This window comes from Natrix helvetica (genome assembly GCF_964273705.1).
Source record: "Natrix helvetica genome assembly, chromosome: 7".
NCBI classification, from domain to species: domain Eukaryota; kingdom Metazoa; phylum Chordata; class Lepidosauria; order Squamata; family Natricidae; genus Natrix; species Natrix helvetica.
The window spans coordinates 72,569,476-72,690,017 of record NC_138558.1 but is presented as its reverse complement, the minus strand read 5'-3'; the positions used below and the strand labels follow the sequence as shown (position 1 = coordinate 72,690,017).

Below are 120,542 nucleotides of genomic sequence, written 5' to 3'. Positions count from 1 at the left end.
TATCTATCTATCTATCTATCTATCTATCTATCTAGGACATGGTGGCTCAGTGGCTAAGACACTAACCTTGTCAATCAGAAAGTTCGGCAGTTCAGCAGTCCAAAGCCCTAGTGCCGTGTAACGGAGTGAGCTCCCGTTACTTGTCCCAGCTTCTGCCAACCTAGCAGTTGGAAAGCACGTAAAAAATGCAAGGAGAAAAATAGGAACCACCTTTGGTGAGAAGGTAACAGCGTTCCATGGGCCTTCAGCATTTAGTCATGCCGGACACATGACCACAGAGATGTCTTCAGACAGCGCTGGCTCTTTGGCTTTGAAATGGAGATGAGCACCGCCCCCTAGACTCAGGAACTACTAGCACATATGTGTGAGGGGAATCATTACCTTTTTAATCTATCTATCTATCTATCTATCTATCTATCTATCTATCTATCTATCTATCTATCTATCTATCTATCTATCTATCATCTATCTATCTATCTATCATCTATCTATCATCTATCTATCTATCATCTATCTATCTATCTATCTATCTATCTATCTATCTATCTATCTATCTATCATCTATCATCTATCTATCTATCTATCTATCTATCTATCATCTATCTATCTATCTATCTATCATCTATCTCTATCTATCTATCTATCTATCTATCTATCTATCTATCTATCTATCTATCTATCATCTATCTATCTATCTATCATCTATCTCTATCTATCTATCTATCTATCTATCTATCTATCTATCTATCTATCTATCTATCTATCTATCTATCTATCTATCTATCTATCTATCCATCCATCCATCCATCCATCCATCCATCCATCCATCCATCCATCCATCCATCCATCCATCCATCCATCTATCTATCTATCTATCTATCTATCTATCTATCTATCTATCTATCTATCATCTATTTCCTGCAGAGATGTGTCAGAAAGTGAGACACAGCATGTTTATTTATTTATTTTGAGGACCTCAAGTCACTTAATTATATGCAGCTCTTTTAAATTGGTTTTATCAACGTTTTAAAGGTTGGGCTTAATACGGGAGCTTGAACTGCTAAGACTCATCAGGAAACAGCTGGGTTGTGATAAGATAAGTAAACAGTGTACAATTGACAACTGCGGCAAGAAAAGGGGCACAATTGTGGTTGTAAGTCAAGGACTATCTGAACCAAGTTGATGAATGACATTAAAATATTGGATTGAGGGGGGAGAACCTGTAAGAAAATACACTTAACAGCTCAATGAAACTAAAGCACAAATGTATTTGATCCACTGGCACGCCTATTCTAATATCCAATTTCTCCGCTGCAAATTTCAATTTAATTAGGAAGCTGTTTTCATAGTCCAAAAACCCATCTAGAGCAACTTCTTCACCATTGGATGAACTGTACATCATTGGCCTCGTGTCATTTGAGAATTCAAGATTAAATGGCTCCCAGGAGGCTGTAATATCATCTTCTTTTAACCACCCCATAATCCCTTGCGGGGTGGAGTCTGGGCATCTGAATAGCTAGCAGACTGTTTCATGACCAGATGCCCTACCTGTCACCAATGTGGAGTTTTGTTTAGCAGATATATTCTCATTGTGCCCAGAGTGAGAAATATCTGCCTCTACCTAGGATCGAACTCACAGCCTCCTGACTGTGAGTCAAGAGTTCTAACTCTAGGCCACCACACCACTCTCCCAGGAGGCTGTATATGACATGTTGATGTCAAAAAGGAAATTGACCATCTAGCAAGTGATGTGCAAATTCCCTCCGTGATTAAGTGTAAGCTCATCCCCTGTGCCAATTTGCTCTGAGGGCTTCTGCGCCACAGGATTTTACAAGTAGGATACTCGGAGACCTCAAATATTGGCCTGACAAAACCAGAACAAGCACCTGTTTTACCTACTTCTGTCATAAAATGCACACAAGCTGGGATGAGACACCAGTGGCCCTTATTTTAAAATGGAAGACCGGCCTACACACATATGTGGTTCACACTCAGAGACAGTTAGAAATATTTTATACTTTCTGTAATTAATGGGAGGGATCCTCCCGAAGTGAAATGCTCTGAAGTCTGCTACCGGTTCTCTTCACGTGGTTTGCGCACTTCACGCGCATGCACACCCGCAAGTGCTAAGAAGCCTTTTCTGAGTGTGCAAAGGTACGTAGAAAAGCGGGGGGGGGGGGGAAACGCTGTGCCGCGTGATTTAGATTTGCTAAAAAGAAGGATTTCCTGATTTCTAGCTAATATAAATCACGTGGCATAGCTGATTGTCACAGCTGATCATTGGAACTTTTTAAAAAACTTTTTAAAAGCATTTTTTTTACTACCTATTTGCCTGAATCAGTAGTAAAAAAATGCTTTAAAAAGTTTTTAAAAGGTTCCGGTGATATAAATCACGTGGCATAGCTGATTGTCACAGCTGATCGTCAGAATCTTTAAAAAAAATTTTTAAAGCATTTTTTTTTTACTACCGGTTCAAGTGAACAGGTATCATTTTTTATTACCGGTTCGGGTGAATCGGATCGAACCGGTAGCATTTCACCCCTCGGATCCTCCCTCTGAAACTCACATACTTTATATCTTAATTGAGCTCCGCGTATCCAATTCATAGAGAGCTTTCTAGATATCTTTGGACTACAAATCCCATCTCCTCTAGGGACCATCTGGTGAGAGCTCTCGGTTAGAAAAGGCAAGGGTAGGAGAACAGGAGGAGATGAACTTAAAAAAAATAAATATCAGAATTACACCCCTATTTTTCCTAACACTCGCAGGCATCAAAGTCATAAAATCTTATAAAAAGGCCAACCTAAACAGGAAGTGAAGAGTATGATATTGTACAGAGAAGTAAGAAATTTATTACAAAGTGTAACAGTAAAGAACCCTTTAGGCAGCCAGATTTTTGTTGCTGTTGTTGTTTGCTTCTTTTTCAGCGCATAGGCGAGCGTGTCACTGGAGTCCCCGAGTAATTTGGTCATCGCGTCTGTATTTCGCGCAGGAAAGAACAGGAATGACAATATAAGGCAGACACTAAATGCGTCGGGAAGGATGTGTGAATCCTTCCCATTCTGATTCCTGCAAGGAGTAGAATCAGCCAGATTTTCTTACAACACAACGGATCATAAGAATGGTTTTTTGATGTAAAAAGAGAGAATGGAATGGGATGGACGGTTCCTAATGTCCTTTCTGAGGGAAAAATGATATCCCTTAAGCCAGAGGTGTCAAACTCGATTTCACTGAGGGATGCATCAGGGTTGTGTGTGACCTTGGGGAGCCGGGGTGGGCATGACCAGTTCAACATCATTCATATTGGGTGCGCCTGTGCCCACACTCCATTTTCGGCTGCGACAACCTCCTGCAACTCTCTGTCAGCAAAAATAGAGTGTTGCCCACAGCCCTTACAAGCTCAGTTTTCGGCTGCAATGGCCTCCTTCAATGACCCTCTGGAGGGCCGCACGGAGCCTTCCTGTGCTCTGTTTTCGCTGGCAGAGGCACTGTGGGCCGGTCCGCTGTTTCCAGGGCCAGATCTAAGCACCCCGCAGGCCGAATTTGGCCTCTGGGCTTGAGTTTGACACCTCTGCCTTAAGCATTGTACTGAAAAACATTGGGAAGGATATAGAAAACAGCACAAAATCCAGACAAAACTGCTTTCTTTACCATGTGGTCCAACCTTGGCAACTTTAAGGCTTGTGGACTTCAACTCCCAGAATCCCCCAGTCAGCCATGCTAGATCCCGTAAAGCAGGAGTGTGCAAACCTTGGGAACTTTAAGACTTGTGGACTTCAATTCCGAAATCCTCCAGTCAGCCACGTTCTACACCCCTGCTTTACAGGATCTAAATCGGCCATTTTGTCAAAATTGTATTTTTGCAATAGAAAACTTTCGTCGACGTTTGAAGCGCTTGCAATTTGGGGTATTTTGTTTAATTCAAAGACAATGTTTTAGATTACTTCACCTGCTTCTCTACCTGAACCAGGTGAGAGGAAAAACCAAGCAGAATGAATCAGCGCTATAAGAGCACCGAGTTAAGTGACAAAAAATTTATATGAAAGGATGGCCATGACTGAAAAATCTGGGGGAATTCGTGCTATTCACTGGCTGAAAAAATCCCCTTGCTGTTTTCTTTTAATCAATTACCATATTTTTTGGAGTATAAGATGCACCTTTTTCTCTCAAAAGAGGCCAAAAATCTGGGTGTGACATATACACTGAATACAGGATTTTTTTTCCCCCTTCACCAAAATGGCCGTACATAGCTTTTAGGAGGCTTTCAGAGAGCTCCTGGGGGCTGGGGAAGGCAGAAATGAGCAAAAAATGGGCTGTTTTTTGCTTGGTTTTGGCCCTCCCAGCCCCCAGGAGCACTCTATAAGCCTCCTAAAGGCTATTCATGCCCTTTAAAAAAAAACGGGCCCGTTTTTGGGATGTTTGCAGAGTGCAAAAACTTTTTTTTTTCAATTTGCCTCTTCAAAACCTTGGTGCGTCTTGTACTCCAGTGCATCCGAAAAATGCGGTATTTTGTATGTCTTTGTGTGTCTGAGTGGGGGGGGGTTGGGGTTCTAACAGCTGCTATTTCAAATGTTTATGGAATGCATCAAACTTTTTCAAGGTGACATGTAACATCTGGTTGCACCATCAGAAGGAAAAATACTATTTTTTTTTGCAAGTGGTATATCAATTCAAAATTGCTTCTGGTCAGCTGGATTTTTTTGGTGTTATTTTTTTTAGTTTTTAGTTTAAAAAATGCATGATCTGCCCCATTCCAATATGAAATATAGCGTCATTGCTTATTGAAAAGCCTTCTTTCCTACCCCATTTTTTTAGAAAACAGCAGAATACATCGGACGATATTGCTTGAAACACTGTGGATCAAGCTTCGCCTTCAAATATTTTCTCTTTGCCTCGTGAAATTGTATTAGTTTTTAAATTGGCTTCTTTTTTTAAAAAAAAAAAAACAGGCTCGTGCCCCAATAACAAATGCAATATCCGTCGTGCGGAAGGGCGAGCGGACTCCGTGTTCGACGCTTAGTTGCCAGCAGTGAACACTCTGCAGTCTATGGCGGAGCACACTTTGTCGTAGCAATAGTTGTGTTTTTTGGTGGGGGTGGCGTCGCTGGTCTCCACATCCACCACGGTGATGGGACTGTCTCTCGCAAACACCTCCGTTGATTCTCTCCAGATGCAGTCGGCAGTCGCCTTGAAGCTGTAATGGTGACACTTCGGCTTCATCATTTGAGTGGCATTGTTGAAAATCTGCCGGCTGTTTGACGTAGCGATTTTGATTTTCAGGGCGGCATCCACGCGATCCACCACAGTGTACGTGGCGATGCTTCCGTCGTCGAAGCCCACGATGATGTTCAGGTGCCTCTGGGAAAGAGTTAGGGAAGCGGGGGTTTTGTAGAGCGAGCAGGCTCCGATGTTTTTGCCATCCGCCAACCTCATTACAATTAAGATAGAGATGGCGCTGTTATCCTCGTCGTCTTCCCCGCTGCGAAAACAAATGTACACCAGGTAGCGTCCGTCCTGAGACAGCCTCTGCCTCCAGATGATACCTGATGCATGGACCACTCGAAGTTTGCCGCTGTGAAGATCTAGGATGTTGATATTCTCATCCCCACAAGAGAGAATTCCCAGTTTTCCATTGGGAGATATTTCAAAATCCTCTAATGTTTTCAAGAAACTATTAGGCAGCTGTAAACGCCTAGAGATGACTTCCTCAGTAAGACTGTAGATGTTCACGGTTTCAGCAGATGTTATAAAGATTACGATATCCGGGCAATCCGGGATGAGTTTGATATCCACAATGGTGATGCCATCATCGCAAGAAAACTTCTTGGTTATGCTACCACTCCACAGGCTGACTGCTAACACTTTGTTCTTTGTCATCCCAACCACAAAGGTGTTTGCCGTGGTTATAAATGCGTTCTGCAAGGCAACAAGAATGTTGCACACACGGTGTCCTGTAGACAGCCTCCAAACCCTGGATGCGTTTTGCTCACAGAGGGAGACCACAAACTGGTCGTTGTGGGTTATCAACAGTTGGCATATCCTTTGCCCGTTGATGCGGAAGAGATTTTCGCCGGAGCCCGTTTGCCACACGTACTGGCTGCATTTGTCATCAGACGTAATCATCAGTTTCCCATTGGAAGTCAGGACACAGTTTTCAACCAGGCTTTCGTGCTTAAATATTGCTTCAATGAACCCCGTGCTGAAGTTCCATTTATGGATAGCTTCGGATCCATCCAGCGTGTAAATCGCTTCCCCCTTGGCGGGCAAAACCAGTCTTTGGATCGGCTTCCCAGTTTTGTCAATATTGGACATTGCAGCGATAATATCGATGTCCCATACCGAAAGGACCCCGCTGGTGGACAAGGAGAGCAGCATGTTGTGATGGTTTGACTTCATCAACCGGACAATGTTCCCTGAGATTTCTTGTAAGGTCGCCATGCACTGCCCGTTGTCTCTTCTCCAAATGAAAATGGCAGAGGTGTTTTCAATCGATGCAATGATATAATCTCCATTTTTGGATAATGCGGCGGAGACGAAGCGCTCGTTCCTTTTCGCTCTAAACTTTTCTGCGACTTTCCACATGCTGGTGTCCAAGAGGTCAATCCCGAGAGATTTGCAGATTAGAATGGCACTTTGGTCTTCAGCAAGTTCAAGGCTGACAAATTCGCTGTCCCCCCTCCTGCAATCAAAGTCGTCCATTAATTGAGGGTGGGCAATTTCCTCCGTGTTCCAAACAGAGAGGGCCCCTTCACTGTCCACCATGACCATCTCTTGAGCTGCATCTAAGACGAGAAGAAACTTAACAAACCCTCCCGAGAATTCAGAGGTCACCGTGGCCAGCTTGTCGCCGCTGCCCAAATGAAATATTGATGCCGTGTTCAGATGTTGTCCACAGAAAGCGTACATCCCATCTCCTGAACACTGGACGCAAGTGACTTCGTACCAACAGTGGAACTGATGAAGTGGCCATCCATAGAGTAGATCAATCACCGTGATGTCTTTACTAGCTTCCAACCACGACAGCACATGGTTTACAGAGAGGGCAAATCCATTTATAAAACTTGAACTCACTCCAATTCCGCTATGCTTTGAGCCTTTAATTTCCACCTCGGAGAGAAGACAAGAGTTTAGATTGTCGTAAATCAAGAGTGTGTTCTTGGTGGTAGCCACCACAAGGTATTTTTCATCGCTCGTCAGTTTCATGCCCAAAATAACTGACTGAGTGGTTGTAATTTGCCTTAAGAGTTGGCGGGTCTCAATATCCCAGGTACTGATGGACCCATTTTCTAGAGCAACAATAACTATACCTGGATTGAAGGTAGGTAGGATTTCGGTCACTTGAGAGCTGCTGGAGGACAGAGGTAGCCGTTCAGGACTATAAGTGACATCCATAGCAGAATGAAGTGGAACAATAGAACAATACTTAGGGCCATCTTTGTCACACTCTAGAAGAAGCTGTCTCAGTTTGGGCAAGGAGCTGACTACCGGGAGTAGCCTCTGTTGTAATTCAGCTGAGAGGGTCGCTGGATATTTGATCACTTTGTATTTGATGGCCCGCAGGATGGTTGCTAGAAACTTCAGCTCTTTTTCCTGTGAGTAGTTGTAGGCCAGCTCCACATCCGAGAGGGCTTTGTCGAACTGTCCAATTTTGATCATGGTGTAAAGCCAGCTGAAGTTCATGATGACGCCATACAAAATGTCATCAGATTTCCCGGACTTGGTTAGGTGGTGCAAAAGCTCGGTCATTTTCCGGTGGTTAATGAAAAAAATATCAGGCTCCAAAGGGTTGCACTGGAAGACCCAAGGCTGATCGGGAGACTGCCTGTCGAAATTCATGAGGTCCATCATGTGCCTCTCCTCATTGTTCATACTCCTGCTGTCACTGTCCAGGCAGCCATTCAGATATTGATCTTCGCCATAAAGAGATTTCCTCCGGCCTCCGGACCAAACCCCTAGAAAATACTCTGCAATGACAGCGTGCATGTCATGCACATCTTCTTCACTGTGAAGATAAATCTTTTGGGCAATCAGTTGTAGGTGCCGATTCGCCCAAACTAAAAGGGTTACATTTTTGACTTGTCTTTCTACGAGGTATCCCGTTAATCCTTCTTTTAGTTTGGCGATGTAGATGTAAGGTACTCTCAATGGATTGAGGTTCCTGACGCGTTGACTTAGCTCGAGCATGACGGTGTTATCGAGAGCCAAAATGTCTTCCAATTCCATTTCACTCAAGCCAACTTTGGACATTGTGATATAGCCAAGGGCTCGGGACAAAAGTCTCGCTCCACAGATGTTCTGCAGGGACCAGAACATCTGCTCTATGCCGTCGTGAACAGTGACGCAGAGGGAAGACTCATTGACATCCTTGTGAGACCTCCAACGTCGAATTTCTTGGAAGGTTAAGTTCACAAACATCGGCAGAGTGCATTTAGAGAAAGCTTCGTTGACGTAGATCTGTTGGCCCGATGTGATTTTTCTCTTCACTTGGAGCAGCTGTTGCTTGAGGACTTGGCTGCACATCTTCCTGTCCCTTGCTGTCAACTCAACGTAGTTGTCTTCGTCATGGATTAGGCTCTTTAGTTTTTGCAGGATGCCATGTTTGTTCGGCAGAGTAGACAAGATAATGCGCACCGAACGAGGCAGGTGAACAGGGAGCCACCACAATTTCCTAGCGTCCTCGTGATCCGCCAGCTGTTCCAGAGCGTCAAAGATTAAAACCAACGGTCGATGAAAGGAAGACTCGTTCAAAAGGTTAACAAACAAGTCTCGGAGATCGAGGGTCTTTTTTGGGTAGCTTTGCACGAGGCATCGATAGTTGACTGCTAACTGTTCACAAATACTTTGAAGGAGGGTCCTCAGGTTTGTACTCATCTCTGTAGATCCTATAAATCTTATGATCACCACAGGATCTGATTCCGGTCCCATCTCTTCCTTCAGCCAAACATAAGCCTGCAAAGTAGAAGTACAAAGAGGTTAATTGTTCAAGTTAGTAGACTTAATCCAGACACACACGCAAGAAACATGGCATTCTGACCCAACTCTCCAAACACGACAAACCCTCTGTATTTAAATCAACAATTCCTTTATTAGGAGCCCCGGCAGCCCCGGCAAAAAGTTTCTCTCTCACTGCAGGCTAACAAGTCTGTCCAGCAGGGAGATGAATAGTCGTTTGCCACATCTATCCCTCTCCGCCCCCTGCCTTTTATTCCCAGAGGTAGGGTGGGGTTTTGCTAGCAGTGGTGGCTCTTCTGGCCCAAGGACTAGCCCATAGATTTCCACTGCTCTCCTCTCCTCTGCCTTCTGCACATCCGTGCGTCAGGCACTAGACCCAGCTGTTCTTCCTCTTCCTCATCAGCCACCTCCAGACCTGAGGGCTGTTGACTCTCCATCTGAGGGCTGATGGATGCCCCAGGCTCCGCCTTTCTCTCTCTCTCTCTCTCTCTCTCTCTCTCTCTCTCTCTCTCTCTCTCTCTCTCTCTGCCAGCTCCATTCCCTTTTCCCCCTTGAAGCTCTAAGGTTGCCTCGATGCTGACAATGGTACTGAATAAAAGGACTTATGAGCATTTTTCACACTTATGACCATTGAAGCCATGGTCACGTAATTTACATTCAGATGCTTGATGACCGACTCACATTTATGATGGTCGCAGTGTCCCAGGGTCATGTGATCCTTTTTGCAACCTTCTGACAAGCAAAATGTCAGAGTGCACAAAGTGTGATTATGTGAGAGAACCCAGGAGTAAATACAGAATATATACAAAGAATATATACATACACATACTCTAGTCAGACCTCAAACAAACAGCAATTACAGCACGGAAGCACGCACAGAGAGAGAGATATGCCTCTAACAGGGCGTCTTCTTATTACAGGCTCTTAAAGTGATATCAGCCCAAAAACCTTGCTGACTGCGTTACATCATTGTAGCAGCTGGTCTGCTCTTAAATCTTTACCCTGACACAAAGTCAATGGGGAAGCCAGATTCACTTAACAGTGGGGTGACTAACTTAACGATTACAGTAGTTCACTTAACAAATGTGGCAAGAAAAGTCATAAGATGGGGTAAACTTAGTTAATACATTTCTCACTTAACATCAGAAATTTTGAGCTCAATTGTGGCTGCACGTTGAGGACTACTTGTACATCAAAAATGGTTGTGGGAACTGGGTCTGTCTAGTGTAATGAAGAGAAGGACTAGGAGTAATTTGATAGTAGTCTTCCAGTATTTGTCACAGAGAAGAAGGGGTGGACCTATTCTCCAAAATATCTGACAGCAGGACAAGAAGTAATGGTTAGAAGCCTATCAAAGAGAGATCCAACCTGGAACTAGCAATAGCACTTAGACTTATATATCGCTTTAGACCCCTCTCTAAGTGGTTTACAGAGTCAGCCTATTGCCCCTCAACAATTTTGGGTCCTCATTTTACAGACCTCGGAAGGATGGAAGGCTCAGTCAACCTTGACCCTTGAAATAAGCACTTGGCCTTATTTTCGGGGAGGTCTTATTATTTTTGAGGTGCAGGAGGCGGCGAGCGTGGTCACCTCATGGCTGCTGCTGGGTTGCAATATTTTCAGGGAGGGCTTATTTTAAGGGAGAGACTATTTTAGGGCATGCGCTCAAAAGCTCGATTGGGCTTATTATCCGGGGAGGTCTTAATTTCAGGGAAACAAGGTATCATTCGATCTACAGTTATATTCTCTTTCATCTGTTTGCTGGTTGTTTTCACCAGTGGAAAGTCACAGACGGACAATTCTAGATGCTATTAAAAAGGAGTGCATTTCATTAAACTACGCTTGCTTTAAAAAAAATCACGGTTTAAATTCAAGTTTGACCAGTATAAATAATGGTTAGGATTATTCTAAAGGACCTCGGGCAGGAAAATTGGTATGGTATTAAATTATAACACAAGCACGAAGAATATATGACCAAGTGGCCTGGAGGAAGCATTCTCATTTTAAAACTAAAAGTCTGAACATAAAGGAAGTTGTTTTTGATTAGAAGGCTTTAAATCTTGAAAATTCATAAATGTTTATACCAATGGTGAAATTCATTTTTTTTTACTACTGGTTCTGTGGGCGTGGTGTGGCTTGGTGGGCGTGGCTTGGTGGGCGTGGCAGGGGAAGGATACTGCAAAAACTCCATTTCTACCCCATTCTGGGGCCGGCCAGAGGTGGGATTTGCCGGTTCTCCGAACTACTCAAAATTTACACTACCGGTTCTTCAAACTACTCAAAAGTTCTGCTACCAGTTCTCCAGAACCTGCTGGATTTCACCCCTGGTATATACCCACATTTTCTGGAGTATAAGACACTCTGAAGCCATGATGGTGAAACAATGGCACATGTGCCACAGGTGGAATGCAGAGCCCTCACTGCAGGCATGGTAACCATCGTCGAAGCCCAGCTCCACCACGCATGCACGCATGCCTTCTGCCGGCAAGCTGGCCTTTGAGTCTCTGCTGTGCATGTGTGAGGGCGGGGCACATGCGGGGGACACTCACACACAGGGAGGCAGGGCACATGTGTGGGAGGAGCTTGCATTCCATTTGGGGGGTTCCCATGCATGAATGTGTGCCCCCCTGCACCCTGTTTTGGGCCTGGAAAGCTGCCTGCACCAACCTGAAAGCCAAAACGGGGCACGGGGGGGGCACAAGCATGGATGCATGCATGCACGGGAGGGAGGGGTGTATGCAAGGTGGAATGGGGTGCACATGCAGGGGCGCTTGCATTGCATTTTTGGGTTTCACTTTGGCCACTCGACACCAAAAAGGTTAGCTATCACTGCTCTGGAGTATAAGACACACCTAGCTTTTTCGGGGAAGGAAAACAAGAAAAAAAATCTGCCTCTGCCTCCCAGCATCCATCCGGTATTCATCTGTTGCGCCCCATTTGCTACACCCCGTTTTCTGCCCCCATAAGCCACTGCAGCCCATGCAGACAAACAGGCCACGGCCCATTTGCTGACGTGTCCTGTTTGTCAATCTATATTTGCCACCACCCATTCACTGCCACGCTCATTCTAGAACAGCTAATTGGCATTTTACCACCAACTCCCCTCCCCTCCTGCCGCAACATTTGCTGTACAAGGTGCACCAAAATTTTCACCCACTTTTAGGGAGAGGGGGAAGTGTGTCTTATACTCCAAAAACGGTAACATCTATGAATTGTCTTGTAATTTTACATTTGCAGAACCATCTCCTTTAAGGAGCAGAGAACATCACAACAATGTTACTCTCTAAATAGCACGAGTGGTATTTATTTATTATTTAACAAGTTGTGCTAAAACAGAGTTCTTACCCTATAAGAATTGAAATTCATTTCAGTAAAGAGAGAAGTAAAGCAATTCAGTAAAGAGAGAAGTAAAGCAATTGAGCCCGATGTTTATGTTGCTAAGCGAGAAATTTGTTAAGTGAGCTTTGCCCTGTTTTACGACTTTTCTGGCCACATACGTTCAGAGAGTTGCTGTGGTTGTAAAATTAGGAACACGGTTGTTAAGTGAATCTGGCTTCCCCCATTGACTTTGCTTGTCAGACGGTCGCAAAAGGGGATCACATGACCCAGGGACAATGTAACCGTCATAAACGTGAGTCAGTCATCAGGCATCACAATGTAAATCACATGACAAGCATAAGATAGGCAAAAGTGCCTCTTTCAGCCTCTTTGTGTGAGTCTAAAATAAAGTTGAGCCTGCTTTAAGAGACTTGTCAACTTTAATGAGTCAAATGCTTTTTCTTGTCTATCGGCAACTTCAAGAATAAGGCAACCAACAGGTGAAGTGATCTAGAGAAAGCTCCAACTACATCTTAAAATAAAGCAGAGAAGTAATCTTCAATTATCCCAAAGGTGCTTTTTTTTTCAGGAGGCAACTGGACTTCCTTTATTTTTTCTTTGAAGACATTTCGCTTCTCATCCAAGAAGCTTCTTCAACTCTGGACGGTCTTCAAAGAAAATACAAGGAAGTCCAGCTGAAAAAAGCACCTTTGGGACAACCATGATCTGGATGACTGATTATCTCTACAGACTTTTAGTCTTCAGTTTTAGTCTTTAAAAGATTAACTCTTTAAAGACTTTAAGTCTTTAAACTGTTTAGGTTTAAAACAGTAAGGGAGAAAAAAAAATTAACAGGAGGGCTGTGGGCTTTTTACCTTCTTTGCCACCTCCGCTAATAAAAATGTTTTCCCGGTGCAGGGCCCCCCATAGACGATAAGAGGGTTAAGATGGCCCAGTTTCTTCGGCAGGAGGTATTTACGCATGACAGTTCTGGCCTCACATCTATATTCGTAGAAGGAAGAGTAGGTTCTACACAGAGACGAATGTTGCAGGACTTCATCATAAATCCAGTCCGTCTCCATGTCAAAATTCTGTTGGACGGTTGCTTGAATGATATCAATCATGTCTTCATAGAACTGTTTGCCGAGACCTTCAATGTAGTGGCTCTCCACTTCTTGGGTGTAACCGTACTTGATGTCACAATGTGTAACGGAGGTGTAGACTCTCAAGTTGGACGAAGCCACAATGGTAGGTACAAATTCGTCCCTGAGTCGGATGAGTTTTTCAAGCGCCTCAGGATCCCTCAGAAACTTCCCACCGCTGCGAAACACGTCCATATATTTATCCATCTCGGGGATTTTCACGAAACGTTCGATATTGGCAATCTTCCGGATGTAACAAACACACTTCTTCAAAAAAGCCGGGGTTTGTTTTCCTAGGGCGAAATCAAACTCGTCTTCGATAGCTAAGAGAAGAGAAAGGGGGGGAGAGGAGAAATAAGAGAACATCTAAAGATTGTGTAGAATAAAGTCAAATCTGCTGCGCGGAATCCAAATTTACTAGGCTGTATCAAAAGTGATTTTTTTTCAAGAAGCAACAGGACTGTTTTTTCTTTGAAGATGTTTCGCTTCTCATCCAAGAAGCTTCTTCAGCTCTGACCGAATGGTGAGGAAGCTCCTGCGGTTAGCTGGGGGAATTTTTGGGACTTGAAGTCCTAGAATTTAAAATTCCTGAGATTGGTTGGGGAAATTCTAGGAGTTAAAGTCCCAGAACCTAATGTTCCTGAGTATGGCTGGGAAAATTCTGGGAGTTTAAGATCCATCTTAAAGTTCTTGAGATTGATTGGGAAAATTCTGGGAGTTGAAGTCCACCCATCTTAAAAGTTCCTGAGCTTGGCTGCAGGAATTCTGGGAGTTGAAGTCCACCCAACTTAAATGTCTATGGAGCTTCTCAGTCATCCAGGTCATGGTTGTCCCAAAGGTGCTTTTTCAAGAGGCAACTAGACTTTATTGGGGGTTTTTTGAAGACATTTTGCTTCTCATCCAAGAAGCTTCTTCTGCTCTGACTGGATGGTGGGGAAGGGAAGGGTTTATACTCCTTGCAGACAGCTGGTCATTTGCATCCTTTTAGAGAGTCTTTGAGGCCACTTGGAGGTTTATCTGTGTCCTCAGGGTCACCTGAGTAGTACAAATGGGTGTGGAGCCTTCTTGGAACTGTTGAAAGGACTGTGTTGTAGACTGGAGAAAGCTGAAGAAGATTCCTGGATGAGAAGCGAAACGTCTTCAAAAAAATCCCAGAAAGTCCAGTGCAGTGATGTGCGGTGAGGTTTATGGCTGGTGAGGCTGGTGACGTCATCAGGAAGACGGGGAACGGGACCATGTGTGCAGGAGGCTGAGGCAGCCTCAGCCTCCTGCACACGTGGTCCCGTTCCCCGCCTTCCTCAGTCAACATGAAGGGGACCGTGGAGCGTGCTCCGTGGTCCCGCAGCTCACGCTCTACGGTCCCTTCATGTTGACTCAGGAAGGTGGGGAATCGGACCACGTGTGCCTTTTCCCTTTCCCCTTTTTTCCTTTTCATGATGAGAGCGGTGAGGCTCTGCCTCCCCTGCCTCCCCTGCCCGCACGTCCCTGGTCCAGTGGCCTCTTGAAAAAGCACCTTTGGGACAACCATGACTGAGAATCTCCACAGACATTTAGGCTGTATCAAACTCTATCAAGCTTCTCTAATTGTTTCCCCATATTCTATTCTTGGGGCCAGGAAGACAAAGCCAGTTATGCTCTAGGTAGGTAGTCCTTTTCTTACAACCGTTCATTTAGTGACCGTTCAAAGTTACAACAGCACTGGAGAAAGTGACTTATGACCATTCACACTTACGACCATTGCAGGATCCCCATAGTCACGTGATCAAAACTCAGATGCTTGGCAACGGATTCGTATTTATGTCCTGGGGGTCACCGTCCAACAAGCAAGATCAATGAGGAAACCAGATTCACTCAGCCACTATGTTGGCAGCTTAACAATGGTAGTGGTTTGCTTAACAACGGTGACAAGGGAGGTCGCACAATCAGACAAAGCTCATTTTAACAAATGCCTGACTCAGCCACAGAAATGTGAGGCTCTCATCCAGTGGTGCGTTTCACATTTTGTTACCACCGGTTCGCCACATCGCTTTGCTCGTGTGCGCCCCTTCCACACATGCACCTGGCCTAAAGAATCGGGCCTAAATAGGATGGCATAGAGCCGGGGCGGGTGAGCGGGTGGCATTCAGCCGGTTTGGAACAGTTTGCCCAAAATCGTGATTTCCACTACCACTCTGGGCGAACCGGTCCGAACGAGCTGAATACCACCTCTGCTCCGATCAGAACTGAGGAAGCTTCTTTGGTCGAACTGAGGAAGGTTCTTCAGCCGGTTCGGACCAGTTCGCCCGAACCGGCTGAATACCACCTCTGCTCTGATCAGAACTGAGAAAGGTTCTTTGGGCGAACCGGTCCGAACCGGCTGAATACCACCTCTGCTCTGATCAGAACTGAGGAAGCTTCTTCGGGTGAACCGGTCCGAACCGGCTGAATACTACCTCTGCTCTGATCAGAACTGAGAAAGGTTCTTTGGGCGAACCGGTCCGCACCGGCTGAATACCACCTCTGCTCTGATGAGAACTGAGGAAGCTTTTTTGGGCGAACCAGTCCGAACCGGCTGAATACCACCTCTGCTCTGATCAGAATTGAGAAAGGTTCTTTGGGCGAACCGGTCCGAACCGGCTGAATACTACCTCTGCTCTGATCAGAAATGAGGAAGCTTGTTGCGATGAGAAGCGAAACCTCTTCAACGAAAAACCAGAAAGTCCAGTGGCCTTTTATATAAAAAAAAGCACCTTGGGGATGGCTTCTATTGTGGTCGTAAGCTGAGGACTACCTCTGCAGTGCCTTTTCTATCTCTTCATCGTTTCAGGAGTAGGGTGAAGAGACCCAATTTAGGAACATTAATACCTGCGACGAAGAATCACATGCCATTAGTGGCTACGGTTCAAATCTAAGGCAATCGATTTCCTTTTTTTCCTTCTTTTTTTGCACATACTTCCCTGATCAGGTTGCAATCCTATCTCAGCATTTATCTGTCTACGCACTGGTGTGCCTGGATTTCATGTTTACCAGAGGAAAGATATCTCTTTGCTTGACTGTGTTTCATTTTCCCCTTTTCATACAGTATCTTCACGGCTGTCTTAAACATCACCTTAATTTCTTCTGATATCTCCTGCCATTTGCTCTCACTGACAGGGTTGCAAGAGGCTTCCATCTTTAAAGCAACAAAGAAGAAAGACAAAAAGAAGAAAAAAGAAAAGATCAGTGCCAGGGTTTCGACAATCGCAAAACGCAGGCCCAAACGCATGTGGATAAAATTAACTTGGAAGGGTTTTATGTGTTTAATACAGGGGTGTCAAACTCAAGGCTGGATCCGGCCTGCAGGGTGCTTAAATCTGGCCCGTGGGCCCTGCCTGCAAATATGAAAGAAACGGCCCATGGTACCTCTGCTGGGCAAAATAGGCCGCGGGCAGGGGTGGGTTGCTCCCGACATTACTGCCGGTTCGGTACGGGCAAATTTTTTGCGCTCTGTGCACGTGCACATTTGCACCAAAAAATAGGTCTGCGTAAGCGTAAAATAAAAAAGGGAAAAAATTAAATGTATGTGGTTACAATTGCTCTGTGTATGCGCTTAATCGAAAATCAAGATGGTAGCCCCGTAGGAGAACCGGTTTGTAGGCGTGGCAGGCCTGGGTCGCTGCCGGTTCCAGCGACCCAGGCTGCCAAATCACTACCGGCCGAACCGGTCCAAACTGGTAGCAATCCACCTGTGGCTGCAAAGGGGGGGGGGCTGCGTGCGCTGCTTGCCATCACCCGTTTTTGGCCTCCCCGGGTCTACCAGCACTCTGCCCACCATGGTCCTATGCAGCCACTCCCACCGTGATCAGGCCCCCCTGGCCATTCCCACCTCCCCCCCCCCGCCCTCCGAGGTCAAACGCAGCCCTGATGTGGCCCTCAATAAAATTGAGTTTTCCACCCCTGGTTTAATACGTTTGTTTATTAAATTTATTTGCCGCCCTCCTGCTTTCGTAAAAATGAAATCCTTCAGGAACGGTATGCATAGTTCCGAAGGAAGGAATATTTATTTTTAAGTGGGGTGCGTATAATTTAAGATAAGTGAGCCCTATTAAGATAACTGATCTCAAGATGGATCAATCAGAACAGAGCTGGAAGGGACCTTGGAGGTCTTCTAGTCCAGCCCTGTGCTCAAGCAGGAGACCATCTACCATTTCAGACAAGTGCCTGCCCAGTCTTTTCTTAAAAACTTCCATGGCTGAAGCACCCACAATTTCTGATGGCAAGCTGATATACAGTAAGTGATTAGTCCACTATAAGATAAGTGAGCAATATTAAGATACCATATTTTTCGAAGTACAAGGCACACCTTTTTCCCTAAAAAAAAAGGCTGAAAATCTGGGTGTTTCTTATACACTGAATACAGCATTTTTTGCCTCCCAAAATTCTGCCCCTTCACCAAAATGGCCGTGCATAGCTTTTTAAAGACTTTCAGAGTGCTCCTGGGAGCTGGGAAGGGCAGAAATGAGCAAAAAAGGGCCATTTCTTGCTCAATTTTGCCCCCCCCCCAGCCCACAGGAGCCTCCTAAAGGCTATTATCCATGCCCTTTTTTTTTGACAAAAAACAAGCCCTTTTTTGCAAAAAACGGGCCATTTTGGGGAGGTTTGCAGAGTGCAAAAACTTTTTTTTTTAAAAAAATTGCCTATTCAAAACCTTGGCCCATCTTATACTCTGAAAAATAAAGTAAGTGCTCTCAATACAGCCAAGATAAAACTTTGCTATTTTAATTGGGGAGGACCCAAAATACACACACTTTTATCTTTGCTGCACTGTTAGCGGGGGCATAAATTTTTTGATAACAGGTAAGAAACTGTACGGCAGATATTCAGAGTAAATAGAGGCTTGTAGAAGTGAGCTATACAAGCCTCGATTACAATGACTGTATGTCATTCTCTTGTTCATACCACTTATATACACACACCGGGGCCAGGAATACCCACAACCAGCCACAAATACAACCCATAAGTTAATACAGACAGTCCTCGACTTACAACAGTTCATTTAGTGACTGTTCAAAATGACGATGGCACTGAAAAAAGGGACTTATGGCCATTTTTCACACTTATGACCAGGGGCGAGTTGCCGCCAGTTCTCAACCTGCGCACAACACAATAGAATACAGTGAACTGAACACATGCAGTCACTGGAAATCAAAATGGCGGGGGCTCGGCAGTAGTGAGGGAAGTGGTTCAGGGCTGGGTCGCTGCCGGTTCTGTGGCCCAGCTCTGAATTCCACTATTGGTTCGGTCAAATTGGGTCGAACTGGGAGCAACGCACCTCTGCTTATGATCATGGCACCTTCGCCATGGTTATTCGATTTACATGTGGATGCTTGACCACTGACTCACATTTATGACGGTTGCAGTGATCCCCTATTGTCTGGCAAAGTCAATAAGGAAGCTATATTCACTTAACAACCATGTTACTAATGTATAACCACTGCAGCGGTTCACTTAACAAATGTGGCAAGAGAAGTCGTAAAATGGGGCAAAACTCACTTAACAAATGTCTCACTTAACAATGTAAATTTTGGGGTTCAATTGCGGTTGTTAAGTTGAAGAGTACCTGTATTGATTTAAAGGTAAAGGTTCCCCTCGCACATATGTGACAGTCGTTCCCGACTCTAGGAGGCGGGGCTCATCTCTGTTTCAAAGCCGAAAAGCCAGCGCTATCTGAAGACGTCTCCGTGGTCATGTGGCCGGCATGACTAAACAGCGAAGGCGCACGGAACGCTGTTACCTTCCCATCAAAGGGGGTACCTATTTTTCTACTTGCATTTTTACGTGCTTTCGAACTGCTAGGTTGGCAGAATCTGGGACAAGGAACGGGAGCTCAGTCAGTTACGCGGTGCTAGGGATTCAAACCGCTGAACTGCCGACCTTTCTGATCGACAACCTCAGCGTCTTAGCCACTGAGCCATCGCGTCCTTAATATTTAGTAGGGAATAACAAATACAAGGCATACAGAAATGTTATTTATGTTTAAAGAAATACTCTTTAGCTTCTGATACATTGCTTTGTCAAGATTGTTTCTGAATGTGACCCACAAAAGACATTTAATCAAAAATTATTTGCTGTTCCAGAAATAAATGCATCAGGTTCTAATTGCAAAAAAAGGAGGTGGGGTTGCAAATATCACACTTTTTAAATTATTTACATTTACAGTGCGAGCCTTACGGGAAAGCACTTGTAATATTTCAGCTTCAGAGAACAGATGTGAGTGCAACTGATTCTTGTTTTGTTGAACAAAAAAAACCCTTCAGGAACAATGCACACAAATTCAAAGGAAGACATTTGTTTTTAAAAAATGATGCTCTTATTCCAGGGGTGTCCAAACTTGGCAACTTTAAGACTTTGGACACCCCTGGCTTATTCAAAGTTGTTACCGTGGTCTACACATGGGATGAAAAATGGCATTAGAAAGTAAGGATGGGTTTTAGGAAAATATTCCACTGACTGAAGATCATTACAAGTCACTAGACTGGAGTGGCACGGTGGCCTAGAGATGGAGCTCTTGCCTCACAATCCGGAGGCTGTGAGTTCAATCCTGGGTAGATCTTTCTACCCGAGTAGAGGCAGATATTTCTCTCTCTGGGCACAATGAGAATATATCTGCCGAACAAAACTCCGCATTGGTGACAGGAGGAGCATCTGGCCATTAAAACACCCTGCTAGCTCCATTCCGTTGCCCAGATTCCACCCCACGAGGGATTATGGGGTTGTTAAATGACGATGATGATTGCAAGTTAATAGATTGAGATGTGGTGGCTTACCGTATTTTTTGGAGTATAAGACGCACCTTTTTCCCTCAAAAAAGAGGCTGAAAATCTGGGTGCATCTTATACACTGAATATACAGTATTTTTGGCCTCCTGAAACCTTGCACCCTTTACAAAAATGGCCATGCATAGCCTTTAGGAAGCTTCCAGAATGCTCCTGGGGGCTGGGGAGGGCACAAATGAGCAAAAAAACAGGCCTTTTTTTGCCCCCCCATCCTTCAAGAGCACTCTATAAGCCTCCTAAAGGCTATTCATGCCCCCCCCTTTTTTACAAAAAGGGCCAATTTTCATGAAAAATAGGCTGTTTTGGGGAGGTTTGCAGAGTGCAATTTTTTTTTAAAAAAATTTGCCTCTTCAAAATCTTGTTGCATCTTATACTCTGAAAAATATGGTAAATGTCTTCTAAATAAAAACAACACAATAAAAGTTTGTTTTTTAAAAAAATATATTACTTTTGGAAGACTCTCAAAAGACAAACGATTAGCAATGAGAGAAAAGGGATTATAAGGTTGTTCTTGACTTATGACCACAATTGAGCCCAAATTTTCTGTTGCTAAGTGCAACATTTGTTAAATGAGTTTGCCCCATTTTACGACCGTTTCTTGCCACAGCTGTTAAGTGAATCACTGTAGTTGTTCAATTAGTCAAATTGTTGTTAAGCGAATCTGGCTTCCCCATTTGAGTTGGCTTGTCAGAAGGTCGCAAAAGGGAATCACGTAACCCCGGGACACTGCAACCGTCATAAATATGAGTCACTTGCCAAGCTTCTGAATGTTGATCACGTGACTGTGGGGATGCCACAACAGTAGTAAGTGTGACAACTGGTCACAAGTCACTTTTTTCGGCACCAAACTCACAGGAGGCTGTGAGTTCGATCCCAGGTAGAGGCAGATATTTTTCTCTCTGGGCACAATGAGAATACATCTGCTGAACAAAACTCCTCCTTGGCGACAGGAAGGGCATCTGGCCATCAAACACTGTGCTAGCTCCATTCAGTTGACCAGACTCCGCCTCGATAGGGATTATGGGGGTCATTAAAAGACGATGATGACTAAATGAACTGTGGCTAAATTGAAGTCTATTTGTATGGCAAAGACTCACGAAGGGCTCAATAAACAATCTAATCCTGAGATTGGGAGCATAGCCAATTTTTCAAAGATTTGCTAAACCCTTTTTGGATAGGAGGAAATGGAATTTGATACAAAACAGGAGTATGGACTGAGAAATGTGTTGTGTGGCTATGTGACTAAGTCACCATGCCAATTCTAGGATAAAACCCTAGGTGGGTTTTATTTAAACCAATAATTTCAAGACTTCCCAAAATAAACTTTCTTTAAACTTTCTTGATCTTTATGTTCTGTTTTCATTTGCAAGTCTCCAGACGGCTTGTAAAAACATTAATGCGGTCTAGTTATGCGTGAACAAACCACACAGCTCTGCTGGCTGGGGAATTCTGGGAGTTGAAGTCCACAAGTCTTAAAGTTCCCAAGTTTGGACACCCCTGGTATATACCATACTTTATTGTACCTAAGAAGCAAAATGTACATTTCTAGCCACTTTCCCATAGAAAAATTCGACTCCCAATCTAGGGCTGAACACTACTTTTCCTATCCCATCTGTTTCCTTTCTGAATATTGTCTCCATGGCAACAATCAGCAGGGAGGGACAGGGTTTGGCATGAACTCTTCATGATGGAAAGTTTCCATGGCAACTCTCCCATGCTGTTCTTTCCTCCTCATCCCTCCCCCTCCCCAGGTCTGATAACTTGAAGGACATCTACACATAAAACAAGAAAGTTGGATGGTCGGGTGAAGGAATGAGTAGTTTCACTGAGTGAAGTACGCCCAGCCTATTGAAGAGAAGGATTAGGGACAGAGGTGGGTTACTACGGGTTTGGCCAAACTAGTAGTAGCTTGGCAGCCTGGGTCGCTGGAACCGGCAGTGACCCAGGCCTGCCACGCCATAGGGGCCGGCATCTTGTTTTTTCCTTCTGTGCAAGCTCAGAACAATTTTGCGCGGGGCGCATCTCTGAGCAAACTGGAAGTAGCGGCAGCCGGAACCCAGCCCTGATTAGGGAGGACATGATGATGTTCTTCCAGTACTTGTGGGGCGGTTGACTTATTCTACAAAGCACCACAGGACAGGTCAAGAAGTTAAAGAGAGAAGCAACCGAGAACTAAGGAGAAATTTCCTGGCGGTGGGAACAATTAATCAGTGGAACGGCTTGCCTTCAGAAACGGTGGGTGCTCCATCACTGGAGGTTTCCAAAAATAGAACGGGACAACTCGCCACAGCCATCTCACCACACTTAATTCACCACAGCCACTTCATCATGGCCAACCAACCTCGGCCATCTCGTTATGGTCCTCTTGTAGCAGCCAACTCACCATGGGACAGCTTGCCAGGGCCAGCTCAGCATACGATGACAAAGGTAAAGGTTCCCCTCTGTGCTAGTCATTCCCGACTCTAGGGGGCGGTGCTCATCTCCGTTTCAAAGCCGAAGAGCCAGCGCTGTCAGAAGACATCTCTGTGGTCATGTGGCCGGCATGACTCAACGCCGAAGGGGCACGGAATGCTGTTCCCTTCCCACCAAAGGTGGTTTCTATTTTTCTACTTACATTTTTACATGCTTTCAAACTGCTAGGTTGGCAGAAGCTGGGACAAGTCACAGGAGCTCACTCCATTACATGGCGCTAGGGATTCGAACCACTGAACTCTCTGATCGACAAGCTCAGCGTCTTAGCCACTGAGCCACTGAGCCATCCCTTATAGGATAACTAGTTGCGGATAATTCAAAGCACTAAATGTTCTCTCCCTCTTTTTTTTTTTTACCTTATTTCCAATATCAAAAATGGAACCGTCGAAGGAACAGTGGCAAATAACATAAATCGTCGTGGTTTATCCCACGTGGAATTGTCTGTGGCGAGCATGTCCTGGGGCAAGTTGGCCGTGGTGAGATGGGCCATGGCAGGTTGGCTGTGGAACAATGGCCCCGGTGAGTTAGTCGTGACGAGATGGCTATGGCGCGTTGATTGTAGCAAGATGGCCGTGGCGAGTTGTCCTGGACCCTTTCAAAATTATTGGACTGGGCTAGTATCAGGTCTCCTGCCTTAAGCAGGGGGTTGGATTAGAACATGCTGGCTGGGGGAGCAGCTATGCTGGCTGGGGGATTCTGGGAGTTGAAGTCCACAGGACTTAAAGTCACCAAGTTTGAGAAACACTGGATTAGAAGACCTGTGAGGTCTTCTCCAGACCTAGAATTCTATGAGTGGGAATTTAGATCTGAAAAAGTATAAATTCTCTTAGTTTTCATGCTTGAGTTTCTAGGAAGTGACAAGATTTAGCCAGGAACTTCCTGGATCAGCGACGGCTAACCTTTTTGTACTCGTGTGCCGAAAGCTTTTGTCATAATGCAACGCATGTGTGCAGCCCCCTGTGCTCTGCCTCCCCCAGTGCATGCGTGCGTGACACCCCCCCTGCCCCGTTTTGGGCCTAGTAGGCCTCCCTAAAGCCTCCTGGGACCAAAAACGGGGTGTGGGGATTGTGCTGCACCCCCATGCTCCCCCCGCCCCCATGCATGCGTGCATGACCCCCACCGAGCGACAGCTCATGTGCCCGCAGATAGGGTGCTATGTGCCACCTGTGGAATGCATGCTATAGGCTGGCCATCACAGTCTTAGAACTTTTCTGATAACCCAATTACAAGCTCAAAACGATTTTCTTTCTTGTAATTGACCAAACATCTACACAATTTCACCCGAAGAGGTGTTCTGTTTGAAATACAAATACGGTTGTTGGCAGATGATATTAAAACCACTTTTTCAGTAAGCTCAACCACACCCTTCCACGTATTGGTCTTCAGAAAGCAATGTAAGAAAAGAACTCTGAAAAGATCTGCAATTATATTGTATCCAAACTCCATAACTGAAGAGTGGGACAATTTATTCCTATAATGACCAATTCTTCTCTTGATTGTCAGGGAGAAGGTTGAGTAGAATTGGTTCTAATTCTGTCTGCATGATGGGCCCTTGCCTGCTTAGAAGTGGATTATCACAAACTGTTTATTACATTTAACAGTTGATTGGCATCCATCTCCATAAACCAGTGCAGCTTTTGAACGTTTTTATGTACTGTATTTTTCGGAGTATAAGATGCACATTAGTTTTTGGGGAGGAAAAGAAGAAGAAACAGAATGTCTACCAGCATCCATGGTATTCAGCTGACACATGGTAACAAGGTCAGCCAATGAATGGGCAGAGCAACTAAGTCAGCCAATGAGGGCTATTTGGATGCTGAAATTTGCTGTGTGAGCAACAAGGAGACAGGAAGGAGCCTGGCTTAGCCGAGAACTGAAAGTGAAACTGCTTGTGTTTTGCTTGTATTGACTGCTACCTTGGAAAACCTGCTTTTGGTAATGTATTGTATATTATTATTATTTTGAATCCTGCTGAATCAGTTACTTGTGTGTGCTTTCTGAATGTGATTGCTGCTGCAAACTCTGACCATCCAGGTCAGCTTCAGCACTTATTGCAGCCTGATTCAGCACAGCTGATTGGCGAGTGGATCGGACTGCAGAATACCTCCAATCAGCTGTCCTAGGCTGCAGGGATTGCCACAGACCATCGCTGCCTCTATGCCACACATTTTTGGTCTCTGGTGGGGGTGGGGGATGGGACTACATTCGGTGTATAAGACTCAGTCAAATTTTCACCCTCTTTTTGTGATCTTCTCAACTAACGCGAGCAACCTGTTGGGAGTTAAGTAAGGAACAACCGAATTCAAGGGGATGTTGGATTTAGTCTGCTTGTGGCCACATTAGGATTCTAGGCTAAACCCTCTTTTGACTCCGCCCTCAGACATGTCCTAAATCAGAGGTGTTAAACTCAAGGTCTGGGGGCCAGATGCAACCTGCGGGGTGCTTAGATCTGTCCCACGGGGCTGCTTTGGAAACAGTGAAGGACGAGTCCGCTGTGCCTCTGCCAGAGCTCACAAGAGTCATGCACGCTCTCCTGAGCTCAATTTTCACTGGCAGAGGATTGCAAGAGGCCGTCCCAGCCGAAAACGGAACTCAGGAGCCTGTTTTCACTGGCAGAACGCTCGGGCCACCACAGGCACCCCCCGACACAAGGGATGTCATGCTGGCCATGCCCCCTGTCCCCCCCCAGGTCAAATACAACCCTGATGCAGCGCTCAATGAAGTTGGGTATGAGACTCCTGTCCTAAATCAACACCACATGGAGCAGATTTACCATATTGGGATTGCTCTTCAGGATGTCAGGTTTCGGTTTGAGGTAATAAGTTGGGGGCACCGCGTTCTCATCCCGGCAGTAGCACTCTTCCAAAATCTTGGTTTCCAGCTTGGCCTCAACTGCGGCATCCAGAATCATTTCGAATTCTGAGGATTCCACTTCTCCCGGGATGCGGATACTTCCGTATTTTTCTCCCAAAAGGCCCTGTTGTGCACACAACACAGAACAATGGTCAGGAACAATGCTGAGGACATTTTTACTACTGGTTGGGGTGAACCAGTTGCATTTTTACTACCAGTTCAGGCAAACCAGTCCAAACCTGTAGCATTTCACCCCTGGACTATGTCCCATAAAACACAGCTGTTGGGGAGAATGAGTATGACAGACCCAGGAAGCCCTTGACTTATGACCAAAATAGAGCCCAAAATTTCTACCGTTAAGTGTGATATTTGTTAAGTGACCTTCGCCCCATTTTATGATCTTTCTTGGCACAGTTGTTAAGTGAATCACTGCAGTTGTAAAGTTAGTAACATAGTTGTTAAGTGAATCTGGCTTCCCCTATTGACTTTGCTTGTCAGAAGGTCGCAAAAGGGGGTCACCTGATCCGGGACACTACAACCGTCATAAATATGGGTCAGTTGCCAAGTGACTGAATTTTGATCACATAACCATGGGATGTTGCAATGATCGTAAGTGTGAAAAAACAGTCATGAGTCAGACTTAACAAATTAAATTGGAAGGGACCTTGTAGGTCATCTAGTCCAACCCCCCGCCCAAGCAGGAGACCCTACTTTTTCCAGTGCCGTTGTAACTTTGAACGGTCACTAAATGAACTGCTGGAAGTCGAGGATCATCTGTATTTTACAGCAAAATTTATTTTCATTCGATTTAACCTCCTTTCATGTTCTAATTGATGGATGTAAGTCAAAGAGAATTAACTCTTTCATTTCCAAGCTTCCAGTTGTAATGGAGAATCACACAGCACAAAGTAGCACTTTTATTAATGCCTCCTTTCTTTGCAATGGATCTTGATATTCCCACCTAACACATCCTAATTTAAAGAGGGACCTGGTGGCTCAGTAGTTAAGATGCTGAGTTTGTTGATCAGAAAGGTCAGCAGTTCGAATCCCTAGCCGAGGGATTCGAGTGAGCTCCCATTACTTGTCCCAGCTTCTGCCAACCTAGCAATTCAAAAGCACATAAAAATGCAAGTAGAAAAATAGGAACCACCTTTGGTGGGAAGGTAACAGCGCTCCGTGTGCCTTCGGTGTTTAATCATGCCGGCCAAGTGACCATGGAGACGTCTTCGGACAGTGCTGGCTCTTCGGCTTAGAAACAGAGATGAGCACTGCCCCCTAGAGTCGGGAATGACTAGCACATATATGCGAGGGGAACCTTTACCATTACCTTTTGCAATGACATATTCCTGAACCTGGAAATCTAGTTTGTGAGATCGAGCCACCAGATGGCATTATTTCATCTAATAATTTGATTTTTTTTTTAAAAAAAACACCACTGTATTTACACTAACAGAAAATTAGAATATATGATTATTTATGCCAGCAGGTGTGAGACCTAACATGTTAAACAGGTGCTTGGACCAATAATTACATACCCTTGTGCGTTGTTAATATCTCACCATCTGACTTATGGACTTGAAAAAAAACAATTTCTTTTTTTACAAGTTGTGATATACGAAGCCCATTTTTTTTTTCTTCCAGATAAAATCAAATATAGGGCAAAAGGCAAAAACATTAACTTGTCCAGGGCTTCATATTGAGCAAGGATCAGAACCCAAACCCCAATGTATCACCTTTCGACGCATCTCTGAATTACACCTCTCAAAATTATATTGAGCAACTGTAGGAAGTTAGCACCCAGCCCTCTCCTAGGGAAATGAGATATTTTAGGAAATATTGAAAGGGCAGAATATTTCCCCTAAAAGAGAGGAAGAAACTCAGCTCCCCCCACTTTTGTCAACGGGCCATTAAGGCCTGAGCCAGTCTATTCTATACAACAAAGATCTACCTACTTCATGCAGATCCATGATAGGAATCCCCAAACCCTTTCATTACATCATCACCCAGCAAGAGTCAACCAAGGACTCAGGACAGCCTACAGCAGGGGTGTCCAAACTTGGGAACTTTAAGACTTGTGGACTTCAACTCCCAGAATTCCCCAGCCAGCTGGCTGGGGAATTCTGGGAGTTGAAGTCCACAAGTCTTAAAGTTCCCAAGTTTGGACACCCCTGGCCTACAGCGTTGCTCCTGCATGGCCCCATGGGAGTCTGACAGCCAATCAGAATCAAGCTGAAACTCAAAGGCCAAGAGAGAGTATAAATCTTTTTCTCTCTCTTTCTGTCTACCTGTCTCTGTCTGTCTGTCTGTCTGTCTGTCTGTCTGTCTGTCTGTCTGTCTCTCTCTCTCTCTCCCCCATGTGCCTGCCACAAACCATGTGATCCTGTCCACCATTAAACCATCTCTCCAAGCAGTCTGCATGTTTCCAGTGTCTTTTTCCACACTTGGAACTGAACCCAGATGGGCATTTCTTCCAACGCAGCGACAAAGAATGGCCAACGATTATATCCGTTTTTTAAAAAAATAAAATAATTTTTTTTTAAACAACGTTCACTTTTGAAAATATAAAAATTCATTAGCCAAATGTGGCAGGTAATTAGAGTTAGCAGTGAATAAAAGGGACAATCTTGAACCCTTAATATTCAATCCACTAATATTCAATTTATTTTATTCCCAAACATTTAAGTGGGATGAGCACTATTAGAACAGTTATCTAGTGTGACATTCAGCACTTTATAAATAGAGCTGAGTGTTTTACAGAAATTCATTTCTGCAGGTTTCAGGTTTTGAACATTTTTCTTTTTTTACTTTTGGAACCTAAAAAACCGTTTGGCTATGTATTGTTTCTTGGAAGTGGTGCGCGTAGTTAAGTTGCATAGTAATTGCATAGCTAAAAGTCTGTAGAGATCCTCCGTCACCCAGGTCATGGTTGTCCCTAAGGTGCATTTTCAGAAAACACCCTGCAGAAACCACAGCTCCACAATGCAGTCCCTTCAGCAGTGTAGGCCTCCTGAGACAGTAAAAATGACACGCTTAGTCCCCCAAACCCTCTTTTGATTTAAACGGCTGTGAATTATGTTCATTCACAGCCCGTAATGATTCACAAACAGTCTGTGAAGAGTCCGACAGAAGTCTGCCACAGTCTTTCAGGGTAAGACTGATAAGCACCCATCTTAATCTCCCTTGAAATGCTGCCAGAGACCTAATTGCCAATTACTTTTGCAAGGCCAAATAGATCACAGAGTCAAACGGAGTTTCTTTGAGTTTGAACCGACCAGAATGAACCAAATTGCTTCCTGCAAAGCCTCAGCTCCGTTTGCTCCTCTTTTATGTCTTATTATGCCAATCATCTCCAAGCCTTACTCCCAAGTCGCCCTTTTTTCTTAATTGTCCTTGCCTTCTGGAAGCTCTGTGCATGTGCACAGTGGGAACAGGCTCACACTGTTCTTCTGCCTCATTGATATCAGACTCCGAAGGCAGCACATAACTACCAGATGGCCCTGGCCCCCTCTCTGCCTCCGACGCAGAGCCCTCATCCGAGCCTTCCCCGGACTCCAGGACTGGCCCATGTTGTTCCCCAACCTCCTCACTGTCTGACTCTGCTGCCAGCTACACTGGCCATTGACAGACTACAACAAGCAGTTCCAAGAAGGCTCCACACCCATTTGCACTACTCAGGTGACCCTGAGGACACAGATAAACCTCCAAGTGGCCTCAACGACTCTCCAAAAGAATGCAAAGGATCAGCTGTCTGCAAGGAGCATAAATCCTTCCATTCCCCACCATCCGGTCAGAGCTGAAGAAGCTTCTGGGATGAGAAGCGAAACGTCTTCAAAGAAAAAAAAGGAAGTCTAATTGCCTCTTGAAAAAGCACCTTTGGGACTGTTTACCTCCTGAGCATTCTTCACAGTAAGAGTTGTTCAATGATCTTAATTGGTTGCTAATTGTCTTGCAATTAAATCTAGGTTGCTCTCATCTCCTACTCACTTCGTGAAGACACATCACAAACTATGCTTAAGAGGCTGGTTACCATAGTATCATCTTCATAATATCAGTTCAGTCAGAACTGAAGAAACGGCTTGCATGAGAAGCGAAACATCTTCAAACACAAACAAGAAAGTCCAGTTGTCTCTTGAGAAAACACTTTTGGGACAACCATGACCTGGATGACTAAGAACCTCCATAGACCGGGATGTCAAACTCGATTTCATTGAGGGCCACATCAGCATTGTTTGACCTTGGAGGGGGGCAGATTGGACGTAGCCAGGGTGGGTGTGGTCAGCTCAACGTAACTTGTGTCGGGAGGGCCTGTGGTGGCCCGAGCACTCTGCCAGCTCCCGAATTGTGTTTTTGGCTGTGACAGCCTCCTGAAATAATCTGCCAGCAAAAACTTGGCAGAAGCTTGGGGAGAGCCACCCACAGTCCTAGTGAGCTCAGTTTTAGGCTGTGACAGCCTCCTGCAATCCTCTGTGGCTCTCCCGAGCTCCATTTTTGCTGGCAGAAGTACCGCAGACCAGTCCTTTGCTGTTTCCAGGGCTCCCCTGTGGGCCAGATTTAACAATCCCACAGGCCAGATCTGGTCCCCAGGGCCTTGAGTTTGACACCCCTGCCATAGACAGTTCATTTGCACTTCCACATGCTGGCTAGGGAATTCTGGAGGTGGAAATCCACATAACATAAAGTTATCAAAGTTATCCTGCCCTCAGAGGTTATGGAGACTGAATTGATGACTTCTTCCCTGTGACAACCCTTCAAATATTGGGAGATGCCGTCTGCCCTTCGTTACACTAAACATCCTATTTTCCTCAGCCGTTCATTGTATGATGTGATCTCCAGACCTTCTAACATCCATGTTGCTCTTCTCTGTACTCTTTCTAGGGCCTCAGTACCATTTTTTTGGAGGCAATTGAAGGCAATTTTCTAAATGCGACCTCACTAGTATAGCGCCGAGGTGGTATTCAGCAGGTTCTGACCAGTTCTGGAGAATCGGTAGCAGAAATTTTGAGTCGTTCAGAAAACTGGTAAATAGCACCTCTGGCTGGCCACGCCCCCATCTATTCTCTGCCTCCTGAGTCCCAGCTGATTGGGAGGAGATGGGGATTTTGCAGTAACCTTCCCCTGGAGTGGGGAGGGAATGGAGATTTTGCAGTATCCTTCCCCTGGAGTGGGGTGGGAATGGAGATTTTACAGTAATCTTCCCCTGGAGTGGGGAGGGAATGGAGATTTTACAGTATCCTTCCCCTGGAGTGGGGAGGGAATGGAGATTTTACAGTATCCTTCCCCTGGAGTGGGGAGGGAATGGAGATTTTACAGTATTCTTCCCCTGGAGTGGGGAGGGAATAGGGATTTTGCAGTATCCTTCCCTTGGACTGGGGAGGGAATGGAGATTTTGCAGTATCCTTCCCCTGGAGTGGGGAGGGAATGGAGATTTTGCAGTATCCTTTCCGTGGAGTGGGGAGGGAATGGAGATTTTGCAGTATCCTTCCCCTGGAGTGGGGAGGGAATGGAGATTTTGCAGTATCCTTTCCCTGGAGTGGGGAGGGAATGGAGATTTTGCAGTATCGTTTCCCTGGAGTGGGGAGGGAATGGAGATTTTGCAATATCCTTCCCCTGGAGTGGGGAGGGAATGGAGATTTTGCAGTATCCTTTCCCTGAAGTGGGGAGGGAATGGAGATTTTGCAGTAACCTTCCCCTGGAGTGGGGAGGGAATGGAGATTTTGCAGTATCCTTCCCCTGGAGTGGGGAGGGAATGGAGATTTTGCAGTATCCTTCCCCTGGAGTGGGGAGGGAATGGAGATTTTGCAGTATCCTTCCCCTGGAGTGGGGAGGGAATGGAGATTTTGCAGTATCCTTCCCCTGGAGTGGGGAGGGAATGGAGATTTTGCAGTATCCTTCCCCTGGAGTGGGGAGGGAATGGAGATTTTGCAGTATCCTTTCCCTGGAGTGGGGAGGGAATGGAGATTTTGCAGTATCCTTTCCCTGGAGTGGGGAGGGAATGGAGATTTTGCAGTATCCTTCCCCTGGAGTGGGGAGGGAATGGAGATTTTGCAGTATCCTTTCCCTGGAGTGGGGAGGGAATGGAGATTTTGCAGTATCCTTCCCCTGGAGTGGGGAGGGAATGGAGATTTTGCAGTATCCTTTCCCTGGAGTGGGGAGGGAATGGAGATTTTGCAGTATCCTTTCCCTGGAGTGGGGAGGGAATGGAGATTTTACAGTATCTTTCCCCTGCCACATCTACCAAGCCACACCCACCAAGCCACACCCACATAAGTGTTAGTAAAAAAAGTTGAATCTCACCATTGGTACAGTGGTATTATCACTTCCGATGATCTTGATACAATGAAGATCAAGTGAGGCACTAATACCACTCTATCAAGCCTTAATAAGACCACACCTAGAGTACTGCATCCAGTTTTGGTCACCACAACATAAAAAAGATGTTGAGATTCTAGAAAGAGTGCAGAGAAGAGGAACCAGGATGATTAGGGGACTGTAGTCTAAAACATACGATGAATGGTTGCAGGAACTGGGCATGACTAGTCTAGAGAAGAGAAGGACCAGGGGAGACATGATAGCAGTCTTCCAATATTTGAGGGGCTGCCACAGAGAAGAGGGGGTCAAGCTATTTTCCAAAGCACCTGAAGGCCAGAAAAAGAACAATGGATGGAAACTGACCAATGAGAGATTCAACCTGGAAACAAGGAGGAATTTTCTGGCAGTGAGAACAATCAAGCCATGGAACAGAAGTTGCCTTCGGACGTTGTGGGAGCTTCATCACTGGAAGCTTTCAAGAAGAGACTGGACTGCCATTTGTCAGAAATGGTGTAGGGTCTCCTGCTTGGGTGGGGTGCGGGGTTGGACTAAATGACCTACAGAAAAAGGTCTCTTCCAACTCTATTAATCTGTTAATCTGATGCAATCCTTCTGTTGATGCAGCCAAGGAACTGCTTTGGCTGTTTTGATAGTATATACTTAGGTTACTATTCACTTACAAGCAGTGGAAGTGATTTCTCCTTTAGACGTTTATTTAACTTACCATCTAGTAACAATTTTCTAGTAGTATGTCCCTTCAATAGTACACTATGAATTTTAAATATATCTTTTATTGTACTAAATTAACCCCTCCTGTATTATGGAACAGGGATGTCTGGAGAAAGGAAAGTCTGCACAACGCTTTATTAATTGTTCATTAGTGGACAATGGCAATAACTACACTTCCTTCCTCACCTTGTCTAGCTGCACACTTTTTCCCTTAAATAAAAAGATTCTGTTGCTTTTAACCTTATCCAAAATGTCACATCCAGCGAACAATCTAAAACACAAAAGAGGCAATTCTATACCCTAGCAAAGACCGCAGATTCTCGGAGTGTGAATAGTTTTACAACTATTCACTGGTAATTCAGTTCGCATTGTAAAATCGCAATGCTTTTAAAATCTAAAACGTGATTAGAAAATGGTTAGACATGAGCTACATTCAAATATGTTGGCAAAACCAGCAATTAGGAGCAAATGAAAGGGCTGCATAAAAGAGAAACTGCCAACGGAAATAAAGATAATCACGTTTCTTCTCTTAGGTATAAAAGCATAGGGAACATTTTATGGTTGCTTTATAGAGAGAATTACTTTGTGGAACTGTCTGCCTGAAACATCTTGGAATAGAAGAGAATAATCGTAGCTCAGGGTTGAACTGTAAAGTCCTTGGTGCTCTCTGAGCTTGGTGGTTTTCTTGCAGACGTTTCATTACCCAACTAGGTAATATCATCAGTGCTAGAAGGGAGTGGGGTTTTTTTTTTTTTTTTTTTGCAAAGGAGGAGGAGGAGAACTGTGAAATCTTTGGTTCTCTCTTAGCTTGGAGTTTTTCTTGTAGACATTTCATTACCCAACTACATAATATCATCAGTGCTCTGATGAATGGGCCAGCATTGAATAATATAATATAATATATGATATGATATGATATAACAATATGATACAATGATATGCTATGCTATGATATAATATAAAACATAACATAACACAACATAACATAACAGTTAAAATATCCATGACTGGGAGAGACATGGGAACAAGGTCAGCCAATGAATAGGCATAGCAACTAAGTCAGCCAATGGGGGCGTAAACAGATCTGAGTCTGTGCAAAGAATTGAAACAGAAACTTAAGAAACTGCTCTGACAAGTAAACTAGCAGTCTGTCTGGGCTTGTCTGCTGAAATAAAACTGCTTGTGTTTGCCTGTAACTCTCCTGCCTTGTGTTTACTTGGAAGAACCCCCTGATAAATTGTACATTTATCCATCTATTCTTATGTATATATAAAGAAGTTAACGCATCCAGCTGAATCAGTTATCTATGTGTCCCTTCGGGGAGAGGGGGCGGTCTATAAATCTAATAAAACTTAAACTTAAACTTCTGGATTTGATTTTTCTGCAACAAACTCTGACAATAACATAACAACGTAACATAACTTAACGATAATATTATATAATATAATAATAATAAAATGATATGATATAATGAAAAATAAAATAAAATAAATGAAGGAGAACAAACATATTAGGCTAATATTCTTCCTGAGATGTCATTCCAAAGATAAACTGTTAGATACTTGTTCTAACTACAGTGGTTTCCACCAAGGTCCTCTCTTCCGGCGGGAACAGAGGTTTAATCCTATTGGTCGAAGGGTCTGAGAGCTCCCTATAAAAGGGCTGCTGTGAGGATCAACCTTCGCTGGATTGTTCTCACTTGTTGTACTTAATAAAGAGCTGTTGTTACCGTTAAGCCTGTGTGTGCCTCTCCATTCCCCAATCTAACATAAACATATCTGATGTTTTAGACAAATCACTTCTTAACCCAACCTGCCTGTCTTCTGATCAGCAATGTAGAAATGATGATGATGATGAAATTTTATATGAAATATTCAGATGCATCTCTGGAACCTGCCCCACAACAACAACTAAATCTCTTAGGAGATCTTACGTTAAATTGGCATCCTTAAGAAACGACCAGCACTACATTAAAAAAAAAAACCTAGATGAATTAAGTAAAACTTTATTTTATACCCACAACAAAACATGGACCTGCTGATGTTTTCAAGCAATCTTCTAAGAGCCTCATGCGAGTCTTTTGGAGGTCTGGACTGTCCCATTCTTCTGGCTCCACTCCCCAGTACAGATCAATGACCTAGAAAGCCAACAAATAATATTATCATAGTTACGTGGAGTATTAGTCACGAATAACCATTCAGGACATAACACTGCGGGTGGGGTGGGGGGGACACAGACACACTAAAGGCAATAGTTGGAGGACTAGAGGGTTTCTCTTCATGTATTTATGGACCGTAGCAAAGGATATGTTCTGTCAACATTTAGGGCCAGATCTGAGAAGCCAAATGGGAGTTTTATAATTATTTAGACTCATGGCTAAGAGGAGTATGTTTAACTCCAAGTGTCATTATTTCCACAACAAGCTTGGTTAGGACTTATGATCAATGAGGAGAGAGAACAATGCAACAGGCTTTAAGAATAACTTACATATTTCTATGTCTGTCTGTCTATCTGTCTATCTGTCTGTCTATTGTATGTGTCTATGTATGTATCATCTATCATATCTATCTCTCTATCTGTCTGTCTGTCTTGTCTGCCTGCCTGTCTTCTGTCATATATCATTATCTATCTGTCTGTCTGTCTGTCTATCTATCTATCAATCATCTATCTATCTATCTATCTATCATCTATCTATCTATCTATCTATCTATCTCTATCATCTATCTATCTCTACCATCTATCACCTCTCTCTGATATCCATCCATCCATCAATCCATCCGACCTTCTACCCATCCATTTTCCATTCATCCATCCATCTATCCATCCATCATCCATCTATCTATATTTCCAACATCCATATCCATCCTTCCTTCCTTCCTTCCTTCCTTCCTTCCTTCCTTCCTTCTATCCATCCATCTTTTATGTTATCCATTCATCATCCATATCTATCTATCTATCTATCTATCTATCTATCTATCTATCTATCTATCTATCTATCTATCTATCATCTATCTATCTATCTATCTATCATCTATCTATCTATCATCTATCTATCTATCTATCTATCTATCTATCTATCTATCATCTATCATCTATCTATCTATCTATCTATCTATCTATCTATCTATCTATCTATCTATCTATCTATCTTTATCATCTATCACCTCTCTCTCATATCCATCCATCAATCCATCCAACCTTCTACCCATCCATTTTCCATTCATCCATCCATCTATCTTTTATGTCTATCCATCCATCATCCATATCCATCCATCCATCCATCCATCCTTCCTTCCTTCCTTCCTTCCATCCATCCATCCATCCACTATGTTATCCATTCATCATCCATATCTATCTATCTATCTATCTATCTATCTATCTATCTATCTATCTATCTATCTATCTATCTATCTATCTATCTATCATCTATCTATCTCTATCATCTATCACCTCTCTCTCATATCCATCCATCCATCAATCCATCCAACCTTCTACCCATCCATTTTCCATCCATCCATCCATCCATCTATCTTTTATGTCTATCCATCCATCATCCATATCCATCCATCCATCCATCTATCTCTAACATCTATCACATATCCATCCATCCTTCCTTCCATCCATCCATCCATCCATCCATCCATCCATCCATCCATCCATCCATCTTCTATGTTATTCATTCATCACCCATATCTATCTATCTATCTATCTATCTATCTATCTATCTATCTATCTATCTATCATCTATCTATCTATCTATCTATCTATCTATCTATCATCTATCTATCTATCTATCTATCTATCTATCTATCTATCTATCTATCTATCTATCTACTCACCTCTGTCTCATATCCATCCATCCATCCATCCATCCATCAATCAATCCATCTATCCATCCATCCATCTATCCACATATTCATCCATTGTTCTATTCTCTATCTGTCCATCCATCCATCCATCCATCCATCCATCCATCCATCCATCCATCCATCCATCCATCTATCCACATATTCATCCACCCACTCTCACACCCCATATACAATGCATATCTAACCATATATAATCCCACGAAACCCAGTTGATATCAAATAAAGTATGATTGGATTGAGAGTCGATTGAAAACTCAACAAAGAAATCTGATCAAAAGATCCACCACCCCTCTTCAGCAGCGTCGTCATCAAAACAACAAAAATGTGTTTGCTAAGCCACCAGGAACTGTACTTAGTAGTACTCTAACTCCTATAGTTGCAGTAATTTTAGAGGCTGGTCTGTTGACACCTTTATTTTGAATTTACAACATTCACATTAGTCTATCGTGTGTGTGTGTGTGTGTGTGTGTGTGTGTGTGTGTGTGCATCTCAATGTAAACCTTATCAACTTTAAGACTTGTAGACTTCAACTCCCAGAATTCCACAGCCAGGGTCAATATAGTCAACCCAATTCTGGGAGTTGAAGCCCACAGGCCTTAAAGGTTGGTTGCCCCCTATTTTAGATCAATGTCAGCCTCTACATCTATGAATACAACAGCAGCTCCTTAAAGTGTAAACTTGCTTCTTCTTTTCTTTATTGTACAATGACAATAAAGATTATACTTATACTTTACTTATAAGACTGCCAGATCCACCACCTTCTGCTTGGCGCCTCGCTGGCGTCCTGCCATCCATGAACTGGGGAAGGGAATGGGAAACAAATGGGCAATAAAACTGTAAACCTCTATGGTGGGAAATTGGGAGGGGGGATTGACAGTTGAGGAAGAACTGAGCATTTGGGAATCTGGTTTGTGCCTGGCATCTTCAAGGCCTTTTACCCTGAGAGGGGAATTTCACCAGCCTAACCACCTGAGCGTTTCTCAAAACATCTTTACTGTGCTAGATTGACTACACATGGATGGACCATGGGAGGAAGGCTTATTTTATTTATTATTTATTTATTATTCATATTTATAGACCGCCCCCTCTCCCGGAAGGGACTCGGGGCGGTGTACAGTCACTAAAATACGTTATAAAATACATACAAAACAGTTAAATAATTAAATACGTAGGTGGAGGAGGTTGCAAGACTGTACATAGAATAATAAATATTAAATATAGTATATAGTATATTAAAAACTTTTTAAAACCCCAAACCCAATTAAAATGAATAAATCCCCGGGAGGTAAAACTAAGAAAGTGCCAGGCCAGCTGATTGAAATAGGTGAGTCTTTAACTTTTGCCGGAAGGAACGGAGGTCGGTGGTAGTTCGAATGTCAGGGGGGAGGTCATTCCAGAGGGTTGGGCCCATCACAGAGAAGGATCTACTCCTAGGTGTCGCCCGCTGGCATTGACTAGCAGACGGCACCAGGAGGAGCCCCTCTCTGTGTGAGCGGATAGGTCGCAGGGACGTGTGTGGTAGGATGCGATCCTGCAGGTAACTAGGTCCACTGCCATGGAGCGCTTTAAAGATGGTGATCAATACCTTGAAACGCACCCGAAAGGCCACAGGTAGCCAGTGCAGCTCGCGCAGGAGAGGTGTTACGTGGGAGTAACGTGTACTTCCCATAATAACCCGCGCGGCTGCGTTCTGAACTAGCTGCAGTCTCCGGATGCGTCCCAAGGGAAGCCCCATGTAGAGAGCATTGCAGTAGTCCAGGCGAGACGTCACCAGCGCATGAGTGACCGTGCGCAGGGCACTCCGGTCCAGTAGGGGGCGCAATTGGCGCACCAGGCGAACCTGGTGGAACGCCCCCCTTGCCACGGCTGCCACATGGTCCTCCATTGACAGCCGGGCATCAAGGAGGACGCCCAAATTGCGCGCCCGCTCCACAGGGGACAATTGTTCGCCCCCTATGGCCAGCGATGGGGTCAGCTGGCTGAACCGAGGCGCCGGTAACCACAGCCACTCGGTCTTGGAGGGGTTGAGTTTAAGTCTGTTGTCCCCCATCCAGACCCCGACGGCTTCCAAACACCGGGACATCACTTCGACAGCCTCGTTGGGGTGGTTTGGGGTTGAAATATACAGCTGAGTATCATCAGCGTAAAGATGGTACTCAACCCCAAAACCACGGATGATCTCACCCAGCGGCTTCACATATGCGTTGAACAGGAGAGGCGAGAGGACCGACCCCTGTGGCACCCCACAAGTGAGTGGCCTCAGGGACGATCTCTGCCCCCCTGTCAACACACATTGCTTCCGGTCGGAGAGGTAGGAGCCGAACCACCGCAAAACGGTGCCTCCGACTCCCATCCCCTCCAACCGGCGCAATAGGATACCATGGTCGATGGTATCAAAAGCCGCCGAGAGGTCTAATAGGACCAGGATAGAGGAGCAACCCCTATCTCTGGCCCTCCAGAGATCATCTGCGGGAACCAAGGGGTTAATTCTGTATTGATGCTCGGGAACTTTAGATTCTGCCTGACTCTACTGCAATGAGCATCTCTTAGCAAAAGTAACTCGCTTCAACCAATGGAGTCGAGAGTCTTTCTTTCCTAAGGGATCAGATTGGGGCAGGCCTGACAGTGACTCTGTATAGCTCCATTTTATTCTTTATTCTTGGGGTACACAAGAATGTTGTGTATCGTGATAGGAAAAGTGAACCCCTTCCCCTAATGATCCAGAGCAGGGGTCGTCAAACCTTTGGACCTCAGGAACCACTAAATTCATAATTTTAAATTCCGTGGACCACTAATACGATCTGCCTAATGACTGGCTAGGTGGGAGTGGCCAACTCAATGCCACTCACATTGAGGGGTGCCTCCCTGACCTCTACTCGCCCCTCCCCTCCCAGCCCCTCCTCCCCTCCCCGCCCAGGCTCCTTAAGGCTCCAATAGGAAGCAGTTGTTGTGGCTAGGCAGGACCCACGAGAAAGAGTTGGCAAAACAGCTGGCTCAGTTCAAATTGGATCTGGCTGAGAAGGAGGCTCACAGAAGCACCTCACTGAGGACTACGAGCATGGGCTTTCCAAGCAGAGGGAAGACCTGCAGAAGTGCAAGGCCAAGTTCCGGCCCCTGGGGGCTCACTGGGCTGAGATGGTCAGCCAGTACCAGGCCATGATGCAGTCTCTCTGGAATGAGGACCACCAGTGGCGCTTACCTCCAGCCTTCGCCCAAAGCCCCCACCAGGAGGCTGAAGCAGACCCCAAGTCGGAATTTCTGCCCCCCTCCGACCCCCACAAAAAGACCTCAAAGGGGGAGACTCTCTGCAGCAACACAAGCATTCGTTGCACGTATCCATCCCAGGAGCTGGAGTTTCAGGATCCCGGATTTAGTGCAATATAAACAAATGCAAATAAGTTTTCTGCAGACCCCCCAAAATTTTCTTGAGGACTGCTGATCTAGAGTAGGGGTGTTAAAGTGGCAGCCTATGGACCACATGCATCATACGCAAGCTATACCCCCCCACCACCTCCACAAAGGGAAAAAAATGTCGCGATACGTCACATGACAGCAATGCGACAGGGTTAGTTTGACACCCACGATCTAGAGATTCTCCGTACACCGAGCCAATCGTCCTAAGAATGATCTAACTCGGCCTTGGAACAGCGAGAGCCAGTCATGTATTCACAGCACTATTTTTAAAATATTTCATATTTTATTGTTTGGGTTGCCATAAAGCCGAGCCTTTAAAATAGCAGATGTTTAATTGTTCACATTTTCTTTTGTGCCTACAGAGTCAGTCTGAATAATCTTAGATGTGAGCCCTCACACGGAGAGGGGGGCGGGGGGGGGGGAAGGAAAAAAAGAAAAGAAAAACCCGATATGTTTATTTAAAGAAATGAAGCCATACGGTGTGATTTCACATAATTTTTAGCTCACGTGGACAGAAGCGTGTTACAGATAGTCCTTGATTTACGACCATAACTGAGCCCGGAATTATGATCATTTATTTATTTATTTGGAAATTTTATATTACTGCCAACTCGCACCCGGCGACTCAAAGCGGCTTAAAAGGTCAAGGTTCCCCTTGCACATATGTGCTAGTCGTTCCCGACTCTAGGGGGCGGTGCTCATCTCCGTTTCAAAGCCAAAGAGCCAGTGCTGTCCGAAGACGTCTCCGTGGTCATGTGGCCGGCAAGACTCAATGCCGAAGGCGCACAGACCGTTGTTCCCTTCCCATCAAAGGTGGTTCCTATTTTTCCTACTTGTATTTTTACCTGCTTTTGAACTGCTAGGTTGGCAGAAGCTGGGAGAAGTAATGGGAGCTCACTCCTTTAAACAGCACTAGGGATTCGAACCGCCGAACTGCTGACCTTTCTGATCAACAAGCTCAGCCACTGAGCATACCACTCATTCAATGGGCTCAATCCTGCTCTGGATTTCACAGGCCCACTGGAAGAACCTTAAGGGCCTTCCAAAAGAGTGTTAGAGAGGAGGCCAGCCTAATTTCCAGAGGGATGATATTCCAGAGGGAGGGAGCCACCACAGAGAAGGCACTTCTTCTGGGTCCCACTAGATATATCTCCTTAGGGGACAGGACCTGCAAAATGCTCACTGCCAGGAGTTCGATCCTGACTGGCTCAAGGTTGACTCGGCCTTCCATCCTTCCGAGGTGGATAAAATGAGGACCCAGATTGTTGGGGCGCAATGTACTGACTCTGCAAACTGCTTCTTTTGACCCCTGAAATAAGCGCTTGGCCTTCTTTTCAGGGAGGTCTTATTATTTTTGAGTTGCAAGAGGCGGCGAGCGTGGTCACCTCATGGCTGCTGCTGCTGAGGCGCGTCTCTGGGCCTGCCGCTCTTTTTGCAGCGGCCATTAGCATGACAGAAGGGGCATGGTGGCTAGGGTTCCAGGTAAGGACGTGTGGGGTGCATGAGGCATGTTTCCCCTTCCTCCCCCCCCCTCCGGCCTCCCTTCCTCACCTCGTGTTGTTTTTTCATGGCAAGCAACCAGAGGAAATGGTGGGAATTGGCTGCGCATGCATTTAAATATTTTTGGGGAAGGCTTATTTTCAGGGGAGGGCTTATTTTAGCGCATGCGCTCAAAAGCCTGATTAGGCTTATTATCCGGGGAGGTCTTATTTTCGGTGAGATAGGGTAAGTCTAAGTGCTATTGCTAGTCTTTCCTTCCTTCCTTCCTTCCTTCCTTCCTTCCTTCCTTCCTTCCTTCCTTCCTTCCCTTCCTTCCTTCCCTTCCCTTCCCTTCCCTTCCCTTCCTCCCTGAATGTTGTATTACAGGCTGATTATGCCCACTGCCAAGAGTTTGATCCTGACCGGCTCAAGGCTGATTCAGCCTTCCAGCCTTCTGAGGTCGGTAAAAGGAGGACCCAGATTGTTGGGGGCAAGAGGCTGTAAACTGCTTAGAGAGGACTGTGAAGCCCACCCACCCGCCTTCCTTCCTTCCTTCCTTCTTTCCCCTTCCTTTCTTCCTTCCTTCCTTCTTTCCCCTTCCCGCCCTTCATCCCTCCCTCCTTCTATCATTCCCTCCTCTTCCCTCCCTCCCTTCCTGTGGTTAGAATGCAGCATTGCCAGCTGGCGTTTTTTGAACGGAGCGGTATGGAGCGGCGAGGCGGTGAAGGCCCTGAACGGAGGGGGGCTGGAAGACGGAGTTGGTCTGCACTGGAAGGACGGGAAGCTTCATGACAGGATGGCGGTGACTCATAAGAACCGAGCGGCTCGAACAGCGATCAGCTGTGAGCCCAGACCAGCGGGGGGGCCGCGGGAAGGAGAGAGAGGCCTGAGCGAGGCCCGAGGTGCCGGAAGGAGGAAGGGAAGGAGCGCAAGGCCCGAGGCGCCGGAGGGAATTGAAAAGATCAGCAGGAGGGCCGCAGAGAGGCTGCAGGCCACAGGAACATCAGCGGCCGCAGGATCATCAGCGACCTAGGCAGAAGGTTTGACTTTATACCCCTGCCATGCCTATCACAACCCCCCCACGCATTTACCACTTATTTACCTGGGCTACCTGCCCCTACCGCCCATTACCTCCCAGTCCTCTCTATTTACCAGTTGGCTATCTTTTCCTATCTTATCTTATTATTCCATCAGCCCATCATTTCCATCAAGATGCGGACTATATCCATCTGCCTATCCCCTCAGCCAGGACTATTCCATCCGTTCCATCTAGGATGTGGATCTGTGGTTTCCCTAGTGGGAAACTGTGGTTTCACTAACCCATACTAACATCGACAGCTCCCACTTGATGTGTTTTAGCCCTGTTCTAACATGTTATACTCGAGGCTAGACCTACTGCGGCTGCGAGAGTCCCCCCTCTCGCAGTTATGGCCTCCAGCCCTTTCAAGGGCCCACCTCGAGGACGGGTTGATTAACCCAGAGAGGTGGAGGAAGCGTTCTTTGAGGGGTTTTTTAACTAATTGTTTTCTAAAAATTGTAAGGGGTTCCAGGGATGGGGGGGGGATGGACCAGGTCAGGAGTGATGGTAGAGCCAGGCGATTAGGTGTGGTCGAAAGAGGAGGGAGCGGAGTGGGGGAGGAAACGGAAGGCAGCATTCCATTACAGGGCTCTCTGATATCAACGGTCGTGGGGAGGGGCGGGTGCGTGGACAGATTAAGAACTCGTAGTCGGTTGGGAGACCGGGGGTGCTGGTTATACCCGGTCACTTGTACCAACCCCCGCATACTAGGTGGTCAGGATCTACAGACCCAGGGCCTGAGACTGTTGTTATGCAATGCGAGGTCCGTTGTTAATAAGGCCCCCCTCATCAGCGATCTAATTCTGGAGGGGGAGCCGGACCTCGCAGGAATAACAGAGACCTGGTTGGGTCACGAGGGAGGTCTCCCCCTCGTGGAAATGTGCCCACCAGGTTATCGAGCATTTCACCAGCCTCGGGCCCAGGGAAGGGGCTGTGGGGTAGCAGTGATTATCCGGGAAGACTTAGAGCCGAGAGAGTTCACTGTGCCGCAGGCATCCGGGTGTGAGTCCCTTGTCGTGAGATGGGGCCCAGGGAGGCAGTTGGGTCTGCTGATAGTATACCTGGCTCCTCGCTATACATCAGCGGCCCTGCCTGAACTCCTGGAGCTGATCGCATCGGTGGCGGTTGAGACCCCCAAACTTTTAGTGATGGGGGATTTCAACCTGCCGTCGATGGGAGAAGCATCTGAGGGGGTTCGGGAGTTCATGGCTTCCATGACAGCCATGGACCTGACCCAATTAATTCAGGGCCCTACCCACGAAGGGGGCCACACGTTGGACCTTGTTTTTGTCTCTGGCCAGTGGACGAGTGATCTGGGAATAGGGGATTTAACTATCACTCCCCTGTCATGGTCAGATCACTCACTTCTCCGACTTGACTTCCCTGGTGCTACCCCCTGCTGCGGGGAGGCGGAACCGGAAGGCATTAGATGGTTCCGCCCCAAGCGCCTGATGGAACCAGATAAGTTCCAGACGGAGCTTGGGCCACCTCCTGTGGACCTGACCCGCCCTCGGGTGGAGGACCTGGTAGCCGCATGGAATAGTGCGACTGCCGGGGCCCTAGACCGAGTGGCGCCTTTGCGGCCTCTCCTGCGGCAACGAACCACCCTGGCTCCCTGGTTTACCGAGGAGCTAAGGGTGATGAAATGCCACAAGAGACGCCTAGAGAGTCGTTGGAGATCCTCCCGTTCCGAATTTGACCGAGCACAGGCACGAACCTACTTAAGGACGTACCTTGTGGCATTAAGAGCGGCCAAACGTCAACATTGTGCCGCTCTTATTGCGTCCGCAGATAACCGCCCTGCTGCCCTGTTCCGGGTGACCCGCTCCCTCCTGTTTCAGAGGCCGCGGGAAGCCCCTCTACAGGGCAGAGCAGAGGAATTTGGGAAATATCTGCAGGACAAAGTCGCTCAAATCCGGATGGGATGGGTCCCTTTCAGTGGTCCAGTGGAGACGCCCGAGGCGAGTCTTGCGAGACCATTCTGGGAGGAGTTTGATTCGGTTGTCATCGAGGATTTGGACAGGTTACGTGGACGTCTGCGACCTACCACATGTTTATTGGACCCGTGTCCCTCCTGGCTTGTACTGGCATCCTGGGAGGTTACACGCGACTGGCTCCTGGGCCTAGTGAACGCTTCGTTGGGCGAGGGGTCTCTGCCGGCCACCTTGAAAGAGGCGGTTGTGAGACCCCTACTCAAGAAGCCTTCTCTGGACCCAACGGAGCTAGCTAATTATCGTCCGGTCTCCAACCTTCCCTTTTTAGCGAAGGTTGTAGAGAGTGTGGTAGCCCAACAGTTTCCACGTCACCTGGAGGAAGATGATTATTTAGACCCGTGCCAGTCCGGCTTCCGGCCCGGGGTTGTTCCTCTATCCTGGTCCTATTAGATCTCTCGGTGGCTTTCGATACCATCGACCATGGTATCCTGTTGCGCCAACTGGGGGGGTTGGGAGTCAGGGGCACCGTTTTACGGTGGTTCGGCTCCTACCTCTCCGGCTGGACGCAACGTGTGTTGGCAGGGGAGCAGAGATCGACCCTGAGACCCCTCACTTGTGGGGTGCCGCAGGGGTCGGTTCTCTCGCCACTCCTGTTCAACACATACATGAAACCGCTGGGCGAGATCATCCGTGGCTTTGGGGTGGGATATCATCTGTATGCTGATGATACGCAGCTATACATCTCCACCCCGAACCACCCCAACGAGGCCGTCGAAATGATGTACCGGTGCTTGGAAGCCGTACAGATCTGGATGGATGACAACCGACTCAAACTCAACCCCTCCAAGACGGAGTGGCTGTGGCTTCCGGCCCCCCGGTTCAACCAGTTGCTTCCATCTCTGGCCATCGGGGGCGAGCAACTGGCCCCCATGGAACGGGCGCGCAATTTGGGCGTCCTCCTAGATGCCCGGCTGTCCATGGATGACCATGTAACAGCCGTGGCAAGGGGGGCGTTCCACCAGGTTCGCCTGGTGTGCCAATTGCGCCCCTTATTGGACCGGGATGCCTTACGCACAGTCACCCATGCGCTGGTGACGTCTCGCCTGGACTACTGCAATGCTCTCTACATGGGGCTTCCCTTGAGATGCACGCGGAGACTACAGTTGGTCCAGAATGCGGCCGCGCGGGCGATTATGGGGAGGACTAGGTACTCCCATGTAACACCTCTCCTGCGCGAGCTGCACTGGCTTCCTGTGGTCTATCGGGTGCATTTCAAGGTTCTGATTATGATCTTTAAAGCGCTCCATGGCACAGGACCTAGTTACTTGCGGGATCGCATCCTGCCCCATACATCCCTACGACCAATCCGCTCACACAGAGAGGGACTTCTCCGGGTGCCGTCCGCTAAACAGTGTCGGGGGGTGACACCCAGGAGCAGGGCCTTCTCTGTGATGGGCCCAGCCCTGTGGAATGACCTCCCCCTTGATATCAGGATTACTTCCGATCTCCGCTCCTTCCGTGTAAAGCTCAAGACCCACCTCTTTCAACTGTCTGGCCTGGCTCAACCGTAGTTTATCCTTTTCCTCCTGACAGTCCTTTCTTAAATTGTATTATTATTTCGGGGTATTTTAATGACTAATTTAATTTTTATTATTATTAATGTAATGTATTTTTAATTATTACCTCCTCCATGCATGTATGTATATGTATGTATATGTGTGTATTTTTATGTTTATATGTATGTATGTATATTTTATTGTACGCCGCCCCGAGTCCCTTGCGGAGAGGGTGCGGCTAACAAATTAAATTTCTATTTCTATTTCTAATTCTGCCGACTGCCAGCAGTTCGATCTAAACAGCTCAAGGTTGATCCTTCCTCCCTCCCTCCCTCCCTTTCCTCCTTAAATGCAGTATTACAGGCTGACTCTGCCCACTGCCAGGAGTTCAATCCTGACCGGCTCAAGGTTGACTCATCCTTCCATCCTTCTGAGCTTGGTAAAAGGAAGAACCAGATTGTTGGAGGCAAACCGTTTAGAGAGGGCTGTGAAGCCCGCCTGCCTGCCTGCCTGCCTGCCTGCCTTCCTTCCTTCCTTCCTTCCTTCCTTCCTTCCTTCCTTCCTTCCTTCCCCTTCCCTCCCTTCATCCCTCCCTCCTTCTACCCTTCCTTCCTCTTCCCTCCCTCCCTGTGGTTAGAATGCAGCATTGCAGGCTAATTCTGCTGACTGCCAGCAGTTCGATCCTAAACAGCTCAAGATTGATCCTTCCTTCCTCCCTCCCTTCCTCCCACCCCTCCCTCCCTCCTTGAATGCAGTATTACAGGCTGACTCTGCCCACTGCCAGGAGTTCAATCCTGACCGACTCAAGGTTGACTCAGCCTTCCATCCTTCTGAGCCTGGTAAAAGGAGGACCCAGATTGTTGGGGGCAAGAGGCTGACTCTGTAAAGTCGAGGACATTTAAAGGAGAAAAAAAAATCTAATGAAGCAATCATTAGGCCAAGATAGTTGGTGCAGGTAGCCCTCAACTTACAACCACAAGTGAGCCCAATATTTCTGTTGTTAAATGAGACATTTGTTAAGTGAGCTTTGGCCCTTTCTTGCAACAGTTGTTAAGTGAATCACGGCAGTTGTTAGGCTAGCAGCACGGTTGTTGAGTGAATCTCAATTCCCCATGGATTTTGCTTATTCAAAGGTTTGCAAAAGGGATCATGTGACTTTGGGACAAAGTAACGGTCGTAAGTATGAACCAGTTGCCAAGCATCTGAATTTTGATCACCCGATCGTGGGGATGCTACAGGGGCTGTAACTAAAAAACTACCTCACATTTTTGCAGTGATGTCGTAACTTTAAATGGTCACTAAATGAACAGTTGTAAGTTGGGGCCTGCCTGTATTTTGGGGTTCCTTGTCTTTTTTAATTGCAGGTTTTTAAGAGACTACTTTGGACATGTGGACGCCATGGGAGAGTAAACCCAAAAGGGTTTTTGAGTGTAGGAGTGATGCTTGTGCTACAACTGGAAACATAAAAAATATAGACCAGTGATGGCGAACCACTAATGCCCAAAGCGGAACATGTGTGTGCGCCTCCTGGAAACCCAAGACCAGCTGGCCTGTGCCTGCATGCCTGTTTTTGGGGTGCTTTTGGCCATTTTTTGAGCTTTTTTTTTTTTTTTTTTAACCATTTTCAGTCACTCTGGTGCCCACGAAGAGCAGCTGGCTGCCGTGCATGCTGGAAAGTTGAAGACCAGCTGGCCAAAACCCAGGCTGTTTTTCGGGGCGTTTTCCGGGTGTTTTTCCAGGTGCTCTGAAAACTGGCCTGAAAACGGCCATACATGCCTTGGACAACTGCCTGAAAATGGCCTGAAAACTGTCCAAAAAAACCAGCCTGTTTTTGGCCAATTTTAGCTGTTTTCAAGCTGTTTTCTGGCACTCCGGCGCCCACAAAAACCAACTGTTTAGTGCTTGTGTGCTGGAAACGGTGCACATTCCCACAGAGAGGGCTCTTCATGCCACCTCTGGCACATTTGCCATAGGTTGACTATCATGGATATGGACTATGCATAGAGAGCTTAATAGCATTAAAGTGCCTGCATTGTTTTATCATTTGTTTGGTGCTCACACTGTCCTAATAAATGAGTCATGAAAGGAAACATTTCCGTTAGGAATGGGTTTGAAACACGTACAGCGAGCCTTCTGTCACTTCTGTAATGTTTTAACAGTTTAACTATATATATGTCCGCTGAGAAAAAAAAAAAAAAAGCTCTTACGGAATTGAATGGAACTTGCTCCAAGATGTACCATATTTTTCGGACTGTAAGACGCACCGGTGTATAAGTCGCACCAAGATTTCAAAGAGGTAAGTAAGAAAAAAAAAGTTTTTGTCCTCCCCAGCCCCCAACAGCACTCTGCAGGCTTCAGCAGGGCTGGGGGAAGGCAAAAATGCCCCCCGTTTTGGCAAAAAACAGGCAGAAAATGGGCCATTTTTTGCAAAAAACAGAAGTGTTTTTGCCTTCCCCCAACTCTGCTGAAGCCTGCAGAGTGCTGTTGGGGGATGGGGGAAGGCCAAAATGTCTCATTTTTCACCTGTTTTTCGTAAAAATGGGATGTGGGGTGGGGCTTCGGGAGGCCAAAAATGGCTGTATTTGGTGTATAACGCACCAACATTTCCATGCTCTTTTAGGGGGGGGGAAGGTGTGTCTTATACTCTGCAAAATATGGAAATAGGCATTGGGTTGCCACCTATCAGCTTGAAAAATGATATTAGCAATTGGGTGCATGGGGGGAGAAGGCAGGTGTGGGGTTCTACCAGTTCGGACCTGTTAGGGCGAGCCGGTAGCTCCGACAATCAGCTGGGAGTGAACTGGTTCACTCCGGTAAGCAATTGGGCCTGCCCACCTATACTCTGTATTGCACTATCTTTGCAATGTCACCCAGCAGAAGGGATTGGATCCAGCCTGTGGGGTGCTTAGATCTGCCCCCGGAAACAGCAAAGGATTGGCCCGCGGTGTCTCTGTCAGTCGAAACAGAGTTTGGGAGAGCTGCACACAGCCCTCCCGAGCTCGATTTTCATTGGCAGAGGGTTGCAGGAGGCTGTCGTAGCCGAAAATGGAATTCAGAAGCCCATTTCCACTGGTAGAGTGTTCAGGCCACCACAGGCACCCCTGACAGGAGTGATGTCGAGCTGGCCATACCCCCTAGCTATGCCCATCCGCTCGAGGTCAAACACAGCCCTGATGCAGCCCTCAATGAAATCGACTTTGACACCCCTGACCTGGTGTTATTAAAGGCCAGGTATTTTTCTCTGGGTAGTCTAACAGGTGAGTCTCATCTCCATTTCCCAGCCAAGGGAACCAGCACTGTCTGAGGATACTTTTGTGGTCATGTAGCTGGAAGTGGTACCTATTTATCTACTTGCATTTGCGTGTGTTTGAAATGGGTCAGAGCTGAAACAAGGAACGGGAGCTCACCCCATCATGCAGTTCTCAGGACTTGAACAGCCCACTTAATGTTCACAAGCCCAGAGTGTTAACCGCTCAACCACCGCACCTCCAAGGCCAAGTTGATGTATAATAAATCCACCATTATCCATGTTTTGTCAGCCTGCTCTCTGTAACCAAGGCCTGGATTAGCCTGGGATGGGGTTGACTCTTCTCAGGGTTGTTTCTATGTGGGTTCATGTGTGGCATCAGCTTCACCAGGGTAAGTGGGTAAAGGTGGCAGCCCCAAAGTATTGATCGTGAGGTCTTTGGTGCTATCTGAGCTTGGTGGTTTTCTTGCAGACTTGTCCTTACCTTACTAGGTAACATCATCAGTGCTAGAAGGGTGGGGTTTTTTCTTGTTTCTATGCAAGTGTCTTGCTCTGCCAGTATTGGTGGGAGTGTTCTAGACCAGGGGTCACCAACATTTCAGACCTCAGGGACCACTAAATTCAGAATTTTAAATCCCGTGGACCACTAATATGATCTGCATAATGACTGGCTGGTTGGGCGTGGCTAGGTGGTCATGTGGCTGGGTGAGCATGGCCAACTTGATGTCACTCACAGCAAGCGTTGCCTCGCTGGCCTCTACACATTCCTCCTCTCCCAGCCATTCCTCGCCTGCCCGCCCGGGCTCCTTAGGGCCCCAACAGGAAGACGTTGCTGGAGCTAAGCAGCCACCATGAGAAAGAGTTTGCAAAACAGCTGGCTCAGTTCAAATTGGATCTGACCAAGAAGGAGGCCTCAGCAGAAGCACCTCACTCAGGACTACAAGCATAGGCTTTCCAAGCAGAGGGAAGACCTGTGGGAGTGCAAGGCCAGGTACCGGTGCCTGGAGGCTCTGCAGGCTGAGTGGTCAGCCAGTTCCAGGCCATGATGCAGTCCCACTGGAATGAGACCCTCTGGCTCTTCTCTACCAGCCATACTTCCCTCCAGCCTTCACCCAAAGCCCTTCACCAGGAGGCTGAAGAAGCTGGAATTTCTGCCCCCCTCCAACCTGCACAAAAAGACCCTGAAGGGGGGAGACTCTCTGCAGCAACGCAAGCATCCATTACACGTATCCCTCCCAGGGGCCGTAATTTGAGGACTCTTGATTTAGTGCAATATAAACAATGCAAATAATTTTTCTGTGGACCAGTAAAATGTTCTTGGGGTCCACCAGTGGTCCACGGACCACCAGTTCATGATCTCTGTTCTAGACAATTCTTTGATCAGGCTGTTGCTTATTGTTTGCTTGTCTTACTTGCCACAGAGTTTGAAATCTCTTGAGAGTCTGGAGAAGCAGAAGGCGGCTCATCCCTAGCAAAATTATGGCTTGACCTTGACCTTCTTAGGACCTTCCATCTGGTGTAGTCCCAAAGTCAACCACAACACACCTTGAAACTCACTGCCAGTTCCGAGCGTACCGATATATACAGTTATTGTAGGGAGGCCATAACTGAGCAGAGAAAATTATGCAAAGGTTTAAGGGTCATCCTAAATGCTTTTCTCTTATATCATTTGCTGACACCTGCTGACCATCTATTTCGTAACGATATCAATTTTATAGCTTCCTCTAATACAGGGGTGTCAAACTCGATTTCAGCGAGGGCCGCATCAGGGTTGTGTCTGACCTCAGAGGGCTGGATGGGCGTGGCCAGCTCAACATCACTTGTGTCGGGAGCACCTGTGGTGGCCTCGTGCTAAGGCAGGGCTTCCCTCAGACCCTCCCTCACTCTCATTATAATCTCCTTCCTTCCTTCCTTCTCCTTCCTTTTTCTTTCTTTCTTTGACTTTCCTCTTTTCCTTTCTCCTTTCCTGTCCCTTCTTGCATGCTCAAATGCAGAAGGGGAAATATTTCTCCTTTTGTTTTGTTTTTAGTTTGTTTTGATAGCCCTCTGCCAGTGGAAACGGAGCTTGGGGGGAGCACGCATGCATTCCCCCGAGCTCCATTTTTGCTGTCAGAGGGCCGCAAGTGATTATTGCAGCTGAAAATCAGGCCTAGGAGGGCCTCAACTGAAAATGGGGCCAGTCCTTTGCTCTTTCCAGGGTGGCCCCCGTGGACCAGATCTAAACACCCCATGGACCGCATCCGGCCCTCAGGCCTTGGGTTTGACACCCCTGTTCTAATAAATTCTGGGAGTTATTTTTTGGGGGAAAAATGAGTGAAGATCTTCTTCAGTCTGGTGGTTTCAAGAATTCCCCAAGAGAAAGGGTATGATTTAATCCCGTTTGGCAGTAGCCGCTAAAATCTTAGGGAAAAAAATATTGTCAAACAAAGATACAGAGGCTCTGCTATCAATTTTGGATTTAGGAAGGCAATATGGGTCACACTAGTCGGTAGATAGAAATTCAGTAAGGTTAATGGCAACTGTGTTAAAATATTCATGACTGGGAGAGACATGGGAACAAGGGCAGCCAATGAATAGGCATAGCAACTAAGTCAGTCAATGGGAGCTTAAACAGATCTGAGTCTGTGCAAAGAATTGAAACAGAAACTTAAGCAGTCTCCTGCTCTGAGAAGTAAACTAGCAGTCTATCTGGGCTTGTCTGCGGAAATGAAAGCTAACTGCTTGTGTTTGCCTGTAACTCTCTGCCTTGTGTTTCCTCGGAAGAATCACCTGTTGGTATTGTACATTTATTCATCTATTCTTATGGATATAAAGAAGTTAATGAATCCAGCTGAATCAATTATCTATGTGTGCTTTCTGGATTTGATTTTTCTGCAACAAACTCTGACAAACCGTACCTAGAACTGCAGTATTGATTTATGTTTAAACCGTCCTATTTCTTTTTAAAAAAAAACAATTCTCAAAAACCAGTATTTAACATGAGGATTTGCTTTCTGAAACTCAAAAAAACCAGTTGACCTTTGAAATAAATAAAATAAAAGACCTTACAAAAGAGAGACTGTGTCTTTAGCATAAACTGGCATACTGCTGTCCTAGTTCTGATTTTTCATCTGCCAGCCATAATCACATCATGGCAATTCAATATTTTTGACCACTGAACTGAAGTGATTTGATGCCTGATTGAGTGTGTGCACAAATTGCTGCATAAAAAGAGAACATATCCCAATTACTGCTCTCGTCCCTCTTCTCCCCCACAGTTGCATGCAAAAATAATTATGCAAAAAACAGCCTCTTTGGTACATAAGCTGTCAATATTGCTCCTTTTAGCCTTGGATGAGATCAGAGTCAGGAGTCTTTATTGCTCAAATTGTGATGATTTGACGCCTGCTGATTGATTGGCAGGCACAACTGACATGGGCAAAACCTTAATCACAATACTAGCAATATCATGAGGGACGCAGTGGCTCAGGGGCTAAGAAGCTGAGCTTGTCGATCAGAAAGGTTGGCAGTTCAGCGGTTTGAATCCTGAGCGCTGTGTAATGGAGTGAGCTCCTGTTACTTGTCCCAGTTTCTGCCAACCTAGCAGTTCGAAAGCACGTAAAAATGCAAGTAGAAAAATAGGAACCAACTTTGGTGGGAAGGTAACAGCGTTCCCTGCGCCTTTGGCAATTAGTCATGCCGGTCACATGACCATGGAGACGTCTTTGGACAGCACTGGTTCTTTGGCTTTGAAACGGAGATCAGCACCGCGCCCTAGAGTTGGGAACGACTAGCACATATGTGCGAGGGGATCCATCCTTCCAGCAACTCTACCAACGGGCATCATAAGGCAAAAAATGGATCAAACAATAATGGCATATAATTATCCTTGGCTGTGAAGTCGTCTAAGGATGCTGCATGGCCGTTTTGTTTTGTGAGGCTACAGAAATGCCACTGTTGTGGCCTGTTGGCGCTCCAGCAGTTAAATCAGAGCAGGAGGAAAAGGCGTGGGGGTCAGGGTCAGCATCAAGGCAACCTGAGAGCTCCGAGGGGGGAAAGGGGATGGAGTTGGCAGAGAGAGAGAGAGAGAGACAGAGGTGGAGCTAGGCTGTCTGTCAACCCTCAGATGGAGAGTCAACAGCCCTCAGGTCTGGAGGTAGCTGATGAAGAAGAGGAGGAACAGTTGGGTCCAGTGGCTGATGCACAGAAGGCAGAGGAGAGAAGAGCAGTAGAAATCTATGGGCTGGTCCTTGGGACGGAAGAGCCACCGCTAGTAGCGAAGCCACACCCTAGCACTGGGGATAAAAGTCAATGGGCGGAGATGAATAGATGTAGCAGACAACTATTCATCTTCCAGCTGGATGGACTTGTTAGCTTGCGTTGAGAGAGAAACTTTTTTGCCCAGAGCTGCCGGCACTCCTAATAAAGGAATCTTTCGAGTTCACTTCAGAGAGTTTGTCGTGTTTGGGGAGCTGGGTCAGAACAGCCACCTAGATATAATACCAGACAGTCACTTCCAGCTGTGACGATGATGTTTAAGTTAGTGCCTTGGAGACAGCAGCCGAAACACAACACTCAGACTCACATATTGATTAAGTAGGTGTAAATTTAGCATTACAACCAGGGGTGGGATTGAAACATTTTAGCAACCAGTTCCCTGCCCGGTTACTTGGTGGGCATGGCCATGGGGGTGTGGCCTATTCAGCCTCCTGCACCATGGGGGAGGGCTATTTTCACCCTCCTAGGCTCCAGAGGATTTCCTCAAGACTCCGGGAGGGTGAAAACGGCCTCCCCTGAGCTCTGGAGTCCCAGGCCAGAAACAGGCCCATTTCTGGACTTCCGTAACTTCTGGAAGGCCCATTTCTGCTCTCCCATCCTGCTCCACCCCTCCCAGAGCCTCTACGCAGGCCCTGCACTTACCTGGCATGATGAATGGGCCACGTAGAGACTCCTGGGAGGGAGGGTGGGCGAGGCCAGCCAGTCTTTCCAACTACCAGCTTGGCGAACCAGGTGCAAAATTAGCATCCGGTTCATTCGAACTGGTCCGAACTGGCTGAATCCCACTTCTGGTTACAACCCACAAATGAATGTTGTCATCACGCTATACTTTGTTGCAGAAAAAACCTAACAGAAGGCAATTCTTGGGGAAGTCCACAAATCTAATAGTCATAATTGTTCCATCATATCTTGCCTCAAATTGGGAGCAAGGATACCCACACAACGACAAAAGAGGTTTTGCAAAAGTCACGTCGCTTAGACACTTAGTCCTTGACTTACAACACCTCGCTTAGTGACTGATCAAAGTTACAAAAAAGGGACTTATTTCTAAGGCACTTATTATTATTACTATTTTTCACACTTACGAATCTTGCAGCATTCCTCGTGGTCAAGGGATTTACATTCGGTTGCTTGGCAACTGACTCACATTTATGACGGTTGTAGTGCCCCGGGGTCATGTGATCCCCTTTTGTGACCTCCTGACAAGCAAAGTCAAGGGGGGGAAAACCCGATTCACTTAACAAACATGTGACTCACTTAGCAACTGCTGTGATTCACTTAACAACCCTGGCAAGAATAAGCTGGGACAAAACTCCCTCAACAAATGTCTCACTTAGCGATGTAAATTTTGGGCTTGATTGTGATCGTACGGTGAGGACTACCCTGCAGGGTTCCATCCTACCTTTCCTCAAATTGGGAGCCACATTACTAAGAGTGGCACTTAGTAGTTGTGGGTGGTACACTCTAACCTCTATAGGGTTTCCTGCCTAAGCGGGGGGTTGGACTAGAAGACCTCCAAGGTCCCTCCCAACTCTGTTATTCCATTCCATTCCATTCTATTCTATTCTAAATCCTTGGAGTTATTCTTTTGGGTAAAAAACTGAGTAAAGATCTTCTTCCAGTCTTGCAAAAATGGTGGTTTCAAGAATTTCCTAAGGAAAAGGCTATGATTTAATTCCATTTGGCAGTAGCCGCTAAAACCTTGTTAAGGTTTAGGATGGGGGGGGGGAATTGTTAGAAAGGCAACGTGGGTCATACTGATCGATACATAGAAATCCAATAAGCTTAAATGGCAACCGTACCTTGGATTGCAGCTGTATCCTAGGTATCAATTTATCTTTAAACCAAGCTATTTTTTAAAATAAATAAGTCTCAAAAAGCAATATTTAACATGAGGCTTTGCTCCCTGAAACTCAAAAAAAAAAAAAAATCAGTTGACCTCCAGAGGACTGACGTCTAACAGATTTCTGTTTAGCGCAGGAGTCGCAACCTGTGGCTCTGGTGCCGCATGTGGCTCTTTTCATCCCTCTGCTGCGGCTCCCTGTCACCAGTAGCTCCACAATTGATAGGGCTTTTGGTTAGGACAGGTAGAGGAAAAAGGATGCTGTGCTAGGAGGAGACTCTATGGTGGAGGAACTGAAATTCCAGCCAACCGCGGAAAAAGGATGCCGCAGTAGGAGGAGACTCTATGGTGGGGGAACAGGACTTCCGGTCAGCTCCAGAATTGAATGGGGGGCTTTCCTTTAGGACTTTGTGGCTCTTTGAGTGTTTACGATTTCCGACCCCTGGTTTAAGCAAGCTTTCGAACATCCCGGCTTAAAATTTTAAATGGTAGGACAGTACCTGAAATTCCATCCCATAGTTTTCCCGGCAGAATTCCCGTAGCTTGGGATACACATGTTCTCGTAAAGCATTCCTTTCTGCAACTGTATCTGTAAGTGAGGAGGTGAAAAAACAAAATGAAACAATGAAAAACATTGTATTTATAGCTCGGTCGTTTTATGGAGAAAAGAGAACATTTATTTTAAAAATTGTGAATGCAAGCGTAAGGCAGAAACCTTGATTCTGTGCTCTAGGGAATAGCTTGTTGAACAGAAAACACTTACTGTGACATTTACTCAAATTTAGTTGAACACTTATGGCAATAATTCAGCATAATGTTTATACACAACACAGATTTCAGATGTATTTTTATTTTTTAAGGAAGCAGTAGCCCTGGAAAGATAAGACCAGCAGCAATCAAGCCATCATAAGGAAGCCTTGAAACCTCTGACTGTGACAATAATTCAGTGTGACATCTAAAGTATATATATTTTGAACACTCTACTTTTTTCATCCTGTCTCTTGTGGATATTCTGAGGTTGTTGTCTTTCATAGGAATGCTGTCTTACTCAGTGGTGGGATTCAATTTTTTTTACTACCGGTTCTGTGGGCGTGGCTTGGCTTGGTGGGCATGGCAGGAGAAGGATACTGTAGTATCTCCATTCCTTCCCCACTCCAGGGGAAAGATACTGTAAAATCTCTATACCCTCCCCACTTCAGGGGAAGGATACTGCAAAATCTCCATTCCCTCCCACTCCAGGGGAAAGATACTGTAAAATCTCCATACCCTCTCCACTTCAGAGGAAGGATACTGCAAAATCTCCATTCCCTCCCCACTCCATGGGAAGGATACTGCAAAATCCATATTCCCCCCCAACTCCAGGGGAAAGATACTGTAAAATCTCCATACCCTCCCTACTTCAGAGGAAGGATACTGCAAAATCTCCATTCCCTCCACACTTCAGGGGAAGGATACTGCAAAATCCATATTCCCTCCCACTCCAGGGGAAAGATACTGTAAAATCTCCATTCCCTCCCCTCTCCAGGGGAAGGATATTGCAAAATTCCTATTCCCTCCCCACTCCAGGTGAAAGATACTGTAAAATCTCCATTCCCTCCCCACTTCAGGGGGATATTGCAAAATCCCCATTCCCTCCCCACTCCAGGGGAAGGATACTGCAAAATCTCTATTCCCTCCAACTCCAGGGGAAGGATACCATAAAATTTCCATTCCCTCCCTACTCCAGGGGAAGGATACTGCAAAATCTCCATTCCCTCCCCATCAGCTGGCACTTGGGAGGCAAAAAATTGATGGGGGTGGGGCCAGCAAAAGGTGGTATTTACTGGTTCTCTGAACTACTCAAAATTTCCACTACCAGTTCTCCAGAACTGGTCAGAACCTGCTGAATACCACCTCTGGTCTTACTCCACAAAAGCAGACCGTGAAGTTCTTCTTTTTTTAAAAAAATAATATTTATTACATTTTCCAACATTTAAAAAACAACAACACAAATTTACACTTGTAACAGCTTTTCCATATCGGTATATATTTTCCGTAACAATCCTATTTACAAAAAATTCTATCTCTATACCACTATCCTAAGTTATATCCTTATTTAAATACTCCATATATATTATACTTTTACCCTTTATACCTTAAGTTTTACATTTACTTTCAAGCCAGGTATAACATCTATTCCAAATTTGATAATACTTGGTTTCTTCCCTCTCCTTCATTTCCATAGACACTCTATCCATTTCTGCACATTCATAGATTTTCTTTCTTATAATCGAATCTGGGGCGATATCTGCTTGTTTCCAGTTCTGTGCTAATACAATTCTACTTGCAGTTTAATAATTTTTTCTCCATTTTTGCATCAAAGATTCCCAGGAGAAATAATTCTGGCTTCAGCTCTATCTTTTGCTCAGTTATCTCTTCCAGCCACTTCCTTATCTTGCGCCAATATTTTCCAACCTCGGGGCAGGTCCACCACATGTGATAGAACGTTTATACCCACACCTCCAATGTTCCGGCGATCAGTTTGGGAACATCTTAGCCATTCTAGTTGGTGGTAGATGCCGTGAAGTTCTAAAGAGACAGAAGAATTTCCAAGAGTTTTGGAAATTAGATCAGCTTCTGAATTAACTCCAACTTTAGTGAGATGATGGAAAGCTCAAATTCATCACATTTATTTAGGCACAAGAACAGTTGGGGGACTTTAGATCAAGGGTATCAAACTCATGATAGAGAAGAGCAACAAAGAGGATTAGGGGACTGGAGGCTGAAACATATGAGGAACGGTTGCAGGAACTGGGCATGTCTACTTTAAGGAAAAGAAGGACTAGGGGAAACATGATAACAGTCTTCCAATATCTCTGGGGCTGCCCCAAAGAAGAGAAAGTCAAGCTATTCTCCAAAGCACCTGAGGGCAGGAAAAGAAGCAATGGGTGGAAACTCATCAAGGAGAGAAGCAACCTGGAATTAGGGAGAAATTTCCTGACGGTGAGAACAATTAATCAGTGGAACAACTTGCCTCCAGAAGTTGTGAATGCTCCAACACTGGAAGTTTTTAAGAAGATTTGGATTTGTCTGAAGTGGTGTAGGGTTTCCTGTCTGAGCATGGGGTTGGACTAGAAGACCTCCAAGGTCCCTTCCAACTGGAAGACAGCGTTGTCCGAAGACAAGTACATAGTCATGTGGCCGGCATGACTAAACACCAAAAGTGCACAGAGCGCTGTTACCTTCCCACCAAAGGTGGTTCCTATTTTTCCTACTTGCATTTTTACATGCTTTCGAACTGCTAGGTTGGCAGAAGCTGGGACAAGTAACAGGAGCTCACTCCTTTAAACGGCACTAGGGATTCAAACTGCCAACCTTCTGGTCAACAAGCTCAACATCTTAGCCACTGAGCCACTGCGTCCCTTTTCCAAAACTGTAAGAGAAATCAAATGCTTTTAGTGCCAAGCAAATTGTTTTAACCATAAATTAAGAGTTAAAACTTTTTTCAATTTAACTGACCTCCTTTCTACTCTCATGTGTAAAACTGCAAAATTTACCTGTTGAGATACCCTCAAAGCAGCAACAAAATCTGCAGTGAACTTTTTCCTCTATGATTAAAGTTTGCGATATTTAAAGAAGGTAATTTTGCCTTCTTTTAGGTCGGTTCAGAGATCATGTATTTCTTTAGTTATATCCTGTGGTTTCCACTAAAAGCAGTGTTTCCATGCTTAATTACTTCCAATGTTTGAATGGGCTATTAAGTCAATTAACGGCAAAACTGAACCAGCTTCTTTGGAGCTCAAAAGCTGGGATGATCAGAGTTCTACACAACAAATAAAGAACAGAGTTGGAAGGGATCTTGGAGGTCTTCTAGTCCAACCCCCTGCTTCAGCAGGAGACCCAATATTAGGGGTCTGCAACCTCAAACTCTCAATGAGCCATTTGGACCAGTTTCCCACAAAAAAGAAAACACCAGGAGCCACAAAATCTGGATGGGTGTGGCCAATTCAACATCACTCACTGCCACCCAGTTACATGGCAACCCCCAGCCACACCTAATCAGGTTTTGTAGCTCCTGGTGTTTTCTGTGGGAAACAGGTATCTCTCTCTGTGTATCTCTCTTTCTTTTTCTTTTTCTGTCTGTCTGTCTCTCTGTTTCATTTTTCTCTCTTCTCTTTCAGGCCAGGCGAGGAGTGTCTGGAAGGGGAGGGCAAAGAGCGGGGCCAGCCAGAGGTGGTATTCAGCAGGTTCTGACCAGTTCTGGAGAACCAGTAGCAGAAATGAAATTTTGAGTAGCTTGGAGAACTGGTAAATACCACCTCTGGCTGGCCCCGCCCCCATCTATTCCCTGCCTCCCGAGTCCCAGCTGATCGGGAGGGAACAGGGATTTTGCAGTAACCTTCCCCTAGAGTGGGGTGGGAATGGGGATTTTGCAGTATCCTTCCCCTAGAGTGGGGTGGGAATGGGGATTTTGCAGTATCCTTCCTCTGCCATGCCCACCAAGCCACACCCACCAAGCCATGCCCACAGAACCGGTAGTAAAAATTTTTGAATCCCACCAATGGGGCCAGCCAGTGGTGGATTCAGCCGACAGGGAGCCTCAGCAGGGCATTGAAAGAGCCGTATGCGGCTCCAGAGCCACAGTTTGCCAACACACGCCCTATACCAGGGGTGTCCAAACTTGGGAACTTTGAGACTTGTGGACTTCAACTCCCAGAATTTTCTGGGAGTTGAAGTCCACAAGTCTTAAAGTTCCCAAGTTTGGACACCCCTGCCCTATACCATTTCAGACAAATGATTGTCCAGTATCTTCTTGAAAGCCTCCAGTGATGGAGCACCCACAGCTTCTGAAGGCAACTTCTGTTCCACTGATTAATTGTTCTCATTGTCAAGAAATTCCTTCTCAATTCTACGTCAGTTCTCTCCTTGTTTAGTTTCCATCCATTGCTTCTTATCTTGCATTTTGGTGCTTTGGAGAATAGGTTGACCCATTCTTCTTTGAGGGAGCCCCTCAAATATTGGAAGACTGCTATCATGTCCCCTCCTAATCCTTCCTTTCTCTAGAGTGAACACACAAACCCAGTTCCTGCAACCGTTCTTCATCTGTTTTAGCCTCCAGCCCCCTAATCATTTTTGTTGCTATTCTCTGCACTCTTTCCAGAGTCTCAACATCTTTTCCATATCGTGGTGACCAGAACTGAATGCAGTATTCCCAGTGTGGTCTTACTAAAGCTTCGTAAAGTGGTACTACAACTTCATGTGATCTTGATTCTATCCCTCTATTAATATAATCTAGGATTGCATTGGGTTTTTTTGAGTGCTGCTGCACACTGTTGGCTCATATTTAAGTGATTGTCCTCTAGGATGCCAAAATCCCTCTCACAGTTACTGGCATTAAGCCAAGGTTCACCTAGTCTATAGAACTGTCGTGATTCGATTAAATGAAGGAGAAAAGACTGAAAATTAGCCAGTTATAGAGTTCAGCAAGGGACATGGTGGCTTAGTGGCTAAAACACTGAGCTTGTTGACCAGAAAGGTCGATAGTCCAGCGGTTCGAATCCCTAGTGCCGTGTAACGGAGGGAGCTCCCGGGACTTGTCCCAGCTTCTGCCAACCTAGCAGTTTGAAAGCATGTAAAAATGCAAGTAGAAAAAATCGGAACCACTTTGGTGGGAAGGGAACAGAGTTCCATGTGCCTTTGGTGTTTACTCATGCCGGCCACATGACCACGGAGACATCTTCGGACAGCGCTGGCTCTTCGGCTTTGAAACGGAGATGAGCACTGCACCCTAGAGTCAGGAACGACTAGCACATATGTGCAAGGGGAGCCTTTAGAGTTCAGCAACTGACTTGTTCTATTCTTGTATTCCTGAAATTTCTACACCTAGGAACTAAAATTGAACTATCATAAAGTTCAAATGAATGCAATTATTCAGGAAAACCTTCAAAGAATGAGGAGACCTAGTTTGGCTTAATTATGGAAATTTATTTTTACTCAAATAAGTGAAATTCAGCATGCATAATATACAGTGTGTTTAAAAAGGCTAGCAAATTTGTTTTACCATGTACCTCAATATATCGGATTGTTGGAAAAAACAATAACGGTAAATAAGAAGGAATAAATTAATTGGGATGACTGACAGGTCATCCAATTTAAATTGTATAAATTTATAGCACCCACACCTTTTCAAGGTGGGATCGCTACCAAATGAGTCTACTTGATAACGAAATAAAACAATTCAGTTTTTATTTTAAATGTGGAAGGAGATTTTTAAATATCTGCCTTTGGAGAAGGCAAATAATGTTCCTTTATCATTGCTAACGTGGAAAGGAAAAAGTTAATTTTTGAATCGTATGAATTAAGTACTGTGATATCAGCCTGTACTAAAGATAACATCTATAAAAATGCAGACCAAAATAACAATTGCTTCTTTCTTCTTGAAGTCATAATGATTATATGATTGCACATTCCTATTCTGGCAGCATGATCTTATTTATTGGAATGTAATATTTAGGGCCATAAATATGAATCCAGACGTATTATTCCTGCTTGTTTAAAGAGGCTGAGCCAATGTTATGGACTGTAGGCAAAAAAAGAGGAACAAATATATACAAATATCCTGTCTTAATCCAGAATAACTTTCCACGGGCCATGGTACTATGAATTCTGCTCATTCACATCCAGCAGTCTTTGAATTTCAAGGGAGGATTTACAGTCACAGACCTTATCTGGCTTGGAGAGCTGCCAGGCCGACATCTGCAAAACTTGGCAAGGAATCTCGGAGAGTCACAAACCAATTAAGCGAACTAATGGTCTCCTGCAAACTCCACTCCCCTTTCGCTCCTCTTTTATTTTCTTCTGGGAGGGGCCATTCATCATCCACCTGTGGTCTTACTCCAAGTCAACCCTGTTCTTTAGCTGTTCCCTTCGTCTGGCAACTCTGCGCATGCACACACTGGGAACAGGCTCCAGCTGTTCATCTGCCCCACTGATGTCTGACTCTGAAGGCAGCTGGAAACTGTCAGATGGCCCTGGCCCCCTCCCTGCCTTCGACACAGAGCCCTCATCAGAGCCTTCCCCAGACTCCAGGACTGGCTCATCTTCCTCCCCAACCTCCTCACTATCTGAATCCGCTGCCAGCTCCGCTGGCTGCTGGTGAGCCTCCTCCTCCTCCTCCTCCTCCTCCTCCTCCTCCTCCTCCTCCTCCTCCTCCTCCTCCTCCTCCTCCTCCCAAACCCCATTGCCTGGGGTTGCACTGACCATGTCCCCAGTTGGGTTATGAAATATCTGTACGAAAGCCACCAAGCTCAAAAAACACCAGGGATCAGCCAGTTCAACTCTAAGCTACAAATACTATTTTCTATACGAAATGTTCATCTTTGCATGCTAGATCAATATTGCTTCCTCCTCTAATATTCTCCAGTAACACCCACTGACTGTTTGCGGTTCTGCCTAGACTTTCATCCGACTCTTTTCCAAACATGGTGGACAGGAAGCAATTGGATTTGTTACCGTTTCCTCCTTGGGGGGATTCCCGAGCTCCAGGATCTCGGAATTGAATGATACTTTCTCCCACGGGGCTGATTGGCAAACACAAAGCATCCATTGCTGCTCTAAGAAAGTTCTCGGGGGGAAGACGGATCGTTTCAGTCTACCCAGTTTTATTACTGTCTCTATGATTCTTTCTTTCCCCCCACCTTCCAATGTATGCTGTTTTAAGTAGGTTGCGTGACTATCAGCATAAGCAGAGATGATCCTAAAAGTCACCAAGTTGAAATGCACCCATGCCTTTAGAATAGAATAGAATAGAATAGAATAATAAGGAATGGAATGGAATAGAACAGAATATTGGAGAATAGAATAGAATAGAAGAATAAAGAATGGAATGGAATAGAACAGACTAGAATATTGGAGAACAGAACAGAATAGAATAGAAGAATAAGGAATGGAATGGAATGGAATAGAGCAGAATATTGGAGAATAGAATAGAATAGAATAGAATAGAATAAAAGAATAAAGAATGGAATAGAATAGAATAGAATAGAATATTGGAATATAGAACAGACTAGAATATTGGAGAATAGAATAGAGTAGTATAAAATAATAAAGAATGGAATGGAATGAAAAGGAATAGAGTAGAGTAGAGTAGAGTAGAGTAGAGTAGAATAGAATAGAATAGAATGGAATAGAATAAAAGAATAAAGAATGGAATGGAATGGAATAGAGCAGAATAGAAAATTGGAGAATAGAATAGAATAGAATAGAAGAATAAAGAATGGAATGGAATAGAATAGAATATTGGAATATAGAATGGAATAGAATATTGGAATATAGAATAGAATAGAATAAAATAATAAAGAATGGAATGGAATGAAAAGGAATAGAGTAGAGTAGAGTAGAATAGAATAGAAGAATAAAGAATGGAATGGAATAGAATAGAATATTGGAATATAGAATAGAATAGAATAGAATAGAAGCTGGAAGGGACCTTGGTGGTCTTGCAATCCAGCCCCCTGCTCAAGCAGGAGATCCTATACCAGTGATGGCGAACCTTTTCGGCATCAAGTGCTGAAAAGTGAGCATTTTGTGTGCTCGTCTGGGCTGTGATCTGGAAGAGGAGCTTCCCAGGGGGCATGTGCACACTGGAAAATGAATTTCTGGTTTCCAGCGCATGCACGCATGCCAGCCAGAAAATCCTCTGGTTACTGCCGCGCATGCGCAGGTGCCGATCAGCTGGGTCACACACATGCTGGAAAATGAAAGACCATCTCTTCCGGTTTCCAGCACTGCCGCATGCAGAAAGACCAGCTGATTATCACTTGCGCATGCACACCAGAAACACAGAAGAAGAAGGGGCAACGCCATGCATGCCAGGCAACATGGCTCCATGTACCACTTTGGACACACATGCCATAGGTTCACCACCTCAGACAAGTGACTATCTGGTTTCTTCTTAAAAACCTCCAGTGGTGGAGGACTTAAAACTTCTGAAGTCAACTTCTGTTCCACTGGTTAACAGTCCTCATTGTTAGGAATTTTCTCCTTCATTCCGGATTGCTTCTCTCTTTGGTTAGTTTCCAACCATTCTTTCTTGCCCTGCCTTTAGGTGATTTGGGTGAGAACAATTTGACCCCTTCTTCTTTGGGCAGCCCCTTAAATACTGGAAGGCTGCTGTCATGTCACCCCCTAGTCCTTCATTTCTCTAGACTAGCCAAACCCAAAGCCTGTAGCCGTTCTTCTTCCTATGTTTTAGCCTCCAGGCCTTTGATCGTTTGAGTTGCCCTTCTCCAAAGTCTCCACATCTTTTTTGTAGTGCAGTGACCAGTGATGGGATCCAGCCGGTTCGGGCTGGTTTAGGGGAGCCAGTTATTAAATTGCTGGCTGGCCCCGCCCCTTCCTGCCTACATGCCCCGGGTCTCTGGCTCCCAGGTAAGTGAAGGAGACTTACTAGGCCCAAAACGGGGTGTGGGGGTGTGTGGCGCCCACCCACCCCAGCCCATTTTTGCTCCCAGGAGGCTGCAGGAGGCTGAGTACTGCCTGTCACGCCCCCTGTCCCTGTCCCCTCATCCGGCCATTAGGGCAGAGAACCAGTTGTTAAATTATTTGAATCCCACCACTGGTGGTGACCAAAATTGGTTGCGGTATTCCAGGTGTGGTCTTTACTAGAGTTTTACAGAGTGGTAGTAGTACTTCTGTCAGGGGAAAAAACACCCTGTTAGAAATCGATGGACCGTGGCTGATTCCCTTCCGCATATCTTTTGAGATATTTAGAAAAGAAATAGTCTTTAAGAAAATATTCTAATTAATAAACAAACTTTAATAATAAAATAATAAAAGTAGATGAAACAGAAATAACTAATTGGTTACATTTTGATAATGAAAGCTACGTTTGCCAAAGTTGGCTGCCGAACAAAGAAGAGAGGAATTTTGGAATGTGTAACGCGTGCGCAATAAATCACTTTCAGATAAGAACCCTTTTTTTGTTTTATGACCTGCGCAATAAATCTTTCTTAGTTTAACTCTTGAGTGTCAATTCAGGCAGTTCAGGCCTAGCAAACTTTTTAACATCGTGACACCCCTTCTTTTGCTAGTCTGGGCTGACGTCATCAAATCATCAATTAAGGCACATCTTCTTTCGCAGATACTCGTGTTGATTTGCGGCAAGTGGTTTGTTAAGCATGTCTGCAATCTGATCATGTGTAGAAACATATTGCAATTTAACAAAACCTTGCTTAACTAATTGTTTTGTGTTTTGATAACGAATGTCAATGTGTCTGGACCTAGAACCTGTAAAATGTGACTCAGAAATATAAACAACAGATACATTATCTTCCATCACGGTGATTGGTCGAATCGGACGTGTCCAGATATCTGTGATCAAAGCATCAAACCACGTTAGAGAATTACAAGCATCTGAAACACAAGCATATTCAGCTTCAGTAGATGAACATGAAACAAAACTCTGTTTTCTCACTTGCCAGTAAACAGGACAACCATTTAGGAACATCATGTAACCAGAAGTGCTTTTGCGTGACTTCTTGTCGCTCGCCCAGTCGGCGTCGGCAAAACAAATCAACTTTGGTTGATCAGTGTGTGTTGGTTCTAGCAATAACTTCATGTGTTTAGTGTGTTTTAGGTATTTCAACAACTTCTTAATGCATGACCAATGAAATTGTGTTGCCTTACCTACGTGTCGTGATAAAAGATTAACACTAAGTGCGATGTCAGGTCTGGTCCAACTACTAATGTATAATAGTGAACCAATGACTGAACGATAGAGTGTTTGATCCTCGAACTCAGGACTTGGTTCATGTGTTAAGTTGTGAAAATCTGTTTGCATGGGTGTCTTTGTTGTGCTAGCATCTTTCATGTTGCAATGATGTAGAATGTGGTCAATTTTCTCCTCTTGTGAAAGACTAAACCCCTTCTGTGTCTTTTCAATTTGAACACCTAAATAAGTGCTAATGTGTCCTAAAGATTTTAGTGTGAAGTATCTCTGCAAACTTTTAGCAAAAATCTCACTCATTTTCTTATTTGGACCAATATAAACAATATCATCAACATAAACAAGAATTATCTCATATGCATTGTTAGATCTTTTTGTGAACACGCATTCATCAGTTTCGGACTTAATAAAGCCCATTGAATTTAGTTTGTCAGTAAGACATAAATACCACATTAAACCTGACTGTTTCAGACCATAAAGACTTTTGTTCAGGAACCAGGTATCCCCTTCTTGCTTTCGGAATCCTGGAGGGCTTCTCACGTAGATCTCTTCATCTAGGTCTGCATGTAGATAAGCTGTGTCCACATCAAATTGGAAAACTTCTAAACCAAGAATAGTTGCAGTGGTTAAGGCAATTTTTACACTTTCAGTTCTGACTGTTGGTGAGTAAGTGTTTGTGTAGTCCTCAGGATAACGTTGAGCGAAACCCTGAGCTACAAGTCTGGCTTTGTATAAAGACTCACCATTTGGTTTCTTCTTGATTCTGTAGACCCATCGGGTGCCAATGACTTTCTTGTTTGCTGGAGGTTTTGCAGGTGTGAATACATTAAGTTTCTTTAAACTGTCCATTTCATCCTGCATTGCATCATACCACTTGTCTTGTTCTGAATCAGGAAGCTGTTTGATTTGTGTGAATGTCTCTGGAGGAAGAGTAACGTTGCAAATCAAAGGTACTGGTGATTTTGTCAGTTGCCATGAATAACGTTGTGGAGGGATTCCTTTTGTGGCCCTCTTGGAGCGTCTAGGAACAACAGACCAGTCTTCTTCTTCTTCTTCATCATCATCCTCGTCCTCACGTTCGTCGCTAGCATCAGCATCCGCGGCTTGAGAAGACGGAACATCAGGTTGTGAAGAACTGGTAGAAGGAATATCTGCCTGCGAATTGTCATCAGGCTGCGTGGCATCTGGAACACCATCTCTAGGAAAATAAACTTCAGGATCATTGGAATGAATCCTGGACCAGTCAATGTCTTCCTCAAAATTAGCAGATTGTGAAATGACAATCACATGTTTAGTATCAATGAATTTGTACCATTTTGAATTATCATCAATACCCATAAATCTTAGTCTCTTTGGTCCTTGAGTTATAGGAGTGTTCACCATAGCATATGAACCAAAAATATGGAGGTTCTTGAGATCAGGCTTGTAGCCATACAGCATGTAGAAAGGAGTTTGATTGATTACACTGCTCCAAGTACGGTTGACAATGTAATTTGCATATTTGATTGCTTCACCCCAGTATGCGATACTGAGATTGGCATCTTCTAGAAGACAACGCATCATGGTTTGTAGAACCCCTTGTCTTCTTTCTACGACTCCGTTATGAGCCGGTGTATATGGAGCAGATGTCTGATGAAGAATTCCATTCTTACGCATCCAGTCCTGGAAACGCTGAGACATGAATTCTGCACCACGGTCACTCTGGATTCTGGCGATGCGAACTTGGTATTGTGTAGAAACAAACGCTGCAAAGTCTTTAAAGATCTGAAAGGTCTCAGATTTCTCTCTCATAGGATATACAAATCCATATCTAGAATGATTATCTACAATTGTTAAAAAATACTTTCTGCCACCAAGTGTTGGTGGGAAAGGACCCACTATGTCAGTGTGTACCAAATCAAAAATGCGTGTTGACCGGCGTGTAGCGTGTTTGGGAATTGCAGCCGCCTTGGATTTAGCCTTTTTGCAAACGGCACAATCCAAAAACACCTTACACCCCTTTAGATCCAAACCTTTTGCGAACTCCGGCATCTTTCTAAGAACACGGAAACTGGCATGCCCCAATCTTCTGTGCCACTTGTGAATACACCTGGAATGCAAAGGTTTACCAGTTAGTGAATTCTCAACATTAACAGTTTCATGAGGACCCTCAGGCTTGCTTTGAGCAATCTGTTTCTGTTTTCTTTGTTTGTTGGCTTTAGGAGCCTTTGGCACAGTAACGCTTTCTCTCTCTGGGACAACTCTCTCTGGGTTTGCGTTGTGCCTTTTTGGAGTTTGCATACTTGCCTGTGCTTGCCCTTTAGGCTTTGGCTTTAAGTAATAAACACCACCAATCAGCATGGTTTCAGCAACAATATCACCATCTTTAACTAAGTAACTTGCTTTTTCGAGGTGGTGAACCTGGAACTTTAACTCTCTAGACAAGTGACTTTGACTAAGCAAATTACTGGTTGCTGAAGGTATGTAATAAACATCAGGGATGTGTGTATCGAGCTCTTCAATGTAAACAGTTCCTTTTCCCATAACCTTGCAAGTGTGGTTGGTGAAGGAATACAGTTCTCGATACTCGGGCTCTGGTTCGCCCATCTCTGTGAAAAGTTCCCTTCTGTGGGTAACGTGCACAGCTGCTCCACTATCTAAAGTCCACAAAAGACGTCTGTCGAACTTTGGATCAGGTTGTGGAACGTTGGTTATGGCCAGTGTTGCAAGCGGAGCTTGTGGATCACGCCTTGGACCACGACGACCTTGTCTTCCGCCTCTACCTCTGCCTCTGGAATCTGTTCCTCTGGGCTGGTACGTGGCGGGAGCTGGAACTCGTTGGGGACAATCCCGGGTGTCATGTCCCACACGGTTGCAGGTGTAGCATTTTGGCATCCTTGGAGCGTAGCCTCTTCCTCGGAAGGGACGTCTGGCTGGAGCCTTTGGTGCTGGAGGCCGTTGCAGATGTGGGGTAGCTAACCTGATAGCTTCGTCTTCCACTAAAAGTCTGCAAACGTGGTTAACTGTGCGTTGAGCAATAGGCACGTAGTTAATCTTTGCAACAGCATCTTTCCATTCATAATTCAATGAGTTAATGATGATGCTAATCATTTGGATATCATCGATTACATGGCCATTTTGTCTCAATTCACTTCTCATTCTTTTCAGTTTGGTCAAATGTCCACCAATTCGTTCACCAGGTTTCAACTTCGAACCATGGAACTCAGACATGAGCAAACATGAGGATTCAATTGAAACGGGCCTGTAGCAATCTTCCAAAATAGCCCATATTTCTTGGGCAGTTGCATCAGGTGGAAAGATACCTTGGATCTCAATTTCCATTGACATGAGTAAAGTCGTGATAGCTCTGTTTTCGAGGTTTCTTATTGCAGGTGTCCAGGGTTGACGGGGAGGATCAAAAACCATGGAATATGTGCCTTCTCTTCGAAGCAAGAGCGCAATTTCACTGACCCAGGCTTTATAATTCTCTCCTGACTCCTTTAATTTGGACTCACCAGTCAAGGGGGTGACTGTGAATACCTGCTGAGGAACAATTTGTTGCTCAGGTTGCAAAGCTGGTTGTTGAACCAGGGGATGCTGGGGTTGCATCATTGGCCTTTGCGTGGCAACATCAAATTGGCTTCCTCGAATTCGCCTTTGGCTTTGCCTTTTTTCATCTAGGGAGGATTCAACGCCGCCAGGGGGTATTGAAGACTTAACCTTTGGAGACAAAGTTTTGGCTTCTAAAGGACTCATAGCTAATTCTTTAAAATTCATCACCTTTTGTTGTAATAATTTTTCTCCGCCAGCAGATGGCAGTGCAGCTTCACTTTTTGGCTGCCTCTCCTTTCTATACGTATGCTGAAGTTCAATGGGCTCAAAGGGACCACGTGACCTCGGTGACTTGTACATGTCTCTTTGTTCTAATTGACCAGTGAACTCTGTGGGGTGTGTCTTAGGCTGTTGTTTTGAAGAAGACAAGATGGCGTCCTCAGACATTTTGGGAGTGGGGGAGCTTCTTCTACTTCGCCTTATTTCGTTAAAACACACTCTCGCCTCCCTAACATATCTTTCTAAACGTTCTATTTGATATAGATAGCTTTGCATTTCTTGCTCATCTGGGGAGATGTCATAAACTTTGCTTTCTGCGTGGGAGGATTTTAACTCTGCCGGCAGTTGCCGTTTAGACTTTTGCCGTTCATTAATTGTATCTTGATAATGAGGGACATTTACTGACCTCAGTCCGTAGATCTTGCCTTCTGTAACTCTTTCCCCCATTTCTGGCTCGGCACCTGAAGAATCTTGCTCCTCTGTGTCCGAGGGAATCTCTTTGTCAGAGGAAGCTGATTCATCTGTGTTCGCCCCATCTTTCTTTTTCTTTCTCTTCTTCGACATGGCTAATTAGGCTTAGTCGGTTATCTTTAGATAGCATGAAGGGAAAATACAGCCATAAATTGTAGTCATCTCAGCTGGTCATCAAAAAGCCAAAACTCTGCTACCAAGTTGTCAGCCAAAAAACACCCTGTTAGAAATCGATGGACCGTGGCTGATTCCCTTCCGCATATCTTTTGAGATATTTAGAAAAGAAATAGTCTTTAAGAAAATATTCTAATTAATAAACAAACTTTAATAATAAAATAATAAAAGTAGATGAAACAGAAATAACTAATTGGTTACATTTTGATAATGAAAGCTACGTTTGCCAAAGTTGGCTGCCGAACAAAGAAGAGAGGAATTTTGGAATGTGTAACGCGTGCGCAATAAATCACTTTCAGATAAGAACCCTTTTTTTGTTTTATGACCTGCGCAATAAATCTTTCTTAGTTTAACTCTTGAGTGTCAATTCAGGCAGTTCAGGCCTAGCAAACTTTTTAACATCGTGACAACTTCAATTGATCTTGATTCTATGCCTCTGTTTACACACCGGTATAATAAACAGGATGTTTATTAGATCCTCCAATTTGGAGATTGCCTACTGTTTTGCAATCAGGAGCCTGATATTGTCTCTTGTGATTCTATTCTGTCCCTTGAGGCATTGAATTCAAGGCATGGAGTCCTTTGGAGCGATTTCTTTATTTTTGGTGATTTGCTGAGCGGGCAAAGAGACTTTTTTTAGTACTTCCCTTAATCCGACAACAAATTTCCAACGGATTCAGAAAGCAATCAGACTCTCTTTCTTCTTCTTATACAGGTAGTCCTTACCTGTTCATTTAGTGACCATTCAAACTTACAACGGCACTGAAAAAAATGACTTAGGACTGTTTTTACAACCGTTGCTGTATCCTCACGGTCAACTGACTCATATTTATGACGGTTGCAGCGTCCAAAGTTCATACAATCCCCTTTGGCAACTTTCTGACATGCAAAGTCAATGGGGGAAACCAGATTCACTTAACAACCGGGCTGTTAACTTAAGAACTGCAGTGATTCACTTAACAACAGTGGCAAGGAAGGTTGCAAAATGGGGCAAAACTCAATTGACAAAGGTCTCCCTTAGCAACAATTTCCGGCATGACCATGGTTGAAATTTGAGGACTACCTGTACACAAGAATGTGCTAGAAAATTTAGTTAGCTGAATAGAGAAGATCGCAGGGAATTTTGGGCGGGGAAAAGAAAGGAATTTTTATATATTAACTATGTGATAACCTGCCGTTGCCTGGATATTTATTTATAGGGGGAAAATGTCCAGACCAAACATAATTTCTAATGCTGGATTTTCTCCCTTACCAGAGGGAGCCCCTTGTGGAGTACCGTGAAGCCATTATCATGGGAACTCCACTGCGCTGTACAGTACATTTTATGGCAGGACAGGAGAAGCCATTTAAGGCACAACAGGCTGTATCTTAACAGAACACACACCCCGAGGGGTGTTAGGGGTGTCTTACCCACATAATATTTTTCTTCGGAGAGTAACTCATCTATGTACCAAGTTTGGTTGAAATTGCTTGAGGTGTTCCAGAATTATGCTGGAACACACAGATTTTTATACATATAGATTATGACATCGCTGGTCCTTGCCTATGACTTTTTCTAAGACAATGGTTCTGCCTTTTAAAAACTTCTTTGGTAGCATTCTTTTAACCTTTGAGGCAAGTAGATTCGAGAGTTAAGTGCAGATTAAGGTTTAAAATTGCTCACACAGAATACTGCTGTTGATTGCAATTAAAAGCCACAAACAGCACAGTCTAGAAGGACCAGAATCAACTGTAATCAAAATTAATTTTATAACAAGTACTCTTTGTACTCTGAATATATTTCCTCCGTGATTTCTACAAAAACTCTAGCTATAATCAGAAGCAACACTACAGTTAAACCGCAGTGAATTAATATGTTTCCTGGGTGATGTCTACAAAAAAAATTATAACCATCATGAAAAGCAATATTACAGTTAAAATGCAACAAATTAATGACTCTTCACATATAACATGTTCTTAGTTAAACTACTGAAGGAATTATAGTTGTTGAGAGCTTGGCACCATACATGTTATTATTATAATAATAACAACACCGCAGACTTAACAATTGTTGGCAGGAAAAACCAAAAAAAGTCTGGATAGCGGAAAATCCCAAAAAATATCAAGACATGCAAATAGATGTAGAATGTTTATGACAAAAAGCAAAAGCAAAGGCAAGGTTTTCACCTTGCTGGTCATATCTGACTCTAGGGGGCGATGCCCTTCTCTGTTTCTTGGCTAAAGGTGCCAGCATTGTCCGAAGACACTGTTGTGGTCATGTAGCCAGCATGACTATATACCACGGTGCACAGAATACTGTTCCCGTCCCATCTCTAACCACTGAGCCATTGCACCCCATCTTATGAGCAAAGACAGTACCAATAGTCATAGGCACAATACCAAAACCTGTCAGCCATCTCAACTTGGTCAATTAGAAAAGACAAGACTCTCAGATCCATTGTTAATGAAAGCACACTTTACTAAAGCCAATTGGTTTCAGTGTAGCAAAGCCAGATCTGAACTTTCACGCCCAAAGCATCTGGTTAAGTTTTCGCTCCTTCCCACCTTCCCCCTTGGTTACCTTTATCTGTCCAATTACATTCAAACACATTGTTTTACTCACAGTTCCTGACTTGGTGGGTTGGAAGGTGCTGCATACTATGGGGTGACCTTGGAATGGCCAGCGGGTCACACAGGATGGCATGAGGAGTAGTTCCGATTCCCCTTATGCTAGCCCCCCTCTTGTACCTCCCCGCAGCTCTGACCCCACTATTGTGTATGGTAGAGTGGCAGCTGGCGAAGAATGGATGGTATAGCAGGATGGCAGTCCTGACAAAACGTCTGGACCAACACTTGAATACCGTTGGCATTGACAATATCACCATCAGTCAATTGCAAAAGGCAGCTTCACTCAGAGCAGCTTACATCCTGCAACGATACCCCTAACACCATCAAGCATCCCTATCAGCCTATCTCAGGTCCTTGGGAAGGATTTAAAAGATGGATAAAAATGCCACATTAAAATTGCTTCCCAATAACTTTTGAATTGCAAATTGGGTGATAACTGACTCGATCCAACAGCATCTAGTTGAAAACAAGATCTCTCCACCAGAGCAGAAAGGAAACGGCCCAAACAGCAGAGGAACAACAACAAAAACCAACCAACCAACCATCAACTCCTAATTGACAAGTTGATTTTGGAAAACCGAAAGAGATGGAAGAACAATTTGAATGCAGCTTGGATTGATTATAATTAATAATAATTTATTAAATTTCTAGACCGCCCCTCCCCCTCTTATAAGACTTAAGAACAAAGGTGGAATAAATTGTTATGATGTTGGACTTGTCTTGGATTCTAGTATACACTTTGGAGTCCAAAACATGTCTGTAGGGCTTACAGACCAGTGGTGGTACCTACTGGTTTGGACCGGTTCAGCCGAACCGGTAGTGATTTGGTGGCCTGGGTTGCTGGAACCAGCAGTGACCCAAGCCTGCCACGCCCCTGAACTGGTTCTCCGGATGGCGCTTATGGCACCACCATCTTATTTTTTATTGCACTGTGCATGCACGCGCAGTGCGCATCAAGCAAGCGAGTACATGCAAAGTGCACGCACGCATGCAGCGCGTCCATGAGCAAACCGGGAGTAGTGACTGCCAGAACTCACCCCTGTTGCAGACCTAACATTTTGATAGACGTATAAATGGTGGGTGTCTATAAGTCAATGCTTTGATTGGAAGTATGTATATCTCTCCAGAAAAATAAAATAAAAGTAAAGCAGGATGATAAAGATCACTCTAAACACAAAAGATACATCGGGGAAGAGTTCAACAATTTTTTTTCATCCCCAGATATTGTTGTGGCCTGCCAGTAGCCAGTGGAGCTGGCAGAAGATTCAGACAGTGAGGAGGGTTGGGGAGGAAGATGGGCCAGTCCTGGAGTCTGGGGAAGGCTCTGATGAGGGCTCTGTGTCAGAGGCAGAGAGGGGGCCGGGGCCGTCTGACAGTTATCAGCTGCCTTCGGAGTCAGACATCAGTGAGGCAGACAAACAGCTGGAGCCTTTTCCCAGTGTGTGCATGTGCAGAGCTGCCAGGAGAAGGGAGCAGCTAAGGAACAAGAGCCGACTCAGGAGTAAGGCCACAGGTGGACGGTGAACGGCCCCTCCCATAGGGAATAAAAGAGGAGCGAAAGGGGAGTGGATTTTGCAGGAGACAATTAGTTCATTCCTGCATTTGTACCAAGCATTGCGGCATCTGAAAGATATCAGCCTGGCCACTCTCCAAGCCTGATAAAGGTCGGTAATTGTGAACTATCTTGAAGACTGTGGGAGAGGAAAGACTTTGCTGGAGAGGAATTCAGTGTCAATTAAATAAAAGGGGTTTATCGGGAAGAGGACTTGGCTTCGTGCTGCTCAGAAAGCCTAGGTCACAACAGATAGGTCCAGTTTCCAAAAATGATTGCATCCCTTTATGCTGTTGTATCTAGCGATCCTAAATTGTGGCATAAGTGTCTCTTCTCTCTACTCTCTGGACCTATTTGTAAATATGCAGCTTGTTTAAAAAACACAACAAGGCTCCTGTGTTATTTGTTTTGGCCACAAGGACACCAGTTCAGCTGTTTCCAAACTATTTTGGGATCTTTTCAAGGCGATGAAATAAACAACACATTTTTTTAAAAAAAAATTGCTGGCCCTAATCCAACTGTGATAATAGCAGATCGAGATATAAACAACTTTGCAGCCAGCATTGGAAACGGACGATGAAAGCATCTTGGACAGATGGCCTTTTACAACTCAAGGTTCGCGTGGAAGATAGCGCTTGTTTCTTTGAGAAAAAGAAATGAGAGATTTATTGCTGTGGCACAACACTAACTGATGAGTTTGCTTGAGACCAGGGGATTTCTATTTTAGCTTAATTTCTCTCTATAAGCAGCTCCAAAAGGGTGGGGAATCTTTTCTGTGAATGCCATAGATGGAGAACTTTGCTGTGGCCTGCCGGCGACCAGCGCAGCTGGCAGCAGAGTCAGACAATGAGGAGGTTGGGGAGGATCATGGGTCAGTCCTGGGGGATGAGAAAAGCTCAGACGAGGGATCTGCGTCAGAGGCAGAGAGGGAACTAGACAGCAGTGAGGCAGAGGAACAGCTGGAGCCTATTCCCAGTGTACGCATGCACAGAGATGCCAGAAGACAAGAAATACTAAGAAAGCAGGGCCGACTTGGGAGTAAAGCCACACCTTGCACGTGATTGGCCCCTCCCACAGGAAGCAAAAGTGGAGTGAATGGGGCATGGGCTTTTGCAGGAAACAATTCATTCCTTTGTTACTCTGAAGCTGTTACCATGGCAACTCTATTGTGCTGTATAGTAGAAGCCATTTTAAGGCACAACAGGCTGTAACTTAACAGAGTACACACCCCAAGGGGTGTTAGGGGTGTCTTACCTCCCACAGTATTTTTCTCCAGAGAGTACGTTATCTCTGTACCAGGTTAGTTGAAATTGCTTGAGGCATTCCAGAGTTATGCTGAAACACACACGCGGCCATTTTTATAGATATAGATTTGGATAAACCTATAAACATTTTGAAATGACTTCAGCTCTTAAAGGAGGAATCAGCTTCGAAGCAATAAACAGATTTTCATGAACTTCAGAGTCTTTTGAAGATTCGATCACTTTTCTACAGCTTTGAGGGACGCTGCAGATAATGTATGTTGTCACATTATCACCACATCCCTCAGGTCTGAGGAAAATGACCTTGGATTAACAGTCTCCTAGACAACACGAAGGCAGAGTCAAGGGACCAAAAGACACACGATAAATCTGTAATTCAGATTTACAGAGTTGGAAAGGACCTTGTAGGTCATCTAGTCTAATTCCGCCCCCCCCCCCCAAAAAGAGCCAGCCTATTTGCCGGTTCTCCAAACTACTCAAAATTTCCGCTACCGGTTCTCCAGAACCTGTCAGAACTGACTGAATACCACCTCTGCTTCCAGCTCTATTCTATTCTATTCTATTCTATTCTATTCTATTCTACTCTACTCTACTCTACTCTACTCTATTCCATTCCATTCCCTATTCTATTCTATTCTATTCTATTCTATTCTATTCCATTCCATTCCCTATTCTATTCTATTCTATTCTATTCTACTCTACTCTATTCTATTCCATTCCATGCCATTCCCTATTCTATTCTATTCTATTCTATTCTATTCTACTCTACTCTACTCTACTCTACTCTACTCTACTCTATTCTATTCCATTCCATTCCCTATTCTATTCTATTCTATTCTATTCTATTCCATTCCATTCCATTCCCTATTCTATTCTATTCTATTCTATTCCATTCCATGCCATTCCCTATTCTATTCTATTCTATTCTATTCTATTTGATTTATTCTATTCTATTCTACGCCATTCCACATTCTATTCTATTCCATTCTATTCTATTCTATTCCATCCCATCCCATCCCTCTCTACTCTACTGTTTCATCATATCAAATATCAGCTAGCATTAAAGAAGTGGATAGGGAGGGATGGACCCAAAGCAAACACGATGTCATTTCTACTTAATAAAAAAGGATATTATTTGACCCCAATTGTGCATTTAATGCCATTTCTTTTCTGCCTTGTAAAAAAGCTGAAAGGCTGCAGCTTTAAGAGATACTCCTTTGGAGCTGCACGGATGGCTTGTCTGGCAATAAGGGGTAAACAAAATCTGTTTTGATAACAGCACCCTCCACTGAATTGTTTTAATTGCCTTTCTGGAATGCCATAAGACATACAGCTCACATATGAAATAACGAAGTAGGAGGTCAAATCCTTTTGTGTTTGTGCTTCCTGAACTTTAGGGATATCTCAGAAAGCGTCAGTCATTGGCGAAAAGTGGGCCAGTAATTCCCCAGAAAATGCACTCTATGCTAGAGAAGACATCTCGTTGGCTTGTAGCTATGAAACATATGAAGAACGGTTGCAGGAACTGGGCATGTCTAGTTTAATGAAAAGAAGGACCAGGGGAGACAGGATAGCAGTCTTCCAATATCTCAGGGCAATGACGTGCAGTCAGGTGAGGCAAGTGAGGCACAGCCTCACCACTCTCATCATGGGAAAAAAAAGTAAAAAGAAAAAGCTGAGCTAGTTGCTGCCTCACCGTGGATGACTCTGCTTAACCTCACTGGTGCTCTCCCTCCCCAAGTGTAGTGACTTCCTCCCCAGGCCCCCATTCATTTCTCTCTCTCACACACACAGCTGGATAAAACTATATAAAAATCTAGCCCAGCTTCACTGATTACAAGTTTGAAAAGGCAACATGGCTCCACATGCAATCAAACTACACTTGGGGAGGGAGAGCACAAGCGAGCACTGAGGAGACCACAGGAGGAGGCAGGAAGCCAGGCAAAGAGCCATGCTGTAGTACACACACTTCCCCCCAGCCTCTTTCTTTTGGAAGGCTCGGCTCCCCTCCGGCTTCTCTGCCTCTCCTCTCACCCCAGCCTGCCAGCAGGAGGTGGTGGGTGGGCTTTATTGTGTTCCAGGCATTTCCCACCCAGACAGCAGGCTGCATTTGCAATGGTGGTGGTGTTTGGGAAAGGCAGCAGGAGAATGGGGGGGGGGGGATGGCAGAGGAGCTGCTTTCAAGCCACTGGAAAAGATATCCAATCCAACTTTTGTGTGTGGGGGGGTTTGTTTGAGAGTGAGTGAGAGAGGGAAGGGGTAGGAGAGATAGTCCAATCCAACTTGTGTGTGTGTGTGTGTGTGTGTGTGTTTGAGAGAGGGGGAGGAAGGGAGAGAGGGAGGAAGGAGGGGAAGGAGAAGAAAAAGAAAAAGAAAGAAGGAGCAAAGGAGAAAAACAAATGCTGTCGCTTTAAATTGGAACTGAGCATGCCTGGCTGTGGAATTCTGGGAGTTGAAGTCCACAAGTCTAAAAATATTTGAAACTCAGCACTGTGTCAGTGCCTCACCAGTCATAAACCTCACCGCACGTCACTGTCTCAGGGGCTGCCACAAAGAAGAGGGAGTCAACCTATTCTCCAAAGCACCTGAGGGCAGGACAAGAAGCAATGGATGGAAACTCATCAAGGAGAGAAGCAACTTAGAACTAAGGAGAAATTTCCTGACAGTGAGAACAATTAACCAGTGGAACAACTTGTACTGTAAATGCAGAAGTTGTAAATGCTCCAACACTGGAAGTTTTTAAGAAGAGATTGGACAAACATTTGTCTGAAATGAGTTAGGGTTAGGGTCAGAGTTAGGGATGGAACAGAACAGAACGGAACAGAACAGAATAATGGAATGAAGAATAGAACGGGATGGCACAGGACGTGGCAGAGTGGAGAGCAGTGGTGGGTTGTGGGTGGTATGGCCCGGTACGGCCGTACCAGTAGTATCCAGGAGCAGCGGCCACCCTACCAGTATGGTGGCTCATTTGGCTCACCGACCCCCCTGCGCTCCATAGCTGTTTTTGAAGTAACCGGGCCAATGGCGCATGCACACACAGCGTGCGGTGCCTGCGTGACCTCTGCCGAGCAGCTGGTTGTCGCAGGGCAGTGGCGTGCGCATGTGTGAGCAGCGTGCGCATCCAATAGTACGCCCAGCATACCGGTTGTGATGGGGTCCGAAACCCACCACTGGTGGAGAGGAACGGAACAGAACAGAGTAATGGAATGAAGAATAGAAAGGGGTAGGATGGGATGGGATGGGATAGAATAGAATAGAGTAGGTTGGGGTCGGGTCGGGTAGAACAGAAGAGAAAATAGAACAGAACAGAATTGAAGAACGGAATGACGAACGGAACGGAATAGAATAGAAGATAAGAATAAGCATCTTCTAAAAACATGGTTCTGAAACTTGGATTCTACCTCTGCTAGCAAAATGTGTTGGATTCACACAATACTTTTGGAGAAAACTAACTGGGTGCTGCAGGTTAATCTTCATTCATGTTAGATACTCCCCCCTCTAGTTGTTGCAAGGACAATAGTAGTTTCCAGTCAGGTCCTCTCTTTTCAGACGGGAACAGAGAGAGACCTGATTGGGTGAAGCACTGGCCAGCTCCCCTTTAAAAAGGGAGCTGCTAGACCTCTCACTCAGTGGATGCCTGTACTTGGCCAAATAAAGAGCTTTGTTATCTTAGCCTTTTGTGCCTTTCATTACCCAATCTAACAATTCACAATAAAACAGATTTAATGATTCTGTAAAAAACTGTCTTACACTGTCCTCCACTTCCTTGTTTTGAATATCTTTCTCCCCAAGAAGGTTACTTGGATCCCACTAACTTGGATAGTAATGAAAGTGCAGCAGAATGAAAAACACACTAATTTGGGTGGTATTGTATTTGTATTTGTATTGTATTGTATTTTGGACTACTTGATAATCTAGCGTTGCCCGGGTATTTATTTATAGGGGAAAAATGTCCAGACAAAACATAATTTCTAATATTGGATTTTCCCCCTTACCAGAGGGAGCCCCCTTGTGGAGTACTTTGAACCTTGCTGTTACCATGACACCTCCACTTCGCTGTACAGTAGAAGCCATATTACAGTAGTACAGTAGACATCATTTTAAGACACAACAGGCTGTATCTTAACATAACGCACACACACACACACACATATATAAAGATTACCGGTAGATCCAGATCCCATTCGGTCATTTATGAGGAGAAAATAATAATATGGAAAACAAAGAATTGTATCTCTATTGCTCTTGTAATTACACCTGACAAAGCATGTTCCTGTTCATTATGCTTTATCACAGATTTTCATGCGCTAGAAATTCAGGAGGAATCATTTTCCTCATCTGTAACATAAGCCGAGCCACTAAAACTTCTTTTTTTTAAAAAAATTGTTGAATGTTTTAATCACAAAACATACGTAACAATATAAAGTAATTTTACAGCCTTCTGTATCGGCTTTCCTGTTTAGCCTTTATAGTTCTCCATTCTGCATTACCTTCCTATTGCTTTTACCTTCTCCTATAATATAACAACAGTAGTTCTAACGCTTATAATAATATTCATTATTTGTATCACCATATATTTACATTCTCTATTTTCTGTTTTGGCCATTAAAACTTCTATCCACCTCTTTTGGGCATCTCCCCATTAAAGATTCCGTCCCAAGTTAAATTTAAAGGTCGAGGATCAAATGTTCAATTGAGCATCCCCTAAAGAAGGAGACCAAAATGTAGAGATGAAAATTAATGAGACATCAAACAAACAAACTTGAGCAATGTCCGCGTTCTCTGATTTGTCCCCTGCACTTTGCTAGTCTTGGAGAACACAGTCCTAGAAATATTCCTTCCCAAGAATCGAATGTTGGATTCAGATAGGTGCTCATGTATAAAAGGACACCGCAAGGACAAAAGTCTAATTATATATTAATCGAATGCATACGCATCTATCGATCGCAATCCGTTGCTGTAAAATAGGTATTGTGTTTATAAATGGATCAATCCCTATTTGCCCATTTCATCCTCTCTCCTCTCTCCTCTCTCTCTCTCTCTCTCTGTCTCTCTCTCACACAAACAACTTCCGTCACTTCTTCCAACACAAGCATCCAACAACAACAACTACAACCACAAAAGGATAGAGATTGATTGCGTAACACTTCAACCGTCATAAATATGAGTCCGTTGCCAAGCGTCTGATGGTTGCAAATGTGAAAAATGGTCGTAAGTCACTTTTTTAAAAATGCAGTTTTAATTTTGAACAACCACTAAATCAGGGGTCGGCAACCTTCAACACTCAAAGAGCCACTTGGACCCGTTTCCCACAGAAAAGAAAACACCGAGAGCCACAAGAGGCCTTTTCCTATTAATAAACCTGTGGCTCAGTGGCTAAGATGCTGAACTTGTTGATCAAAAGGTCGACAGTTCGGCAGTTCAAATCCCTAGTGCCGCATAACGGAGTGAGCTCCCATTACTTGTCACAGCTTCTGCCAACCTAGCAGTTCGAAAGCACGAAAAAAATGCAAGTAGAAAAATCGGAACCACTTTGGTGGGAAGGGAATAGCGTTCTCTGCACCTTTGGCATTTAGTCATGCCGGCCACATGACCACAGAGATGTCTTTGGACGGTGCTGGCTCTTTGGCTTTGAAACGGAGATCAGCACTGCCCCCTAGAGTCAGGAACGACTAGCACCTATGTACGAGGTGGACCTTTACCTTTATCCTTTTTTTTAAAAAAAACACACAGAAGCCTGGGAACATTTATTTTTACGGAGGCACAATGAAAGGACATTCACAAAACTTTGCAGTCTGATTCAGGTCGTATTACTGCAGCTAGGCTGCCAAGTAGCTTACCAATTCTGATAAGGAGCATTAAGGCATTGATTGCTTTAGCTGAAATATTTTGCAGGGAAATCCAATAACAAGTACTTAGTCTAGTGCCAGGGTGTCAAACTCGATTTAATTGAGAGCTGCACCAGGGTTGTTTAACCTCACGGGTGGGGCGGTGGGAGGCATGGCCAAGCGTTCTGTCAGCGAAAACGGAGCTCGGGAGGGAGGTTGTGTGCGGGCCAGTCCTTTGCTGTTTCCTGGGCAGCCCCCCCGGGGCCAGATCTAAGCATCCTGTCGGCCAGATGCGGCTTGCAGGCCTTGATTTTGACATCCCTGGTCTAGTCGTATTGTATCTAGCGTATTTTTGAGATTAGAAGACACACCTAGCTTTTGGGGGGGGGGAACAAAAAAATCTGCCTCTGCCTCCCAGTAATTTGCCTCCTTACAGCAAACAGCAAACACCCAGTTTCATTTTTAGTTTCAGCACAGCCTGATTAGCACAAGGGGAAAAAAATCCACCCGGAATGGGCAGAAAATGGGGCACGCGGAGGTGGCAATAGGCTATGGCAATCCCTGCAGCGTGAAGCCCGACAATCAGCTGCTTGTGCTAATCAGGCTGTGCTGAAATTGAAACAGGCTTTTTGCTATGTGCCGCAAGGAGTCAAATTGCTGGGAGGCAGAGGCAGATTTTTTCTCCCTTGTGCTAATCAGGCTGTGCTGAAACTAAAACTGAAACTGGCTCTTTGCTATACATTCGGTGTATAAGATGCACCCAAATTTTCACCCTCTTTTAGGGGGGAAAAAGTGCATCTTATACTTCAAAAAATACAGTAAGTTGGAACAAAAAAACACACAATCAAGACTTTGGAGCAAGGAACATAGAAAACGATATCATTGCTTGTTTAAAATGTGTTAAGCTGGTGAAATATACCTTGGCCAACCTATCACCATGGAAGGAGGTAAAGTAAAGGAAATTGAACGGCGGGTTAAATGCGGTTGGCCAGCATTCGGTCAGCTAAGGGTAATTTTTGGTTTGTAATGTTTTATGGAGTTGCAAAAGATTGTAAAATGCAAAATACAAAAAGCACATAGAAAAGGAGTGGGGAGGAAAAGGGGGAAGAGAAGTGAAGAAGGATAAGAAAAAAGAAAAGAAAAAGAGGCATTTTTCGACTCTCTCTCTTGCAGTAAAATAAGGCATTAACATCAAATCACAACTTTTTCCTTTTTCATAATAATATGAACCAGCCATTTCTGTAAAGATTTCCCAATTTACTCGGTAAAACCCAAAAATCATAGTTCCATTCTTTTCCACATCAAGCACAAAGTTCAGAAGTGGTTTCCAAGTGGAAACAAAAGTACTTATGTTCTTTTCTCAAATCAAAGTACTGTATTTTTCGGGAGTATAAGACACGCTTTTTCCTCCCCTAAAAGAGGGTGAAAAATTGGGTGCATCTTATACACCAAATGTAGCCCCGCCCACCTGCCGGCCCCCACCCTTCAGCCTCTGTGTGTCGCATTTTAGACCTGTTCCAGGCTGCATGTATTGCCACAGATCCCCCTCTCTGTGCCTTGTTCTTTTGGCCTCTGTGCCTCACGTTTTCAGCCTCCGGATGCCCTGTTCTTGGCCTCTGCACGTCATGTTTGGCAATTGGCAGTGATGTCCTTTGGTGATCCCCACAGCCTTGAATGGGTCAGAAATGGAGCATTCAAAGGCTTAAAACGCGAGGTGCAGTAGCCAAAATGCAGCCCGGGACTGCTGCTGCCTTGTCGGACCGGTTCTGCACCGCGCCTGCTGCATTCACTGGAGTACCTTGCGAAGTTCAGCTGCATTTTTGACGTTTGAGCCCCACACACGCTCACAACCAGCCAACCTATTGCTAAAGTTCAACTCTGGTAACAGGTGATTGGTGGTTTTCCGGGAGGCCGATCCAATCGCCAATCAGCTGCTCATGCTGAATCAGGCTGCGATAATGTGTTGAAGCTGACCAAGCTGTTTGCTGTTTGCTGCAAGGATGCTAGCCAGATGAATACTAATGGAGGCAGAATTTCCCCCTCTTTTTTTCCTCCCCAAAAACTAATGTGCATCATACTCTGGAGTGTCTTATATTCTGAAAAATACGGTACTCAATTTTGCACTTTTGTCTAACTCTATCCACTTCTGCAACTATTCGTCCATAGTAGGAATCGAAATGTAAGTGCAAGCTAAGCGCAATTTTCACCCAGATTTTCAGCCTCTTTTTTGAGGGAAAAAGATGCGTCTTTGTCAGGGGAAATTTCACCCTGAGCTAATGAGGTGTAGACCGTCGGCTTTCCTAAAAAGCATATCTTCAGAAAAAGCGAAAATAAAACCCGATAACATGTTCTAATGAAAACAAGATTTAATATAAAAATAAAATAAACAAATCTATCTAATTGTTACATTTTGGCAAGAGCAATTGTCGTCCACCTTCTTGGCAGACGAACAGAAGATCAAAAGAAAGTCTCTGGAATGTGTGATGTATTAGCAAACATGTTAAGAAGCATGCGCAGTAAATCATTGTCAGATAAGGCCTATGACCTGCGCAGTAACTCTTCAGCTCGGTTAGCAAACAATTAACGCAGTGACAGTCTTATACTCTGAAAAATACAGTAAGCTATACTGCAGTTTGCTAACTAATGCCTGTAGAGGCAGTCCTTCACTTGCAACAGTTCATTTAGTGACCGTTCGACATTATAAGAGCACTGAAAAAAGTGACTTACGACCATTTTTCACGCTTAAGACCATTGCAACATCCCTGTGGTCACGTGATCAAAATTCAGACCCTTGCCAAAGGGTTCCTATTTATGACGGCGGCAGTGTCCCGTGGTCAGGTGATTCCCCTTTGCGACTTTCTGACAAGCAAAATCCATGGGGACGCCAGATTTGCTTCTCAGCCGTGTTCCTAACATAACTGCTGCAGTGATTTGCTTAACAACCATGCCAAGGAAGGTCATAAAATGGGGCAAAACTCACTGAACGAAACAACTGTCTTGCTTCGCAGTGTAATTTTTGACTCAATTAGGTTCCATAAATTTTGGACTGGTGCTGGAGAAGATTCCTGCTGTTCTGACCGAGGCTTCCCAAGAGCCTGAAGCAAACGCCTAGTCCTGACAAAACCCCTTTTATTCATTGACTGTGAATTCTGCTCATTCACATCCAGCCAAGTCTTTCAAGGGAGGATTTACAGTCACAGACCTTATCTGGCTTGGAGAGCTGCCAGGACAATATCTGCAAAACTTGGTAAGGAGTCTCGGAGAGTCAAGAACCAAATAAACGAACTAATTGTCTCCTGCAAACTCCACTCCCCTTTCGCTCCTCTTCTATTTTCCTCTGGGAGGGGCCATTCATCGTCTGGTCTTATTCCCAAGTTGACCTCTATTCTTTAGCTGTTCCCTTCATCTGTCAACTCTGCGCATGCATACACTGGGAACAGGCTCCAGCTGTTCTTCTGATGTCTGACTCTGAAGGCAGCTGATAACTGGCATAGGGCAATGGCCCCCTCTCTGCCTCCAACACAGAGCCCTCATCAGAGCCTTCCCCAGACTCCAGGACTGGTCCACGTTCCTCCCCAACCTCCTCACTGTCCAAATCTGCTGTCACTTCGCTGGATGCTGGCAGGCCACAACACCTGTGAGTCCCTTGGACTGCAAGGTGATCCAACCGGCCAGTCCTATAGGAGATCAACCCTGACTGCTCTTTAGAAGGCCAGATCCTGAAGAGGAAACTCAAAGACTTTGGCCACCTAATGAGAAGGACTTCCTGGAGAAGAGCCTCATGCTGGGAATGATGGAGGGAAGAAGAAGAAGGAGACAACAGAGAATGAGGTGGCTGGATGGAGTCACTGAAGCAGTCGGCGTGAGCTTAAATGTTCCTCAGAGGATGGTAGAGGACAGGAAGGCCTGGAGGAACATTGTCCATGGGGTTGCGATGGGTTGGACACAGCTTCGTGACTAACAACAACAACAACAATGTTGGACTCCATTAGATTTCAGGACCACCTCTATTTTAAAACTGCAATTTGAAATCACTCATAATTGTGATGGTTGTGCTGCCCCGTGATCACCTTTTGTGACCTTCTGACCAGCAAAATCAAATGTGGAAACCAGTTTCACTTAACAACCATTTCACTAACTTAATCGCTGCAGTGATTCACTTAACAATGGTGGCAAGATTGGTCGCAACATGGAGCAAAACTCACAATGTTTCGCTTAGCAACCGAAATGTTGGGCTCAGTTGTGTTCCTAAGTCAGAAGTCGGCAATCTTAAACACTCAAAGAGCCACAAAGGTCCTAACCAGAAGCCCCCTGTTCAATTCTGGAGCTCACCGGAAGTCCTGTTCCCCCACCATAGAGTCTCCTACTAGCGCAGCATCCTTTTTCCTCTACCTGTCCCAACTGAAAGCCCTATCAATTGTGGAGCTGACTGGCAACAGGGAGCCGCAGCAGAGGGATGAAAGAGCCACATGCGGCTCCAGAGCCACAAGTTGTTGACCCCTGGACTAAGTCAAGGACTATCTGTATTTTAATTATGGTTTATGCTCTCTAGACACCTCAGGTTTAAGGAAAGTACTTTGATTACTCTGAGCTAATCCTTTCTGCAGTTTCCAATTAAGATCAAATGATAGCCTTTAATAAAATTGCTCCATTGCACAATGCAAGGAAGTTAATCATTCTTCCAAAGACACAGCCAGAAATTATATTTTCATTAAAACCTGTACATTTATCACACGATGTTTAGCCAGGAAGCTGTGAACTCCATGTTCGGTCTTAGATTCTTGGCTGATTTTCCCCCCCAAAATAGCCTCTTCAATTTTAAATGTTATGTGTTTTATTACATTTGGATTTCTAATTTGGGGTAGATTGTTGAATAAAATAAAACATTTGAAATGTTTTTAGAAAGAAATCATGAAAGGTGGTATCCTTGCTGCAGATCACTTTACGAAAGGTTATCCAGACTGAAGAAATATCGATTAAGTAAATGTCACTATAGTTTGTATAGTAGTTTGAAAAAAACAAATAAAGAATGTTAGATAAATGGATAATGGAATTAGATCAATTGAATTTGTATGACAGTACTACTAAATATGTATATAGGCAGGGGATTGGACTAGAAGACCTCCAAGGTCCCTTCCAACTCTGCTATTGTATTGTATTATTGTATATGTATAAAAATGTGATTAGCAGTGAAAAGCTAGGAGTAAATAATTTGAGTAAATAATTTAGCTAAAGTTTCTGCTAATTTACAGCCACAGGCATTCACATTAGCCTGCTCTGGACATTATAACATTGGCAACCAGCTCTTGTAGTGTGGCAATTTGAATAATTTTTGGAGCAACTGTATTTATGATGACTATTAGCGTGATTCATTGCTTACATCTTGATGTACACTGAGAGCTTATGCACCAAAAACAAATTCCTTGGATGTCCAATCATACTTGGCCAATAAAGAATTCTAATTCCAATTCCAATTCCAATTCTAATTCTATTCTATTCTTTCCATATCCTATCCTATCTTATCCTATCTTATCCTTTCCTATCCTTCATTTCATTCTTCTCCTCTTCTCCTCTTCTCCTCTCTTCTCTTCTCTTCTTCTCTTCTCTTCTATTCTATTCCACTCCATTCCACTCCACTCCATTCTTCTATGTTCTATCCTAGCATATCTTATCCTATCCTATCCTATATTTCATTATTCTATTCTATTCTATTCTACTCTACCCTACCCTACCCTACCCAACCCTTCCATTCTATTCTCCACTCCACTCCATTCTTCTCTTCTCTCCTCTCCTCTCCTCTCCTCTCCCATCCCATCGCTTCCAACACACCACCTTATTTTCAGCACCACGGACAGTTCCCTTTGCAAGAACTTGCTTCCAACTGCCCTTTCTCCAAACACTCCCCCCCCCAAAAAAAACCCCGGTCTGAATGAGACAGCGATAATTAGATATAAAAGAGGAAATGAATTAAGGCCTCCTGTGAAGAGGGTGTGTGAGGCTTCTCTCACAAGTAGCCATGTCTTTTGTGAAGATAATAATTCAGCAGACGATCCGGGGTTTTCGTCTTGGGCAATAAACAACTCGGGAAAAGACCGTCTGCCTCTCTGCAAATAAAGGCTTCAATCTCTTTTTCTGTTGCCAAAGAAATTAGAAACATCTTTTTCTCATCTCTTACTGTTCTTTTTTAAAGTAATGGGCTACCTGCCAGTTTTCCTGGGACACTATGTACATCTGCTTCCAACTCCGAGCTTTAGAGGAGTCGATCTTCTCTCCCGCTATATTTCAACTGAGGACTGGACACAATAATAATAATAATAACAAAACCCCAGACAGGTAGGGATGTCTGCTGTCATCAAGTAGGCTGAAGAGCAATATAATTTAATGAACTTTCTGCTCAAGGGCGAAGTAAAATGGGCATAGGACTTGCAAGGAAACACTGCTCACCGGAAGTAGCAGATTAAATACGGTGGCATTGTGTCGTGTGCATGTACTTATTCTGTTTCCCTGAAAATAAGACCTCCCCGGATAATAAGCCCAATCGGACTTTTGAGTGCATGCGCTAAAATAAGCCCTCCCCTGAAAATAAGCCCTCCCCTGAAAATATTTCAACACAGCAGCAGCCGTGAGGTGACCCCGCTCGCTGCCTCCTGCACCTCAAAAATAATAAGGCCATTGGATGATTTCAGGAAGATGTAATAAAATGTCATAAATTTACTTCAAATTGAATATACCTTATGTTGAAAGGATGTAACCATAGCTAGGCTTAATGGATGTTTAATAATTATAACAATTTGTATACATGTATATTAGATTGATGATACTAATAATAGGAAAAGAACATGGAATTGGAAATTATTAGAGAATGTTATCACTGCTAAAATGATTGAATGACTTACTGTAGAATAGGAGGAAGCATAATAACAATGTATACAAAGATATATTGATTGTCAATATGTGAATTTAGATAAAATTCAAGTGAGGACTGTGGAAAGGACACAGAAAGGTTTTGTAACCAATCGACACACTGTGTGTAATTGAAGAGGCTTTTGTGGTATATGTCTTGTGTGTTTGTGTTTGTCTGAAAATATTTTTTTTATTAAAAAATAATAATAAGGCCAAGCACTTATTTCGGGGGGGGGGGTCAAAAGAAAATAAGACCCTGTCTTAATTTCGGGGAAACACAGTAGGTTTGCAAAAGAGTTCAGAAGTCCATTTCATCTGGGTTTTTTTGCTTTTAAAAAATAAATGCATAACAGTTCCGATGCATCTTAAAGAGGGGAGCACTCAACAAAACAAGGATTTGGTTTCAGAATTATTCTGATCGGTTCCTGGTCGCAGAGCTCAAAAGAGCCGCTTTGAATTCCCATTTTGGAAAGTTGTTAATTGACACACATAGCAAAGTGGAGCAGGAAGGCAAACTCTGGTGATTTCAAGACGACAACATAACCCCCCAGGTGAAGCCTGCCCCCCCCTTGCACAATGGTCTCAAAGATTGTGGTGAAAGGTCAAGGGCCTTCCGTGAAACGAAAGCGGTCATACAGCGTTCAAGACTTCCCCACTTTCTACAAAAGACTGAAAGAGAACATTTTACTGAATCTCTTTGAGATTTCTTTGACAAGAAGGTCAATCTTTCTTTCCTTTCTTCTTTTCTTTCTCTCTTTCTCTCCCTCTTTTTCCTCTTTCTCTCTTTCCCTTTCTTTCCATCTTTCCTTCCTTCCATTTCTTTCCTTCCATCTTTCTTTCTTTCTTTCTTTCTTTCTTTCTTTCTTTCTTTCTTTCTTTCTTTCTTTCTTTCTTTCTTTCTCTCCTCTTCTTTCCCTTTCCATCTTTCCTTCCGCACATTTCTTTCCTTCCATCTTTCTTTCTCTCTCTTTTTCTATCCTTCTCTCTTTGCCTTTCCATCCTTCCTTCCTTCCATTTCTTTCCTTCCATCTTTCTTTTTCTTTCTTTCTTTCCATCTTTCCTTCCTTCCATCTTTCTTTCTCTCTCTTTATTTTTCTTTCTCGTTCCCTTTCTTTCCATCTTTCCTTCCTTCCATTTCTTTCCTTCCCTCCTTTCTTTCTTTCTTTCTTTCTTTCTTTCTTTCTTTCTTTCTCTCTTTCCCTTTCTTTCAATCTTTCCTTTCTTTCATCTTTCCATCTTTCCTTCCTTCCATCTTTCTTTCTCTCTCTCTCTTTATTTTTCTTTCCTTTTCTTTCCATCTTTCCATTCATTCTTCCTTCCCTCCCTCCCTCCACTCACTCACTCACTCTCCTCTGAATTAGGGTAAAAATAGCACCTTCTAGTCACTCCTCAGTTGCCAGAAAATGCAGCGTTTTTTCCTAGGGCAAATAAGAAGGACTGCAGGCCTTACAGGCAGCCTGCTAGTGCTGATGCCTCCAGAGAAATCAACTTTTGCTTTTTAAAAAATGTCTTCTTTAAAAAAAGAAATAAAGAGGGGGGGGGAAGGGAGAGGGAGGGAGAGGCTTTTGCAGACAAAACAACTGTCTTTGAAACTTTGCAGACACTCTTAAACACCTCCCTCCCTTCTCCCCAAACTGGCGACCCTGCTTTCTTTTAAAGCTGGCTTTAGGATGGTGGCAGCGGTACTTCCCCCCACCCACCTCCCCTTTACAGTCAGCGTAGAAATGAAATAAAAATTAGAAACAAGAGCAGATCGTCTGATGTGAGGCCCTGCTAGGAAGCTGCATCCCGGCTTCCTTACCCATGACCTTTTCTTGCCTAATTCAGGATTAGGATTAGCTCGCAATGCCCCCCCCCACCCCCGTGAGACTAAATGGGCTCCAGACCCCTTGGGTGGGTCTGAGTGTCACGGCCCAGTGCAGAGCTAACCCTGAATCTCAGCTGCCCCGTCTTCTCCCCTCTTGAGACTGGTCAAAGGCACAGCTCCAAGGAGATCCAAGCAAGGGAAGGAAGGAAAGAAGGGAGGGAGGAAGGAAAGAAGGGAGGAAGAAAGGAAGGAAAAGAGGGGGGAAATGAAATAGGAGGGAGGGAAGGAAGGAAGGAAGGAAGGGAGAAAAGAAGAGGAAGGAAAAGGGGGAGGGAGACTAGTGAAATAGGAGGGAGGGAGGGAAGAAGAAAGGGAGGGAGGAAGAAAAGAAGGGAAGGAAAAGAGGGAAGGAGACAAGTGAAATAGGAGGGAGGGAGGGAGAGAAGGAAGGAAGGAAGGAGAAGGAAGAGAAAAAAGGGAGAGAGAAAGAAGGATGGAATCAAAAGATGAAGGGAGACAAGTGATATAAGAGGCAGGGAAGGAGGGAGGGAAGGAAGGTCGGAAGGAAGGAAAAGAGGGAGGGAGACAAGTGAAATAGGAAGGAAGGAAGAAAGGAAGGGGGAGGAAGGCAGGGAGGAAGGAGAAGGAAGGAAGAAGACTGAAGGAAAGATGGAATGGAAAGAGGGAGTGAGATGTGAAATAAGAGGGAGGGAGGGAAGGAAGGACAAAAGGAGGCAAAAGAGGGAGGGAGACAAGTGAAATAGGAAGGAAGGAAGGAAGGAAGGAAATAACATCTTGGAAGAAGTAACAATCACCCAGTAATTGTCCCAGCTTTGCACATATTAACTGAATCAAGACAAGGAAGGTAGGAAGAACGGAAGGAGGGAAAAGAGGGAGGGGGACAAGTGAAATAGGAAGGAAGGAAGGAGAAGGAAGGAAGGAAGGAAGGAAGGAAGGAAGAAGGAAGGAAGGATGGAATGGAAAGAGGGAGGGAGACAAGTGAAATAAGAGGGAGGGAGGGAGGGAGGGAAGGAAGGCAGCCCGGCCACCCTGCCCGCCCTTCCCTGCCTCACCTTCGGCGTTGGCGCTGACGAAGACCCGCACGCTCCGACCGCTGGGCGCCAGGTGCAGCGGCAGAGCCGAGAGATTGCCGGAGAACGCCGCTTTCCGCAGCGCCGAGTCCCGCGGAGCCGACAGCTTGCCGGCCGTACCAGCCGGCCACATCGTGAAGCAGCGCCGGCCGCCGCCTCCGCCGCTCCCTCCGTCTTTCCCCGCCCGGGTTCGTCCTTTGACAGAAGGGCGCCGCCGCCGCTCGTCCCCCCCGTCCCCCTCCTTCCCCGGCCCCGGCTGCGGCTCCTCGGCCTGCCTCGATGCCCCCTCCCCGGCCGCTTCTCTCCGGCCTGGCGCCGGGGCAGAGAGAGAAAAGTTTCCGCCAAGCGCGATGCTTCTAGTCCTCAAGGTGGCATCCCGGCGCCTTGCTCTGCTCTGCTGCGAAGAGCTTTGGCCCCAGCCAACTTCGGCTCTTAAATGCCAGCCTCGGCGGCGCTTCCCCCGGTTTTACGCACGCTCCGGCCGGCGGCGGCAGGGGGGGCGGCGGGGGGGGGGAAAGCAGCGGGGAGGGGAGACCACGCGGAGATCTCAGCCGGCCAAGCATCCACCGCTGGCTCTTGCCAAGAAACTACAGGGGGTGGGTGGGGGGTGGTCTTGCGTGGGTTTCCTCCTCCTCCCCCCCCTCCCACACCGAACGGATTCCCTCCTCCCTCCTAGGAAAGAAACTCGGCCGACAGGCGGGGGAGCGAAGCCGGAGCCTTGGCTGGGGGACGGTGTGGGTGGACGGAGGTTAAAAACCAAACAGAAAAAAAGAGCTGGAGGACGAGAAGGAGAAGGGGAGAAGCAGGGGGAGAAGAAGACGAGGGGGAGGAGGAGGAAGAGGAGGAGAAGAAGGAGAAGAAGAGGTCAGAGGAGAAGGAGTGGAGGAAGAGGAGGAGGAGGAGAACAAGGAGGGGAAAAAGAAGAGGAAGAAGAAGAAGAAGAAGTGGTCAGCGGAGGAGGAGGAGGGGGGAGGAGGAGGAAGAAGAAGAAGAAGAAGAAGAAGAAGAAGAAGAAGAAGAAGAAGAAGAAGAAGAAGAAGAAGAAGAAGAAGAAGAAGAAGAAGAAGAAGAAGAAGAAGAAGAAGAAGGGGTCCGGGGTGGAGGAGGAGGAGGGGAGGAAGAAGAGGAGGAGGAGGAGGAGGAGAACAAGGAGGGGAAAGAGGAGGAGGAGGAGAAGGAGGGGAAGAGGAGGGTGAGGAAGAGGAAGAAGAGAAGAAAGAAGAAGAAGGAGGAGGAGGAAGAGGAGAAGAAGGAGGAGGAGGAGGAGGAGGAGGAGGAGAACAAGGAGGGGAAAGAGGAGGAGGAGGAGAAGGAGGGGAAGAGGAGGGTGAGGAAGAGGAAGAAGAGAAGAAAGAAGAAGAAGGAGGAGGAGGAAGAGGAGAAGAAGGAGGAGGAGGAGGAGAGGAGAACTTATTCACCAAAGCGATCTCTCCACCCCCCTTTCCCCCTCCGCCGCCCCCTCCCTGAAGTGGGAGCAAAGGAGAGGGGCAGGAAGGAAAGAAGGAAGGAAGGGGATCAAGCGAAGGACCGAGCTTTGAAGAGCTCAGTGGCCGGCCACCCCGCCGGGCGGGTGGGATGAAATATTCAGAAAGGTTGGGACGTCTGGCTGAGCCAAGGGGACTGCTTGCGCTGGCGGGCCTTCCCTCCAGGGGGCGGGCTTGCTGGCTGGAGCAGAGAGACAGGCGACGGGGTGGGGAGAAGGGGTGATCCCTAGGATCCCTGCAGGAGGGGGCGAGCCGGCAACCACGTGGTCTTCAACTGGAGGGGAGAGTCTCGCAGCTGCTCCTGCGGCGTCTTTAGGCTCCGAGAAGCAGAACATCCGATCCGAGGGAAAGGAACGGAACGGAAAGTCACACAATCCCAGCTCCTGGTTTGGTCCGTGTATAAGTCTAGGTGGAGGGAGAGAGGGCAGGTCTCCATGGGTTGGCTTCCCACAAGGTAGGGACACGTGGAATCCTGGGGCTGGAAGGGACCTTTGAGGTCTTCTAGTCCAGCCTTCTTCCCAAGACAGGAGTCTAGAGCAGAGCAGAGCAGAACAGAAAAGAATAGATTAATGGAATGAAGAAGAGGAGAGAAGAAAAGAGAATAATGGAATGCAATGCAATACAGGAATGAAGAAAGAGTAGAGTAGAGTAGAATAGAATAAAAAGAATAGAATAGAATAATGGAATGAAAAATAGAGTAGGGTAGGGTAGGGTAGAGTAGACTAGAATAGAACACACTAAATATGAATAATGGAATGAAAAATAAAACAACAGAACAGAACAGAACAGAATAGAATAGAAACAAATAATGGAATGAAAAATAAAACAGAACAGAACAGAACAGAATAGAATAGACTAGAAATGAAAAATGGAATGAAAAATAGAACAGAACAGAATAGAATAAAAAAGAATAGAATACAATAGAGGAATGAAGAAAGAATAGAGTAGAGTAGAGTAGAATAGAATAGATTAGAATAGAATAGAATAGAATAATGGAATGAAAATAGAGTAGAGTAGGGTAGGGTAGAATAGAATAGAACAGACTAGAAACAAATAATGGAATGAAAAACAGAACAGAACAGAATAGAATAAAAAATAGAATATAATAGAGGAATGAAGAAAGAGTAGAGTAGAATAGAATAGAATAAAAAAGAATAGAATAGAATAATGGAATGAAAACAGAGTAGAGTAGGGTAGGGTAGAATAGAATAGAACAAACTGGAAACGAATAAAGGAATGAAAAATAGAACAGAACAAAATAGAACAGAACAGAACAGAATAGAATAGAATTCTTTATTGGGCAAGTGTGGTTGGTCACACAAGGAATTTGTCTCCGGTGCACAAGCTCTCAGTATACATACAAACAACAAAGTGATACGTCATAAATCATAAAATACGTCATTAGATACAATCATAAATCATAAAGGTGCAAACAACAATTGATAAATCATAATATACCAATAGGGGAAGGTAGTAGGAAAGATGAGAGGTGAGAAAGAAGAGAAGGTGAGAAGATACCATCCCAAGCAAATGAATGTCCAACCTTTTGAGTGGGTTCATCTTGGTTAGGCTTGGCCACCTGCTTAACTGGACAGGTCTAGAATTGAATTCAACCTAGAAGAGTTGTGGGGGCAGCCCAAGCATCCTTTTAGATCATAGAATAACAGAGTTGGAAAGGGGTCTTGGAAGTCACCTAGTCCAACCCCCTACTCGAGGAGGAGACCCTATGCCATTTCAGAGAGATGACTGTTCAATCTCTTGTTAAAAGTCTCCAGTGATGAAGCACTCACCACTTCTGAAGGCAAGCTGTTCTACTGGTTGATTGTTCTCCTCAATTCTAGGTTGGCTCTTTCCTTGCTTCTTGTTCTGTCTTCAGGTGCTTTGGAGACTAGGTTGACCTCCTCTTTGTGGTAGCCCCTTAGATGTTGGAAGACTGGTATCATTCACTCCTCATCCATTTTATTAAACTAGACCTGGGATCAGCAACCCACGGCTCTGGAGTCACATGACCTAGGCACACACACATATACACACACACAGAGCCATTTTTAAATATACAGATACGGATTCTAGGCTAATTCCCCTTTTCACACCACCTCCCTTCTCCTACATTTATGAACTGCCATGCAACATCACAATACCAGGATAAAATATGGAGCTTGCATCATAACAGCACGTTGCAGGTTTCTCTGGTGTTATTATGGCTATGTATGGAGATCAAAGCCAAGTTCAAGAGCCTCACATGGGTGTGGAGCTTCAGCATCAGAGGTGGTATTCAGGTGGTTTGGATCAGTTCACCCAAACCTATAGCGGAAATCGCAGGTGGGACCTCCCACCTGTCCCTACCATCCTATTTAGGCATGTTTTTGAGGCTGGACACATGCTCAGAAGGCACGTGTGAAAGCAAAGCACATGCGTGGAAGGCCGGGTGCATGCATGGGGTGAACTGTGCGCCCACAGCAAACTGGTGGTAACAAAATGTGAAAACCACCGCTGTTCAGCATATGCCCTTCCTACCATGGGGACCATTCAGGGGTGGGTTTGAGCCAGTACGCATCGGTAAGGGCATACTGGTTGGTGAAATTTAGCGTGCCTCCTAGTACCCGTTCTTCTGGAGGCCCAGTACCGGAATGCTCCCTCCGCTGGCTTCAGTGCTGCTCTGGGCTCCTGAAAAGCCTCCCTCTGCCTCCTTCCTCCTTTTTGACAAGCAGCTTGAAAACGGAGCTCTTCTCAAAGAGAAGGAAGGAGGGGAATTTATGACTACAATTGAGCCCAAAACTTTGATGCTGAGCAAGAGCGTTGTTAAGTGAGTTTCACCACATTTTCCAAGTTGGCCATCCCCACCCGGTCACATGACTGCCAAACTACTTCCACCAGGTCACATGTCTGCTAAGCCGCTCCCACAAAGCAGGCCACACATGGGGCTTCCCTTGGGATGCACTCGGAGACTGCAGTTGGTCCAGAACGCGGCCACGCGGGTGATTATGGGGAGGACTAGATACTCCCCTGTAACACCTCTCCTGCGCGAGCTGCACTGGCTTCCTGTAGTCTACCGAGTGCGTTTCAAGGTTTTGATTATGATCTTTAAAGCGCTTCATGGCACAGGACCTAGTTACCTGCAGGATCGCATCCTGCCCCATTCATCCCTACGACCAATCCGCTCACACAGAGAGGGACTTCTTCGGGTGCCGTCCGCTAAACAGTGTCGGGGGGCGACACCCAGGAGCAGAGCCTTCTCTGTGATGGGCCCAGCCCTGTGGAATGACCTCCCCTGTGACATCAGGATTACTTCCGATCTCCGCTCCTTCCGTGTACAGCTGAAGACCCACCTCTTTCAATTATCTGGCCTGGCTCAACCGTAAATTTTTTCTTATTCCTCCTGACAGTCCTTTTAAATTTTTAAATTGTGTTATTACTAATGGGGCATTTTAATGGTGATTTTTAACTGTCTAAATGTGATGTAATTTGTTACCTCCTCCGTGCATGTATGTCTTTGTATATGTGTGTAATTGGATGTTTATGTGTTTGTACATATGTTTTATGTTTTATATGTTTTATTGTACGCCGCCCCGAGTCCTGTCTGGAGAGGGAGCGGCTAATAAATTCAAATTTATTATTATTTATTATTATTATTATTACACCTACAGAATAGGTTCTAAAACAATTTGAAACCGACCACTGGGGCCATGAGTTTATTTCTCTCCAGGGTCAGCTTCTCCTTCGGTAGAACGTGAATGCTAACCTTTCTCATGGGATTCAAAGCTAACATTTGCAAAGGGTTTTACTGGCTTTGTTGATTTAAACTAAACAGAATGAAGCGGTGAACATCCACTATTGGGGAGATCTTTAAGTGCCTCAGGCACAGAAGCTGAGACTGGGACCCAAATAGAAAAGGTGCATTCCAAAATGCCCGGGTTTGCAAGAGAGAAATAAGGCCAAATGCCATATTTAGCTCCTACTGGCATAGTTACAGCCTTGATTTTGGCAAGGTTGAATACCAGATTTCGGTGATGGGGAAAGAGATCGGATGTAAAAAAATAAGGATAGGTGACTGTGGAATGTAAGAAAGTACAGTGGGATTATTTTCTCCACCTAGTTTCTTTAGGAGCTGCAAATGTTTAGAGAGAGATCTTGTTAACATTAAAAAAAATAGAAATAAAATAATTCTACCTGACATTTGACCAACAGAGTTTCAGTTAGGAAGGATAATGTTTTGCCTGGAGTCACACTGGTGAGGCAAGGTATTAGTTGATTACACACACATCATCCAACAACTCATCAATGGGGCTGTATATTATCTAATCATATCTTTCTACCTATCTAGTTATATATCTCTCTCTCACATATATATATATGTATTTGTGTTACAACCCCTGGTATGCCCAAATATGGGAGGGAGGTCACTGCTCCCCCTTTCTGTCCTTCGGCTCATTACAGAAAACCATCCAGGCAGAAAACCATATTTTTATGGTATTTGGGCATACCAGGGTTGTAACACAAATACATACCTATTTCCCTGGCTCAGCTGATAAGGAGGAGAGCCTGTGGCTTAGTGGCTAAGACTCCTGCCTAATATGTAATACAGCCCAGGTTCAAATCCCAGTAAGGGTATGGCTAGCTGATGAGAGCTAAATAGCTTGAAGTAGATCTATACTAGTCTCACTTTATTTATTTATCAGCACAAATAAAACACAATATAAAAAGGCAACATTAAAAATAAAAATATGGTTTTCTGCCTGGATGAGCCGAAGGACAGAAAGGGGGAGTAGTGAGCTCCCTCCCATATTTGGGCATACCAGGGGTTGTAACGCAAATACATATATATATAATCTATCTCTATCTCTGTCTGTCTATCTATCCATCCCCCTCTCTCATCTCTCTAATTATCTATCTATCTATCTATCTATCTATCTATCTATCTATCTATCTATCTATCTATCTATCTATCTGCAAATCTCCTCATCTCAAGGGACAATCATAATCTCTTTAAGCATTGACCTATCTATCTATCCATCCATCCATCCATCCCCCCTCTCTCATATCTAATCAATCAATCAATCAATCTTATCTGTCTGTCTGTCTGTCTGTCTATCTGTCTGTCTGTCTATCTATTTATATCTGAATGACTGATATATTAAACTTTACAGATGTTGTAATATTGAAAAACATTTCTGCCAACCCTTATCTCTTAAGGGATAGCTTATACAACATCCATATTTAAGGGGAGGAAAGTCTGTTCCAAGTCACACTTAATTTTTGGTATTTTGTTCTAGAAGTTTCCAATCTTTCAGACTAAGCCTTGCTTTGTACTTGGATAGAGACCAGTAGGAAGTGATCTCAGGATAGTTGAACTGAGAAGTTAAGAAAGCACCCACTTTCATGTGGCTTCCAAGGACATGAGACCTTTTCATATGTTATATCTAATTATCTTATAATTTTGACAATCCAATAATAATTTGACAAAAGTTTCTGGAATTTAGGAGCATATATACTGTAAGGTGAATAATAAACATGTTAGTGGTGAGATTCAAATTGTTTTACTGCTGGTTCTATGGGCGTGGCTTGGTGCGTGTGGCTTGGTGGACATGGCAGGGGAAGGATATTCTGTAAAATCCCCATTCCCTCCCCACTCCAGGGGAAAGTTACTGCAAAATCCCAATTTCCTCCCAATCAACAGGGATTCGGGAGGCAGAGAATAGATGGGGCGGGGCCAGCCAGAGATGGTATTTACCGATTCTCTGAACTACTTGAAATTTCCACTACCGGATCTCCAGAACTGGTCAGAACCTGCTGAATACCACCTCCGATGTAAGCAGATAGGAACTTTCTTTGAGTATCTGTTAGCATCCTTCCCTTACTTAATTTTCTTTTTTTTTAATTGTAATTTTAAAATATATATATTTTAAAAAGTATGTAAAGCTGATTTGCTGGAAAGCAAAAAACCCAAAACAAAAACCTAATACCTGACCTGACTAATATTTCCCTGAATGTCACTGAATGCCATACTGCCTCAAGAAGTATTTGGAGAAATAGAGGCTAGTTGCAATCTATTGTCATGATTGGAGGTGTGTACATTTTCTCAGAACAGAGGGCACAGCTAACACCTGAGGTGTTTTGCAGCTTCCTGAATATTTGTATTGGCATTATTATTTTTCTCTTCTTTTTTATGTCTGTATAAGGAAGCCACGAGCTAAGTCTAATTCTCCAAACACTTTTATTTGATCCAATGCAGCATTTCTAACTTTAGGCACTTTAAGACGGGTAGAAGTGGTTGGCTAGGGAATTCTGGGCATTGAATAACAGAATAACAGAGTTGGAAGGGACCTTGGAGGTCTTCTAGTCCAACCCCTCAGGGCTCCATTTTCACTGGCAGAAGGCTGCAGGAGGACTCCCCCAGCCCCGCCTGGGCAACCACAGGTACCCCTGACATGAGTGACGTTGAGCTGGCCACACCCACTGGCTATACCCCCTCCCCGGCCATGCCCCCCAGCCCTCCCCAAAGTCAAACATAACACTGATGTGGCCCTCAATGAAATTGAGTTTGACATTTCTGTTCTATAAGTTAAAGGTTCCCCTCACACATATGTGCTAGTCGTTCCCGACTCTAGGGAGCACTGCTCATCTCCGTTTCAAAGCCGAAGAGCCAGTGCTGCCCGAAGATGTTTCAGTGGTCATGTGGCCAGCATGACTAAACACCAAAAGCGCATGGAATGCTGTTACCTTCCCACCAAAGTTGGTCCCTATTTTTCTACTTGCATTTTTACATGCTTTCAAACTGCTTGGCTGGCAGAAGCTGGGACAAGTAAGGGGAGCTCACTCCATTATGCAGCACTAGGGATTCGAACTGCCAACAATTCTGACTGACAAACTCAGTGTCTTAGCCACTGAGCCACTGCGTTGCTCCTATATTCCCTCTTCTATAGGAATCTGATATTCCATTCAGAACAGGAGTTGATGGCTATTTCATTTCAGCTTTTAGAATGGCATAACAAACATCCATTCCAGATAAGATGAACAGGACACAAATTTAACAAACGAAAATCGTCTTGTGCGTCCCCTTATTTTTCGCAGCTTGGACAAGGAAGTCTCTGTTTCCATATGGATCAATCAGTTGATAACCGCACCGCCCCCCCAAAAAAAAAGAATGTTAAAGAAGCTGGATAATCTGAGGCTGTTCTAAAAAAACTATGTTGCGAAAATAATACCATTGACGTTAGGTGCTATATTTGGCTTAATGACATTTTTTTTTAAAAAAATCATTGTTATTTTTTAAAAATATTTTTTAAAATCATAAAAATAACAATTAAAATATATTTTTAAGAAGGCCGTTAGGGAAGGGAGACTAATAAATGTGAAATCCTTAGGTTCACCTTCTATTCTACATTGTGTCTAGAAAAAAATAGTTGTCAAAGTCAACATTGGATAATATCTTTTATATATATAAAAGGCAAATACCATTCACTCATCATGAAATCTCCAGAACCATAAAGCCTACAAACTTGAAATTTAGCACGTAATGTTTCTCTTGGCTTCTGGGTGCTCACTAAGAAAGGACTTTTCAAAATGACCATCAGATCATTAGCATTTCCTATACAGTAATTAACACGCTCTGATGCTAAGGAGTTCTACTCCCCCTCCCCACCTGAAAAGAACTCTGTTCCAACTGCCAGTTGCCTCACATTCTGTACCTCAGTTCAAACTGGCTTATGTTCCACTCTTTCACTCAGGAACGATCTGGGGCTCCTTACAGTACTAAACATCGGTACCTCACCAAAATGTCTATACCTTCCATCTATGGAACTGCTTCTGAACTCAAGGCGGTGGGAGCGATATTCCCTTACGTGTTTCAATCACCGACCACCACTGAGCCAACGGATTTTGAACCAAATTTCTCCTGCATAGCCCGATGACATAGTTTCATCGCGAGGCACGGTATCCAGTTAGTTATATAATAAAAGAACATTGTCCCCTTCACTCCTGAGGCCAATTCGAAACGATTTGATTCTTTCTGTGACAGAGTCATATATACTGATTATTTTTAACTTGCCCTTCATTCTAGGATGTTGGGCCAGTTGTTAAGAGTAAAAAGTAAAAATAAAAACCAACATGCTACAATATCATCCCATAAAATGGTGAAGCCCTCGTCACAATAAAAATTCAAGCATAAGAACAAACTAAACACATCATTTAAACTCATCTCAAGGGTGGGGGGAAAGGAAATTTTGGCAATGTAATGATAGTTATCAGTGTTGATGAAGTTTTAGTAGAAGGATATTTCAGATAAGGTGTCCGGTTTGTTTATTTTATTCCCATTCCTGCAACCTGTGTGGCAGAAAAAAAGAAGTATTCCCTTCAAAACATAGACAGTTTGTATATAAAGGTAAAGGTTCCCCTCGCACACATGTGCTAGTCGTTCCTGACTCTAGGGGGCGGTGCTCATCTCTGTTTCAAAGCCGAAGAGCCAGCGCTGTCCGAAGACGTCTGCGTGGTCATGCCGAAGTGCACGGAAACTGTTACCTTCCCACCAAAGGTGTTTCCTATTATTCTACTTGCATTTTTTACCTGCTTTCGAACTGCTAGGTTGCCAGAAGCTGGGACAAGTAACAGGAGCTCACTCCGTTACGCAGCACTAGGGATTCAAACCACTGAACTGCTGACTTTTCTGATCGACAAGCTTAGCGTCTTAGCCACTGAGCCATCACATCCCTTGAGTTTGTATGTAGGAAGACACTTGTCCCAGCTTCTTTCCTTCTGAAATATAATCTTATGGGTAAAAACAAGGGTGAGCAACTTTACGAGTTATGGACTTCAAATCCCCAGATTCCTGAAACAGGAATCCATGCCTGCATTTTTATTTTTTTACTTTAACTTTTTTATTTATGTGTAAGGAAGCCATGAGCTAAGTCTAATTTTCCAACCATTTTTATTGGAAGCAGTGCAGTGTTTCTAACCTTGGCAACTTTAATACAGGTGGACAGGGCTGCCTTGGGAATTCTGGGAGTTGAAGTCCGCAGGTTAGAGAATCACCAGCATTGCCCATCCCTGATGTAAAGAGATAACATGGAATCCGTTTTTTCATTAAAATGTAGAAAGGTTTATTTTGGGAAAAGGAAGAATTAGGCAAATTAGAGCAGTGTTGCTTTAACCTTGGCAGCTTTAAGATGTGTGGAAAGTCACGTGAAGTGTGAACAACATGCTATAATACTCAAAAAGACGTTGAGATTCTGGAAAGAGTGCAGAGAAGAGCAACAAAGATAATTAAGGGACTGGAGGCTAAAATATATGAAGAACAGTTGCTGGAAGTGGATATGTCTAGTTGCAGTGGTCAGCAACCCTAAACACTCAAAGAGCCACAAAGGCCCTAAACAGAAGCCCCCCGTTCAATTCTAGAGCCGTCCGGAAGTCCAGTTCTCCCACCATAGAATCTCCTCCTAGCACGGCTTCGTTTTTCCTCTACCTGTCCTAACCGAAATCCTTATCAATTGTGGAGCCGACTGGCAACAGGGAGCCACAGCAGAAGGATGAAAGAGCCACATGGGGCTCCAGAGCCGTGGGGTTGCTGACCCCTGGCCTAGGTGGTTGTTTCCTAATATATACCTTACTACTACGGTATGATACAAGGCCCAAGACATGTTAGGAATAGAAAAATGGGACAGTGAAGCTCATCAACATTCCCCCACATGTATTTTCAAAGCACTTTATGTTAACTTTTAAAATAAAATTGTTGTGACAATTTGACACGGAAGCTGCAACGGAGACGATGCTAGACTTGGTGAATGCTTTATAAGCCTTCAGTCATGAAGGAAAGACCATCTGTTATAGGAAACCATCATTTTCTTGTAGATTAAGTGACCTCTTGTGTATTTAGCAGAAAGAGCCGCCGTGGAAAACACTCCTTTTTCAGAGCAAACACTTTTAAAATATGGATGTTATTTGGAAGGAAAGTAGGATGAGATAGGGATTTGAATCTGAATTAGAAGGCTCAGCATGACGGTGATTATTCTTAAGAGCTGAACTCAAAAGATACAGCACATCCAAATAGGTCTATCATATCTGGTTTACCTTAGGGTCACCAACAGAATATCACTATTAAAGTATCAGAGATTGTTAATGTTTTGCAGAGGTGCCGTAATTCTGTGTAAAGCAAATTATTTGTGTACAGAAGACCTCAAAACTATCCCTACCACAGGAGTCAGCAAGCTGCAGCTCCGGAGCTGCATGTGGGTCTTTCATCCCTGTGACTCCCTGTTGCCGGTTGGCTCCACAATTGATAGGGCTTTCGGTTAGGACAGGCAGAGGAAAAAGGATGCTGTGCTAGGAGGAGACTCTATGGTGGGGGAACCAAACTTCCGGTCGGCTCCAGAATTGAACGGGGGCTTCCATTTAGGACCTTCGTGGCTCTTTGAGTATTAAAGTTGCCGAGCCTTACCTTAGCAGGTATGCAGATGTTTGCGTGACATCCTGAATCACCCATCTCCTATTATTCATGGTTCAGTTGTAGTAAGCACTTCTGAAAATTGGATTCGTGGATTAATCCATGCCAAAGTAACCATGGTTTAATCTGTTCTGCAAACACAGCTAGAATAAAGCAGTTTTCTACATCCCATTTCCGTAGAAAAAGGTTCAGTGGAATTCAGGGACGTTTGACTATTCAATTACAATTCTTACTAATAATTATATATCCCCAAATATTAAAAAAAAAACATGAGAATTCAGGAAGGTTTACCTTGAAGGAAATATGCTTGACATCACTGTGTCATCAAAACTGAAGTTGGGACTGCAGTATAGATCCAAACTGACAGCACAACTAGAAGTATCCCTTCTAGGATGTCAAATTTCAGTTGACCACTAGATGGTAGCAGAGAGATATTGTCATCCTAAACTGATGGTTGTGATCTAGTGGCCAACCTGAGTTTTGCAGCCAATAAATAGCTATTTAGGCATAATCCTACTGAATTTAAGTGTATTAGACCCTTAAATTAACTCCTATGTGGGTAACATCATCAGTGCTAGGAAGGAGTGGGGTTTGCTCTTATTTGTAAAGCTGAGATTTTGTCTGATTGCTTTCACTGTTTAAACTCATGACTTGCTGCCCATCATCATCTTTTAACGACCCCATGATCCCTTGCAGGCTGGAGTCTGGGCAACTGAATGGAGCTAGCAGAGTGTTTAATGGCTGGATGCCTTTCCTGTTGCCAATGCGGAGTTTTGTTCAGCAGATACATTCTCATTTTGCCCAGAGAGAGAAATATCTGCCTCTACCTAGGATTGAACTCACAGCCTTCTGATTGTGAGGCAAGAGCTTCATCTCTAGGTCACTGCACCACTCCTCATAATTTGCTGCCAAAATTGGGCCAAAATACCCCTCCCCCTCCCCCTCCAAATGTAGAACAACGGGTTAAGTCTCAACGAAGGGCCTTAAAATCAGCTAGGAATGTTATGGTATTGCTATTTTCTCCTCCATTTTTCCTGTGGTCAAAATGATAAACAGAATGGCTCACTTCAACTGCCTTGAGGTTGATGGAGCATGCTGTAGATGGCAAAAATGCCATCATGGATATAACAGAATAATAGAGTTGGAAGGGACCTTGGAGGTCTTCTAGTCCAACCAGGCAGGAAATCCTACACCGTTTCAGACAAATAGTGATCCAACATCTTCTTAAAGACTTCCAGTGTTGGAGCATTCACAACTTCTGGAGGCAAGTTGTTCCACTGATTAATTGTTCTCACTGTCAGGAGATTCCTCCTTAGTTCTAGGTTGCTTCTCTCCTTGATTAGTTTCCACCCATTGCTTCTTGTTCTACCCTCAGGTGCTTTGGACACTAAGTTGACCCCCTCTTCTTTGTGGCAGCCCCTCAAACATTGGAACCCTGCTGTCATGTCAGTCACTCCTAGCTTACATTCTGCAAGGGCGATTGAGTCCAAGATACTTCGTGAAATGTTAGAACAGGGATGGTGAAGCTTTTTCGCCTCAAGTGCCAAAAGCACGCGCACCCATGAGCTATCGCAGGTGCACATGTGCCCACACCCATAATTTAATGCCCCCAAGCCATGCCAACTGCACATGTGCGTGTGACCCTGCTACCCTGCGCATGCGCATATGGCTTTTTTGGAGCCTGCGGAGGGGGGAAACAACCTCTTCTCACCCCCTCGGAGGCTGGAAATGGCCCGTTTCCCGACTTCAGGTGGGCAGAGGCTTTCCTCGAGCCTGGGGAGGGTCAAAATAGCCTCCCCACCCCCCTGGAGGCCCTCCGGGGGCTGAAAATGCCCTTCCAGAGTCTCTGTATGAATCCTGTACTTACCTGGCATCACGTGGAGACTCCTGGGAAGGGAAGGGCAACCAGCCAGCACATCAAATGTGTTGTAAGTCAAGGACAACCTGTCTAAGCGACGTGACTTCTGCAAAACCTCTTTTGTCGTTGTGTGGGTATCCTTGCTCCCAATTTGAGGCAAGGTATGATGGAACAATTATGACTATTAGATTTGTGGACTTCCCCAAGAATAGCTTTCTGTTGGTTTTTTTTTCTGCGACAAAGTATAGCATGATGACAACATTCATTTGTGGGTTGTAACCAGAAGTGGGATTCAGCCGGTTCGGACCAGTTTGAATGAACCGGATGCTAATTTTGCACCTGGTTTGCCAAACCGGTAGTTGGAAAGACTGGCTGGCCCCGCCCACCCTGCCCCACCCCTCCCAGGAGTCTCTACGTGGCCCATTCATCATTCCAGGTAAGCGCAGGGCCTGCGTGGAGGCTATGGGAGGGGTGGGGCAGGGTGGGAGGGCAAAAACGGGCCTCCCAGAAGTTCCGGAAGTCCGGAAATGGGCCTGTCTCTGGCCTGGGACTCCAGAGCTCAGGGGAGTCCGTTTTCACCCTCCCGGAGTCTTGAGGAAATCCTCTGGAGCCTGGGGGGGTGAAAATAGCCCCCCCCCTTGGTGCAGGAGGCTGAATAGGCCACATCCCCATGGCCACGCCCACCAAGCAACCGGGCAGGGAACCGGTTGCTAAAATTTTTCAATCCCATCCCTGGTTGTAACTCTAAATGCACGCCCACCTAATCAATATGTGAGCTAGGGCAACGGCTCACTTGCCCACTGATATTGCTCCATGTGCCACCTGTGGCACACGTGTCACAGGTTTGCCATCACGTTGTTAGAAGGAAGGACACAGGACAAAAAATGTGCACACAGCTTGGCTCACTTGCCTAAGATTCCCGAGCAGAGCTTCAGCGCCCTGAGAAAATCGGTACAATGTACGATGTTACATTGGTGGGTTCTTCAACAAAAACCTTTTAAATGCCAATTGTACCTTGTTTTTTTTTTTAAAAAAGAGAGAACATCTCTCCAGTTTTGGGCTTAATTGTTGGAATTGGAAATTATTCTCCCAGCTTTGCATTTTCATAACAGGTCATTTTTCATTTCATTTATTGAATTTAAAGACCGCCCCCTCTCCCCGAGGGGACTCGGGGCGGTGTACAGACAAAAGCTAAAACCGTATATACAATAACAATATTAAATACCCCTTATTAAAAACAAATTAAATATAGGGTCTGTACAGTGATAATAAAAATTAAAACAAGTTAAAAGGACAACCCCTTAAAATTTAAAATACCGGCCAGGAGGATTGAAAATTGAAACGGTTGGGCCAGGCCAGCTAATTGGAACAGGTGGGTCTTGAGTTTCTTGCGGAAGGAGCGGAGATCGGTCATTGTCCTGATGTCGGGGGGGAGGTCATTCCAGAGGGCTGGGCCCATCACAGAGAAGGCCCTACTCCTGGGCGCCACCCGCTGGCATTGCCTAGTGGACGGCACCCGGAGGAGTCCCTCCCTGTGAGAGCGAATTGGTCGCAGGGATGTATGAGGTAGGATGCGATCCCGCAGGTAGCTAGGTCCTGTGCCATGGAGCGCTTTAAAGGTGATAACCAACACCTTGAAACGCACCCGAAAAGCCACAGGTAGCCAGTGCAGCTTGCGCAGGAGAGATGTTATATGGGAGTACCTAGTACATCCCATGATTACCCACGCGGCCGCATTCTGGACCAGCTGCAGCCTTCGGGTGCATCTCAAGGGGAGCCCCATGTAGAGAGCATTGCAATAGTCCAGGCGGGACGTCACAAGCGCAGGGGTGACTGTGTGAAGGGCGTCCCGGTCCAATAGGGGGCGCAATTGGTGCACCAGGCGAACCTGGTGGAATGCCCCCTTTGCCATGGCTGTCACATGGTCGTCCATCGACAGCTGAGCATCCAGGAGGACGCCCAAATTGCCAGCGATGGAGCCCACTGGTTGAACCGGGGCGCCAGTATCCACAGCCACTCTGTCTTGGAGGGGTTGAGTTTGAGTCTGTTGCTTCCCATCCAGACCCGCACGGCCTCCAGGCACCGGGACATCACTTCGACAGCCTCGTTGGGGTGGTTCGGGGTGGAGATGTACAGCTGAGTATCATCAGCGTACAGATGGTACTCAACCCCGAAACCACGAATGATCTCACCCAGCGGCTTCATGTACGTGTTGAACAGGAGAGGCGAGAGGACCGACCCCTGTGGCACCCCACAAGTGAGTGGCCTCAGGGTCGACCTCTGCTCTCCTGCCAGCACGCATTGCGTCCGGCCAGAGAGGTAGGAGGAGAACCACCGCAAGACGGTGCCCCTCACCCCCAGCCCCTCCAGACGACGCAATAGGATACCATGGTTGATGGTATCAAAAGCCGCTGAGAGATCTAATAGGACCAGGATGGACCAGGTGTACAAGGGTGGCTCAGTGGTTAAGACGCTGAACTTGTTGATCAAAAAGGTTGGCAGTTTGGCGGTTCAAATCCCTAGTGCCGCGTAACGGAGTGAGCTCCCATGACTTGTCCCAGCTTCTGCCACCTAGCAGTTCGAAAGCAGATAAAAATGCAAGTAGAAAAATAGGAACCACCTTTGATGGGAAGGGAACAGTGTTCCCTGCACCTTTGGCATTTAGTCATGCCGGCCACATGACCACAGAGATGTCTTCAGACAGCGCTGGCTCTTCGGCTTTGAATCAGAGATGAGCACCGCCCCCTAAGGTCGGGAACGACTAGCACACATGTACGAGGGAAACTTTTACCTTTTGAACAGGTGTACATTTTCCCAGCTTCTGAGCACATTACCTCTGGAACGCAGCAGAATATTTTTAGATGAAGACATGAGTTGGCAGGGAGATGTCTGCCATAATCTTCGCATTAACACGAGTAAACATATATGCCTCTGTTGGCTTGGATCCATCTCAAAAACAATTTCAGCTCTGGACAATGTAGAAGGACAGATGGGGCATCTGTAAAAACATGCCTTTTAGCATCCAGGATGGTGTCAGTAGAGCTGTTGCTTCATCTTCATTAAAGGAGACCACAGCCAACACACCTTAAAGCTGTGGTGGTGAACTTATGACACATGTGCCACAGGTGGCATGCAGAGCCCTCTCTGGGGGAACGTTGCTCTAGCTCAGCTCCACTGCGCATGCGTGTGTGCGCCTCCCGCTGCCCAGCTGATTTTCGGGTCTCTGCTGGGAATGTTTTAGCCTCTAGTCTCCTCATCATCTTGGTTGCTCTTCTCTGCACTTTTTCTAGAGTCTCAACATCTTTTTTTCATGGTACCTGACACCAATCAGGGCTTTTGTAGACTTCAAAATAGGTTCCTGCTACTTCGGTTTATTTATTATTTATTTATTTTATTGAACTTATTAGTCGCCCCCTCTCCCCACAGGGACTCGGGGCGACGTACAGAGCAATAATCAAGATAGCACCATATATCGTGCAGAGGAGGTAAAAATAAGTCCATAAATAAGCATACTTACAAAATTTAAAACCCCAAAAATATTAAACTCTAAAAACTTTAAAAAACAAAATTTCCCATTATAAAATGACCTGGGGTGGCAAGATTGTAACGTTATGCCAGGCCGGCTTGACAAAACAGGTAGGTCTTCAGCTTCATACGGAAGGAGCGAAGGTCGGTTGTTGTCCGGATGTCTGGGGGGAGGTCATTCCAAAGGGTAGGGCCCACCACAGAGAAGGCCCTACTCCTGGGCACCGCCCTCTGGCACTCTCTAGAGGACGGCACCCGGAGTAGCCCCTCTCTGTGTGAGCGAATGGGTCGCAGGGATGTATGGGGCAGGACGCGATCCCGCAGGTAACTGGGCCCTGTGCCATGGAGCGCTTTGAAGATGGTAACCAGTACCTTGAAGCGCACCCGGTAGGCCACAGGAAGCCAGTGCAGCTCGCGCAGGATAGGTGTTATATGGGAGAATCTCGATCTCCCCATAATAACCCGCGCGGCTGCATTCTGGACCAACTGCAGTCTCCGGGCGCACCTCAAGGGGAGCCCCATGTAGAGAGCGTTACAGTAGCATGAAACTTTTTCTTTTCTTTTTTCTTTTTTTTTCCTCTTTTTTTTTTCTTTTTCTTTTTCTTTTGGATCTTTGGCCTGCCAGACGTTCTATTATTCTACCATGCATTTTCTATTGTGGGAAAATGGGAGGGGGATTGTACGGAGTTAGATGATATGTAGCCATAACAACATTCTTTCTAGAAAGCCAAGGTCATCCTTTGTCTCTGCACCTCTGCACCTGACCGGAACTGGATGGGTGGAACTGCCAGCATGGCAGTGGGAGATTGGACCATGGGATGGACTGGTGAGTGTGAGGGCAAGATCTTGAACTTTCAACTGGGTGGGGAAAACCGGGAAGCTTTCAGATTCGGGTTTTTCCCATACGTGCCAACATGGCTCTCTTCATAAATTGGAACTTTGAGCAATGCTTTGCATTGGACTCTGATTTAATTTTGGATGCTATTTTGAACCCTAACATTGACAACTTTCCTGAATCCAGTTAGGTGAGTTTGGCCAGTTGTGCTATTTATAGTCTTTTTCCCATAAAGGCTGCCCCCTCCTACTTTCATCCTTCGAAGAGATTAGAATTTCTTGCTTCCTCCCTCCCTCCCTCCCCCTCTCTGTCTTGCTCTCTGTCTCTCTCTCTCTTTCTCTCTCTCTCTCCATGGCTTTGCTGACAAAAATCAAAACGTGCTTGCACGCGGATGGATTTATCCAAGAAAGCGTGACCCTGAATGGCTGCATCTTGCTTCTGCTTTTCTTTTTTTCTTATATCCCCCAACAATCCTTCCTTGCTTTGGGTTACATAATTAGCGCCTGAGGCTGAATTAATGGCTCTCGGCTCGAGATGAGTAATTCGACCCTTTGCCCTTCCGGAGTCTGACTCTTCAGATTGAAGAGAAGGAAAAAAAGGGAAAAAAAAAAAACCACCAGTCGCTGGAAAGATTGGTTCGAGGCTTTAAGGCAGGGGTGTCCAAACTTGGGAACTTTAAGACTTGTGGACTTCAACTCCCAGAATTCCCCAGGGGAATTCTGGGAGTTGAAGTCCACAAGTCTTAAAGTTCCCAAGTTTGGACACCCCTGGTATAAAACAAAGAGGGGTGGAAGTCAAACCCATAAATAGCTCAGAATGGCCTTCTGGCTATTTTCCTCATCAAATGCTCAAGCCAAAGACGGTCAGGAGCAAAGAGCTGTAAAGCCGAGAACAAGAACGCCATTAATTCTTCACCTTCTCAGATCCTGTATGGATTTTGATGCTGGACATTGGTTAGATCAGAACAGCCCTTACTAGAAATGTTGACGGCCCCGAGAACCGACATGTGGACCCTTTAAACTTGGCGGTTTATAGAGGGAAAGATTTAAACTGAAGTTTGATTAGAAAGATTTGGGGTTATAGGAATGGCTAGTTATATATTAATGTGTAAAAGCAAAAAGTTGAGATTGCAGTGTGTTTATCTTGGACTGTGCTAAGAAGAGTTGGAAGCCAATGCCTCCTTTTCTTTCTTTCTTTCTTTCTTTCTTTCTTTCTTTCTTTCTTTCTTTCTTTCTTTCTTTCTTTCTTTCTTTCTCTTTCCCTTTCTCTCCAACTTTCCTTCCTTCTATCTTTCCTTCCTTTCATCTATCTTTCTCTTTCTTTCTCTTTCTTTTCCTTTCCGTCTTCTTCCATCCATTTAACTTTTTTATTAGTTTATCGAAGTATAAAATACAAAGGGGAAAAAGCATGGAAAAGTGAAGGAAAAAAGAGGGGGTATAGTGTAGTGGGAGAAAGAAAAAGGAAAATGTCACCAATTTCCAACTCTCTAAAGAAAGTTGGCACCCACACCTCTCTTAGAAGAATGAAATATTTTGAGAAATATTAAAAAGGCAGAATATTATATTTCCCTAAAGGAGAAACATGCTCCTGGAAAGCAGCCCCCACCTTTGTTAATAGCCCCCCCCCCCCAGGACTGGGCCAGCCTATCTACAAGACAGAAGTCCTTCAGCTCCAGGGAGATGGGATTAAGGCATGACCCTTCAGGATGTAATAGGATTAATCCTCTAGCCATCTAACAGCAGGGCTCACTGCATTGCGAAATCACCTGGGGGGCATTACATCAGCCCAAGGTTTCACAAAACCAGACTCAGACAAAAATAACTCCACGTGGAAGTCTGACTACAACCAATAGAATATGTTTCTTGCACAGGAACAGGAAGCTCAAGGGCAAGGCCCAAGAGAGGGTATTTCTTTTTCTCTCTTCCATGTGCTCAGTTGCCGGGGACCTAAAAACCATGTGATCCTGTCCATCAAAGAAATCATCTTTCCAATCAGCCTCCATGTTTCCAGTCTCTTTCTCCCCACTTGGAACTGAACCCAGATGGACATTTCTTCCAACATCTCTTTAGCACAAAGATAACAACATTACAACCACAACTTTTTGCTTTTCAGTGCCATTTCTGTAACAATAAGCCTGTCAGGTTGACAAAAACAGAATCAAAGTTTCATAACCTCCTTGTAGCTCACACCCCCTTTCCTTCCCTTAATTTCCTATTTTTTCTTCTCTTCTGTTGTGGCCCGCCAGCGGCCAGCGGAGATGGTGGCAGACTCAGACAATGAGACGGTTAGGGAGGAACATGGGCCAGTCCTGGAGTCTGGGGAAGGCTCTGATGGGTGCTCTGCATCTGAGGCAGAGATGGGGTCAGAGCTGTCAGGTATCAGCTGCCTTTGGAGTAGGAGATCAGTGGGGCAGAAGAACACCTGGAGCCTGTTCCTGACGTATTCATGTGCAGAGCTGCCAGGAGAAGGGGACAGTTAAGAAACAATCTGACAGTTATCAGCTGCCTTCGGAGTCAGACATCAGTGAGGCAGAAGAACAGCTGGAGCCTGTTCCCAGTGTGTGCATGCACAGAGCTGCCAGACAAAAGGAACAGCTAAGGAATAAAGACCGACTCGGGAGTAAAGGCACAGATGGAGGGTGAATGGCCCCTCCCAGAGGACATAAAGAAGAGCAAAAGGGGAGTGGACTTTGCTGGAGACAATTAGTTCGCTTAATTAGTGTGAAGATTTGTTCGTGACTCTCAGAAACTCCTGGCCAAGTATTTTCTTGTACAGCGTGGCGTTTGGAAAATATCGGCCTGGCAGCTCTCCAAGCCTGATAAGGTCTGTGGTTGTAAATTCACCCTTGAAAGGCTGTTTGCCGGGACTTTGCTGGATGTGAATGACAGGAATTCACATTAGCTTAATAAAAAGGGGTTTGGTTGGGGCAAGGTTTCTGCTTTGTAATTTGGTGAAGCCTAGGTCAAAACATACAATACAATAGCAGAGTTGGAAGAGACCTTGGAGGTCTTCTAGTCCAACCCCCTGCCTAGGCAGGAAACCTTACGCCGTTTCAGACAAATGGCTATCAAATATCTTCTTAAAGACTTCCAGTGTTGGGGCATTCACAACTTCTGGAGGCAACTTCTGTTCCACTGATTAATTGTTCTAACTGTCAGGAAGTTTCCCCTCAGTTTTAGGTTGCTTCTCTCCTTGATTAGTTTCCACCCATTGCTTCTTGTTCTACCCTCAGGTGCCTTGGAGAATAGCTTGACTCCCTCTTCTTTGTGGCAACCCCTGAGATATTGGAACACTGCTATCATGTCTCCCCTACATCTTCTTTGTATTTTACATAATCAAATAAAACCATCATAATAATAAAAAAAGAAATGCCAATGGCCCGAGAGCCAACTCGTGGACGCTTTAAACTTGGCAGTTTATAGAATTTTCCATTGGGGGAATCCAATCCCAGTCAGGATCCGTTGAGAAAGATATCCCTCCCTTTCCCTCCGCAAAATAGTTGTGATTAAAATTGCCCCCTGCCCACGTCCCAAAGTTGGCACCCCTCAGGGGAAAAAATAACAGCATTTGAATCATTTTAATCAAGATCACGGCATGAGAGAAAGACTTAATAATCCCACTTGTGGATAACCTCCCTGGAGATAACATTGAAAAAGACTCACTTAACTGTGTTTAGTGATATAAGGTTACCCAGATTTTTACATCACTTTCCTTCATTTAGGGATATAGATAGGAACAACAAAAAACCCTATCAGGGTTCCAAATAACATCCAAAATTAAATCAGAGTCCAAGGCAAAGTATTGCTTTATAAGTTCCAATTTATTCAGAGAGCCATGTTGGCACATCTGGGAAAACCCAAATCTGAAAGCTTTCTGGTTTTCCCCATCCAGTTGAAAGTTCAAGATCTTGCCCCCCCACACCCACAAGTGCATCACATGGTCCAATCTCCCACTGCCATGCTGGCAATTCCACCCATCCAGTTTCGGTCAGGTGCAAAGGTGCAGAGACAAAGGATGACCTTGGGCTTCTAGAAAGGAATTTTGTTTTGGCTACATAGCATCTAACTTCATAATATCCTCCCTCCCAATTCCCCACGTTGAAACAGCATAGTACAGGGGTGTCCAAACTTGGGAACTTTAAGACTTGTGGACTTCAACTCCCAGAATTCCCCAGCCAGCAGAGCTGGCTGTGGAATTCTGGGAGTTGAAGTCCACAAATCTTAAAGTTCCCAAGTTTGGACACCCCTGGCATAGTAGAATAGAATATTCTATTCTGCTGGCTCTGCTGGCTGGGGAATTCTATTCTATTCTATTCTATTCTGCTAGCTCTGCCGGCTGGGGAATTCTGGGAGTTGAAGTCCACAAGTCTTAAAGTTCCCAAGTTTGGACACCCCTGGCATAGTAGAATAGAATATTCTATTCTGCTGGCTCTGCTGGCTGGGGAATTCTATTCTATTCTATTCTATTCTGCTAGCTCTGCCGGCTGGGGAATTCTGGGAGTTGAAGTCCACAAGTCTTAAAGTTCCCAAGTTTGGACACCCCTGGCATAGTAGAATAGAATATTCTATTCTGCTGGCTCTGCTGGCTGGGGAATTCTATTCTATTCTATTCTATTCTGCTAGCTCTGCCGGCTGGGGAATTCTGGGAGTTGAAGTCCACAAGTCTTAAAGTTCCCAAGTTTGGACACCCCTGGCATAGTAGAATAGAATATTAGTGTGGCAGGCCAAAGATCCCAAAAGGAACCAGCTACAGGCCTGACACCCCCTCTATTATCAGTAAATTGTTTTTAAAACTTCCTATATTTGATATAAATTATTATATGCGAGCCAGAAAGAGGGCTGTGAAAATATCTACAGACCCCTCATATCCAGGAGATAAACTGTTTCAACTTCTCCTCTCAAGACAACGCTATAGGGCCGTGATGGCAAACCTATGGCGCACATGTCATAGGTGTCACACTGAGCCATGTTTGGTGTGTGCGCCGGCCAGCTGATTTTTTTTCACCCTTCCAGATGGCCAGGGGAGGCCATGAAATTCTGGTTGTGCTGTTTTTTGCCCTTCCCAGCCTCCGGAGTCTTTCCTGAAGCCTGGGGACGGTGAAAAATAGCCCCAATCACCAACCGTAAGTTTGGAAATGATCAGTTTCCAGATTCCGGGGCCCCCGTGGAGGCCGTTTTCTCCCTCCCCAGGCTTCAAGAAAGCCTCCGTAGCCTGGGGATGGGTCGTGCGTTCATGCTCAGGTTATTCTGTTCTGTTCTGAGTACTGAGAAGGCAAAGTAGGTAACCTTTCACTGAGTTTGCTTCCACTCCGTAGTTGATGGTTAGAGTAAGTGGCATGGTAATGCCACCGTTGTGTGATGGGACAACTCCGCTAAGTTCTTTCCTGTATCTCTTACTGTTCTGATTGCAAGGTAGTTTTAACTTCCACGTAGTGCACCAGCCAGAGACGACCGGCTTCAGGAAAGAAAATGAGTTTTTGGAAGCAATTTCCTCTGGCGAACAATGAACTGAAGAATTTATTTTGAAAGCAAACAAGGGGAAAAAAAATCCAGTTTCCCAAAGTGCTATAGAATAGGTATTTTTTTTTTTTTTGCATTAAACAGTTGCTATCTCAGTAAATGCAAAACTTTGCTTTGTGAAAGAAAATGTCCGGAATTGTTTGCTAAATTTCTTTGAACAAAACCCTGAATCGGATTGGTAGAGCTTTGGAAAGTTGGAGGGATACTCCTTTCACTCACATTTTCAATCTTATGCCCCAAGAGGAGTGTAGGGGGTGTTTAGGAGGGCTAGCACCTCTGGTGGAGGGGCATGTTATTGTTGTGACCCGCCAGTGGCCAGGGGAGCTGGCAGCAGAGTTGGACAATGAGGAGGTTGGGGAGGAACATGGGCAAGTCCTGGAGTCTGGGGAAGGCTGTGACGAGTGCTCTACATCAGAGGCAGAGAGGGGGCCAGGACCATCTATGAGTTATGTGCTGCCTCTGGATCCTCTGGACATCAGTGAGGCAGAGGAACTGGGGGAGCCTGTTCCCAACGCGTGCATGTGCAGAGCTGCCAGAAGGCAAGAACAGTTAAGACAAAAGGGGCAACTCGGGAGTAAGGCTTGGAGATGATTGGCCCCTCTCATAAGACATAAAGGAGGAGCAAACGGAGGTGAGCTTTTGTAGGAAGCAACTTTGTTCGTTCTGGTTGGTTTAGACTCCAAAGCTCCCTTTGACTCTGTGCTTCGTTTGGCCTTGCAATACTAACTGGCAATTAGGTCTCTGGCAGCATTTCAAGGGAGATAAAGGTGGGTGCTTATCAGCCTTATCCCGAAAGACTTTGGCAGACTTCTGTTGGACTCTTTACAAACTATTTGTGACTCATTACAGGCTGGGAATGAACAAAATTCACAGCCATTTAAATTTAAAAAATGGTTTTTGGGACTAAGTGTGTGATTCTTACTGTTTCGGGAAGCCTAGGTCAGAACAGTTGTGTTCTTTTAGAGCAGCTCATTTTAGGGCAGCTGTTAGGGCAATTCATCCAACTTTGGTCCTCACCTGTCATTTAGCCCTTACCTGTGGCTCCTAATAGCTGTAGCATGTGCAGTGGCCAGTTGCTATTTTCTCCTCCATTTTTCCTGTGGTCAAAATGATAAACAGAAAGGCTACTGGCTCACTTCAACTGCCTTGAGGTTGAGGGAGCATGCTGTAGATGGCAAAAATGCCATCATGGATATAACAGAATAATAGAGTTGGAAGGGACCTTGGAGGTCTTCTAGTCCAGGCAGGAAACCCTGTACCACTTCAGACAAATAGTTATCCAACATCTTCTTAAAGACTTCCAGTGTTGGAGCATTCACAACTTCTGGAGGCAAGCTGTTCTCACTGGCAGGAAATTTCTCCTTAGTTCTAAGTTGCTTCTCTCCTTGATTAGTTTCCACCCATTGCTTCTTGTTCTATCTACTTGTCTATCCCAAGCATGTGAAGACAGATTCCAGCGGATTGAGCAGATGAAACCTACTAGGACAGGACAACTGTCACGAAGATGGTCTCAGCAAGCGATGTGGTACACTAAGAGCATGGCAAGGCACATCCTGGTCAACCACTGCACCCAGCCCATCTCCAACTCTCTCGACTCTTGTCCAGCTCTTGGAGCAAGATGGAATCTGGGAATAGAGAGTGAGGCTGACTTGGTGGACCTTTCCCTCGCTTTAATCCAATTCAGACATGCGCCCCAATTCCCGTGAACCTGTTGGATGTCAAGGTCCTCTTCGAACACGATGGGCAAACGTCATGCCCCAAGAAAGCAATTTGTTTTCAAACGAGGGAGGCTGTCCTGGGCTTTTTCTTAAGCATTCTCCAACAATTACCATATTTTTCGGACTATAAGATGCACCACAGTATAAGATGCACCAAGATTTTGAAGAGGCAAATTTCAAAAAAAGGTTTTCGCCCTCCCCGCCCGCCAGGAACACTCTGCAGGCCTCCCAAACCCTCTGCGTGTCCATTTTTGCAAAAAATGGGATGCGCGGGGTGGGGTTTCAGGCGGCCAAAAATGCTGTATTCAGTGTATAAGACACACCCAGATTTTCACCCTCTTTTTGAGGGGGGAAAAGGTACGTCTTATACTCCGAAAAATACAGTTGCCAACAGAGCGATTATTTTTTCCCCCCTATTCTTTTCAATCTCGTATGTCTAAAAAAACCCCAAAACTGGCCGAATGCTGGACATCCCTCATCCACTCACGGACTTTCCTTCGTTTTGGGATTCTCCTGCACACACGGACCATTTACCCTCCCTGCAAGATCCGAGAGGAAAAGAGATTTCCATTTCTTTCTTGAGAGGATTAAAATCTTTATTCTCTCAATGAGAAGAGCGACAACCAGTAGAAAAAACGGATGTGAAAGAAAGGGAGGAGGAGGAGGGAGGGAGGGAGCTACAGGGACTGATCAAATAATTGGCCCAAAGATTTTAATGTAGATCTGCTCTTCTCCCGCGGCCTTTTTGACCCCAGCAAAGAGGGGACGGGTGTATCTGTAACGGTTCTGTGGAGAGCAATGCGCACCGTCTTCCACAGCACAATCAGGGCAGCCTCAGAGAGAAAGTGAGAGAAACGGGCAGGCAATGCAGAACGGAGGGATTACACTGGGCAATTGTGTACTTGGGATCAAGATCTGAGCAAATATTTAACATGCAACTTGGACGCACAGCTTAATTTAATCCCTTTCTCTCTCTCTCTCTCTTTCCCTCCCTCTCTCTTTCTCTCTCTTTCTGTCTCTGTCTCTTCTCTCTCTCTCTCTCTCTCTCTGTTTTCGAAAGCATGTAAAAAATGCAAGTAGAAAAATAGGAACCATCTTTGGTGGGAAGGTAACAGCGTTCCGTGCGCCTTCGGCGTTGAGTCATGGCGGCCATGTGACCACGGAGACGTCTTCGGACAGAGCTGGCTCTTCAGCTTTGAAACGGAGATGAGCGCTGCCCCCTAGAGTCAGGAACAGCTAGCACATATGTGCGAGGGGAACCTTTACCTTATAAATGACCAACTCAACAACCTTATATTTATTTATTTATTTTGTGGCTCTTCTGCTGTTTCGGTGTTGCTGTTGTTTTTTAACTGTATGAATTGCTTTTATAACTTTACAAAATCATTTTAGGATTGTAAGCTGCGCTGAGTCACTTGGTTTAGTTGGGAGCCCATAGAAATTGAATAGACAAATAAAATACAGGTAATCCTCGACTTACAACTGCAACTGAGGCCAAAGTTTCTGTTGTTAAGTGAGATATTTGTTAAGTGAGTTTTGCCTGATTTTTACCACCTTTCTTGTCACAGTTGTTAAGTGAACCACTGCAGTTGGTAAGCCGGTAACCTGGCTTTTTCTGATTGCTTCCTCGTGGACTTTGCTTGTCAGAAGGTCGCCAAGGGGAATCACACAATCCTGGGACTCTGCAACCTTCATAAATACTAGTCAGTTTCCAGCATTTTAATAACATGATCATGGAGATGCTGCAAAGATTGTATGTGAAAAACGGTCGCTAAACCAACTGTGGTAAGTCGACTCAGCCTTCCATCCTTCCAAGATCCATAAAATGAGGACCCAGATTGTTGGAGGTAAGATGCTGTCTCTGTAAAATGCTCAGAGAGGGCTATAAAGCACTGTGAAGCGGTATATAAGTCTATGTGCTATTGTTTGTGAAGGAAAGAGGAAGGAAGGAAGGAAGGAAGGAAGGAAGGAAGGAGGGGAAATGTGGAGAAGGAAGGAAGGAAGTCATGATGGCACAGTGTTTAGAATGCCATATTGCAGGCTAACTGCCCACTGCCACAGGTTCAATCCTGACCGGCTCAAGGTTGAATTAGCCTTCCATCCTTCCAAGGTCCATAAAATGAGGACCCAGATTGTTGGAGGCAATAGGCTGACTCTGTAAACTGCTTAGAGAGGGCTGTAAAGCACTGTGAAGTGGTATATAAGTCTGAGTGCTATTGTTTATGAAGGAAGGAAGGAAGGAAGGAAGGAAGGAAGGAAGGAGGAACGAAGGGAAATGAGGAGAAAGGAAGGAAGGAAGGCAAGGAGGAAGGAAGGGAAATGAGGAGAAGGAAGGAAGGAAGCCATGGTGGCAGAGTGTTTAGAGTGCCATATTGCAGGCTAACTGCCCACTGCCAGAGGTTCGATCCTGACCGGCCCAAAGGTTGACTCAGCCTCCCATCCTTCCAAGGCTGGTAAAATGAGATTATTGGGGGCAAGAGGATGACTCCATAAAACCACTTAGAGTGGGCTGTAAAGCACTGTGAAACAGTATATAAGTCTAAGTGCTATTGTTTGAGAAGGAAGGAAAGAAGGAAGGAAGGTGAGAAGGAAGGAAGACAAGAAGGAAGGGAAATGAGGAGAAGGCGGGAAGGAAGCCATGGTGGCACAGTGTTTAGAACGCCATATTGCAGGCTAACTGCCCACTGCCACAGGTTCAATCCTTACCAGCTCAAGGTTGACTCAGCCTTCCATCCTTCCAAGGTCCGTAAAATGAGGACCCTGATTGTTGGAAGCAATATGCCGACTCTGTAAACTGCTCAGACAGGGCTGTAAAAGCACTATGAAGCAGTATATAGGTCTAAGTGCTATTGCTAATTGATGTAATATTATGTAACCTCAGCTTTAATGCACATCTACTGGTCTACAAAACTGAGGTTTTACTACAGTTTTAATTTAAAACTCCTTAGTTCTTGAGTGTCCATAAAGATACGACACAGGACAGTTTCATGGCTAAGATGCACAATCAAAGGCAGGGGTCTGCAACCTTAAACACTCAAAGGCCCATTTGGATCCGTTTCCCATAGAAAGGAAAACACCAGGAGCCAATCATTTAATAGCCGGTGTGAGTAGGTGGTGCACTTTCTCAAGCCAGGCAAGGAGTGACTGCGAGGGGAGGGGCCAGCCAGTGGTGGGATCAACCAACAGGGAGCCACACCAGAGGGTGGAAAGAGCCACATGTGGCTCTGGAGCTGCAGGTTGCCAATCCCTGATCTAAGCAAACCAATGGGGACTCATTTATTTGGGGAGAAGCAGTGACATTTGGAAGCAGCAAATGGTCATTTGTTCAGTATAATTGTATGTGTGTGTGTTCTATTTTGGGCATATCTCCTTTCTTGAAAGAAAAGGCCCATAGACACTTCATGATTAATAGACCTGCTCCACAATACTGCCAGCAGGAAGCCAATCTAAGTGTGTGTGGGGAGGGTTTTGCCTGAATAATTGAAGAGAAGAAGCGAGGGAGATAGCAATTTCTTATCATTGATAAGGGAATGGTCTCAATCTGTCCCAGCTGGCTGGTCAAAAGGAAATTTGTCTTCATGAATGCTACGTGGCAGGCTTCCAAAGAGAACAGATCTACTAGGCAGAGCTCAACACCTGAGGATTGAGTTTGGAGATCTGTAGCAAAGTGCAACTATGTTTAAATAAATCTTTCCAGGAGAAAGAGGAG

At 45.0% G+C, this 120,542-nt stretch overlaps 1 protein-coding gene across 1 annotated transcript; it reads right to left on the bottom strand.

Annotated features, from left to right (window-relative positions):
- Positions 1-3,557: 3,557 nt before the first annotated feature.
- On the bottom strand, positions 3,558-91,771 carry NWD2 (NACHT and WD repeat domain containing 2). The gene is made up of 7 exons (XM_081959807.1): positions 91,442-91,771; positions 55,747-55,835; positions 34,590-34,706; positions 25,452-25,655; positions 16,419-16,563; positions 13,146-13,735; positions 3,558-8,949 (listed from the first exon to the last, which is right to left on the bottom strand). The coding sequence occupies exons 1-7, from the start codon at positions 91,590-91,592 to the stop codon at positions 5,017-5,019; spliced, it is 5,229 nt and encodes a 1,742-aa protein (XP_081815933.1). The 5' UTR covers positions 91,593-91,771; the 3' UTR covers positions 3,558-5,016.
- Positions 91,772-120,542: the final 28,771 nt, after the last annotated feature.

Coding starts and splice junctions, on each gene's coding strand:
- NWD2 (XM_081959807.1), bottom strand. CDS start 91,592: ATGTGGCCGGCTGGTACGGCCGGCAAGCTGTCGGCTCCGCGGGACTCG. Junction 55,836..91,441: donor CGTCAGCGCCAACGCCGAAG/GTGAGGCAGGGA, acceptor CCTCACTTACAG/ATACAGTTGCAGAAAGGAAT. Junction 25,656..34,589: donor CAGCAGGTCCATGTTTTGTT/GTGGGTATAAAA, acceptor TGTGCACAACAG/GGCCTTTTGGGAGAAAAATA.